This window comes from Cupressus sempervirens, chromosome 4 (genome assembly GCF_028749045.1).
Source record: "Cupressus sempervirens isolate cs-2001-9-10 chromosome 4, ASM2874904v1, whole genome shotgun sequence".
NCBI classification, from domain to species: Eukaryota; Viridiplantae; Streptophyta; class Pinopsida; order Cupressales; family Cupressaceae; genus Cupressus; species Cupressus sempervirens.
The window spans coordinates 483,196,645-483,340,823 of record NC_143121.1 but is presented as its reverse complement, the minus strand read 5'-3'; the positions used below and the strand labels follow the sequence as shown (position 1 = coordinate 483,340,823).

The 144,179-nt window shown below is 36.0% G+C and overlaps 1 protein-coding gene across 3 annotated transcripts; it reads left to right on the top strand.

The window, feature by feature from the left end:
• Positions 1-29,716: 29,716 nt before the first annotated feature.
• On the top strand, positions 29,717-94,103 carry ATR (Ataxia telangiectasia-mutated and RAD3-like protein). 3 transcript variants are annotated; one of them, XR_016363887.1, is made up of 16 exons: positions 29,717-30,265; positions 30,345-30,489; positions 43,614-43,726; positions 43,856-44,196; positions 44,432-44,553; positions 84,854-84,998; positions 85,085-85,699; positions 85,804-85,879; positions 86,059-86,392; positions 86,649-87,914; positions 88,113-91,527; positions 91,617-92,177; positions 92,308-92,928; positions 93,021-93,212; positions 93,306-93,541; positions 93,801-94,103. XR_016363887.1 is itself a non-coding variant. In XM_089825601.1 (15 exons), exons 1-15 carry the CDS (start codon positions 30,076-30,078, stop codon positions 93,471-93,473), a joined length of 8,304 nt encoding a protein of 2,767 aa, XP_089681727.1. In that variant the 5' UTR covers positions 29,717-30,075; the 3' UTR covers positions 93,474-93,654. The 3 variants fall into 3 exon arrangements, 1 of the variants encoding a protein (XP_089681727.1); XR_016363888.1 differs by lacking the exon at positions 93,801-94,103 and having other exon boundaries at positions 93,031-93,212; positions 93,306-93,654; XM_089825601.1 differs by lacking the exon at positions 93,801-94,103 and having other exon boundaries at positions 93,306-93,654.
• The last annotated feature ends 50,076 nt before the right edge of the window (positions 94,104-144,179 follow it).

The window sequence follows — 144,179 nt, the reverse complement described above, 5'->3', positions numbered from 1 at the left end:
ATTCTAAGTTATCAAAGACCAAAGCATTGGTGGCTAGCAATGACAACCAATCAAATCAAGGAGGAAAAAGTTCTACCAACAACAAAAAGAAGCAATGGAAGAAAAAATCACAATTAGAGACACAACAATCTACCTCCTCACAACAAGGAAATTCTTCTTCCAACAAGAAGGGAAACAATGACAAGAAGGACAAGCTATTTTGTGCATATTGCAAGAAACCAAATCATGATGAGTATAATTGCAAGACTAAGAGAATCGATGAGTTGGAAAACTTACTTAGAAAGAACAGAATCAATGTGCCAAATGCTTCCAAGGATTCAAATCCACCCACTTCAAAGGGAAAAGGGCAAGCACTTATGGCTAGTTCAAGTTCTTTAGGGGAATGGATTCTTGACTTAGGTGCCTCATATCATATGGGTTCTTCAAAAGGAGACTTTTCTTCATTGGAGCAGTCTATGGTACCTCGCATCTTTATAGGCAATGATATGAAAATGGAAGTTGAAGGGAAAGGACAAGTGGAGATGGAAAATGAAGAGTTCAAAGAAGTTCTCTATGTTCCCAACCTTAGCTCTAATATCCTTTCAATCTACCAAATCAATCACTATGGAGATGGCAATAAAGTTGAGTTCCTTCCAAATTCAGTAATGGTGCACAATCTTAAAGATGATTCATGGGTTGCAGTGGGTAAAGCCAATCATGACAAAAGGCTTTATTCCTTCTCCCACTTTGTGCCCAAGTCTCCTTCGCAAGCCTTGTTGACACAATCTCATTCACAAAGAAAATTATGGCATGAGCAGTATGGACATCTTGCCTTTCGCTATCTTCATCAACTTTACTCAAAAAATATGGTCAAAGGTCTACCTACAATAAACTTTTCTAAGGGTGAATGTTCAACTTGTTCAATGGATATGCATCTAGAAGAGAAGATTGACAAAGGGAAGTCTTGGAGAGCATCAGTTGCTCTTGAGTTGGTTCACATGGATCTAGCAAGTCCTTTTGTAGTGACATCAGTTAGCAAGGGTCACTACATCCTCACTTTCATTGATGACATTTCACGCTACACATGGGTCTACTTTCTTGATCACAAGAATGAAGTGTTTGATAAGTTTCTAGCCTTCAAGAGTCATATTGAAAAGCAATCAAGGAAATCCATCAAGGTTCTTTGAATGGAAAATGAAAGTAGATATGTGAACTCAAGACTTAGAGACTTTTGTGAACTTGAGGGTATTGATCTTCATAATCCACTAGCATTTAGTCTGCAAAAGACAAGTGCTGCAGCAATGAGAATTAGAACTCTTAAGTCTATGGCAAGTTGCATGATTCAAGCCAAGTATCTTGATCCATCACTTGAAGTTGAAGCTATAAGTAGTGCCAATCACATACTTAATAGGTCTCCTCATTATGTCTTAGATGGAAAGACTTCTTTTAAGGAATGGTGTAGTAGAAAACCAGTTGTGAAACACTTCAGAGTTTTTGGTTGTCCAACATGGGCACACATATTTTCAAGGGAATGCAAGGTACTACCACCAAGGTTGCAATCAGAGCGATCACTTTGTACTTTCATTGGATATGAAGACAGTGTTAAGGCATATAGACTTATGGATCTTGAGACTCGTGAGATTTTTATAGAGAGGAATGCTCACTTTGAGGAAAGTTCACCTAGCTTATCCTCTAATCCTCTCTATACTTCATACATTGTGCAAACTAATAGTGACATCAGTGATAGTGATTCAATAGATTCAGATATGTGGGATCCTATTAACAGATGCAGAACAAGGTCACAACATCAGCACATTCCAAATGCATACATTGCTACAGTGATAGGTCCATGCAATTTAGACCAGTTGGGTATGCCTTGTCTTCTAGTTCCAACATTAGGGGATGACTTCTTGACAGACATTTCAGGTTTGTTTATGGATTCATACATAGTAGATTTGGGAGACATTATAGACGATATGCATCTTCTCTTTGATGAAGAAGATCCTTCTTCAATTGTTGCAAGGGCTCACTCTGACCCTTCTATCCATTCTTTACATGATTAATCTTACCAAGTTGATATGATTGTGGATCCTTATGTACAACAATTACAGGAGGTCTCGTTATCATTCGAGGAGACAGTTGGTTCTTTGGGGTATGTTCTACATCTATCCTTGATAGATTTGCACTTGTTCTTTTCAGCAGTGTTGGAAGGTGCGTCAGTCAGTATCGACACAAGGACAGTTGAGCAAGTTTTAGAGACACCATTCATCTTTGAGATTCTTTCTACACATTGGGGAAGCATCTTATATGTACCTATGATATTGTTTCTTCCAAAAGGGAGGAACATTATTCAACAGTCATGGATCAACTTCTACATTGGAGCAGCTATCATTGATTGACATTCTACATTGGTGGGGGTGGGGGGGCAACTACCTTGTCTCCTGTCTTCTTCTTCTCCTCTCTTATGTGGGGGGGGGGGGGTAACCTTTTCCTCTTTTGGGATTGTGTTCTTCTCATACTCCTCTATTGTATATACTCAATGTATGTCATAATGGAGGGGTCTTGATTACTCCATCCATCCGTGCATCTTGACTTTTCATCTCTCTTTTAGGGGGAGAGTTTTTCCCATAAGGTTTTCCCTCTTTCTCTGCTTTATGAGATATTTCATTGCATTTTGTACATTGGTATCGGACATGGCCTAGTAGTCGGGACCCATCATGCATTTTCATCCTAGCTTTCATAAGCTTAAGTGCATTCCCCTAAGTTGCACTTAAGGGGGGGTGTTGGTGTGAATAAGTATTTACTTATTACACTTTACTTAAGTTTACTTAGGTCAATGCATTCTTTTATTATTTATTAGTTTGACACTTAGGAGTTCATGTACTCATATGAGTTGTCATGTTGACAACACTAGAGTAAGCAACTCTAATTTAGCACATGGTGTCTACAACATAATTTTAGGTGCCACACCTTTGTAGGCTTATCCTCTCATCATTGCACTAACTCCTGTGCTTAATGGAGGATAATCCACTCCTGTTGGACATTTGTCTTGTTGTAAGACTTATCAGTGTGTTGACTCCTAGTCAGTCTAGAGGCCTTTATATTCAGGCACTCCTGGTGTACTTGAACATCAATTGAATATCATATTGTTATTTTGATCATACTTTGGTCCATTTTGTGCTTGTGCTTGAGTTCCTTGATCTTGGGTGATTTTGCCTTAAGGCAAATTCTTACACAAATCAATCTTAGCTACAATCCCCAATTATTATTTTGATGCTTTGGAAGCTCCTATTAAGTGATAGATCAAATTGAAAAACTAATTAGAGATTTCTTATGGAAAGGTAACCTATTAGAGGAAAAAAAGATTCATTTTATTTCCTTAAAAGACATGTCTAATCCTAAGGCTTCAGAGGGTGTGGGCCTCCATGATTTGAGTAAAAGGAACAAGGCATTTGGAGGGAAATAAGTTTGGAAATTATATTCAAAACCAAACAATAAATGGTTTCAGATCATGCAAAAAAAATACTTAGATATGATCATGTCAAGCACAAGTGGAGGGAGGGGAGGGAGTGATGGTTTTCAAAATTTGAATTCTCAAATGGGCGGGAAACCTCTGGACTATCAAGATCGGGCCCTTGGAGTGGAACACAAGTCGCAGACGAGGGACGGTCAGGCAATTTTTGGTACTGGGGACCAGTCAAAGATCGTGGATGGGGACTCGAATGTCCCCCCCAAGGAAGTGGTCAAGATTCCTTCGGATCCCAAAGTGGATTAGCAAGGCTCTACAAAATGGTCCTCCCTTTTCAAGATCAAACCCTCAAGTAAGTCTTCTTTCTTGCCTATCAAAACTCTTTCTATTTCAAAGAAAGGCTTTTGTGCCATTGCCATCCCCAACGAAATCGTGCATCATAGTATTCGATTCATGACTTCAACACTGATCAGAAAGTTTCTGGGGCCTAGACCAAACATAGATGATGTCAAATCTTTTATCAAGAAGAAACGGGCTCTCAAAGGCCAAGTTTTGGTCATAACAATGGTGAAGGGATTTATGTCTTTCAATTTTTCATGCTTGGAAGATCTTTCTAGCATTCTATGTGAAGGACAGTGGGCTATTGGACGTTCCACTCTAGTGCTTCAAAAGTGGTCTTCCAATCTGAACTTAAATGACTCCTTTTTTTTTCAAGCCCATGTCTGGGTTAGATTACCCGAGATGCCTTTAGAATTTTGGAACGAGGATGTTTTTGTGGGGCTTGCGAGGACATTTGGTGGACTCCTCTCTACAGACCCTATCACTGCCTCCAAGCGCCGCCTCAACTTCGCTCACATTTGCATCGGTGTTAGAGAAGGAACATATATGCCTAAGATTGTGGCCTTTCATTCCAAGTTCAGAGTGCACATCCAAAAAATGATCTACAAAACTGTTCCTTTTGCCTGATTTCTTTGCCTGAAGGCTGGTCACAAGGCTCATTAGTGTTCGAGAGCAGAAAAGTAGAAGACCAAGGCTCCTGATACCTCAAACAAAGCTAAGAAGATATCTTTCCCCTCTCACCCTTCATCCAAAGGGAAGAAGAAACTAATCTAGAGGCGCAAACTAGCCAAGTCTTCAGATTTGAGGGAGAGCAAGGAAGAAAAGCAGAGTGCCCCTAGGCAGAATGAAACCAAGAAGGGTGATCCTACTTTAGAGTCAGCGGCTGTTGCATCCCCAGTGGAAACCTAGATGTAGAGGAAGTAGTTATGCTAGAAGGGCCTGAGCAGATCACCTCAAGGTAGGTTTCTCCCCCTAATTTAGAGAGAGTAGCTCAGAGGAAGGAGTCCTCCCCCCAGAGGCCTTTCCCTAGGCCCAAGGATTCCTTGCTTCACCCTTCGAGCTTGGTCCCGAGCCAGGGGAAGGCTCAATCTGCTCCCATGGGTTTGGAGGCCAAACTCTTGCAACTCATCAACAATTCCTCTCCTGACCAAGTCTCTCATTGGGAAGAATGGATTGACAGTTGCTCTCTTGACAGCCTAAACAACTGTTGCATGACAAAAAAGAAAAAGAAGAACCAACCTCGAGATCACCCCCCTTGTCCCCAATGACTACTCGAAGTAAGGTTAAGGTTGATGTTGATATTACTCCCAAGAAACCAGGTAGGAAGAAAACCAACCAACTCTTGCAAGAAGAAACCAAAAGGAACCTGGCAGACGGGAGCCAGAGAACCATCAAGGAATTCTTAGGAAGTAAGAAATGAAGGTCATTTCTTGGAATATAAGGGACCTTAATGGGACCCATAAACATGAATTAGTTAGAAATATGATCAAAGATTAAAGACCCAATTTTTTGTTGATCCAAGAGACCAAGATGAAAAGGGAATTGGTTAATAAGTTATATTTCAGTAAACTCATGAATAGTGTAGCCACTGATTCGGATGGAGCCTCTGGAGGGGTGTTGATTCTTTACAACAACAAGAAGTACCAGTTATCCAGCATTTTCTATGTGAATAATGCTCTCCTCTGCAAAGTCTCCCTTCACCATAGTGATGATTCTTGGTTCATCCTAAACTTGTATGCAACTAACTCTAAAGGGAAAGGAAAGCCTTCTGGGATCGTTCCATTGCAATCATCAACAAAATCAACACCAAAAAAGGAATCATCATGGGGGATTTCAACTCCCCTCTTACTAGTGATGACAAATGTGGAGGGCTAGCCCCAGACTAGAAAAGTAAGCTTGACCTCGCCAACTTCATCCACAACCTTACTTTTATGGATGTAGATATCCAAGGGGGTAGTTTTACTTGGTCTAACAAAAGAGTTGGAGGGGAATGCATCCAAGTTCATCTCGACAGAGCCCTCATCTCTCCCGGGTGGCTTCAGACTCACTCCTGTAGACTATCCCTCCTCCCTAGAGTTGGCTCAAATCACTCCCCCATTTCTCTTTCTATTAGCCCCCTTGTTGTCAAAAGGACTTTTCCTTTTTTGTTTTGAGAAAATGTGGTTAACCTACCCAGCTTTGGAACCTCAGATTTCTTCATGGTGGAAAATAGAGATCAAAGGAACTGCCATGTATAGGGTTGCCCAAAAATTGAAAAATGTTAAAAGAAACATTAATTTTTTTTTATAAAACCGACTTCGGCCATATTTTCCAGGATAAAGATGAGAAGACTACTCAGCTTAGCACTATCCAGGAAGAAATTCAGCATATCAGTTATAATGATCAGAGCAGGCTAGAAGAGAGGGCCATCCTCTCAGATCTCCATAACATCATTTCAAAGGAAGAACATTATTAGAAACAAAGATCTAGAGCTAATTGGTTAAAATAAGGTGAGTAGAACTCAAGTTTCTTTCATCTAACCACCTTAAAACATCAAGGAAACAACAGGATCTCTTCCATTAAGAAAGGCTAGGCTCATTTAACCAAGGACCATGAGATTGTAGACGAAGCTGTTCAGTTCTTCTCCTCCCTCCTTTCCAAGGATCCTTCTCTCTCGGATTTCGACCAAGTTGACATTTTGTTTGCTATTCCATCCTTGTTGCAAGCACACCAAAATTTGATGCTAAAAGCTATCCCCTCCCTAGAGGAAATCTTCCTGGCTCTCAATTCTCTCTTAGGAGACAAAGCCCCTGGCCTGAATGGCTTCCCGATTTTCTTTTTCCAAGTCTTTTGGGAAGTGGTCAAAAATGATATAATTAAGGCAGTGCAAGAATTCTTTGGCGCCATAAATATTCTGAAAGAACTAAATGCCACCTTCCTGGTTCTCATCCCTAAGACTCTGGGAGCTTACTCGATGGATAAGTTCAATTCCATAAGCCTTTGCAACTCTTTGTACAAAATCATTTCAAAGGTTCTTACCTCAAGACTCCTTAGCATCCTCCCTTTGATTATTTCCCCTCAACAGATGGGCTTTGTTCCTGGGAGATAGATTCTTGACTCCATTATCACGGTCCATGAGGTCATCCACTCTCTTGATGTTGGTAAGAAGGAAGGTTTCTTGCTCAAATTGGATATGTCTAAAGCCTATGATAGGGTGGACTGGAATTTCCTTCTGGTGGTCCTACAGGCTTTTTGTTTTGATGCCCAAGTTTGCAAGCTCATCTCTCAACTTGTTACTTCTCCTTCTTTATCTGCTTTGGTTAATGGTTCCCCTTCTCTTTTCTTCCTTCCTTCGAGAGGACTGAGACAGGGTGACCCCATTTCCCCTATTCTTTTCATCATTATGGTTGAATGCTTGGGAAGACTCTTCTAGAGGAAATGTCAGGACATGAGTTTGCTTGGTCTAAATCCCTCTTCGGGTCCCTCTACCTTCACTCACCAACAATTTGTGGATGACACCATTTTGGGAGGTGAAGCCACTATCAGTAAGGCCAGAGTTTTAAAGGGCCTCCTGAATACCTACACCAGGGGCTCAGGCTAGGTGATCAATTGGGAAAAGAGCTCGGTCTTCTTCATCAACACCCCCTTGAAGAGATAAAGGAAGATTTCCTGCATCTCAGGAAGTAGTATTGGGTCTCTTCCTACCAACTATCTCGCCCTGCCCTTGGGTACCAAACCCCCAGATTCTTTCTGGAACAACATCCTAGATAGATTCAACAGTAAACTCAATGGCTAGAAAGGTGTCACCCTAAGCCAGGCTGGCAAGTGCACTTTGGTTAAATCCATCTTTCAGAACCTCCCTACTTATGCCTTAAGCCTTTTTGGTATCCCAGTCAAGCATGTTGACAGGATGGAGAAGATTCAAAGGGACTTTCTTTGGTAAGGGCCTGATGACCATAAGAGATACCACCTCATTGCCTGGGATCTTGTTTGTCTCCCCAAATGTTATGGTGGTCTTGGCATCAAAAAAATCAGACATATCAACAACGCTCTCCTAGGTAAACAAATATGGCACATTTTTCAAAGTTTAGGTGTCTAGTGTACACTAGATTTGTGTCACACTCTAAACCCTTCTATCCAAACGATTCCATGAGTTCGAAATGCTTGGATGCTGGCTTAGAGCTCCCTATCCACGGAGTGCAAGAGAGTGTATTTCAAGTTCAAGGGCTCTCAGATGAGCCTTAGAGATACTCTTCTTGCTAGTAAACCATGCAATGGGAGGTTCCAAAGACAAGATGCAAGAATGCAAATGTCCCAAGGAGTTCCTCAAGAATGCAATGCAAATGAAGATTAAGCTAGAATGAATATGAAAAGTGCAGCTATTCTAAGCATGGATGAGAGTGTTACAATCCAAATATTAAGCTATGCGAGATAGATTATTGCAAAATAGAAGCTAAACTAACATGCAACATGAATCTAAGCTAAAATGCTATGGCATGAGAGAATGTAGACAAGAATTAGAAGTTCTCCACAAAGCTCCAAAGAAACCTGTTAGAAAACCTGCAGCATAACAATATTCAAAATGATGATGGATTTGAGGGGGAAAGCTCTCTCCCTTTTAAAGATGTATGGACGGTAGAGATCAAGATGAAGATGGTGGATGATCAATGGTGGAATTTGAAAAGAGGAGTGATCCATGTGCACACACAAGTCAACCAATAGAATATAAGTTGACTTGTCATATAAGACAAAAGTCACAAAGCCTTTTCTTTTAATTGTAAAATAGAAAAAGGACTTTATGTGTGCACTTTAAGTGGGTTAGAAGAATGGGGTGTTTTATTTAATTAAAAGGGGACATGTTCTTTTAATCAAATAATGAACTTAGGATAGCATAGTCAAACTATAGGTTATAATCAAATAAATTGATTATTAGCAATTTGGCCTAGGTAAGTGATTAAATTAAATTAGCCAAAATGCTGAGAAGGGGGCTAATAGTCTAGATGACCATTTTTAGGTGATTACATCTAGAGGGATATCCTAACTAAGAAATACCTGAGAAGGCAGTCCCTCAACTCCCTGATAGATGGGTCTAAGATTCCCCAGGGGTCCTACATTTGGGATGGGATTTTGAAGGCAAAGCCTCTGGCCAAATCTAAGGCTAGGTGGAAAGTTGGTAACAGGGACAATATCCTTTTCTGGCATGACAACTAGATGTGTCAGGGACCTCTAATCAATCACCCATGCTTTGGTAGATGGGCTGAACAAAGCATAGAAAGATATGGTCTATATGTTAGAGATTACAAATCTGGAAATGATTGGCATGACCTGTCCGAGCTATCCCTAGACCTTAACTCTCTGATGATTTATCTGAAAGCCACCTTTCTCAACAATAACAAGGATACCCTCATTTGGGGGGATTCTTTGAGTGGGGAGTACTCTGTTGCCTCAGGATAATTCTCCATATGAGATAGGATGGAGGAGTCAATTTGGGCTAAAGCCTAGATTTTTGGTCTCACTCCTAAAATCAACATTTTCTTCTGGCTTCTCCTACAAGACAAAATCCTTACCCTAGATAATTTAGCCAAGAGAGGCCAAATTATACCTAATAGATGCAGCCTCTACAAACATGACCTGAAAATGGTTAATCATTTGTTCATTCACTGCCCTTTCTCATCCAAGGTGTGGAACCTCCTAACCAGGGACCTCGATTTCAGTTGGTGCTCCCCATTTAGTTTCTAGGACTTCTTCAGCCAATGGAGAAGCCACCACTCTGGCATGAATTCACATTTATTTAGCTTATGGATTCTCCCACACTTTTGTTGGGGAATCTGGAAAGAGTGCAACAATAGAATATTCAGAGAAAGGGAATCTCCAAAATTCATAATTGCTGAGAAAATTGAAGGTCTCACGTTAGAGAACTATGCTATAACCAAGGGTTGAAACATCAAGGAAGGAGGGAACTAGAAAGCCAGAAAGGAAGATAAGGATAAGAGGAGACAGGAAGCCAGATGGTCCTTTCCCCCTGAGGACTGGCATAAAGCCAACTTTGATGGGGCAGCAAAGGGGAATCTCGGTCCCACCGGAAGTGGAGGCATTATTAGAAACAGTTCGAGTGGAGGAATTGCTGCTATATCCTTCCCTCTTGGTCACTAGACCAACCACTTTGTTGAAGCCAGTGTGACCAACCATATTGTTAAACTAGCTTTGGCTTTCAAAATTGAGCATCTCTGGCTTGAGGGCGATTCCTTAAACATCATCAACTCTATCAAAGATCTCACCACGCCATCCTAGACTATTGCCAATGTCATTGAGGATATCAAATCTAACTTGGACAAGTTCAAAAAGACTTATGTCAGCCATATTTTTAGGGAGGCCAACCTAGTTGCTGACTGGTTTTCCAACAATGCAATCATAAGAAATTTGATGATGATGTAGAGGAACAGTGACAAATTTTTGGCCTCGATGACTAAGTTACTCCAGCTAGACCGATTCCAAGGCACAAATATTATTCTTTTTTAATTATGACAAGATTTTCCAAATCGCACGTCGGAAGTAGAGTAATAAGAAGTAATGTGAAACCCTTTTCAAGATCTAATTACGCGTACAGGAAGCACGCTTTGAATGCAGGCTCGAATAAACCACTAAAAATCATAAAAATGTTTTCATTTTTTACGTCCCAACCAATTCTGTGCTCTGTAATACTGCTAGTGGTTTCGAGTTTGCTGAGCCAAAGACTACCATGGTGGGTGAAAGGATTAGAAGAGAGCCTTCGGAGGAGTTGGAGAGTTGGAAGGAAAAGAAGAAGGTTTGGCGTAAGCTCAGAAAAGGTGGAATAACCAGGTTCATGGAGAAGCTACATGGTTTTGACGCTGGTGTTACGAAGGTCATGGTGGATTCTTGGAGCAATGGGAGAGTCAAAATTGATGGTATAACCCACCAAATCTTTGAAGGCTTAATTGCAGAGGTGATAGAGATCCTACTGGACGACATAAAATTTTACAGGGACAAAAAGATGTCAGCCAATGCTGTAAATGAATTTGTCAAGGATGACAAGGAGAGAGACAAGCTCATCAAGATTAACACCTACTATGATATTGAATCCATCAAGAAATTATGGAGGTATGTTCTCAAAATCCTCATTGAGTACATCACTCTTGATCTTAGGTTCGACAGGATAAGAACACACCATTTTGTTTTGCTAAACTACTTTAGGCATGGTGTTAAAATTTCTTTTCCCTTCTATCTTTAAACATCCATGTCTAAGGGTATTGAGGGTTTCAAGAAAAAAATTGTTACTAATCTTGCCCTCCACGAAGGCTTTCTTCTCTTTGGTTTATGAGTTTTTGAAAACCCAAACTAGAGGAAAATCCCTTGGTGACCCGAGTAGTGAATTAGAGGATACTGCCAGTTCAATTCGGAGGATGTTCAAGTCGTTAAAATAGAGGATGCCAAAGCCACCTCTGATGCTCACAACCCCAGTATTCCCAGTAGAAAGAGCCCTAGAAGCCGCCTCCGCCTTCCCCCCAAGCTTAAGCCTTAGGAGGAGAAAATTGATAGTGGGGAAGAGGAGGAGACAAAGACTGACTCAGAGGAAGAGGACAAGGAGCTGAGGAAGGACAATGTGAGTGAGGTGGAGAAGGGGAGGGATAGCGACAAGGAGGAGGCTGCCCCTATTTCCCCTCTGTGTAACCCCAGGAAAAGAAAGGCCGACCAGGCCCTGATTCAGGAAGAAACCCAGACTCTCGATACCCATGGCCCTGACTCACCCATATCCCCGCTTGAGGAGATGAATGAAATTATGGTGGAAAGAAGTGGGGAGGTGGTAAGGAAGAATAGGAGGAGGGCTTGGAAAATTTTTAACATGGACACAACTAGGTTGGGTATTGTTAGAGAACCGGTGAACATCCAGGTGTTAGAGGACCTTGACGGCAGAACCCACTATGATGAGTTAATTGACCCTACTATGCTGGTCATCTCCGACAACACGTGAGAAACTGGCTTCAATTTCCTAAATAATGCAAAGAATTGCTCGGTAGACAATTCTCATTCTATCAAATGGTTGTTTTGGGAAATTAAGGCCCTTAAGGAAAAGAACAACCAGGTCACCAGTCAGAATACCTGCAGGGTTTGGGAGACCACAAGAAAAAATACTGCCCAAGTTGGTAACTAGAACATCCACGGCAGCTAGGACACCAGGGAAGGACAAGAGGATAGACTCTCCTTGGTTGAACAGAAAGTCCAGAAGTTTGAATCCATCCATCAGGTGCTGACCAATTAGATTGTGGACACCCTGCACACTTTGAATGAGAATATTGTCAACTTGGGTGACTCTCTAATGAGAGTCGTCTTAGTTAGGGACACTGTACAGAAGATTGGGATGGATTTCGAGTAGGTGGATTTTGCTCAGACTGAAGCTAGGGACTAGGTGAACAAGGTGGACTAGGTGGAGACCCAGAACAGGAACTAGGAAGGAGCAGATAGTCAGAAAGACAACGAAGTTGCAAAAACTCTGCAAGACTTGGAGAAGGACAACCAATAGTTTGCTTCATTTTTGGTTTGGTTCTTTGTTTTGGTTTTTGGCCTTTGCCTCCTAGCCTCAGGCCTTTTGTCAATTTTTAGCTTTTAGTAGCAGTTTCTTGTTATCTAGACTTTTTAATTTTCTATCCGTTATGCTGTAAACTTTTAGGTTTCAGGGTCTTTGTAAAACTTGTTTTACTTAATCAAAAACAAAAATACTTAGATAATGGAGACCTTGAGTGTGTTTTCACAGTCATTGATCCTCCCAAGGGGTCCACAATTTAGAACTTCATGATGCCTTCTCATGATGTAGTTTCAAAGTATATTACATGGGAAATGCATAACAAATTCAAGATTCTATTTTGGAAGGATTCTTGGAAGAAAAACCTCCTTTAGCACAAATGCCTTCATTTCAGGATATTATGAAAATTGTTGAGATAGCTTGGGGGGATAAATTGACTCATTATGTCAGTGTTGTTGATCTTTTCTTGGGGAAAGTCATTTGGAAGGATCCTTCTGACCTTCCTCTGGATGAGCAACAAAGGGTTCACTTTCAACAGCTTCTTGTTGATTGTGAGGTATTCTTCTCAAAGAAGGCGAATGTCATTAGGTGGGCCCCAACTAAGAATGATTAGCTTAGTATCAAAGATGGTTATGTTGCTATGCAACATATTGAGAATTAGAGGCCGACATCTAGAGCGTTCACCATGTGTTGGAACAATGTTGTGCTACCCAAAATTGGGTGTTTTGCTTGGTTAGCATTAAGGAAGCACATTCTAATGAGTGATAGACTTTCTATGCACCATATTACACAACCTTTAAGTTGTTTTCCTTGTGGTGAAGGAATTGAATCTGTTGATCACCTCTTGTTGAATTGCTCCTTTGCCACACAATGTTGGCAATATGTTCTTTCAAAATTGAGCTTCCCAATGCCTCTTCCTAATACCTTATGGGCTCTTTTTCAATCCTAGCTAGTTTTGTTTTCAAAATCCTTGTCTCATAGTATGTGGAAATGTGCTCTTGCGACTATTGCATAGGCTTTATGGTGGGAGCATAATAGACACATTTTCAGACACAAATCCTCTTCTTTGAGCCATGTTCTTGGTCGTCTCAAGGCACATATTGTTGAGACAATGAATGCTAAATTGATCAACAACAAATGCAACCATTATTTTTCTTCTTGGGATGAGAAAATATTGAAATCTTGGAAAGGGTTGAACATCCCAATAAACACAATTCCTAATCCTAATGGTCATCAGGTTGTTGATAGAACTAATATTAAATGGATCCCTCCTGAACATGGTTTTTGTAAAATTAACTTTGATAGCTCTTCGCGTGGTAATCCTGAATAATCTAGGATTGAGGGAACATGATGGGCAACTATTGGCTATCAAGACTTACTCAGTTCCACTTGGTACAAATAATGTTACTGAGGTGCAAGCCTGGTTGAGGGAGCGACTTTGGCAAAACTTGGTGGTTTCACAAAACTGCATATTGAGGGTGATTCTCTTATTATTATTAATGCTTGCATTACCAAAAAATCACAATAATGGAGGATTTCTTACATTATGGATCGTATTTGACAGCTTATTGACTCCTTTAGTGATTGTAGAATACAACATGTCTAGCGTGAAGGTAACAAACTTGTTGATTAACTTGCAAATTTAAGGTGTGATGGTGTTAGTATTTTCTCTTTCAACCTGACAGTAGACTGTAATTTATATCCTATCATTTGTGATTTGGCAAGTATGGAAAAACATGGGTGATTTTGTATATGATTTATATGCCCAATCTGTTGTTTTGTTGGTTGGCTAAATGTTTGTAGCCTAAAGATTTGATGGTTGTTTTCCCTGCTGGGAGCTTATGGCTATTCTAGGAAATTCTTGTATGGCTAATCTTACATTTGGATGTGGCTTGTCCAAGTTTTCTTTTATTGTATCAGAATGATGATATAGGGTTTTCTTGCTAGCTCTTTCCCTATGGAGTTCTGAAACTAGCTTTTATAATAACAAATAATTATCTAGTGGCCCCGCCCACTTTTGAAAAAAAAAAATCATCCTTATTGTACTCATAATTCTTGACAATTTGGCATCATTGATCTGGGTTATTAATGTTGGCATTGAGTTATATCCATGTCCATTTTTTGAATTGGATCATGGTCTTGCCATAAGTTGTCTACAATCATTTGTTATTAACAAAAGGGCAATATTAGAAAGGATAAACAAGAAACATGTGATAGATATTAGGTATTACTCCTACAAAATGGAAGTGTTTGTAAATATGAGATCTACAAAAACAATTTTCAAACTATACATAAGTATTCGACAATAACTTCATGGTGTGTTAATGAATTAAATGATTCCCAAGTTGTATGAACAAGTCAATATTATAATGATTAGTAGTCTTACCAAGTTTTAGAGGTTGAATAGTTTGCATCTTTTAAGTTTGAAATTCAGCTTGGGATTTCATGGTTACCTCAATAGTCAAAGAATAAATTCATGAGGGCTTGTTATGTTCCTTTTGAATCATTGGTTAATAAAATTTACAAAGTAGCATGTATTTTAATGATTCAAAATAACTAAATTGTAAACCATTATGAAATCTGTGGTTCACAGATAATTTAATTTGTCAAATACATGGTTTAAATCTATAATTTAATATGTCAAATTGATAGTTTAGAGATAATTCAACATGTTTGAATATCTAAAAGCACGAATAAGAACAAACATGCTATAATTTTAGAGTAAGTTGTGACTCTAATGGACAAAGAGTAGATACACAATGAAAAATGTAAACAATTTATCTGTATGTTCTTTTGTGCCTACTAAAATGTTTCTATATATTTGTGTTCAACTCAAACAAATAAGAGGGAATTATTGACATTGATGGCATGCAAGTAAATGCCACAAGCATAAAAAAACTTGGGTTCAGTGCATAGATATCATATATTATGAACAACAATAAAAATGTAGGCCAAATAGGAAATCAAGAGTGAAATAAATGTCAAAGAATCCAAACAATGGTCTAGATTAGGTTGTCAAGATGTCAAATATAAATGAACTAGAATGAAACAACATCCTGGAATTGTATAGATGGAAGGATGTGAAATAAAAATGAACAAGAAGAAACAACAAGAGATAAATTATAGAAAACTGAAACTATGGCAAATTGAAAATCAAAGGGATAAGGAATGTGAAGGAAATGTTTTCACCATACAATATAGAAAGCGTAACAAACAATAAGGGTGCAGATAAATTAGAATCAATTGAAAATAATTCATGAAGTATGTAAAATTGGAAACATACCTTAAGAAAACTTGAATTCTTCCTACCTTATGTGTTATACTTGCCTCCTACTCTTCAACGACTCTTAAATAATGTGAATGTAGATAAAATGCATGTTTGAAGTCTATTTGTATAAAATAGGTTGCCTCTGTTAGTGCTATGTGTAATCACTTAAAAATGGTCATCTAGACTATTGGCCCCGTTCTCAACATTTTGGCTAAATTAATTTAATCATTTATCTAGACCAAATTGCTAATAATCAATTTATTTGATTATAACCTATAGTTTGACTATGCTATCCTAAGTTCATTATTTGATTAAAAGAACATTTCCCCTTTTAATTAAATAAAACACCCCATTATTCTAACCCACTTAAAGTGCAGACATAAAGTCCTTTTTCTATTTTACAATTAAAAGAAAAGGCTTGTGAGACTTTTGTCTTATGTGACAAGTCAACTTATATTCTATTGGTTGACTTGTGTGTGCACATGGATCACTCCTCTTTTCAAATTCCACCATTGATCATTCACCATCTTCATCTTGATCTCTACCATTCGTACGACTTTAAAAGGGAAAGAGCTTTCCCCCTCAAGGGTCCATCCTCATTTTGAATATTGTTATGTTACAAGTTTTCTAATAGGTTTCTTTGAAGATTTGTGGAGAACTTCTCATTTCTTGTCTCATTCTTTCATCCACTTCATATTAGTCTTAAGATCATATTGAATGTTAGTGTAGTTTCTTTGCAAATAGTTAAATCACATAGCTTAACAGTTGGATTTGTAACATTCCCATCTCATTTTAGCATAGCTTGCATTGTGCATCTCATCCTAATATAGTTTCATTTTTGCATTGCATGATCCAAGAGTTCTTTGACACTAGCACTCTTGCTCTTGTCTAAAGAATCTCCCATTTTGTGGTTTACTAGCAAGGGCTGCATTTCTAAGGTTCAACTGAGAGCTCTTATAGTCTCATTTGTATGCCTCTTGCACTCCATGACTAGGGAGCTCTAAGTCGGCATTCGAGTTTTCCAATCTATGGAGAACCTCGAATAGAATGGTTTAGAGAAGTGCACCTTTTCTAGTGTACATTTTTTGCGCCCACCGTGGGGCAAGACTGTATGTTTCGCCTTGCGTTTCCCTATTTTCACTTGCATTTCCCTTACTGTTTTGCATTCTTTTTTTTTTTATAGTCGCAGTGTTGGGCGATATTTTTCCAGTTTTGCATGACAGTTCATAGTATTGTAGTGCGACACTTTTTTAGAAATAAGTGTTGTACTTGAAGCCTACATTATGTCGTCCTCTGTGCAAAACTCTATTGTACGGCTGAAGAAACTGTATCGCCTAAACGTAAACTATCGCCTTGCTATACTATAAAGTATCGCACGACATTTGTTCAGCAAAAAGTATCACCTGACAAATTTTTCCTCATTCCTTGAGGGATTTGATCAAATTTCTTCTTAGCTGGCTGACTGTTGTTTTTAAGCAGATTTCTAGGTTGTTTTACAGAGGTCTAATTCGTAGTTTTTGCGATTATTTCATGCTAACTTGTGGGCTAACAAGTTGTGATTGCATGTTGCCCTCTTTGTGAAGAAACATTGAAACCTTGCATACAAAAGAACGCATGTCAAAGCTTCAAATGCGCAAGGGCTACTAACATTGTTTACAGGGCTGCCCAAAGCATAAAAACCCAAACTTGCTTGATTTTTTGTTTTCATGTGCGGCATTGACTAATTGTTCATTTTTCATAGGCACATAAAACTTGTGATTGGAGTCTTTTGGTAATAGGAGAGTATGCTCTTCACCCTTGTGGTGAATCAGAAATCTTGACTTGCCATTTCGTTTCAAAAGCAAGGGGTAACTGAATCTTTCTGGCGTGTTTGAGAGAAAACGATTGGAATAGGAGATTATGCTCTTCACCCTTGTGGTGAACCAAAAATCTTGACTTCCGAAAGTTGATCCACTCTTTGTGTAGTTAGAATCCTTTAGAGGGCCTGCTCTCGAAAAACCTGAGAGGAACGACCCAAGTGGGGACAAGCTGATTACCCAGCTCTTCCAACCCACTATAAACTCAAGGCTACCAAGGACACAAAACTTTGATAGATGTAGTGTTTGTCTTCGCCTAGTGTGATCGCTTATGGGATTTCAACCATAGGGAGATCACTAGGCAAGAATGCTTAAGGTACTCTTGTGGTCGTGAGATCATTTACTCATCGCAAGATGAGGTGTCCCATGATTGGGAGCAAGAGGAACACTACGAATAGAAGCCTGATCTAAAACCCCTAAGTTAGTAACTACCCTTTTTAGCCGCTCCACTTCTTGGTGCAAGGATCGATCTTAGTGGACTACCTGGATCACCCTAAGATTTTACACTCACCATATGTGTTCCCTTGGTTGTGCTTATGGAACTTCCATGAAAAAGCCAATATCTCTTGTGGGAAACCACTTGGTGTGAGGCAAAGGAGCATCGAGCATGGGCCAAGTTGTTGAGTAATGAACCGTGACTCTAAGGTAGATTGCTTGGCTATTATTTTCGATGTTTTGACCAGTGTTAACGTTCTTGTAACATAAACATTCCAATAAAAGTTGTTAGGAAGGCTGTTATGATATCCCAAATGCATATTGACAAGGTTGTTTTAAGCCTTGATCAATTGTTTTGAGACATGTTAAAACACTTACTGTTTGCAAACCTTGATGTTTATTGATACGAACTGAAACGAAACACTTTCTGATTGAAACAATTGTCTGATTGACAAATTGAAACAAACTTCGAACCAAAAATTGACCTTTTTTTTGCACAAAACTGGCACTCTGTCACACGCTCTCACGAGAAATATCGCGCGACATATTTTTACCCAAAAATCTATGTCAGTAGTAAATTATGTCACACTGCCTATAAACTTCTGTCGCACTCAGTTACAATATCTGTCGCTTAAACAAAAAGTGTCGCACCCGTGTTAAAATTATGTCACGCAACACTATTTGCTGAACTTATGTCACCCTCCTTTTGGGAAAATATCGTCTAGAGTCACTTTGGGTCAAAAACAGAGTTTACAGTTAGATTTTTTTTGGTCTAAGGAGCGTCACGTTGGTCACCCTTGATCCTAGCTACATATTAGTGTGTGAAGAATTCGTCCTAGGTTGAAAAGATGGGTTTAGTCCATCGAATGTAAGTCTTGAAATATCTTGATGAATCACTTGTCAAAATTCAGCTATTATTTTATTCTAGCTATCTGCTATTGAGCTTCTCACTCATCCACTTGGCTCGAGTCACCGTGTTGTAAGATCTTGAGCACTGTTTAACAAGCCATCTATCACATTTTGACAAGTGACTAGTCTTGATCATAAAAGCTTCAAATTCGGCTCGCTTTTCTTGTCCTACTAAACAAAGACAACTCTTTACATGCTGGTCACAACTAGATATCAAGTTGGTAACGGTAGCCACATGCCTTTCGTTTTCAAGCAATTGGAAACACCACCCAAACATCCTCGCAAGCAACCTTGTGATAAGAATCTCAAATTTTCTCAAACACAAATGGCCAACGTTCGACACAACCCACTTTATAGTTTTGAAAATCCATTTGCTACACCCTCTGAGACACCCAAGGGTACGAGTGGTATAGTCACTATGGTACACCCCGATGAAATTAAACGTTGCTTAGAAGCATAAGCACGTGAAACCTAAAAGACTTTGGAGGCTATATACGCTATGGAAAGAGAAAACCAACAAGTTGAAACTGACAATCAGGCATGCTATGAAGGACATAAAGGAACTTTCCCTCAAAATCCTTTTGAGAATAATGATGGCAATCACACACCACCAAGGACTCCTAGAGCTGCCACTGGCGCATGTCCTTCACCACCTCAACCATCCCATCATGATAGTGATGAAGAAGTAACTAGCGAAGACGTAATCAAATTTCAACAAGATGGCTTTGCCCAAAAACTAATGCTTAGAGCTTTAGAGGAAAATGGAGACCAATACTTTCGATACATGGCAGCTAGGGGGTGGAAACTCCCTCAAGGTTTTGATGTTGAGCATATAATTCCAAAACGAGAGCCCACTGAGGTTGAAATCTTAAGGGAAGAAATACAAGAACTAAGGAAACAATTTGTACAACTGCAAACTTCAAAAGAGCCACCTAAAACATCATTTGTTGAATCAATTTGTGCTCTTCCATTTGATAGGAGTCTATACATGCTACCATTTCCTAAGGATATAGAGGTTCCTAAGTATGAAAAATATGATAGAAATGGTAACCCTCATGACCATGTGAGAATTACTATGCTATTAGCATGGACTTTATGCATGAAGACACCTTTCTTATGCGTCTGTTCCCTAGAAGTTTGAGAGGACAAGCCATGGAATGGTTTACCAAATTAAGTCCCCCTCTCGAGATGTTTGATGAACTCGCACAACACTTTCTACAACAATATTCATACAACATCCAACGTCCTGTGATTGTGTTGGACTTATGCCAAATCAAACAAAGATCAGGGGAACCTTTTGCCATATACCTCCAACGGTGGAGGTCTCTATACTCACGGTACCCTCGGCGAGTTCCTGAAGCTAAGAAAATCGACATTTTTGTCAACACACTCGTACATGAGCTATACTTTGATCTTAGAAAACAACTATTCACATCCTTCAACGCCATGGTTGAGAGCGCATATTGCATTGAGGATGTTGCTATCAAGAAAGGGGACATTGTCATAAACAAGGATAAAGTTAACAATGGAAACGGTAAAGACAAAGGCAAACCTTGGAACAAAAACAAGTATGTTGTCAATGATGGAGTAGTGGACACTCCTAAGACTAAGGAACCTACACTTAACCTTTCCAATGACATCTATGCAACAAAACAAAAAGAAGGTTCAAAGCCACAACCCTTTGACAAGGGCTCTAAATTTGCGAAGAAGCGACGTGTTTACACACCTATGGTCGAACCTTATGAAGTGGTTTTAAAAACCTTAATTGCAAATAAGTTGGTTACCTTACCAGACAACTCACATCCTTATGATCCACCCGTTAGACCTCCATGATGGAGAGAAGATAATACTTGCAGCTATCACCGAAGTAAAGGACATAACACAGGAAATTGCTTCAAACTCAAAGATGTAATTCAAGACCTCATCGAAGCTGGCAAAGTTGTCACAGATGGCCTTGTTAAAAATACTGATCATAAGGCTTTCCAAAAACCATTACCCGAATATGAAAAAGGTGAGACCTCAAGGGCAACTACCAAAAATAATCATGACGCCAAAATTAGTTATGCTTACGTTGACACTGATAATGTTATAGGCATGCTTGAGCCCATTGAATACATATGTATGGCAAGCTCCAACAATGACAACTAGCCAAATTATGACGCTGAAGATGAACAACCAAAAGTGGTCTTAAGGACACGATCCACTCCTCAAGACCATACTAATACTAGACCCAAGGTGGTACTTCGAGTGGCTGAGTCTTCATCTTCTCAGGGTGAACCAATTAACACTGTCACTAGGGGGCAATCTAAGGTTGTCCTAAAAGTTGCTAATGATCCTAAAAATGCTTCATCATCTAAGCAACCAAATACTTCCAAGATCTCCAACTATGATCTTGTTAGCCAACTGCAATGCACACAAGCACAAATCTCCATTTTTGAATTGCTAGAGTTATCTCCTTTGCACAGGGATATCCTTGAGAAAGCTTTACGTTCTGCCAACGTTCCCACAGATATTGATGTGAAACAATTCCAAGCTATGGTGAAGCACATCTCCTCACCTCACTATCTCACCTTTTCTGAAGAAGATGACCGAGCTCTCAGTCATCCCCATAACCTTACTCTTCACGTCGAAGTTCAAATCTTTCATACCCGCATCCGCCGAGTCTTGATAGACAATGGTGTAGGGTTAAATATCATTTCATTCAATGTAATCCAATAGTTGGGCATGTCTGAATTTGCCATCGATCCTAAGCGCAAGATCACTATAAAGGCCTATGATGAGGTCGAAAGGCCTTCTAAAGGTCTAATTGTACTTCTAATCAGAGTTGGTCCAGTTGAGAAGAATGTCGTTTTCCAAGTCTTAGACATACCACTTGCATACAAGTTGTTGGGAGGCCATGGATTCATGATATGCAAGCAGTACCCTCTACGTACCATTAGTGCATTAAGTTCCCTTTTAATGGTACTGAAGTAGTTGTCCCTGACAACTACTCCATGTCTATCAACACATTATCTACTGTTGAAATGCTAGTCTCGCATAATCACTCTTCTCATGAGCTAGCACCATCTTTCACAGAATGTGAACAAAAACTAAAAATGATGAGCCTTGGTATGGGCCAGTACACTTTGGACTCTATTGCTACCTTACCAATTTCCCCTCGGTCCTATGGGAAACCAACTATTGCAAATAAGTCTTTTGCTTCTGCTATGACACTTTTTGGCACAATTGTGCAATCTTCAATACCTCTAGAAGTAGAAAAGAAAGAACATGCCATTAGGGACTGGATCTACAGAGAAGAGGAAGACGAGGAGGTTACAGTGACTACTCCTATTTCTCCCAAAAGATATGGAAAAGACTATAAATTTCTGACAAAAATGGGCTACCAGGGCCATGGGTCCTTAACTGGTTGTGAGAATGCTCTAGTTGAACCTTTAAGTCACACTCAAGGTCGTGATACTCGAGACACCGCTAGTCTAGGCTTTGGGCTAAACAATGATATACCAACTTGTGATCGAAGATTGCTCATGTCTAGTGAATCAGAGGATGATGACTCTGCCGTAATTGCTACCACTTCACAAGATGAAGACTTTGTCCCTCTCACTTCCCTCCTTTTGGGAGAAGACATATTGACTGCCAATAATAATGAAGAAGCTTCTACCTCCCAACAACAGGCACAAGAAGGGTCTACTTCTGAGGACATAAATAAAGGACAAATTAGGCAGAATATTGCTCGTCTCATAGTTAGGGATCAAAGTACAAATTCTCATGAGTATGAGTGGGAAAGCCTCTTTGATGCATCTTGCGAGCTAGGGATGGATGTCATTCATGCCTATACAACCCAACCCAATGTAGTCTAACGGTCTAGTATAGGGTTGGATGAGTTTGACTCACAACATGTCTCAATGGATCATGCTAGTTCCTCCAAGACTATTCCTGAGCTGGACTCCTTTGCAACATTTTCTATAGGCTCAACTTCACAAGTCGCTAGAGATGACTCCTTCCATGTCAATCACATTGAAACTTCCCCCTCACTCTCACTAATTCACCCAGATCTCATAGATTGGTCTATCCAAAATCAAAGACTTGAAATATGGTCTTTATAAAATGACTATGAGATCGCTTGTTATCTGAACGCAATTGAACCTGTCACTTCTTCCACTAGTGAACCCGCGGTTAACATGACAAAATCAGATATCAAGTACCTTAGTCAAAAAATTAAAAGGAAAAATAAGTGATCAGATGGCAAAGACGACATTGTGGCGGTGTCTGATCCTCAAAAAAGTAAAAATAAAGGCGTATCTAATGGTGAAAACCTCTTTGAGGCACCTGCGGATGAGGTACTTGGTAGTCTGCCAAGCTATTTCCAGGATAGATCTTTGGTTCTCATTGAACCTACATAGCCTATCAACTTGGGTACAAAAGAATGTCCTCAGATTATCCATGTAGCTCAATCTTTGTTAGACGAAGAAAAGACACAGTTTGCTCAATTCTTTCAAGACAAGAAGGTCAAATTCGCATGGACATACTCTGATATGCTAGGGCTTGATATAGATCTCATCATGCATCACTTATCAATCTCACCAGATGTCAAGCTTGTCAAACAGAAGTTGAGAAAAATGCATCCACATGTGGCCCTACTGGTCAAGACGGAGTTAGAAAAACTATTGAATGCAAACTTCATTAGGGCAATTGATTATGCAGAGTGGATTTCCAACATTGTACCTGTCTCTAAGCATGACAAATCCATACGAGTTTGTACTGATTTTAGAGATCTCAATAAAGCATGCCCCAAGGATGACTTTCCACTACCAAACATCGATATGATAGTGGACATGACTGCAGGTTATGAGATGTACTCGCTCATGGATGGATTTTCTGGGTATAACCAAATCAAGATAGCTCCAACAGACCAAGAAAAGATAGCTTTTACATGTGCATGGGGTACCTTTTGTTGGAATGTCATGCCTTTTGGGCTTAAAAATGTTGGCGCTACATATCAAAGAGCAATGACAACCATCTTTCATGATATGATGCATAAAAACATGGAAGACTATGTTGATGACACATTGGCAAAATCAAAGAAACCAGACACACATCTCAAAGACCTTAGTTTGATATTGGACCGTATGGAACAATTCCAACTTAGGCTGAATCCAAAAAAATGTGCCTTTGGTGTCACTTCTGGCAAATTGCTAGGTTATATCATTTCAGCAAAAGGCATTGAGGTTGACCTTGAAAAGGTCCACGCTATCATGGATATGCCTCCACCAAAGACTATCAGTCAGCTTAGAGGTCTGCAAGAACGTCTACAATCCATAAGAAGATTTATCTCTCAATTAGCTGATAAGGCTCAACCTTTCAATAAAAATTTGCATAAAGGATCTACCCATATTTGGAACAGTGCCTCTCCCCCTCCCTCTCCCTCTACCTTCTCCTCCCCTGTTGCCTCCACCTCCCACTCCTGCAGGTGCCACATCTGGATCTGTGAACCGAGGGAATGAGTGTCTCTACATCTCATAAAGATACCTTAGATCTACCCCTGCATCTACCACATCTGAGCGATAATCCTAAGGAGTCGCCACTAGCGCCGTTGTATCCCGAACTGCTGTCTGATAATCCAACAATGGTAGCCATCTCAATCCCTCATCTATGTGCATCCGAGCATAGGTGGTGGTCTCCACCAATATCACTTGTCGCTCTGCAAACTGCCACCATACGCGATTGATCACAAACTGCTCCATAATGTCTGTGCTCTGACCCACCAGTGGTCTACTGTATCGAATGTAGTCTAACTCCCATGAATTTGACCACTGTTGACACTCTCGATACGGTCACCATGTGAACGTTGTCAGCTCATCAAGTACCTGTCAATAATAGGTCACATCCCCACTATGTCTCTGTGGGATAAAACCTCTATAACAAAAAATATAAGGATGGCTGTGCTCTCGTGGCTGCACCCGTGGTCAGATCACAACAATGTGCTCCCAAGCCCGAATCTATGCTAACACTTCTCTGCATGCCCATGACCCACCCTCATGGTATACTATCTCATGGAGCTCGTGGTACATCTCTACCAATATGGCATGCTCCCATGCCATCCTACGTAGTCGGGTGATCAACTCATACACCAGTCGATCCCATCCTAGCGGGAAGCCCTTCTGGCCTTAGTCTGTATCTAGGGCCTGGACTACCAAAGAGCATAACAAGCTGGGCAAAGGATAATCATATTCATACTCGGTCATCAATCTCTCCCAACTTAGGTGACGGTCCAGAATGGTCACATCCTGGAATAGCTTCTGCACTCGCGCTTGTCCCTCTGTCGGGGTCGTATCATAGTACACCTGTGCCATCATCAAACTTGACATCAGTACACCTAGCATCCAACATCGAAATTGCTAAATTAACAAACTACTAATCAAGCAACTTACCGGCTCGCCATGGCATGACACTCGCAAAATGCGATATACGTCCTCCAAGGTAATAGATGCCTTACCAGTCGGTAAATGAAAGGTGTTATGCTCGCTATGCCACCTCTCTGCCAGCGTAGATAGTAAACCATGGTTTGCCTGAATATGGGGCATCCGTACAACCCACCGCAAGCCCATAGCCACTAGCGCAGTCTGCTCCTCATCGCTCAAATGCTGCAAAATGTGCAAACCCACCGACCTGGGAGCTCTGATCTGTAATGCTGGGAATACCTCCTATCCAGGTAAAACATGCAACCATCAGTAACAGTCACATGATGAAAAAGCATTAAGAAAAGCAACAAAACCATATGTATGACACTTTTTATATAAGTGTGTGACACAATTTTCTGCAATAGTGTCGCACAACACTTTTTACTAAGAGGTGCGATACTTTTTCAATGCTCGTGCGACACTTTAAAAGTATCATGCGACCTTTTTTCAAAAAACACTTAAAACGTGTGAAAAAGCTCAAAAAAGTGATAAAAAGGTTATTACTTACCGATGCCCCATATCGCTCTGGTCGGTTGTGCAACCGGCTACATTCGAAATGATGTCAATGAAGAGGAATGTTTGCCTGAGCCATGATGCTATGTGGACCACTCAAAATCTCTCAAATCACAAAAAGACAAATGAATAGTGAAAATGACACTTGGACCCCCTTTTAGCCTCCAACCCCATATTGACCTAATTTTCAAACTCCTCAGAATTGCACAAAAATTGCACCCCTAGCTAATTTCGATGTCTTGGATCCATTTTTGGGTTCGAAATCGAAATCCAAGTTCATCTTGATGGTCAAAATCGCATTTTTAAATTCTACTTTCTTTTGAGCAGTTAGCTGACCTGTTGAGGTCTAATCTTAGAATCATCACTAGGGCATCTTCATTTTTTCATGTCTTCATCATTTCCATACTTCATATCTACTTCAATTCACTGTTTCATGTCTAAAATCACCTTTTTACTCATTTTGACCTAATTTTTATGCTATATCCTTCAAGGTCAACTCTAGTCAAACTGGGGCATTTTATCCATTTCTTATAGTCATTCTTGGGTTCTAATCATCTATCTGTCATCTTGGACATTGCTATATTCTCAATTTTCTCATATATAGCTTGTTTCTATGTCCCCTTACCTCGTTTCAATTTCGATCCCGAGGGGGTAGAAATACTCTATTGTTGATTGTTACAACTATCTATTTCTTAGGAGCATTTGTTTGACCTTATCACTTGCTCTCGATCTATTCGCTTTGCTAGGTGTTAGAATTCTTTTTGGATCCTAACATCATCTTCCTAGTGTTCAGTACTACCGCTATCAGGCTGTGCATTCAAGACTTGCTATCTATTTCTGCATTTCATTCTTCGGAATCAGACATCTATATCTACCACTGCCTACTTGGCTTCGATTTTCTTTGACATGATGTGGTCCTAGATCGATCGCACATTAGTCAAAGAGGGGCAAATGTAATCACCTAAAAATGGTCATCTAGACTATTAGCCCCCTTCTCAGCATTTTGGCTAAATTAATTTAATCATTTATCTAGACCAAATTGCTAATAATCAATTTATTTGATTATAACCTATAGTTTGACTATGCTACCCTAAGTTCGTTATTTGATTAAAAGAACATGTCCCCTTTTAATTAAATAAAACAATCCATTCTTCTAACCCACTTAAAGTGCACACATAAAGTTCTTTTTCTATTTTACAATTAAAAGAAAAGGCTTCTGAGACTTTTGTCTTATGTGACAAGTCAACTTATATTCTATTGGTTGACTTGTGTGTGCACATGGATCACTCCTCTTTTCAAATTCCACCGTTGATCATCCACCATCTTCATCTTGATCTCTACCGTTCGTATGACTTTAAAAGGGAGAGAGCTTTCCCCCTCAAAGGATCCATCCTCATTTTGAATATTGTTATGCTACAGGTTTTCTAACAGGTTTCTTTGGAGCTTTGTGGAGAACTTCTCATTTCTTGTCTCATTCTTTCATCCACTTCATATTAGTCTTAAGATCATATTGCATGTTAGTGTAGTTTCGTTGCAAATAGTTAGATCACATAGCTTAATAGTTGGATTTGTAACATTCCCATCTCATTTTAGCATAGCTTGCATTGTGCATCTCATCCTAATATAGTTTCATTTTTGCATTGCACGATCCAAGAGTTCTTTGACACTAGCACTCTTGCTCTTGTCTAAAGAATCTCCCATTTTGTGGTTTACTAGCAAGGGCTGCATTTCTAAGGCTCAGCTGAGAGCTCTTATATGCTCATTTGTATGCCTCTTGCACTCCATGACTAGGGAGCTCTAAGTCGGCATTCAAGTTTTCCAATCTATGGAGAACCTCAGATAGAATGGTTTAGAGAAGTGCACCTTTTCTAGTGTACACTATGTGTTTAATTTTCTGTCCTCTTTTAAGCTTGAATTCTAAATCCTCAATTTGCAAGAAATCTTCTAATTGCTTCAAAATATAATTTGATGGTATTTGAATGCAAATTGTTGACCTTACAAATTTAATTATTTGTCAATGCAAGGGGTTTAATGTAGAAATGAACATAAGGCGTGTACTTGAGGTGGAGTGAAGCAACAACGTGGTTGGGTTGATGGGACATGGTTTTCTAAATAGTTTTGGGGTGGTCATTTGTTAGTAGGCAATAGTTTATGGTGGTTGTTTGCTAGTGGGCAAAATGGGTGTTATTTATTTCATTCCATTGCCACTATGCAACTTGTTTTGGGTTTGTGCTCGTCCACTTAACAATGCTTTCTTATTAATGTGAGTTATGCTTTAGCTAGAGAGCCTCATGTACATTACCTAAGTTGACATGTTAAAATTTGAATTAGACTTTATTATGAACAACCTCTTAACTATACATTAGAATGCCACAATACATAGAAGAAGTTGAATTTGGGACAAGATACCATCCTTTTGTTAATTTTGTAGGCCATTATTTACGAACACAAGTTTTTTTACTTTTTCACTTGTTATGTGCCATGTAATCATACCGAGATGTGAAACACTATCATATCAACTAATAAATTACATTCGATGGAATGAAAGACTTTAATAACATCCACGAGACCACAATATTTTATGGGACCTGCAATTATTACACATCCCCCAAAAAGAGGAAAAGACATAAGTACACTATAGCCTCTTGACTAACTTCTCTCTATGCGGATGGATTTTAATAATCATGTTTGCTATTTTGCCCAACTATTTTTCTTCAAATAAGTAGTTTAGGTTGTCACTTTCAAAAATCTTTGCATACCCAGCTCTGATGTCCTTGTACACTAGGCACTCCATAACAAAGTGATGCTCCATCCTCACAGTCTCTCTGTCACAAAATACAAATGTCTTGCTTTCCCATTCCTCTTTAGGCACTTGCCATCTACGCATTTTACATTTAAGACCCCACACATAGAATGACTCCTCTCCCCTAACTAGAACAAGCACGAAGTTGAATGAAAAACAACATAAAAAAAAAAAAAAATTGCACCCTTTTAAAGTAGAAGTTAAAATGATTGCAAGAAATATTGCATCCATTTGAAGTAGAGGTTAAAATGATTGCAAGAATTAGGCTTGGATTCCATGGGCGAGGGCTTCCTTAAAAGTAAAGCTGTGATGCTGAGATTTTTAGGAATATTTAAATGTTAGTGTCCCATGAAATTTGAATTGTATTTCATTCTCAAGTTTCAACTCCTCAATTTAAGGACTTTGTAAATGATAAAATATTTGTCAAAATAAAAATATTATCTTGTTTCTATTTTTGATTTTAATGGGAATAAATTCTATAAATTGTTAACATGTGGCTAAAATTTCTCCTAAGTATTTAGTGTGGGGTCTCATGGAAGGGGGTTTTCTATAAAATAGAGCGGAAACCGCTTGTTATATTTTAGGGAATATTTTAAAACTAGTGGTTTGATGATTTATGGTGTATATTCAAGCTCAAAATTTTGGCTCCGAAATTTAAGGAAGGCATGCATTTAAAATAAGTTAAATTTTAATTTTCCTCTATAACTATATTTTAACTAAAAAATGTAAAATTTAAATGTTTGACAAGTGGCGAAACACATTCCTAAGTTGGTGGGCTATTTCCAGCCCCACCCCTTTTTCACTTGCTTCCTAAAAATTAGGGGTTACAACTTTTTAGAAGAAGAGTGAATAATTTGACAACAAAATATAAATTTGCTCATAAGACCACCTGTTTCTTTTAAAGATAGAGCTTAAGTCCCCCTCATGGGACCACACTCTTACACCCACTCAAATATAGTGGCCTAAAAAGAAGGGGTTCCTATTTTAGAAAAAAATTCCAAATGATTCTCCAAACCTTCAAAATAATATTTTTCATGGGACTTACAACTTAAAAAATGCCATGTGACCCCTTAGGCAGGGGTCCTATGGGAGGGGCTTGGGTTGTATTCTCGTGGAGTGGGTGGCCCCATAATGATTTTTTAAAGAGGCTAGAGGTTTATTTAGAATCTACTCTTATAAGATAGGAGCTCCAACTTGTTAGCCCCCTCAATTTGAAATGGGTGAAAATGACATCCAAAAAAAATTGAAATTAAAATTTTATTTTAAAAATTTATGACATCACAAGCTTCCTTGAATTTAAGAATTGTTTTTTAGAACTGATTCACATTTAAAATTCATGGGGACCATTAAATTGTAAAATGCACCTGCTCTATTTTTAAGGAACGGGTGCCGATGGAACCAGTTTATTGGCGCAAATAATTTTAGTCGATGGAATGAGGAGAGGTGCAAATGAAACGTCTTGGCGCTATTGTAAATTGAAGGGGCATTCCTGAATTTACGTAGTCCTTGCCTGTGGGCGGGAAGAGCAATGGAGAAATCGATGGACATGTTGAAGCTTCTGCAATCACTGGGGGAGAGGGTTGCGAGTAAGAATAGCCATAACAATAACAACGGGGAAACACAATCTTCTTCGCAAGCGGACGGGGATTGCCAGGTCGAGGCTCGCTTCCGCACCTTCCTTCCTAATCTGCTGCGCGCTTACTTCCATCCTCCTTCTGGTATTTCTCGTTTTCAACTTCATTTCATTTCCTTTTTCTCAACCATAAATATTGCCACAATGCTCTCTTTTATTTGCAGCCAAAGATCGTGAACTTACAGCTATTCTCAAGTTATTTTGTCACACTGTAAAAAATTTTCCTGGAACGTTTTACGATGGGAAAGCTCATGCCATACTTCCTGTTGTCGGCTGGATTATTCCATTCTTTGCCGAACCTTCTTTTGCGTAAGCTCTTCTTTTCTTACCGTCGTAATTTACCGTAGAGCAAGCTCAAAATAGTAGAATACGATTGTTGTTTGTTTTACATCATGTTTATTCTTTTAACTAAATCAGGTGTCAGAAGAATGAGTCACGCATGAATTGTAATATGAAGCCTAAAAAGGCTTAATCACAAAGAGGGCTGTTAGTTTAACACTAAAATATTCCAGCATTTCTTACTGTTTCAACAACACTTGGATTACACGTTTGAAAAATTTGAAGTTTCTAATTCTTGCTTTCCAAAGTATATGGTATCATCATATAAGTGTCGATTCACAATTTATCTCATTATGCGATGCTAAGACAAATATAGATTATATTATAAAAATTGTAGGATATATTTTTAAATATTTTTGTCTGGTTTACTTCTTTTGAGAGTATCTTGTAATCTCTAGTCGGGTCATGGCTACATGCTAGCTAAAGATAATGGGGTTATACGGAATATTTTGGCCTGTAACAGGTTGTGTATGGCTCATGATTTTTACATATTGTATTCTAATATTGTTTAGCTGTTTACTAAGGTAATGTGTTATAAATAGCCACACATGGATTAAGTTGCAAGGACACAGTAAACTTCTTGTTATACCGTAAATATACGATAATTTTTTAGTGTATTGCTTCTCCTGTTCATAGATTTATGCTAAAACACCCTTCACTATTCTATCTGACTTGACCTCCCTAAATCTTAAAATATCTTTGAAATTTATTCCCTGCCCGGTAATGTATTTCGGTGTTTAGTTTATAATCGTCATTCTTTGTGGCCTCTCAATTTCTCACAATCATGCCAAGGACAGCTGAAAAATCCTTAGGAAAGATTTGACATTGGAAAGTGCTGGGTAATGTCCCCTTTCCAGGACACTAGAAATATTGAAATCTTATTTTATATAATGTTAAAATTGACTTTGAAACGGAGGCTTAAATTATTAAAAGGTCAATTTACTGTTATAAAAAGAGCAAAGGGAAGCTGAAGAGTCACAAGGGAATAGGACGAAAGCCAGAGGGGAGTTGAAGAGTCTTAGTCTGTGTATTAAAAGGGGAAAGAGGCTCATGGTTGGGCATGCTTGATTTATTATTTTCAGATTTCAGTTTCTCTTTTGCAAGAGTGTTTGGAAAGCTTCAGCTTTCAACTAGTATGAGGACATAGCCCCTCGTGCCGACAGACAGTGGATGCAAACCTATTGTCTGTGGAGACATCAATTCAGGTGTTTCGCATGTGCTTACCAGTATCTTGGAAAGACAATTATTTTCTTGTGGAGAACTTGCTGATTTATTGTTACATCGTATTATATTTGCCTATGTTGAGTTTGGATATTATATTTAAGAAGAAGTTGATTAAATATCTATTGGAATTTCTACTGGTTTCAATTGTGTTTGAAAAGATCTGCAATGTCTTATTTCTAAATATATTGCTGAACGGAAAGTTTAGTAAATATCCGGTTTGGGATATTACAGTGGTATCAGAGCTAGTTTTCCTGCCAGCCTGTGAAGTTATATTAGAATTGTGTTCTCTACTAGCCTGTGTGGTTATGGGAAATCGATAGTAAATCCTTATCAGAATTTATTAGCAGACACATTTTGTAAGAAGCGGGATTAAGTATCTACTAAACAGGTAGTCTTTTGTCAGAGAAATTATAGTTGAAAATTGTTCTCAGGACATTAAAGGTGGTACCTAGTTGCAGATATACATATACAATATCAATGTACTTTGACAATCTGAGCTTAGGAGCTTATATTTGATAAAGAAGATAAAGGAAATCTTAATACTATTGGTATCATCATCTAAAGGAGTTCCTCTGTCTAAAGCTTAGAGTATGCAGCCACAACGGCTTTATCAAATGAAGAATCAGAATTGCTACCATTTTCGAAGGAGGGTCCAGAAGTTTTGTATGCACTAAATTGGGCCCTTTCATCTTAAAAAAGATTTTCCCAGAGGTTGAAGTCATTCACAACTTGAAAGATGTTGATTTAAAGCAAAGTGCAACTTCAATAGAAATATCTACTGGAAGTCCTATTTTTGCTCGAGGAAGCTTCTCTTTGGGGGCGTATGATATTTCAAAGCCCCAAGTTATCAAACTCCTGAAACAAGTCACCTGTCATCTTTCATCCATCCCCAAAATCTTTGTGGAAGATGGAGCTGTTGGTTCATCTTCGAAGATCGATGCAAAAGTGCGAGCTATATGAGACAATTCCTCTGTTGCTTCAACTCTCGGTAGTATATTGTGTCAAACTCCATCTCGAGAAGTTTGTCATGTTGCCTTTCCTTTGACTGTTTATGTTGCAGCAGGTGTGAGTCCAACTACATGGGAGTTTATTGGAATTGGAATCGACTGACAAATTCTCAATGGAAGGTATAGAAGCTACAGGTTGTGGAGTCAAGTGGATTTTCAGACATGATTAAACGTATCCCTTTGGGCATCAAATAGCTTAGTGAATGGCGGTTGAAGCTAGTAGTTTAGAGAACCATCATTATAAGTGCTATTGTGACAACAGTGGTAGGAGCATGAGAAATCATCTACGGCCGTTTGGCAGTATCTGAACCTAACATTCACCAGATATCAGCCAACGTAGGAGAGATACGTTTGAGTGAAGAAGAATAGATGTTTTCTTTACAAACCCGTCATCGAATTGGTCCTTGATGAGGACGGAAACTGTGGTGTTGGTCGAAAGAAGCTATGGTGACGGTGGAATAGTCGAGCTTGGACGGTAAGATTCTAAGAGTTCGAAACTATGGTATGTCTAAACTGTAGGAACAAAATTCAGTTGCCAAGTGCCATATTAGAAATACACCAGTTGTAACGCTTGTGTAGAACAGAGAGACTGCTACCGTGGGAATCAAAAAAAATATTACCACTCTGTTTGAACGTCACCTAGCACTCCACGCAAATTAGGGAATAACCTTGAATAGAAGGAAACGTAACAACTGATGGTGGGAATATTTGGTATACAGAAAAAAGAAAAGATTAAAAAAAGTTATACACATGTCGTTACATATTTAGGATTTAAATTTGTGAGTTGCCGAGTGTATTTCAGCAACAGGAAATAGGGATGAGACGGGTCTGGATGTATTAGTAATTCGTTGCCGTTATGTGGATGCTGGGCAGACAGGTAACGTCTGGTTGACGAGATGGTGGAAACGACTGCAAAGCTTTCCCTTGGTTTGTCGTGAATGAGTGAAGGAGGATGTCACGTGTTTGAAATCCATTGGCAATATCAAGCTAGATAAAACAAAATAAAAATTTCACGATATAGTGGGGAGTGCATATTATGTTGCACCAGAAGTTCTGAAGCGCAGATCTGGACCAAAATTTGATATTTGGAGTATAGGTGTTATAACATATATTTTGTTATGCAAGAAGCGTCCATTTTGGGATAAGACGGAGGATGGAATTTTTGAAGAGATTCTAAAGAAAGAACTTGACTTTCGTGAAAAGCCATGGTTAAGCATCAATGCGAGTGCAAAGGATTTTTTCAGGAAGTTGTTAATGAAGGATCTTGGTGTTAGGCTTACTGTAGGACAGACATTATCACATAAATGGGTTAGAGAAGATGGAGATGCTTTAAATATTCTTTTGGACATATGAGTTCTAGCAAACATGCGTGAATTTGTGAAATAAATGACGTGAGCAACTGTTACATGGTTATCACTGTAACAGATCATGTCAAATTTGGAGGTAATAGTAGGAACAATTGGAGTGAAAGGTGATTGTCGAGACATCTAAAGAGCAGGATAGTAGTTCATGGTGCAGAAATACGAGTCTCCATTCACGACTACCTGAAATTGGTGGATGTCGGAGTAGTGAGACCCTGGGTTAATACCATCACTCCGGGTAGTCAGTACATAGCACGGGAAGGAGTGTGATGGAACATTGACAGTTCCAGGGTAGAGTACATTAAGGAGTCATAGGTTGGAAGTGGTGATTTGACTATGGTTGTGCATTATTGGATCAATACACATAGGGTTCTTGATTTCACACCATACAGGAGTTGGTTGGATTATATACATCAATTGTTGGATAGTCTTTGTGCTGTTTTGAGGATGTGTTGATCATAGGAAATATTCTTTTAGCTTCATTCTTATTCATAGTACCTATGTACTTGGAGATTCTTTAGATTGAAGATGACAGTTTGGTATTTGTTGTGCCTAGGGTGTTACACTCGATTTTTGAGTGGCTTGTTTATTATATCATCTATTTAGAACGGGTTGTCATCTTCTACTGGGTTATGCATAGTTCATTGATACATTTCTATTTTATCATATTAGCTGGTTATGACAACAGGGTTTGGGATCCAGGTGTTGATCATATGTATTTTTGGCTTGTTGAGGACCTTGATGTGATTCTATTCAGTTTGAGGTGGGATTCAGTGGTATGAGTGATGATTAGAGTTATTCAGTTTATAGGCACAAAGTTTTTTCAGAGAGTTATATGGGATCCAGGGATCTAGTTGAGAGATAGATTGCAGAGTGACATCTTGCTTCGCAATGTGACCGGAATTGTTTTCAGTTTGGGCTATAGGGCTACTTGTAGACTCGTATGGGATCTCGATACTAATTGCTTGAGGACAAGCAATTTTAAGGAGGGGAGATTTGTAATGGCCCCTTTCTGGGACATTAGAAATATTGAAATCTTATTTTATATAATGTTAAAATTGACTCTGAAATGTAGGCTCAAATTATCAAAAGGTCAATTTAATGTTATAAAGAGGGCAAAGGGTCAAGGAGGAATAAGATGAAATGCCAGAGGGAAGTTGAAGAGTCACAAGGGAATAGGATGAAAGCTAGAGGGGAGTCCAAGAGTCTTAGTTTGTGTATTAAAAGGGGAAAGCGGCTCATTCCTGGGCATGCTTGATTTATTATTTTCAGATTTTAGTTTCTCTCTTGCGAGAGTGTTTGGAAAGCTCCAGCTTTCAGTTAGTATGAGGATGTAGCCCCTCGTGTCAGTAGACAGTGGATGCAAACCCATTGTCTGTGGAGACATGAATTCAGGTGTTTTGCATGTGCTTACCAATATCTTGGAAAGATGATTATTTTCTTGTGGAGAATCTGCTGGTTTATTGTTACATCATATTATATCTGCCTATGTTGAGTCTGGATATTATATTTAAGAAGAAGTTGATTAAATATCTATTAGAATTTCTACTGGTTTCGGTTGTGGCGGAAAAGATCTGCAATGTTTTATTTCTGAATATATTGCTGAATGGAAAGTTTAGTAAATATTCTGGTTCGGGATATTACATGCTGTTAAAAATAAGAAAGGAAAGTTACTGCTTGATGCTAGATATTCCATGGTGCTTTCTCTTCTGACTGGAATTTGGTATCTAGCCTTGTCCAAACAATCACGTTCGTGCCTCATTCTAACTGATTTGGAGAGTCAGATTCCGATACCAGTGTTTTTAATCTACTCTAAAACTTTTGCCTAGAAGTTTCTTCATTAATTTATGTCCATTAGTTTATATCCTTAGTCCACCCTCTGCCACATTCCATTTCCCCTTTATGTATGTCTCGCAGTCAAGATTTAGACTCGACTTGGTAACATTTTAGTCCGCTCCCTCTGTTAATTGTTACTAGCTTGTTGGTCTACAATCTATCTGCTATCCAGCCACTAACGTTTACCTATGCTTTGCATTGCCCATCTCTTACCACTGGATTCTTATGCCACAATTTTGTCACTTTTCAGGGCTGGTACCAGCAGACATCATAATGAGCTCTGAGGAAAAGCTATTAATGAAAGAGAATGTACCTTGAAGAGCAACCTGAAGGAACACCCTTTGGAAATATACACTGAGACAAAGAACCCTCAGATGCACTTGAATTTGGTTACTCAGGTTAGAACTGGCACACGCTGTATATCAGATAAGTGGACAAATTAAAAGGCAATATAAAAAAGTATAGAAATGGGACGATCACAATTGCTGAGCATATGAATACATCACTAAACCCGATGCAATGAATGCCTTGACATGCTATATCCATTCCATCAAATCTCACAAGGTGCATTAACACACAATCAGAGCTTCCTTTGGAATTTTAAGTATCAATTACCCTTCATCATGATCATTTCTGATAATGATGATCAACAGCATTGGATGGATTGATATTTTTTTTCTCTTTAATGTCTTCTGTAGCTTTAATTTTGAGACCAATCAAAATAATATGCCAGTTTACTGATCCTTAAACAATAGGGAGCTTCCTTTATAGTTTGTCAATAAGGGACGTTTTTTAGTCTTATAATGTGAGAACAACAACTGACAAATTTAAGCAGATTGATTAAGAATAAGAAGCAGTATGATGAATTTAAATACAAATGGAACAAGTATACCATGGAAAATTTTGTTGTAGTGAAAACCCCCTAAATTTTTTGAGTCAAATGCATCTGTGCTTAAAATGGCTTGAACAAATGATCTTTGGCCCTTAAGGTTGCTGGTTTTTTATAATCAGAAATAAGATAAACAGCACACAAAAGAAATGAACAAAAGGCACAACAAATTATCCTGAGAAATCCTCCAACTTGAGGGGAAAAAACCCAGCCACACAAGAATCATTTATTAATGAAAGAGCAGTAGACAGATTTACAGTATGTCCAAAACTAGGCCAAGACTGAAACAATGATCATCATCCCTATGATCTATAGATAATAAATGAAAAGTGTACCCTTTTTATATAATCACTCAGCAAATTCCTTCCTAAAGAATCTAAAACATTGCCTTGACCCTTCTCTGTCTTGCTGTTACAAAGTGTAGACCCCTTGTTGGCTTGACCCTTCTTTGTCTTGACTCTTGACTCTTCAATGACTTGTCCCTTCAAATTGAGGACCCTTTGATGTCTTTAATAAAAGAGTAGATTATTTATATATTTCAAATTGGGAGAAATATATCCCTTGAAGCTATATCTCCATTACTTCCTCTTAGGGAGGGAGGTATCTTTCTAGATATCCATGTCATGGAATCTCTCAACATGACACACACAATGTGTACACTCATTTGTGGAAGTTTTTTTATCACAAAATCTCTCAACATGATAACATCATGATGTCCACCATGGCTACTCCCATGTGTGGAAATAAACATATACACAAGCTCTCATCATAGATTCACTCAACGTGATGTCATCATCTCTCAACATTACATCCACCATGGCTACTCCCATGTGTGGAAAGAAGTATACATAAGTTGTCATCACAAAATCACTCAATGTGATGTTGTCATTGAATTTCTCTTCATGATGTCCACCATTGCTTCTCCTACATGTGGAAAAACAACATCTCTCAAGGGCTCTCACCTCATATTTCTTGTCTTGGAGCAATGTACATTAAAGAGCAACATCTCTTCAAGGTCTTTTATCTCATATTTCTCCATCTCAAAGAAATGCATTGAAGAGCAACATATCTTCAGGGGCTTTCACCTCTTATTTCTCAGCCTCAGAGAAATATGCATTTTAGCACACAATAAGAGCAACTGATGTTCAGACTCCCTCTCAGCAAGGGCAACATTCTCACAGCTTTGATTATCACTGTCAATTATAGTTGGCTCCAACGTTTGATCAAATAAGGAGTTTTCGAAGCCACATTGCTTCACGAGCTTATTGATCCTCTACAAAGGACTTGACACCCTCCCTATGTTGCTCAAACTCCCTTTGAATCTTCTTGAGCCTAAAAAAACCCTCCCTTTTTAGCTCATCAAGCTCTCCCTTTAAGTAATTATTAGTATTCTCCAGTCTTGTCTTCATCACATTCTCCAGTGCATGACCTCTTTGATTGGTTTCCCTGATGGCCTCTGGTTCACATCACTTCCTCTAATTCTAAGCCAAGCAATATAATGGACATGCTTTGCCCAATACAAGGTAAGAACCCATAGATTGCAATCACATCCAGATACAAGCCTACTATTTGTAAATTCTTGACCAGAACTTACTCAAATGAGCATTCAGTGCATCTATTGATGGGACCTTGGCTTCCATCTCCAACAATTGATACAGTAGTAAACACAACGCAAATGGCCAAAGTGGCAACTCTCTTGATTCTGCCAAGGTTTCCTTAATAATGTCGGTTCTTTAAATCTTGAACTATTCCATTGTAGTGTCTTTATCTTCAATTTAATTTCCAATTGCCAATATTAGAAAGTTTGTGTCATAAATATCAAAACCTAACAATAGAAGGTAGTTTCCATTAGAATATTTGGGCAAAACATCAAATTATATAAATGATAACAATTTCAGATAATATCATTGCAGATCTATAATACTCAAATATAACATCCCAATTTAAACTATAAACTCTATAGTCACAATGTTAGATTTGATAATAGGACTTAATCTACAGATTTGTCCAGCAAGATACCCAATATATGCTTCAAACCTTGCCCATTTCCATGTTGTAGTTGCTTCAATAATATATAATAAATACACACACATGTTGTCGCAAGTGTGTAATAATGAATTGCTTAGAAATGGAGCATGCTCCAATCTATTCCTTCCACAAAGAAACACCAATTTCTACATCACCTCAAATATCATATGATCTTCTCCAATAAGAGGCTTGCGCACAATCTGTATGCACTTAACGACGGTGACAAAGGTTGAATAATAACAGATATAGAACTGCTAACCTCAATAGTGGCTTCCTAGTCGTGCTTAACAATGGCTTTGTAATTTGTTTCTTGCTTGATTTGTCGAACAATGTCTCCAGAATGGAATCTATGTGGACAGAAAGTTGTTGTTGATCAAAGGCACAATGAGAAGATATGAAGAAGTAACAAGAAGATAAGATAAGATAAATTTATTAATCTCCAACAGGAGACCACAGACAAATCTAAGGGACTGCAGAAACACAAGGAGGTCGTAGCTAGCAGTGGGAACACCAAATGGTGTTCGTGGAAAGAACAATACAAGAAATCAAAAAAGAAGGAGACAAAACAAGAGGCAAGAAGAGCCTAAGTACTTTTCACAGGTGAGGAGTAACCAAGAATCGAAGGATAAGGCCTGAGGCAAAGACGAGCACATGTCCTGGATTGCCTCGAAGAATTGTTAGAGGTAGGGCAGAGCTGTCGAGTGTAACCATTGCAAGGTCTTACAGATTTAGTGTGGCTCTGAGAAGCAGAGGGACGACCAAGCATTCTCTGGCCCTAGGCAGGAGGCAAAAGAGTGAAGGAGGTGATGAACTAGTTCAGGTCCTGTCCCGAAGGGCACTGAGACTCAAGAGTGTGGATTTGGAGCCACATGGCTTCTTGTAAATAAAGTGAAAGGCACCGTTGGTCAGTGTATTTGAATTTTGAAAAAGGAGAATAGGCTTCGACATCCTCTAAACAAGCAGTAAAATCTCCTCTCGATCTCGTAATAAATGGGGCACTGAAAGACAATATGTGTCTTGGACTCCACCTCCCCAAGAGAGCAAAGGTGGGAAATCCTATCCTTTCTGGTAATCTGATGGTCTATCTGAATGCGATACTGATTTGAGCCCACCCTAAAAGAGTCCAAGGAGATGCGATGGGCATGGGTCTAATGGTGAGTGAGGTACCAGGGGTGAACAATGATCCTGTCCTGAATGTCCATGTAGTGCTCAGCGTAGAAGGCCATCATCGGCTGGAGACTCCCCGTAGGGGTAACTAAGTTGTGTAAATGTACTGCTTGTAGATATCTACCCTGACAATCCCATTCAACTCATGACGGGAAGGAAGGAGGTGAGTCGGGGCATCTAGGGAGAACTGGAAAAGGGTAGATAATCAATTGAAATCCCAATCGAACTAGAAGAATATGGTGAAAGTATAACTCTGTGCTTGCTAGTCTATAGAAGGAAAGCAAATAAACAACTGTAGCAACTGCAAAGATATTCTGGACAGAAAAGTTGCTAACTCCCTCCCTTCCTTCAGTTTACTCAATTGCACTAGACACGAACTGCTTCATAAACAAAATATTCTCTAGTGACACTTCTTGGAATGGAATGCATCAGTATTTGATATCATCCATGACAAATATATTGCCTCTTCAAATTAACATCTTCAACAGAGACCAGACACAACAGAGAGATTTCTTTTGGTGGTGAGAACCCAATCAATCAGGAGGCATGAATTAATTAAATATCTGCCTTAGCTTTTAGAATAATTGCCCCTTCACATTATAACTCTGGATGATTTAAGCTTGATGAAATATTCTTTCACGACAAATACAAATATTAAAACATTGGATGGCAAACATATTAAAATGGCTTTAGTCCGTATAGTATGGTCATTAACAGGGGATTCACATCAAATATTAAACCATCAGACTTTCTACAGCAGATATAAATCCTCCACAAAATATGTTCAAACATAAGAATATTTTCTGGCTTCAATTACAATTTGCAAGTAAAACTATGCCATAGAGGGATTAGTTCTATAAAGAAAACAGGCTAGCAAGAACCTGGGACCTGTGCTCTTGAAAGTCATAAGCATTGAAGATGCCCCCATTGTGCTGAAAAGCAGCTGTTCTTGCTGAAACAAACAACAGCAGGAGTCTCTCGCAATGATTTTATCATTCAACACAGCATCAATACCGTGATGCCTGGCCACGGCCAAAATGCAGCTCTTGTTGCCAATATCGAATCTTACAAAGCTTATTTTTGCCCCTTGGAGTAACACTTATCGCCATAGCTCTCCAGCAGGCATGCCACTGTGCTAGGGTATCGCTCTCACTGCGACACCAACAGGCTACAACAAATAAGAGCATAAAAGCATTCCTATTTGCTGAGTCACCAAGCATAGGAAGATGAAGGTGGATCATCCTAGGAGACCAGAACACCCAAAAAAACATCCGAGGAGAATAATGGTAGAGGATAGCCAAATTGGAGAACAGAAAGAGGGCCGTGCAAGAGACACACTACCTCTGAGTCACATGTTGCATTCCAAAAGAATGGTGCCCAACATTCAAAGAAAAAATAAGCAAACTTGAATGCCCTTATTTGCTGTTATCCAACCTGCTCTGATATCATAATGGTTTTTTATAATTAGAAATAAGATAAACAACACACAAAATAAATAAATGAACAAAAGACACAACAAATAATCCTGCGAAAACCCTCTAACTTGAATGGAAAAAAACCCAGCCATACAAGAATCATTTTATTAATGAAAAGGCAGCAGACAGATTTACAATATGCCTAAACTAGGTCAAGACTGAAGCAATGATCATCAACCCTGTGAACTACAGACAATAAATGAAATTACCCTATTTATACAATCACTCAGCAAAGAATATCATTATATATATCAGTGAATTCCTTCTTAAAGAATATAAACATTGCCTTGACTCTTCATTGTCATGCCATTACAAAGTGAAGGCCCTTTGTTGTCTTGACCCTTCATTGTCTTCACTCTTGACTCCTCAATGTTTTTCCCTTCAAATTGAGGACCCTTCGATGTTTTTAATAAAAAAATAGAATATTTGTATCTTTCAAATTGGGAAAAAAAATCTCCTGAAGCTGTATCTCCGAGAAGTCTTTCATAAGACAATAACGCTGAAATGCTCTTGCCTTGACCAATTCCATTTTCTCAACAAGATTTTCTACTCTTTTTCCATAAAACTCATAAACTACAAGAAATTCCATTGAAATCTCACTCTACAGCTTCCAACCAAGAGAACCAAAACCGAAGTCTTAACACACTAAATTGGAACTTATGTTAAAGCAGTCTCACGTGCCCTTTGGAAGCTGAATCGGCCTTCAAAGAAGAGGAAGTGAAAAGTCAGAAATCTTGAACATCTGGATTTGCATGATTGCACAGAAAAAAGTAGCTTCTATTTAGAGTGACAAATGCATTTTCCCACCAAAGATGTGTTGTCACCATTTTGTGAAGAATTTGTATTGTGATGGAAACAAATCCACTGCTCTGTCAGTCTTCCCATATTTAAATTTTCCAGAAGTCATAACTTCTGCATATAGACCCAAAACATGGTCCTTATTTTTCAAAACTGCATTGTTTTTCAGAGGAATTCAAGTATACAATCAAATTCCACTTTTGATGCCAATTTTTTTTTTCCCTTTTGCAATAAACTGAATTTATGACGTCAAATGATAACTAGCGGCAATTTTGGAATGACATTCTCTCTCTCTGCCAAAAATGTTTTAAAGATATTCCAAACCATTTGAAACCTTTTTTCAACATTGATGAAGTTGTCCTTTATCCTAAAACATGCCTATGGGCACAATTCCAAATCTATTGTTTAATTCCATCTCATATAATAAGACTGAAGTTAATCTTACTCAAGGAAACAATGTTGTGAGTAGTAACCCCAACTCTGCATGATTGGCATCCCTCTCGATCGGTGGCAATATGCTTAGAATTTCCTTCAACTGTGGCATCTAATCAATTTCTAGTGGCTTATTACATGGCAAATAGAGGAGCCTTAGCTCCTGCTATATCATTTCCTAGATATCTCCAGGTTACCCTCGCTCAGATAATTTAATATGATTTTGTGGCCCCTTCTCGTCAGGCCTTGGGTTTCACTTTGATGCTCCATCAGAATAAAGCTTACGCCTGTTCATTTGTGGGCATTCCAGAAAATATAAAGTTTTTTTTCTTATTTCCACTAGCCTGTTTAGCAAGGGATGCATTATGGCATTCTGAAAGGAAATTACATTTAAAATATACTCCGTAAAATATGTTAATTAATAAATTAAGTACTAAAAATTCTGTGCCTGTTGTTATTATAGTTGCAAAAGCCTGGATTTTTTCCGGTAGTTTTGTGGCCTGTCTAGTCTTTGACGGTTTATATCTCTCACAAATATAATTGTTTTGCAAAAACATTTGAGGGTATGAATATATTAAACAACCCTTAAACCCCACAGTAAAACAGTTTTTAACTTTTTGCAAAGAACTTTGTCAGTATGAATATATAAAAACCGCTGGTTTAGTAGAAAAATATTATTTCCAATGTTTAGCATCTTTCAAGGTTCGAGAAGACCCCTATTTGTTTGCAACCTGGCAGAGTGTATATGATTTCTACTTTGAAAAAAATTGATGGACACTTTCATTTTTGCATATGCATGAAGAGTTTTTATATCTACTTCTCTTGCTGGGGAAACAATTTAGGATAGCTTCTGAATATAAATTTGCACATTCTGCAGAGGTCGCCACAGTTTGCTTTTTGAGACCACGGCTACGCTTTTGTCTTTGCTTAGCACAGGTGACCGTGGAGCTTATTGTCAATTCTTTTTGGATGCTATGCTGGTTATTGAAGGTAGGTTCATAATGTTAACAAATAATCTTGTTTTTTTCTTGTGCCTGTTGTTTAGATGAATAAATACCTAGTTTTGAAGATATTTTTGATCCAAAAATCTGAACTTGATTTCTAATTACACCGTGGCAGACATTTTGTCCGTTGCATCATTCTTTGCCACAGAATCAGACTTCACAGCTTCTACTGCTTTGTCAATTACATGCTTTGGCAAGTCTTTTTCAGAAGTTTATAGCAGCAGTGCTGCAGCACCTTTCTGCGGTCTTCCTGATCACTCAAAGGCACCAAACAGTCCAGTTATTCTCATTGATATTACAGGAGACACACGGTGGCAGCCATTTGCTAATTGGATTTTGATGTTGCTGAATAGATGCCTGATTGAAAATAGGTTTCAAGTGGAAGGCCTTATTACATCATCATTCATTTCCAAATGTTGTGGTTTACTCTGTTATGGCGATGGTTTACTACAAAGGGTAAGCTTAATTTTCTTCTAATGCCCACAAACTCTTCATGATGTTGGTATTAAAATGATGTGCTGTTTGACATCAGATAGATTTATTTACAATGTTGGTATGTTAGTATCCTATGGTGTGCAATGAATCAAATAAGTCACTTTTGTGACAGAGAGACATTTTCTGTATAGCTTCATCGATTGTATATGTATTGGCATGTTTCTGATGCAAATTTATTGTTGTTTTTCCAATGAAGGCATGTTTTGACTTTGCCCGCATCACATCATTATCGCTGGATGCAGAAGCAATTCCTATCGAGAGGCTTATCCTTTCAATAGTATCCATCTTATCTGATCATGGACCAAGCATTCCATTTAGGTAATTGATGGAATCATAATCAGTTCTTTGTGTGACCACATCTTTACTGTTGCTGTAAATTTTTGTAAGCATCAACCTGTCTACTAGTTCTATTTGCTCGATTCGTGTTTACAGTAAAATTACAGAATACCACAGTATACTCTTAAGATAGTTGATTTTTTGTTGAAACTCATGGTATAATTCTTTCTTAAAACACCTTCGCGAGAAACTTCTATATTTGTTACTTCAAGTTTTATCACCTCAGTTTAATCATATTAGTTTCATTCACTAATTTTGTGAAGGTATATGCTTTCTTGCTTTCTTTTCAATGGAGTGGTGTTGTTGATGGTCTATACTCAGTAATTGATTGAACTGGAGGGACATGCATAATTTGGTTACTGAGTTTTGTTTAACTCCATCATAAAGGAAACTAATTAAAATTTAGAAGCCATGGCTTTTGATAACTCAAGCTTAATCAGGGTCTAAAACGTTGGTCATAAGGCTGTTCCTAGGAAGATCTCAGTAATCTATGAATTTGGGATACTTGATTTTAATAGTAATAGGGTACGGAATCTAGTTCGAGAACTTTAGATGTCTTCTCAGGAGATGTCAGGCATGCTATTTTTTCACATCATTGTTCCATTGCAAATGGAGATCTCGTCTTTTGCTTGGTAGATTAGCAGTTCCTCAGATTAGTCTTAGCTTGGCAGTGATTTTTGAGATTCTTAGATGTTGATGAGGTGTGAGAGATTGAGCACTTGAGAAGAATGGGAAATGGGGAATGTGAGAGATTGAGCACTTGAGAAGAATGGGAAGTGGGGAAGTCAGCTCCTTGTTGAAATTTCCCCCTATAGATATCTATTTGCACCAGATTTTCCAAGTATTCCACATGAACTTATAACCAAAATTTTACATACAAACTGATATCTTTTTATCCAACAAATTGTATTGGAAATCATATGATTTCAGACTGAATCAGAGATATGAAGACAGCCATTGAAATTGGTAAATCATTACAACCTCATTTTCCAAACAGATATGAAACACCTCTATTACTGCAAGTTTGTCTTTAGATGCAAATTTCACAAATTTGCCCATCTGTGAACTCTGTTGCAAATCTTCCTCCAAAGATGAATTGGGTTTCCGTCCAATCCATTGAGAAATCCTGAAGGTTTCCATCCTAAGATTTTCAAAACTAAAAGCCAAAGCTTCCCAAAATTCTTTAAGATAAAACAATAATCAAGTGTAAACCAAGCATGTTGAGAATGAGCCTTTCAATGTTCTTTAATAGCACATCCCAGTAACTCTTTGTTTTCCCTCTGACTCTCTCTTTAAATTCCTTTTCTATTTCTCTTTATTATCCCCTTTAAATTAAAATGACTTTAGTAATTTTCCTTTAAGCTGCATTAAAGTCATTAGATCACTTTATTAAATAATTAAATTGACTTCTAATGTCCCAAAAACTGAAAAAAGAGGACATTACACTAGTGTCAATGAAAATTCCAAACAAGTGGTGGAATTCTGACCTCCTATGACATGCCTTAGCAACATGGAAAATTTGCTCAATCTTAGTCAAGTTGCCCTCGAGGGCATGAGTTTTCTGATCAGTGTCTTGGACTTGTCCTTGTACAGTTTCCGAAAGCATTTTGAAGGAATTTTGGAGTGCAAATCAATCGGCAATGAAGGATTTTAAAATGATGAATTTCCAACCTTTTTTTAAATAGTAATTCAAACACTTCATGGATTTTGACCCAATTCCCATGTATTTTTCCCAACAAGTGTTGAATTTCAGGCAAACTTGAGAAAAGGAAATTCCCAACGCTCATCACCATCCCACCCAACATCAAATGAAATTCCTAAGCAAAGTCTAATTTCCAACTTGATCTTGTGCATGTTCCTAACAAGGATGAGAATCTCAATTTGCCATTGAAGTAAAAATCCAAAAACAAGATGAAATTTTGATTGTTCCACGAAAGTTTTAAAACACAACGATTTTTTTGAGTTGATCACATTGAAATTAACTTAGGAAGGTTGAAAATCGAACATCCTTTAGGACAAACTCCCAATTGCATGTTGAAATCCGCTTGGCATTAAGATGGAAATTGAAATGAAGCAAGAATATTGAATCTACTTTCGAATTGGCCATGTACAATGAAGATTGATCCAAGTCCAAATCTTAATCAAGGTTAGAAATCCGCCCTCTCTTTGGATTGAATTCAAATGCCTTTTGAAGAAACTCATCCTCCATTGAAGAGGAACTTGAAGTACAATGGAAGTAAAATTACTATATAAGTGAAATCCAATGAGCAAGTTGGCCCTCTCTAACCCCAATGGACATGGTTATTGGAAGAGAGGCATATAGAGGTAGATCAAATGCCCCCATTAAAACCACAATTCAACATTTTGCAAGGCAAAAGTAATCAAGTGCAGAGAAGATCAAGGCAGAGCATGCAAGTTAGACAAACAAGATGTAGAAATCAAGTATTTAAGTGTGATCCCACTATGCTTGTTGCCTGGATATTAAAAATTGCTTTGAATTTTTAAAAAAAAATCCTTGTCATGTCAAACTCTGGTTACTCCTTGGATGCACCTCTTTTTAAAGGTTAAAATGATTGCTTCTCCTCAACTTTTTAAGCATTTTTGCCTTTAAAATATCTTTGGCTTGTTCTATCGTTGTCTAGTACTTCAAATTTTTGAAATCTGGCTCTTGAGTCTCAAGTTATCAAAGGTTAACGAAGTCTCCCAAAATACGTGTTTCATCTTAAAATCTTAACCTCTCCATCAAAAAGGTTAAGTTCCCAAAACATGTATTTCCTTCCTAGTCATCAACCATTAACCTCATCTAAAAAAGGTTAAGGTTCGGGTTCCAAAAGACGTATTTCATCGTAAAATCTTAAAAAGGTTAAAATAAATTTCCAAAACACGTATTTTCCACCCAATCATTAACCTTAACCTCTCATCCAAAAAGGTTAAGGTTAGAGGCTTAAAATACGTGTTTCAAAGACAATTATTAACCTGGTGAAGGATTGTGTATGTGAATGGCTCATGATTAGTGATAATGAAAACTCATGTGTATGCGAGAAAGGAGATATTTCTACAGAATTGAGCATCTCATTTCTCATGCATACCAAAGTATGGAAGCAATGAAACAATGAAATTTGCAGGTCTCTACCTCTGATGAGGAGAAAGCACACTATGACAAGTTGATAGAATATTTTATTGACCAATCCGACCATAGACAAGGCATGTAATTTGTTTAACCAAGCTTTTATTCTCTTCCAGCCCAGAGTATTTAGAACGGTGGTGGACACAACAATAAAGAGGCATGTTAATTGTTTGACTAAATGTCTCAAAGCTGTAGAGCAAGGGAATGTGGTCTCTTGTCCAGTAAGCTTCTTCAAGAGAAACAAGCAGGATGACCAAAGCACATGCTTGAACAAACAAATTGAATATGTTCGACAACATTGGCTTAGCATTGCCTGCGAATTGCTCAGAAACTCTAGAACACAACCCAACTTTATGAATCACCATGATTGCAAGATATGTGCAATACTGGCAGGTGTTTTTAATCCAATAACCTTTACTATCATCCTCCAAGATCCTCCAATGTAGAAGTTTAGGTAAACATAGTATTTACACTAATTTGGGTGTAGTGTTTCTTTTATATGATTCTCAGTCCAATTGAAACGTTGAAAGGCAGAATAAAGGGAGAACATGGCATGTATTTGACCGAACATATCATGGACAAGCTATCTCATTAAACACACTTTATAGTTGATAAGAGAGTGATGCTAAGATGTGAACTTTTTAAGAATGGAGACTCTGTGTTCTAGCCATGAGGAAGGGAGTTCGTCTAGATTGCATGCTAACTATATGACAAAATGTCATCATCGCAAGTCCTTTATTATATTGTGCACCAATTGTGACAAATGAAGGATGCATTGTTAATGCTTGACATAATATTGTAAGAACAAAACATCCCTTGGAGCAGTGATGGTGTGAAATGACAATGTTGCAAAGTCAGTGATGCGGAAAATCCAATGAAGCACCTAATGAATATGTCCATAGATACGAGAATCATTTTCTTTCCCCGATGACATATGGGTTTGGTGGATGTGATGTGAATAGAAGGGAGTTTTGTGTGTTACCGGTTTTGGTGAAGGCACGACTAATCTGAGTGCATCTCTCTGACCATGAGCAAAATGATTACATCCACTAGTCGATCTTGAAGGAGGACCTGGAAGAGACTTTAAAAGCCGCCCAATCTGTCTAGCCCGTAAGGAAATTAAGTACATTGCCGACGTGCTGGCTTGATAACCTACACTAGATAAAACAAGGGAAGAGATCACAATTGCAGCGTTTCCCTTCTTTTAAGAACATAATATTGTAAGAACAAAACATCCCTTGAAGCAGTGATGGTGTGAAATGACAATGTTGCAGAGTCAGTGATGTGGAAAATCCAATGAAGCACCTGATGAATATGTGCATAGCTACGAGAATCATTTTCTTTTTCCGATGACATATGGGTTTGGTGGATGTGATGTGAATAGAAGGGAGTTTTGTGTGTTACCAGTTTTCGTGAAGGCACGACTAATCTGAGTGCATCTCTTTGACCGTGAGCAAAACGATTACATCCACCGATCGATCTTGAAGAAGGACTTGGAAGAGACTTTAAAAGCCGTCCGATTTGTCTAGCCCGTAAGGAAATTAAGTACATTGTTGACGTGTTGGCCAGATAACCTATACTAGATAAAACAAGGGAAGAGATCACAATTGCAACGTTTCCCTTTTGTGATAACCTACATGTAATCTTTAGAGTTTGACAAGCAATGACGTAAGGAGAGATCTATTGCTTTTTCTCCCACGCTTTCATTGTTGGCTCTGATTTGATCGATTACATCCACTGAGCACCATATATTCTGGTTACTTCGATTGATTTGGCTGATCAACAGATAATCAGTTTAATATTTTGGTATTTACCTAGAAGAAAAAAATGCCAAGCGGTGGATTTAGAGTTTTACATCTTGTGAGGCCATTTCTCTCAATTTCGCTTGAAGTTCAGACAACAAAAAGAAAAATTACCTTTAGAGAGAAAGTTCTTTACACTGTAATCTCCCTATTTATATTTTTGGTATGCAGCCAGTTGCCTTTATATGGTATACATTCAGCTACAGGGGCAGATCCATTCTATTGGATGCGTGTGATTCTGGCGTCCGATCATGGAACTGTTATGGAGCTTGGCATTACTCCTATCGTGACTTCAGGCTAAGTGATGCAGCTTTTGGTAGGATAAAAGATAATTGAAGTGGACAATATTGTTCAAGAAGATTGTGCACTTTTGAATAGGGCCCAAAAGTTACTTGGTGTCCTGATCACAATTGGTGAAGCAGTTGCATACGTGCTTTCAGGAATGTATGGTAACATTTGGGACCTTGGAGCTGGCAATGCCATCCTTATTACTGTCCAATTTTTTTTTGTTGGTATTATTGTGATATGTTTGGATGAGCTACTTCAGAAAGGCTATGGGTTGGGTTCATGCATTTCATTATTTATTGCAACTAGTGGCATTATAGATTTTGGGTTAATGTTTGTGAGGTTAATGTTTGTGAGTTTAATTAACCTCTCCTAAAGCACATAATTGGGAGGTAGTTATTAACCACGAAAGACTAGTTCTTAACCTCCATCTCTATATAAGGAGTCATTTTTGGCTTTGTAAAGGGACTTTCTGGACTTTTGAATAGGAGAACACTTAGATTAGAATTTTGTTGATAAGATAATATTTGGAAAGTGCATACAAATTTTATCTTTGTAATCAAGAATTCCTCTTAGGTTCTTGGTGCAAGAAAATAAAGGAAAACGCTATTCGAGTTCTCTTCTTTCAAAATCTAAATTGTTAAAAATGTTGATTCTCTTTGCAGTGAGCATTTTCATGGTATTGTGCAGATGTTTATGGATCTTTGGATCAATATTGTGCTAGTGGTAATTCTCAAGCGTAGATCTTAATTGTTGTTATTAACAATTTAAGTTAGTCTAGGAAAGCTTTCAAGTCGTGTGGTGCATTTGTCATCAATGACTTTCTATTGATCTTTTAAAGTTTGATTTCATCTTTATTTGAAAAACTTCAAAATTATGTCATATGAGGGAGCTGCCCCTCTGAACGCAGAGGAAGGCCACATATCAAGAGCCTATCCAACTGTTGTGAACAAGTTGCCACATACACTCCATTGGGCCATTTTCAAGTGACAAATCTGTTTGCCAACAATGCTCAAATGAGATGCAATGAAATAAAGGTTTGTAAAAACCTAGAATTGTTGGAAGGTGCAACTTCAAGGGTCAAGCATTTCAAAGTTGGAAAATTAGAACTTAAATTAAAAAAATCAGAAATTGATTTTGTGAGAACAATAGGTTGCAATTAAGATATCAATGATTTTAGGATGAGAGCTTGTAAATCATTTATAAGAGTTCTCATAGGCTGACTCCTTTCAAGTTCCAATTCAAAGTTTTACTGACTCTTTTCTTGTGAAACAGTTTACTTTTAATACACATTATTTCTCTTGTTTTGCAAAGATTTATACATGGAGCTGAATTGGAGATGGTCGTGAAAGATGATGATCAGGCGAACAACTATATGCAGGGAAATTCAAAGGGCAAGGAGAGATCGTACAACATCAAAAGCAACATGAAGGAAGGAGGACATCATAACTTCAACAATGTAGAGGGAAAGGATTACGAGATGACTTTCTTGCACCTTGCCATGTGAAATGATTTGGTTTTCCATATAGAAAACATCATTAAGATGATCAATGTTGTATATCCAAATGCGTTGAAAACCTCAACCGAGGGCAATGAGAAAATAGCAAATATACACTTCTTATGGAATAAGTGAAGTCAAATAAGGTTGAAACTAATACCCCTAACTGGATATTTTCTGAAAACCCTTAAATGAGACTCAGAATTTTAAACAAATAATTTCCTACAATGCATTTCAGATTTCGTGAAAAAAAACCTACAACATATAAAATTGAGTCTCAAATTGTTATTACATTCAATCTCTAGAAGAAATACATTTTTGCACCTGTCTATTGCAAGAAGATCCTGGGCCAATTCGTACTACTTCTTTTTTGCCATATCAGTCTTGTTTTGTTGCTTTGGATGAAAGTCCAAATAATCAATGAAAGACAAGTCTTTCTGAACATGTGGAGGAAGATTGTTATACTCATCATATATGCTGAGTATTTCAGTTTTTTAATCGAGTTGGAAATGGTGGGTTAACTCTTGTTGTATCTCGATTCTCAACAAGACTTTTTATAACTTTCTCTTGACTGTCAAGCTTTCCCATAGCTTGATACAAGTAGTCTCTCCAAGTAAATGTTCTAATTACTGCACTAATGCTGTGTTGTCCTGCATTCTAATTCACTGAGATTTTGTCAAACAATTGCATCGGTCTGGTAACTTGCTGCACGAGACCACTGATAAGAACAACTAATAATAACCTTTGTCTCAGCACATGTGATTTCCCCCAAACTGTTGTTGTACCTTAAATTTAATATGTTCAAATTAATGTCCCTAATCTATATTAATCTTGTATGAAAGATATCAGTCTAAAACTGCAACCACAATTTTATTCATTAATCCAAAACTGATCTCAATGGAAACGCAGACTGACCGTCAATTATTGCAGTCTTCATTCACCCTCCCTGGAATTCAGTCCTAACTTCTGCAATCCCAATCACCTTTTAAGTCATAAAGTAGAGGTATTCTTCAACAAGAACTACAAGTATACACACCGAGCATGCAATCCATATAAGATTTATTCCTGTTATCTTTAGAGATTTCTTGTGACTTCAACTTCCCTGAGAGCTCAACAGTGATAGTAGACTCTTCAATCCCAAATCTGGACACTCGTTGCCAGAGATTCTTTAGTACAGGCTGACAAAGAAATATCACAGGTAACTATATCTAGTGCCAAACAAAGCCTCAACTCCTTGTTTGATTGAGTTGTAAGATGGTCTCCAACTTTTGGTATTATCTAGAAGCAATAAATCAATGTCTGGGTAATGTCTTAGTATTTGTCACTATGCAAAGAGTTTTGGTAACTAGAGGCCACTGTTCACAGAGTCAAAAATTCTTTGCTAGAGTCACGGTACACCTCTAGCTGTGGTATGACTACCACAGAGCCAAAGTGGCATTCATAACCACAGTGACACAATAGTTTGAACCCCCTGTAAAGGGTTAGCTGACTATATATAAAATGAGATGCAAAATCCATGAAGGAATCAACTCCTGACAAAAATTAATCCAACAGTAATTTCGTGCAACATACTCCAGCAGTCCTGTTGCATATATCGCTCAAATCTGTAGATAAATAATGCTTAGGAATATTCAATCATCAAACACAGGGAATGGCTGAGTCATAGAAACTTCGTGTTCTTCAGCTCATAGCCCTTCGATTGGTGCGAACAGAAGTTAGCGACCTTTAATCTCTGTCTCTAAATCAAGACATTGTGCCTTCAATGACATTTACTTTGCCAAGACCAAAGAATTGACGCTCATAACCTGCAAAAATTCATCGACATGAATGTTCTGCTTCACCTGATAGATAGACTTATTCTCCAGAATTTAGATATATTTTTGGCCAAAGTTTAGAATCAATAAGCATCTGATAGTTATTGTCTCCTTCCAATTGTTTTGTTCAACTTTGCACCTGACGTTTAATGCTTTAAAAATGGCAAGGCTTCACTTTATAAAGCCCGTAAATTAAATTTTTGGCAACTTTAAATATTTTGGGCTCAAACTATAGTCATTCCTGACAAATATAGGAGACATTTGATTAATAAATTTGCTCTTAGGTCTCTGTAGTCAATTAAAATGGCTTCCTGAAATATCATCCCCAATCTTATACATTCCAAGGTTTTGGCAAATAATGTGCACAGGTCGTTTTATATCAGTTTGAAAGTTCTGGAGAAATTGGGCCCCATGATTATTTATAAATTGAATGATATGCCCGTATATTATAAACTCTGTTGTAGACCATGGCCAAATGCACACATATTTTGAGTGGTCCCACTTTAATCAACACCAAACTTGAAGATACATGGCCAATAGGAGGGTTTACTTTAAAAAATATTATGTTTTGGCATCAAACTAGTCACAGCAAAAAAATTGTCCAACAACCTTATTTTTTGTTGGTCATGTGTGGCTCACAATTAAATAGATTATAGTTCCACAACTTTAACTTTGAGCTCAATATGTCACCAGACCTGATAAAAATATAAGAAATTAAACAGTGCAGTAACTCTCAAATATTTGATATGGAAATGCACGCCCCTCATTGGCTGAATACACCGGCACTAATAAAACCTTTCTGAAAATATACTCCACTGGCTGGCAGGTTTGATGCTCTGATACCACTGTAATATCTCTAACCGGATATTTTCTTTAAACCCTTGAATGAGAGACTCAAATTTTTAATAAATAATTTCATACAATGCATTTCAGATTGCATCAACAAAAACCCATAACTTAAGAGATAAAAATGAGTCTTAGATAGTTTTTACATTCAATCTCCAATAGAAATAATATTTCATTGAGGCTCTTCGGTAAAATAACTAATAAATCCAATCGTAGATATAGAAGCTACAACAAGGTTGGACAATAGAAAGCTGAACCTGGAATACAACGTGAAACACTTGCGCAATGTCTCCAATTGGCAATGTGGTTGCATCCATTGTCTTCTGGCACGAGGGTTTCCGTCTTAAGGATAGATGAGAGTTGAAGCTTTCCAAATAACTCTCCGAGAGAGAAACTAAAATCTGAGTCATAAAAATGCTGGAAATGAGCTCCATCTTCCCTTTTAAGAACAAACAAGTGACTCTTCGCATTCCCATTTTTGTTACTTTATTTCCTATTTAAATAAAAACCTTTTCCCCTACTTAAGGAAACAAAGTGCACATAGATAATAAAATAACATTAACAATATGAGCTTAAGTTATAGTCATAAAATAATAAATCTGTTAAATCTTCAGACATTAAAATCTCCCATTAGACGAACTCGGATATGCATGTCTGATTGCTCGCCAAAAATCTCTCTACAAGACCCGTCTAGTCCCACCTTGAAATGCCAAGGATGATGAGTCTGCTAACTTACTAAATATAGTAAGTGCTTGGAAACCCCACTAAAACAATCTCGATTAGCCTACAACTGAAATTGCCTAGACCAAAAATTGCTTTGATCGTGACCAAGGCAAAACAGGTAATGGTGCAACAAAACTCATTGGCTAGAAATGGGGACATGACATTGAAGGACAAAACGGTTGCATGGAAGATGATGGTGAACAAACGATGCAAGTGATAGCATCATGGTCAAGCCCAAACAAGTGACAATGAAGGTTGACAAGTTCAAGTCATGGAGTAGGATCAAGGTAAAGATATAAGGCCAAGAATAATTTCAAGAACATTTTTGAGAAGATTTGCAAAACAAGGAGGATGATTGAGTAGAGTTGAAATAGGGATTACAAGGTAAGCATGCTAGGGTGGCATGCTCTCATCTTCAACCAATCAAGTTATTCCAAGTTGGTATGCAAAATACATTTGATGTACTCCCACTAATTAAATTTTCTCATTGGTTAACATTTAATTCTTGTAGGGATAGTTAAGGCAAACCCTAATTAGGATTATTTTAAATAATCTTAGTTGTTCATCTTGAGTTAATTTGAGTTGTCCATTGCACTTGAGGCCTCTATATAAGGCTTGCTCATTTCATTTGAAAGGGATATTCTGTTGATTCATGGTAAATAATTTTGGTATTTTAGAGTGTTGCATGGTTTCCTACTCCTCACTTAGATAGGATTTGCTTTTGTTGAGTAGATGATGAAAGATTTTATTATTGATTCATGGTGAAACTTTATGTGAACATACCTTTTGCTTCTTGTTATTTCCAAGTTGTAGTGCAAGGTTAGGCTGAATTCATTGCAAAACACTTTTAACTTCAATTGCTTTATTGTCATTGACTTGTATAAGCTATTTGAAAATTATTTACACATCCTTAACAGATAGCACTCTCCTTGCATAGTTGTTTAATTTGACAAAGCAAGGACAGATTAGTTTCACATCATCATCAATAGTCTCTTGCATTGGTTGAGCTAGCTTAGATTTCTAAACCCATCCATTTTGTACTTTGTTTCAAGATCCTCATTAGAAGTAGTTAAAGCACTTGCATTGCCAAACTCAATTGTCTCTGAAAAGTTGATAGATTTCGATGAATGAACAATGTAAGTCCCCATGTGATTACTAACAAATCACATTGTTCAACTGAATAGTGTCCAAAATTAAGTTGCATGTATGCATTGTAAACCTTGGGGTCACTTCACATGATCAAAATTGTTACATTGTTTAGCATTTGGAGCTTCCTTGTTCAAGAGAGGATAAAATGCTTTGTATTGTATTTTGCACATTGGGTGGGTAAAACTCACATTATTGAGATACTATTGCTAGAGTTATAGCTTGAAGTGGTTTGAGATCAAGCACAAACCAGTAGTTTGTGGTAAAGTCTACTTAATCTTTAGGCAGTTCAAACTTTTCCAATGTCGTCACTAGTATTCAATTCTAGTTCCACTTTTTTCCCTCTTGTTGAATTGCTCTTTCGATTGGTTATTAATCAAAGGCCCTCCATTATCTAGGGCAGGAAGTTAGATGCCCTAAATATACATGTGGAATAGGTATACACGTAGCTTGCTGTGTCAAAGAATATAAAAGATATCTAATGCATGCTTTGAAAATATATAATCTAGGGCAGGTTGTGTTAAAACACGTAGGAGGCCTTGTTGCCAATTTTGAGAAAACTTGTTTAGATATTCTCTGGAGATGAAGATGTGAAATAACATTTGCATGTTTTTTAAATGTTAAGGAACTCCTTTGATTTAATGGCCCACATGGAAATGAAATAAAATGCAAATTTGCAGAACGTGTAGTTATGTACCATTAATTAACTATGGAATCATAAAGAATACAACTAAGATGAGCCATTTTTTATTGTCCGCATCTTTTCAATGAATGCAATACAAATTTTCCTTGGCTACACAATTTTTTCAAGATATTTGTCGAGGCTAAGGCTTTGTTGCACTTGACATTGATCTTACAAAGTGTGAATTAATTTGAGTGGGTGGATATAGTATTGCACACATTACAGTACACTAAGTAGGCGATAAACCCAATCTAACATACAAAAAACCAATATCTTACAGAGTTTTAGGTTATGAGGTACCAGGTGCATTGCAATCAAAGACGGGAAGTTTTTTCTTCCAAAGCTTTGAGGAGGGTAGGGGGATGATTAAAAATCATATAAATATTTATATTTGAAAAACACTTACAAAACATATAATGAAAATTTCAATTTATAGTATTTGTAAAAAATAGTAGAAAAATATGTTGAAATATTTTACAAAGTTAAACAATTTGATAACCAATTTTTTAAATCATCAATGATAAGTAGTGAGTTTAAGATATAAAATTCAAGTATAATGCTACAAGGTAAAATTGAATACAAAATATAGCTCTTTATTTGATGTAAATATTGTGACTACCAATTGATCCAATATTCAATGATAAGCATTTAATACTATATAGTAAAATTGAAGACAAAATCTATCACATTATTTGATGAATATGTTGTGGCATACTTCTCATTGCTTGAACTGCTAGATTTGTCTAGCTTTGTAATTAGACCATGAACAATTCTATATCCTTGTCAATCTATGATGAATCCTCAAGCTCCACACCCCATTGTGTTACCAAACTCTTCTTGTAGACAATTTGCCTTGCGATCCATGAGACACAAGGCACTACTTACAATCTCAAGCTTCTCTACTTTCCTTGAGATAAGCCTATTCCTCCAGAGAGAGATGTTGGTTCTGATCAATTCCTCTTAGCAATAGAGGAACTATGAACTTTTGACAAGAGCCAAATCCCCATTTTGTGTATTAATGGAGGACCATACATTTTCTACCTACTCATTGGCTCTGCTACAAGAAGATTCCCTATCCATCTTTCATGAACTCATGTAGTCCCTAAGTTCAACAAATTTGGTTTACTTGTGTCATGTCAAATCAATGCAACTTCTTTTGTATAAAAAGCCTTTATGAAGCTTTCCTTCACCTCCATGCCATTTATACAAAAAAATCTACTAGGCACCTACAAATTCCTCTTCTAATTTAGTGAATAGGTGGCTATGTGCCAAGTGTTGATCTTGTTTCACATCTATTGAATCTATGTGCTCATTGGAGAACTACAAGGTTGGATCTTTGGGATGAACAACAATCCACATTTGGTTGAGGATGCTATTGATGCACGTATATCTCCCCATCATTTTGTGTATTAATGGAGGACCATACATTTTCTACCTACTCTTTGGTTCTGCTACATCAAGATTCCCTATCCATCTTTCATGAATTCATGTAGTCCCTAAGTTCAACAAATGTTGTATACTTGTATCATGTCACATCAATACAACTTCTTTTGTATTAATAGCCTTTATGAAGCTTTCCTTCACCTCCATGCCATTTATACAAAAAAATCTACTAGGCATCTACAAATTCCTCTTCTGATTTAGTGAATAGGTGGCTATGTGCCAAGTGTTGATCTTGTCTCACATCCATTATGTGCTCATTGGAGAACTACAAGGTTGGATCTTTGTGATGAACAACAATCCACATTTGGTTGAGGATGCTATTGATGCACACATATCTCCCCAAGGATGGGAGTTTAAAGCTCCATATTTGATCATTGCGAAAACTAGGGATATGAAAAATGTTCTATATTTGGCATCCAAACAAAAAATATCATTCTTCATCTCTTCCCCTACCCTCAACCCTTTCTCTATCGTTATGTTGTCCTACTAATTCCACTTGTGTCATAAACATTAGCTACAATAGTTCTTTCTTGCAATCCTTACATCTCTAGCAAAATAAAGGAGGCATATTTCTTTTTGAAGTGTTCGGGAATTTGTTTTAGATTTTTTAAACAATGCATGTGAGGTGTGGTGGTTGCAGATAAACATCTAACATCCCTTGCATTGTCCACAACATGTTGATTCACTCAATCTGCTAATGTCCTTGAGTACATTGTTCATGGCATTCACATAAGGGTTGATTAGATATGCTTCTAGTATAATTCCCTATAATAGGCCTAATCGAATATTTTCTCGTTTTCCCTTTTTTCAGTATATTCAAAACTGAATATTGCAGATGTATTACGAACACAATCGAAAACAGTAGAAATACCAACCGGCATTTGCCCAACCTCTTCTTGAATATAATATTCAGACTCAATTATAAGCAAATGTAATACGAGACAACAATAAAACTAGAAGCTTCTCCACAAGATAATAATCCATTATTTCACAATAACATTCAAGATGTCGAGCATTTGACCATGTGTTACAAACCAGTAAGATAAAACTAGCAAACTCTTTTAACTCCTTAAAATGCGTTATTGCATTATACAACACTATAACCAATACAAAAACCCAATCTTAAATATAGATTAACAGTCAGATTGGAATACTAGAATAAGAACCTGTAAGCGTGAATGAAACACCTGAACTGATGTTTCTCGAGACAATGGGTTTGCGTTCACTGTCTGCCAGCACGAGGGGCTACGTCCTCAAATTAGCTGAAGGCTAAAGCTTTCTAAAAAACTCTCACAAGAGAGAAAACTAAACTGAATCATAAATCAAGCGTGCCTAGGAATGAGCCTCTTTCCCCTTTAATACACAAACAAAGATTCTTTGATTCCCATCTGGGTTTCGTCTTATTCCCCCGTGGCTCTTCAACTTCCCTCTGGCTTTTCGTCTTATCTTTCCTCGTCCTTTTTAGCCCACTTTGAATATTAAATACCTTTTATAAATAAAGTCCATGCTTTCATAGTCAATTTTAATATTATATAGATGTCCTTTAATCTAATGTCCCAAAAGGGGGATATTACAAATCTCCCCTCTTTAAAATTGCTTGTCCTCAAGCAATCAGTACCAGGATCGTATATGAGTCTACATGTAGCCTTGTAGTCCAATCTGAAAACAAACCCGACCACACTGCGAAGCAAGGTGTCACTTTGCAATCTATCTCTCAATCGGATTCGTGGATCCCATATGGCTCTCCAAAAAAATTTTGCACTTGTAAACTGAACCGCTCTGATCGTCACTGGTACCATTGAGTCTAACCTCAAATTGAGTAGAATTACAACAAGGTCCTCAATAAGCCAAAAATACATATGATCAACACCTGGATCCCAAACCTTGTTGTCGTAACCAGTCGATATGATTAGATAGAAATGTATCAGTGAACTATGCATAAACCAGTAGATGATTACAACCCGATCGAAATAGATGATGTAATAAACAAGTCGCTCAAAAATTGAAGGTAACACCCTGGGCACAACAAATACCAAATTGTCATCTTCAAATCTTCGAGTACATAGGTACTATGAAAAAGAGTGGAGTTGAAAGAACATTCCCTACGATCAACATATAACTCTCCTCAAAATTGCACCAAAATTTATCCAAAGGCTGATGTAAATAATCCAACCAACTCCTGTATGGTGTGAAATCAAGAACCCAATGTGGACTAATCCTATGATGCCCAATCGTAGTCAGATCACCACTTCCATCTTGTGACCCATATTCCTTGTTAGGACTCGAACCAGTATTCCCTCTCCTGAGATCAGAATCATCTCCTTCATAATAATCAAAAGGAGAGTCCCCATTTACCTCAAATAGTGTATTATCGGAAATCCGATCAGCATCAACTTCAAACACGGGGTTATCAATAAGCTGAAAGTGATCTAAAACTCTGGCACTTGATCGCTTGGGGCAATTATTCAAAGCATGCGTTTGCTGAATGCTATACATTTCATCAATTACCTCTAGGAAGAATTCTTGCCTCTCTTTATCCTCCTGCTTCTGAGAGTGATTCGTGATCCTAATGTGATTTGTTGCTTCCTGAAGGGAAATCCGAGCATCATTCAATGCCTCCTGTGTTTCCTTAAGCTCTTTATTGACTCCTTAATCTGATTCCTTTCTTTATTCCGCTGATCAACATTTGTTTCAGCAACCTTAAGAATGTTATCCCTTTCGAAAAGCAAATATAAATAATCTGATTTCATATTTTCAAGAGCTGTTTTGATCACTTGCAAATCAGAAACAAATCAATCTGCTTCCATTCCCTTTTGAACCTTCCTGTAGAGATCTTCCACCATTTTGTGAATGCTGTCATAACGAACGAACGATGCCACAACCATGTCTTCACTAACCTTTAGCTGGTTCTTTAAGGCATGCATCTTATTATTGTTATGTTGATAAAACTTATCTTCTTGTAGTGTCATCTTGGACTTTTCATGGAAGTTAATATCACGAGTATAAGAAACATCTGGTTCATCATATAAGGACATCAACGTGTTGTTACTTTGAATACAACTCGCCTCATCAACATGTTTGTCAAATCTAACCTCCAAATCACCAACGTAGAAACTTGTATGTTCCTTATCCACGTTTGAAATCATTCTATTTACATTTTTCCTTGCGCTTGTTTGAATTTCTTTTACCTTGTCTTCATTATCATAATTCCCAAAACAGGATCAGGGTTACTATTGTCCTCACAGGTCAAGCAATTTTGTGCTTGCCTTATAGGAATTGCTTCAACTCTTAGGCGAGTTCTTCGCTATCAATGACACAACTTTCTTCATCACGACATCATTGTAAGTTGTTGTAGGAGACGTTATTCACATGATCTCTTTGAGACAAGAAGCATCCACACAGTTAACCCATTTATCTGGGTGCTCTATGAACTTGGGCTGGACCAAGGTCACCATTGAAGGTTGTAAAGCTCAAATTAAGAGTCTACAATCTGCCTTCTCTACATTGGTCAAATGAGTTTCTATCTCGTCCAATTTGGATAGAACATCATTTGAAGATTCCATTTGTTCTAATTGCCACCTAAGTATGTATAGCCTACCCAATTGTTTTTCCCTTTGTAAGTTTCTTAGTTGTTCACCATTATAGGTGTCATTAAAATCTTTTGAAAACACCTTGTGTTTCGGATTTTCCGTTGGCTTAATTTGCTTCCTTCAAATTGAATTTGGATGCACTGAAGATTACACCTGCTTCCACCAACAAGTTTTGCATTGTTCTATTATGCTTGCTTAAACTCAAAAAATTTGTAAAATAGTTTACATATAATTTGATATGATCTTTGCACCAAATTGCATTGCTTTGCTCACTTTTCACCTTTGTAGAACTTCTTGAAGAGTTTATATTCAGTCAACCCCAAACTCTTACCATCCAACAATTTGTATTGGAATTTTGCTAATCCCGACATGTACAGGCTTAGCCGGTATCATCATGGAATTTCGCATAGATTAGTACTCTAATACTAATATATAACTTCCCCTTTCCATCTTGTTAGAATGCAACCTCAGAAGCTGAACTGTGCTTCATTGAGTATGTGAGACCCTACAGTTATAACTCCCTCTTGTAGCTGTGTCGAGATTGCCAGACTCTTTACTGTCTCTACCCCACGTTGTTGGAACTAATATTTTGTGAGATGTCTCTTCAAAACTCTATTCCCAAACTCCTAAAAATCGCCTGCTCAGTCTGCAACTGTTGTTATCTAGCATCGATAGTCCCAAGACCATCTACAGATGATGTAGGTACTACTAACTAGAAGGGGTTGCGTTCCACTGGTCCGTACAACACCACGATAACTATAAAGCTCGACGAATCCCTTCTCAGAATTCTGATTACAACCTTCATTCTCTTCTTTTTGGCTTACACTTCATAGATTCTTTTCCATCGATAATCCTCTCTATGTTTCCTTATTTTAAATAACCCCATGCCATCTTACTACAAGAAACAAATACTCTAAGAAATTCAAATAATGTAACTTGTTTTGCAGATAACACGGGATGATGCCAACTCAGCTACCACTACACATCAAGAAACTTCTGTAGCACGGGTTTGCCGAAATGATACAAGTTGCTGGTAACCTTCAAAAGCGCTAAGAGACAATGATATAGCAGAGATTCCTGAAATCAAAGTAACTGATGCCTCAGAAGGCAGACACGAACAAGTTCCATGAAGCAATGTAGATACCAAAAGCATCTGTAACTAATGCTTCAGCCATTGCTAGTCTCACCAGCTAGGTGTCATAAATGTTCCGGCTCCTAAATTCAATTGTGTTCAAAGGTGCCTGTCTTCAATCCCACCAGAGACTTATAGCCTTGACAACAAATACGATACTGCCTAAATGAAGATGCTCGAGTCGAAATGATCTCTACGCAATATTAGTCAACTTAATGTGTGCATAAGCTCAAATGGCTACTCCTGCAGGCAAAACGACACAGTCTGAGATGACCCCCTCAAATGTGAATTTGTTATTTGTTATAAATTTTGAGATGTGTGATGGCTTATTAATTTTTCCATTGCCACAATAGCCAATGAAAAATTTTATTCTATTTTTTTAACTGCATTGCGAACGTTATAATTATTGAGGCTACCGAACAGTTTTGTTTTATGTGATTATGTAACATTTGTCTCATAACCATGACATCTTACGGTTACGTTCAAGCTAGACCCGCCACATCTGTCTGTTGAGACTCTAGAATGAATTTCCTCAAGTCAAAGTAATACGTGAAGGAAGGAGTTTGGAATTTCAATCTTTGAATGGGTCTTAACTCGCCACAAATCGACAAGGAGGCGTTATTCTCACCCAGAATGGTAGCAATGTTCTTTGGCAAAGCTCGCGAAGGAATGTCTGCTCAAAATGCTTAAACACTCTTGAATGTTTGTCGTTGGAGCTGAAAATAGAGATATCACCACTTTGATAAGGTCTATATAGTTCACGATAACTCCTCCGTAGCTTCCACAACGTCTCCTTTATCCTCGTAATCTCTCTTTATCATTATTGCCAATGAGCTGTCATACATTAGGAAAATAATAACTTGAACGACTAGTACAAAAATTTCTTCTTGTGTGGTTAATAATATTCCATTTAATCTCTGTGAGTACACCAAATTAATGGAAGGACACTATCAAAATATTTTCATTTGATAATTGCTATGCCGCCAATAATACCCTTAAGATTTGGAACAAATCACTGCTTACGCTATTGCCTCCAGCCAGTTTATTACTATTCAATCCCAAATAATTTGAATTAGGTTTGTATAATCCTTCCCATACAGTTTGTGGCTCAAGTCCTTTCTTGTCTAAAGATTTACAGTTCCAACAATTTCTCCAAATTAAATATTGTTTTCTATAGTCCCCACTCATATTTTTGAACCCACGTTCACTCGAGATACTCATCGCAGGCATTAATGTATTCCTTTCGTAAACAATAAATATCACCAAAATAGTTGTCGTTGCATCTTTTCAGATTTCAACCAACCTCTTGTAAGAAAAGATTGTTCACTCTACCTTCTTGTGCCCTGATACTGAATAAAATAACCTCTATTTCTTACCAATATTCCAAGTGCAAACACATTGATAATTTTGATAACGAACTTTATACATTCGTCTTTGGTAACACTCTCACAGGCTGGCAATAAAACCAGCTCTGATACCACTATAATATCCCTAATCGGATATTTTCTCGTTTTCCCTTTTTTCAGTATATTCAGAACTGAATATTGCAGATGTATTATGAACACACTAAAAAACAGTAAAAATACCAACCGGCATTTACCCAACCTCTTCTTGAATATAATATTTAGACTCAATTATGAGCAAATGTAATACGAGACAACAATAAAACCAGAAGCTTCTGCACAAGATAATAATCCTTTGTTTCACAATAACATTCAAGATGTCGAGCATATAACCATGTGTTACAAACCAATAAGATAAAACTAGCAGACTCTTAACTCCCTAAAATGCATTATTGCATTATACAACAACAACACATTAACCAATACAAAAACCCAATCTTAAATACAGATTAACAGTCAGATTGGAATACTAAAATAAGAACTTGCAAGGGTGAATGAAACTCCTGAACTGATGTTTCTCGGGACAATGGGTTTGCGTCCACTATCTGCCAGCACGAGGGGCTACGTCCTCAAACTAGCTGAAAGTTGAAGCTTTCTGAAAAACTCTCACAAGAGAGAAAATTGAACTGAATCATAAATCAAGCATGCTTAGGAATGAGCCTCGTTTCCCTTTTAATATACAAATGAAGACTCTTTGACTCCCATTTGGCTTTCGTCTTATTCCCCCGTGGCTCTTAAACTTCCCTCTGGCTTTTCGTCTTATCTTTCCTCGTCCTCTTTAGCCCACTTTGAATATTAAATTGACTTTTTATAAATAAAGTCCATGCTTTCATAGTCAATTTTAGTTTCACATAGATATGTCGTTTAATATTTCTAATGTCCCAAAAAGGGGACATTACATTCCCATAAAAATATCACGAACAATAATCCAACAAAACCATGACCAACAACTTTACTTTTGGTTAAAAAAGCATTTTTTAAGGTGGAAATGCAACACACAATAGGTGTCGTCTCTATGTGTAACACCACTTGGTAGGAACATGTGCAAAGGGTATGTGTTCATGAATAATCGTAATGGAAGAATAGTTGAAGGCACATAGACAAAAGATGGGTGGCATACGTCCCCATGTGATACACATTATTAATGAAAGGGAAGGGTAAGAAAAGGTACTAGTGAGTGTAGAGTCTCAAATAATGTTACGCTAATGGTAACCAAGTTCAACTAAAGGTACCTCGTGGATGATCGAAGGCATAACAATTAATTATTCATGCATATTAAGTTCATTGTGTTCACTTTGCTAATCAACTTAGTTAGACATGGCCATTTCTAAAAAATTGTCCTTTGTAGAGAGTTTAAAGTAAGTGAAGGAAGGTACAATGTGTAACAATTCAAAGCCTTCACTACAAACTACTTTTCATTTAATACTTCAACATGTGGAACTTGTTGTCCTAAATCGATACTGAAAGTGGGGGTGAATCAATATGAACTTTCAAATTGGTCTTCTAAGCTATCAAAACAATTATCTTAAATACCAGTTGCTTTACCAATAGCACAATGAGAAAAGCGACAAGATAAAAGCATACAATCTCATGCAAAAGTGCATACAACAATGACATATAAGTTTTGTATGTGGAAACCTTCGATGAGAGGATGAAAATCAAGGTGGGAGTAATATGCCACTAGCCTTTTACTGCAGATAAAAGGGTGCCCTGTTAAAGACTACACCTGTTCTTTCTAAACACACATTCTATTATAAATGGTGGTAATCTATGAGGATTACAAAAGCTTTTCAAAGCTACCTTGTTAAAGGATTTGCAACACTCTTAGGAGGTACCTTGTTAGAGGATTTACAAAATGCTTGCTAATGAAGCATTCTTGGTCAAGAGGTTACAAGATGGTTTCAATAGTAAGAAAGTAATTGAAATGGTTGATCTATATAAGTGGCACACCTTGCCTTGTATATTTGCTGAGTATACCTTGAAGATCTCTTGATCTCTCCTTTGTCTTGTCCTACCCTACGATCACTACTGTATCACCTTTTCTCTTGCCTGTTCTACTCTGTCTCTAGTTACTAGTCCACTGTTCCTCGGCGCTATGCTTTGCAATTGTTCTCCTTCACTCTCTCGCATTCTAATCATGAACAACTCCTTCCAAAAATGAAGTTTTCAAGTTATATACATTCTCCAAGGTCTGGGTGCCAAAACCTTAAAATACCCTACTCAAAGTCGATGTATTCAAATTTTGAATTGCGTACAATGAGCTAGTCACATTCTCAACCAAGATACCATTGGGATGGGTACTTGGATTTCTATTTGATTCTTGATTTTTGAATGCTACTGTTGCATATAACTATGTTACTATGTTGAATGTTCAATGGTTCTAGTTTGTGTTGCAATTTTGCTATGTTCAAAGTATCTCAATGTGGCATGTTATATTGAAATATTGTTTCATAACTAGAATTTCATGTTATCAATGTATAATAAACACCCCTCCCTATCCCAACGTCCCCTGACCATCCCTCACGTCCCAAAATTGGGGTCCATTATACCCCATCTTGGAAACTCGTCTCGGCATCCTAACATACCCCAACATTGGTGTTACACTAGATTTTAATGCCTAAGGTATAACTGACTTGTTATAGTGACTCTATAACTTAAGCTCGTATTTTTAATGTCACTTTATTATCTATGGGCACTTTATTTCCTTAAGTGGAGAAAAGTATTATTTTAAAGAGGAAATAAAGAAACAAAAAGGGGAATTTGAAGAGTCACGTGTTTATTGTTGAAAGGGAAGAAGGAGCTCATTTCCAAGATACTTGGTTTTGTGATCTGGATTTCAATTTCTCTCTTGGAGAGTTATTTTCAAAAGCTTCAACTTTCAACAGGGGAGAAGATGAAAACCCTTAAGCTTAAGCAGTGTGCAAAAATGCCTTGTCGGTTGGAGACATCGCGCAGGTGCTTCCATTGTATTCTAGGTTCATCTTTTCTATTATCCTATCTTGTTGTATTTTCTATCATAGATTAAAATCTCTCTGAGAAGTGGTAGATATCTCCATTTCTTGCGAGAACTTTTCCAAAACGAGAAAATTTAAGGTTTTCTAGCAAGAAATTCAAGCGGAGAAGACCTCAAGTTCTCGTTGATAAGTTGACCACTTCTCGTGATAACTTTACTACTTCTCTTGGGTGACACCAATACTATTGGGACACCCAGTGACTTGCCCATTCATTGTTTGTTTTGCAATTTTCAGTGTTTGGAGGAGAGAAGGGTCTTGACAGAGAGATAGTTTTTGGAAGCCTTGTAGATAGATCACTAGAAAGTTTTCTAAATTGAAGGGGAAGAGGAAGATGTGGATTAGTTTCGCATTTCACTTGACATTTGTATTTGCTAATCTTTTTACAAAGACAATTTTCTTTTTCTAGTTTGCTTTAGAGTTCAGAGTCCCTAAATATGGCTGCCAGCCATCAGCAGTCCACATGAGGATGCAACTTTGTTACATATATATATATATATATATATATATATTAGCTCGCTTGGTTTGTTTACTCAATTATTGACATATTAGATGCATATCCTTATTGAATTTTGCAAAAAAATGCATTTCTAATTAAATTTACGTCATTTTTAAAATTCTCGATATTTTTCGAGAAGCTGCCAATGTATCTCCAATGTCTGCCAAGAACTTTATTTTTTGCCTCACCGATAAGTGGCAGAGAACGAGATTTTGAACTATGGTTTCTATATCTATCTGGCTTATTTTATTGAAGATCTACAATGAAATATTAACTCTGAAAGTGTATTTCTGTTAGAGATTTAGTGCAATAATATTTTGGGACTTCTTTTATCGGTTTGTTTTTTTGGAGTTTTCTGCTGGTGAAATCTAAAATACATTGCAATAAATATTTGTTTAAAACTTTCCGAGTTTCCATTAAATGTTTTGAGATAATATCTGGTTAGGGATATTACAATGGTATCAGAGCAGCATATCATGCCAGCGTGAAGGGTTAACATTGAAAGAATCAGTTTTGAGTTTTAGGCAGAGACAAATTTGCAGCAAATTGATATTCATAAGTTTTTGATATTTGTTGAAAATAAGAAGAGATTTTATTAAATTGAGACAAATATTGCAAAGCGAAGAAATCGTTTTGAAGTTCGTCATTGTGTGAAGGTGATTTTAGTGTTCAGATTTATTATTTGATACTATCAACACTAGGACATTTTTTTGGAGTGGTATTTTAATATGGTAAGATTGTTGAATATTTAAAAAATGCTAAATACTTCAGCGAGCTATCAATGTTCTTTTTAAAAGTTCAGAATTTGTGATTTAATATTTGGACCGATGAACTTCAAGCTGTTTAAAAGGGGCAGATATTATATTGTTTATAGGGCCATCTTGAAATGAGCCTGAACTTTAGTTAGATGAAATGTTTTAAATTGTAGTGTCGGACTTTATGTTTCAGAATAATACTGTACTTTTGTGGAAGCAAATGTTTTGACCGAGAACTAAACTATCGGAGATAATAAACATCTGGGCGGTTATATTTTAATGTGTGTGCATGGGAGGTAATTGAAGTATAGTTGGAGCTCGATTTAGTTTGTGGCCTTAATGGGAATAGTTGCACAACTATTAAATTTTAATATGCCGAAAGCCAAAGGCTAGTGTTTTGATTGAATCTTTGAAGGGCTGTATTTGGCATATAGTTTATTTGAAGAACATTGCGCAAAGGAGGAATAAATTAATGGAACAAGTTTGATACATAGCTGAAATTTATTTTGGTTATAAAAGGCGAATAAGTTTGTGACGAAAAACTTTTGAAATTATTTATTATTGCTGAAAATGTCTGATTGAGATATTGCAAAGGGACTATTAGCATGAATGCTAATGATACTACATTGGGGGAGTATCCTATGCATTGGAGAGTATTGACACGATGCATTCATGACTATGTTTGTCATTGATGTCAACATAGTATTGTTTCTGTAAAGACTGACAGAGTAGCAGTCAAAGATCTTACTGGTACGGACAATGGTTTGATTCTCTGGTGATGCGCGGATAAGGACATGTTCCAGATTATGTTCTGATGATGTGGTTAAGTGCGCAGAGTCTAAGTCGAAGACGTACGGATGTTGTACTTGATTTACTGAGAGTAGTACAAAAACAGAGTATTGGGGAACAATGTTCTGATGTTTGTTTGCTATCTTACATCTGAGATGCAATGAAGAAATGCGCAATCACATAGTGACAGAGGATAGTCGTATGGTGATGTCAGCAAATGCACAAGCCCTAGTATCACAGCTGTGAAGTTTTGTATAGACTGTGAGTTGACAACGCTATTGTAATTGTAATTAATTAATTATCTTATTATAATTAATTGGGAAAGCCTCAAAGCCGACTCAAGGAATTATTATGAAGATTTGGTATAAAAGAAAGATGTTTTCCTTGATCGTAAGAAGTATCAAGTGTAATCTTTGTGAATTAATTACGAAGTGCGAAAGGAGCAAAGTGCTTACTAAATGCGAGTAAGCGATCCAATGGATTATTGGATGCAAGTTTTGATCTGGTTACAAGATCTGAAGGAGCAAAAGTCTAGTAGAGAGGACAAAGGAAGAGGAAGGAAGTACATTTCATTTCTATTATTTTGCAAGGAGTAATACATAGATCATTTGGATGGTGGGTTCATTGGTCTCAACCTTGAAGTTGTTTGGGCAGTGGGTCTTGCTGTCTTCCACAACTCCTAATAGGGTCGAAATCTCCTAACATGGATTCAGAGTCTCCTAACATGGACTCATATGTACTAAATGTATTCATAGACTCCTAATAGGGTCCATCCGCTAACAAAGAATATATATATATATATATATATATATATATATTAGTACATCATCTTGTGGGTACCATCCACACCTACGTTTTCCCTTTGATCAAGGGTTTCCCTAGTTAACATATTTGGTGTTAATTGTGTATGGGTATCTTGTTGTGGTTTCTGATTATGTTGCTCATATGCGTAAAGTTTAATAAGGTTCATAATTGTGATATTATTTGGATAACTGATTCACCCCCACCTCTCAGTTATGTTGGTGGACTATATATTCTAACAGGGACTTTTCCTATCCATATACAAAATCGAAAGTTGTTATTCTGTAGCACTACAACAGATTCAATGGCATGAGAGAGAAGCAATGAACGATGTTTGAGCTATGAGGAGAATGCAATGTTGTTGAAAATAGTGTGCCAACATTTATTGGGCTTTGGAAAGAAGGATATTTGAATGCTGTTTATTCATAGGAGGCATTCTTATTGCTGTGGATGAAGATTGATTCTGGCATGATTTGTTGGCAAGAGTAGAGGTTGGAAATCGCTTCTAGTATTTTTGTAACATGTAATAAAGGCCATTGAGTTGTCCATCGAGTTGTTTTCTGAGTGAGTATATCACAAATTTGAGATCTCATGCTGTTTGTTCTCACAAGTGAAATTTACAGTAAATTTTAATATTACCTAAGAAGTTGGTTTTATTCTTGGTTGGAAAGCTATCTTCCCATTTACATGGACTTGCGTGATGGGACTGATGTCATTAATAACAGCTTTTGCGCCACAGGTTATTCTCAGCAAATAAACTGAGCATGATAACAACTAGCATCCTCGGAGCCCCTTCCGAATTATCTCTTTGCTGGGTCATAAGAGGGCAGTCCATTTGGGTGATATTGACTATCTAATCAGAACTACAATAAATATTGATGAATGTCTGTAGGAATCGTAACAGTTGTAAGGTATCATTTCATAAAGTTTTGGATGAACAGGAATATTTTGTTAACCATTGTTTTCACAATAGAGACGACTATGATTTGATACTGACAAGGAATCCACAAAGGTAGTTTGTGTCTACAGGTCAAGGGTGAATTTTTTGATGACAATGCCTTGAGCAAGCTGCTACAAGTCTATAGGCTCACTTTTACAGACATCAGTCATACATCCCTCACCATTGAAGGCAAATTATCCTTTAAACAATGTACCGCAACACCTATCGAAGTAGTACTGAAGTGATCAGTTCAGATTCACACTGAAGATTTGCCAGCTAGTAGTTACTCCAGAATTTAAGTCTCAGCCAGTGTTACATATGATTGAAGGAATTTGTCTAGACAGGGGAATGATAATCATAAATGCAATGTGAGCAGTCTATTCATCGTTGCCGCTAAATAGCTTGAAGTGACGTATATGGATAGCCAGGTCTAGGATGAATTGATACAATTTGTTAGTAACTGTAACAGCCTGTAAGCATACTGTTTGATGAAATGCCATTGTAAATCTGTTATGCTTCCTTGTAATTGTATGTGATTATATCTCATATGTAAGTCTGAGTATTTTGTGGTAGAAGAAAGAGAGCACAGATTTGTAGCAAATCAGAAATTTTGGAAATCTAAGACTGCAAAGAACAAGCAAGAAGTTGTAGGTCCTGTTGGTTCTCAAAATGGCAAGTTTATTACCAGCACACTTCACACTAAATTCTAAAGAGAAAGCTAACTCCAATGCTCGAATTCCTTGAAGGGCTGGTTTATTACCATCAACTTCTAGCACATCAAACTTCTAAATTTTGAAACAGCAATAATTTTGATAAGTTTGGGGAAAAGACTAGTGGTACCTAGTTATGGGAAAGATACATTTTCTGAGAGAAATTAGGAAAAATCTTGTTAAGCTACAGTAGCAACTAGCCTAGAATTTCCAACCAGATGCAAGAACTGAAATACTCGGCATATACGAAGAATATAACAAACTCCCACCAATGGTTCAAGTACCTTTTATTGATTATGTTGACTTCCATCCAAAGCTTCAAAACAAGAATGATATGGCAAAAAAGAAATATTATGAACTGGCCCAAGATCTTCTTGCAAAAGACAGGTGCATAAATTTGTATGAGGAAGACAATAATCAACTTATTGGTGGTCTTGAAAAAGAAGAGCATCCAACTACCACTAATTCACAACCTTCTCATGATCATGTAGCATATGTTAAACATTGTACATGTCTATTGATTGGTAGTATGGAGGTAGAGATTTCTTGCACGACAGCCTACACTAGTATTCTTGATGAACATGATGATAACGCATTGGAGAAGACCATTCGATAAGCCAATGATGAGGACTCAATATCTTTTGTGAGTGCTAATGCTGATTCTGATTCAGACTTAAATGGTCTCTATAGATGGTATGGATTCCTTTTGTAATGAGTTTGCTATTGCACATAATGATGTCCCTAATTCCTATACACGACTGGATATGAAAGATGACATTTATGACTTGGATATGTGTGATGAAACCGGAGTAACGAGACTCGGACCCGGCTTGGACTTGGCAAGGGTAACTCGACTCGTGACCCAACTTGGACTCGCCAGTGACTCGACAATGACTTGGCAAAGGGACAAAACCTTTGAAATTTTGAGATTTTTAGGATTTAAAGAACATTCCATGCACCCATTATTGAATAAAACTTAAAGACACAATAACATCATGAAATAGAAGATAATTTGATCACATACTTAAACATTTAACATACATCGATTACATAAGTACAAAGGTAAATTGCTAATTACTAAAACTAAATAGTAGCTGAAGGAAATAGAAAACATAGATATATAAAATCTATGAAACCCATCAAAATGTATATCAAATCCATGAAATCCATCACATCAATAGTCATCATCAAATGTCCCAATCAAATGTTAAGTTAAAAAAAGCAAAAACAAGACTATAGCTATGGCTCCTAGTCCTCATCCCCATCCTCAACATTAGCCTCAGCCTTAGCCTCAGTATAATCTATAATGTGCCTCTTAGTAAGGCGTCTAAGGTAGGTCTTTAATGACTGATTAGCCACAGCCTCAGCTTGTGAGGTGTCTCTAGGATCAACTGTAGTCTCTGCCAGTGCCTGTGAGGTGCCACTAGAAACAATTGCAACTCTCTGCTCCTCTGCTGCCATAGCCATGTCCTCAGGCTCTCTGTCTGCCTCGTCAACCCACTATAGGTCCTCATCATCAAAGACAGGATTAGTAGCTTTAATGATCCACTCAGACTCTAGATCAACCTCCTCTAAAGTAATCGGAGAGGTGTCACTATCCAAAATCTCCCTGGTCCCAATGCGCAGGTTGTAATGCACAAAGACTAGTTTATTCATTTTCTCCACAGACAACCTGTTACACCTGTTCGAGTGGATGTACTCGAACATGCTCCAATTGTGCTCACATCCAGAAGCACTACTTGGCTGGCTCAATATGCGAATGGTGATTTTTGGTTAAAAACCCAAACATTTGCTACCATCTATTTGAATTTTCAAAAAAGGAAAAGAAAAAAATATTAGTCTCATTTCAAACTTTAAAGATAGAAAGTTAGAAACTAGAAGTATATATGTGTATCATTGCATATTGTATAGGCTTAAGCTGCAATTTTTACCTAACTGCAATTTTGTACGACCTTCTTTGCAAATTTGTCTTTTGAAAAAATGGGCCCTATTGCATTATTATAGGCATCCATCTGAAGCAATCTATCTGTGGCATTAGTGGCCATCTTTGATATCACAGTGTATAGGCCACTAAGAACCTCCTCATTTGCCTTGAAATCATCACGAAAATGGTATGCCGGATTGAGGTAATAGGCTTCTACATTGATGGGTCTATGAAGCTGATTTTTCCATCTCCTATCAATTATGTCCCAAATAGGGCTATACTTGTCCTCAACTCCTACATATTTGGCTCTAATAGTCTTCTTGGCCCTATCCATGCCCTCATATATATAGCCCATAGCGAGCTTTTCCCCATCAATAACTTGTAGGAGGGCTACAAGGGGCTCAGTGATCCAGAAAACAATTAAACAAAAAAACAATTTAGTGAATAATGAAACTTTGCAAAATTGCACAATGAAAATATGTATGAGAAATTAATCTATAAATTTTAAGACTTAAGCTTTTAAAATTTAAATTACCTCCACAATCTTTTTACATGGCTCCCAAAAACCTTCTCCATCATAAATGCATTTTGTTGCATCTATCCTTGCAGGGGTGGTGGCAAAGGACAAAGAAGTCTATTGTGGACCAACAAACATGCACCTCAAAGGTAACCTTGACCTCAACAAGGATTTTAGTGTGATAAAATTAGAGACAATCTTGTGGTACCGGGACGAGCAAACTCTTTTCCCTCCGTGTATATTCCCTCATAATGCTGAGGACCAAAGCATGCTTATAGATGAACTTGTAAAAATTTTTGGCCTTATCAACGCATGATTTCACCCATTCAATCTTGCCAATACCCTCTAATGTGAGGTCAAGGCAGTGGGCCGCACATGGAGTCCAAAAGATTCTTGGGTGTCTCTCCATCAAAAGTTTTGCTGCAGCAATGTTAAATTAGTTAGTAAACAATTAAAAATTTAGATGTGTTACAAAACTTTTAATTTTCCAAATTTAATGAAAAAGTTAAAAACTAAAATAAAAAATTTAGAAACTTAGAAGTTAAAATTTTATCTGCAGCAACATAATTAGCTGCATTATTAGTCACCACCTGGATAACATTCTCTTCCCCCACCTCCCTTATGATCTCCTCAATAGCCTCATATAAGTATTTTACTATTTTGCATTTTTGACATGTGAGGAAGCATCTATAGACTTCAAAAATATGGTGGATCCTAAAAGTGAAAATAAAACAAAATAATTATCATTGAATAATCAATAAAACAAAATTTTAATTATTCAATAATACATTAAATTTTAGACTTTGAGAAGTAGAGGATGATGAATTACCTCCGCTAGAAACAAGAAAATTTAGGAGAGTCCTATTCCTCCTATCTGTCCATCCATCCGTCATAATAGTACACTCCCTTTGGCTCCAAATTTCTCTATAGTCCTAAAACTAAGTTTCTTCTCCTCAACAATTTCTAGTAAGAGGGGGCCACTCAACAAATCTTTAGTGGGGGCTTTAAACCCTGCACCACAGATGGAAATCACATCAGTCATCCCCTGCCAATAAGGAGTCCTGTTACATTTATAAAAACATTTAAATTAGCATATTTCAACATCAAGTTAAAATAATAAAATTTTATTTTAAAAATTGAATTTAAAATTTAAAACAATCAAATATAAATGAAGTTGAAGTACTTGGCTGCTATAAATGAAATGTTGCAGAAATACCAAAACTTGCAAATTGCTCTTCTTCCAGCTTCATAAATCTCCCTATTCCAGCCCAAGCTCTCAAGTGAGGGTTGTGCGCCAGGAGTGGAACGTGGTACAAAAAAATTGTCCTAGATTTTTTTGACTTTAGGACGAAAGGTAATGCCAGTATTACTATCAGGGGCAGCCCCACTAGCAGTGCAAGGAATAGATGTAGAAACAATACCACTAGTAGAAGCACTAGGACAATAGGGGGAAGGGAAGAACCTTCTCCAACACAACCTATTGAACCTAGTGGTGTAAAACTAGATACAAAAGTAGTTCCAGATGAGCATGGATAGGAAATGGAACCAATCTGAGCTAACTCTGCTAATTGTTTTTGTCTTAATTCATTTTCTTGTTCATATTTTTCTAAGGCAAGATAACAAAAGCCTTGAGCTTGAGGAGTTGCACCTTTACAAGGTTTAGTATCATGACCACTAGGCTAGTGATATGGTATTTCAATCTATTTATCCCCTCATTATTAATGAGCTTACAAAATGGGCATTTTGTTTGAGTTCTACCTCTACTCGGAAATTCTATGGTTTACTTCCAGCACTCATCTTTTTTATTGCCTTTAGAGAGCTTGGGTTTTTTAGGTGGAGGAGCCATTATGAGTAAGGAAAAATGTCAAGGTTGCTGCAATAAGACATTTTAGACAAAAAACTACCATTTAAGCATTGTATTTTATGAAGTAAAACAAAATCCATAAACATACAAAAAATATCATCCAAAAAATCCATAAGCATAGAGAAAAAAAAATCTAAATCCAAAAAATCAACTCTTACCTCTTTGAATTGAGTTGACATGTGTTGAGAAGAGCTCCTATAAACTCCTTGATGATCTAAATGCAAGTAAATAGCTGCTCCAATGTCACAAATGCAAGCTTTTCTCCTCTTCCTTTCAGCTGGTTGCAAACAATGGCACTCTATTTCCCTTCTTCCTCTCTCTCTTTCTCTCTCATTCTTTTTCTCACAATAAAGTGTTATGAACCCCCTTTTAGGGTTATAAGGATAAGAAAGAACAATTTTTTAAAAAAAAACAACCATTTATTATTATTTTTCTTAGCTAGAACTTGCATGCCGCGGTCGGGTCATGACAGTCATGACTTGCGAATCACGCCTTGACTCGTGAGTCATGTGAGGTAAGTGAGTCACTTGACTTGACCCGATGAGCCCGAGTCACGGGTCATTTTGACCCGACAAACCTTGCTTGACTTGCTGACTTGGGAGACTTGCCCAACTCGCGGCGAGTCTCGTTACTTTGGAAGAAACACATTCTCACACTACTTGTGCATTTGACTTCTCTCATACACCTACTAGCTCACCTTGTTTGGAGAGTCAAATGAAATTAATTGAAGATAAAATTGTTGCAACTTTGTCACATTTTGATAGTAATTATGAGATGGTTGAAAAACACTTTTGGAGGGAACAATTAGGGAGAAGACAAAAAGGACTCTGTAGACGCTAAAAAATGGTTCGTGCCTAGTCTTTCATCACCTTTATGCACTAACACGCCCCATTTTCTCAATTGACTAACTTCGATCTTTTGGCTAACTTCATCATCATTCAAACTTGTTTCACAATAATCTATGAACATCTCTTGATATGTTTTTCATCAGCTTCAACCCTTTTCAATTCTAACATAGATCATTTTTAAAATTGATTCAGAACCATTTCAATGTTATTGAAATCACTTGAAATCAACCCTAATAAATCATTGTCATCGATCCTCTAGGCATTGTTATGCCCTTCAGTGGCTTATCAACATTCATCAATTCATGTCATGTGTCCTAGCATGCCATCACTTAATCAATTCAATCATTGATATTGTCATGCCCCTCAGTGCCTTGTCGTCATTTGTCATCAATTTGATTCTTGGCATTGTTGTCCTTCAGTGTTTGATCATTTCCTTATTCAATCGATTTAATAGCTTTGATCATGGCCTTTGATGTTATAATGATCAATCCTATCAATCAATTTCAATCAACCTATGGCATTTACAATGTTTGTTAAATGTTGCATGTCGTCAATCCTTGTCATGTACAAGCCATCAATTTCTGTCATTCATCTAGCATCATTTATTTCATCAATTTGATCTTGGGTTGGTCCAATTCAACATCATCACATTTGATCTGCATTTTCATCACGATCCTTTAATAGGATTATCTTGCATTTATATCATCATTTTGGCCAATCAGTTTATTAATTTTCCTTATAGGAGTGAATAATCCATAGTTTACTCCAATGTCTTAATCATTTAATTTCATCTCCTCTTATTAATTATTCCTCTTTACTAACTTATTCAATTAATTAATGTTTATTAATTAACTGTCCCCTTTTCTTGAATTATGGAAATTTTATATTTTCTAATTCCTCATTTTCTTATTTCTCTAATTTCTAATTTCTATTTCCCATTTCATATTTTTCTAATTTCCTAATTTCTATTTTCCGTTTTAGAGGGAGTTATGAGTTCTGAAATTTAAATTCCTAACTCTTACATCTTCCTACTTTTAGCTTCCACACTCTTACACTTTCTATGCATTCTCCTTACACCTTCTTCCATTTTTCTTACATCTTTCTATGTCACTTTCTTACACATTGTTATAATGTGTCATATTTTCCAAATATCACCTCTTATTCATGGCAAATTCCCATTTTTCACGCCTATCTATGACATCTTTCCAATTGCTCACTTTTCCTTCCATTTATTATCATTTGGCTCTCAAATCCTATAAATTGAGCTCTTATGCACTTGTTTTTGGTTAACTACATTCTCCTAGTATTGTTTCCATCTTGCTATCTCTTCATCATCATCATCATCATTTTGCTTTCAAATTGTAGGTACACCTCGATTTGGAGCTATATCATCACTCGTTATGGAGAAGAAAGGAGAGCATAGGAGCTTAACTTGAAGGGGGTTTCTAGTGTTTAATCTCTTTGTTTCCAAGTTCCTTTTATGTTTAGATTAGATAGCTTGAATTTCTTTGAGGTTTTTTGGTTGCCTTAGTATGCCAATATACTATTTTTCTAGTCCTACAAACTCGAAGATGAGTTCTCACATTTGCAGGTGATCAAGGAAGTGATGAGAACAATGAAATCAGAATACCTACACCTTCTTTCAAATTGTGATCATCTCTTTTGACTTTGCACAGATTTACTTAGAAGCACTGAGGAAGAAGGAAGTCAAAGTAGGTGTATGCACATATGAGCTCATGAATGCCAAGGACACCCTTGAGGCTACCTTAGTGACATTTCATGAAGTAGAAAATCAGATTGCTGAGTTAAATTAGAAATTAGATTTGGCATGCTCTAGTTCAGCCCAACATTCAGATATAACTGTTAAGGATATTGTCAGTGATGATACTGCAAGGGTAGATCAGGTTGAGCAAGATTCATCCACTTTCAGCAGATTGTATTGTATGATGAGCCATTGACCGAGGTTTTGGTTATGCAGTGTTATTATACAATTAGGAGTGCTCATCACTTTTTGTTTGATCCATACGTGGAGGATTTGATGAGGCGCAAATGTGGATTGGCTTAGAGTTGGTGTCATTTGTTGTGGGATGGTGGTTCGCCATCTCCATAAGATGGGATTAGAGGCTATAAGTATCTAGATCTGGTAATGACGGGAGATCATTTACAGAGGCACTAATCACTTTTCCACTATAGCGATATGTATTCGAAAGGGTTGGTTACTTTGATGTCACAGAGGTCTCAGGGAAATCAAACGGTTTGCTTTTGGGATCAAGATGGAGCACTTAAAAGGATGGTTACGGATTAGGGAGTCAAGAGGAGTGATTTGTTGCATTCCATTCTTGATGAAGATTGGTATATTGTTGAGATGCCTCCATGTTGTGGTATTATAAGTGTGTGTAGTTACAACTAGAGTGAGGTACGTAATTGGGTAGCGAACATTTCCTTTTATGATAGCAACTTATGGCAGGTTGTCCAAATTGAGTATACTCAAAAGATGTTTTGGATGTCAGAGATCCAATTGATTGGCACTTGGGTTCATGTTGAGTTGTTTTACAACTCAGGGGTTAGAGATGTTTACACTAGTGTAGCACAACAATTGGACAAAGTATTATCTTTGAGGCAGATTTGGATCTAGGCATTTGGTTCTAGCTTATAGATGCAGATTGATAGGGGCAAGCAATTTCTGGGAAGGAAGGACGGTCATGTCCCCTTCTCTAGCCAGTGAGATTTGTTTCGCTATTAGCCCATTTTGCCTTGGTCCCAAGGGCAAACTAGGTTTTCAACATGATCAAAGCAGTTTTTGGATTGGGTGATTTCAGTTGTGGGCTAATCAAGGTTGTTTTAGTGGGGTTTCTAGATACTTACTATTTATAGTAAGTCAGCAGGCTCAACATTGTTGGCATTTCAGGGTTGGAATAGGAGTGTCTTGTTGAGATCTTTCTGACAAGCTATCATACATGCATTTAGTCCATCTATTTAGAGATTTCAATGCCTGAATATTTAATTGATTTATTATAAAGTGACTTTATAACTTAAGCTCGTATTGTTAGTGTCACTTTATTATCTATGGGTACTTTATTTCCTTAAGCGGGGAAAAGTATTATTTTAGAAAAGAAATAAAGAAGCAGAAAGGGGAATGTGAAGAGTAATCTGTTTGTTGTTAAAATGAAAGGAGGAGCTCATTTCCAAGATACTTGGTTTTGTGATTTGGATATCACTCTCTCTTAGAGAGTTATTTTCAAAAGTTTAGCTTTTAGTAGGTGAGAGGACGGAAACTCTCAAGCTTGGGCAATGGAGGGAAACCCATTGTCAGTTGTAGACATTGCACAAGTGTTTCAAATTGTATTCCTGGTTCATCTTTTCTATTATTCAATCTTGCTGTAGTTTCTGCATCCATTATTGGATTTTTGGCTTTTTTTTGATAGGTATTGGGTTGAAGCCTAGATTATTTGTTACTTATTATTATTTGTTGAGATTAATTAATATGTGTTAAACTAATGTAGATTTGAACCCAAGACATTAATTAATATGTGTTAAACTAATGTAGATTTGAACCCAAGACCTCCCATATGAGAGGCTCACAATTTGCTGTTGTGTTGTAGTCTCTTGCCTGATTTTTGGCTTATTTACAGAAGAACTTCAAAGAAATAATAATTCTGAGAGTGTATTTCTGCTGGAGATTTAATGCAATAATATTTTGGGACTTATTTTATCTGGTTGTTTATTAGAGTTTTTGCTGGTGAAATCTGAAATACATTGCATTATATATTTGTCTAAAAATTTCTGAGTTTCCATTAAGGGTTTTGAGATAATATCTGTTAGGGATATTACACATTATGACATTATTCTGCTGTTATGTTGGTCTACCAGAGGCGAAATAGCGGACAATGATTAGGCACAGTGTACAGGAGTGGTTTTAACGACAGGAAGTTTGCAAAGAAATTGAGGTGTATTGCAATTCCAGAGCGGGGCCAAAGCAGTGTTGGGTGTATCTGAACAGGAGTCTAAAAAGTCATTATTGTTACTTACAAGTTAAGTTAACAAAATTTTGAGCATCTATTAGTTATCGCATAAGCAACACAAAGATAAAAGGGGAGTTCTATTTGCGGTGACAAGTTCTTGGCTAAGACATTCAAACTACCCTGCTGGATTTTTCATGAGGTCTTCCAGGGATTATGAATTAACAATTACCGAATAGTCTATGCCATGGTCATTTGTTACTATGCACAGGAGTAACAAATCTCTATCCGTTGCATGATTGAAGATGAGCAGAAGACACTCTTAAATAATGATTAAATTCTGCAAGTACCTTGTCTTATACAAAGCTCTCTAGTGATCTCATATCACCAAGGTTGCACGGGTACATGGGTACGGGAACGGGAATGGGAACGGGTATGGGAACGGGTACGGGTACGCATATTTTTCAAAATAGGGGACGGGGGTACATGTGTATGCCTAATTTTTTTCTATATAATTAATATTTTATAGAAAATATAAAAATCAAAATATATGTCACGAGTCATGACATTGAGCATTCAAAACAAGAAATTTGAAAATATGAGCCATAAGTCAAATTATATATATATATATATACATACACATATATATACATATGCTATTGCTGAATGTTTAATGTTTAAAGTATTTTTCATAATAGGGGACGAAGGTACTTGGGTATGTCAAACTTATTTAAAAATTATACTTTTATATTTATAAAAAATCTGAAATTATGAGTCATGACAATGGTTTTTCAAAACAAGAACAGTGATAAAGTTTGCAAATGTAATGTGTTGTTTTCAGTTTCAGATTTGCTATATGTTTGAAATAATAATACATGATAAATGCTTAGATGCATAACAAAGAAGGCAGACTTTAAACATGAACAAGAAGATCCTAGATCATGTGACAATGACATATTGCAAATGATAAATTTATGACTTGAACAGTGATAAAGTTTATTGTTAACGAGTATCAAAGTTTCAAACTGATTTGGTATTGAATTAAGTTTGATAAACAACAAGCTAATACAAAAATTAAAAAAGCAAAAAAAAAATCAGAGTCTTAATCAAGGTCCTTAGCTATGATGCTCTCCACCGAGTACCCGGTACGTGGGATACGTGTACCCGGTACTTGGGTACGTGGGTACGAGTACCAGGGGTGTGGGTACGAGTACCCATGCAACCTTGCATATCACACTTGAGGTTGTTGGTGACTATTCTACATCCTTGAGGTATGAATGTGGCACTAAAGAGACGGGTTCACTTATATGTAAGTAATTATTTGACATAAGGTAGGAGCCACTTCTTATTTTCCCAATTCTGTCAAAAGTTTAATATGGACCCAATATATTAAGGACTACATCAAAATTTAATATCTCAAAGATTTATTGTCTGACCTAGCAACCTTTATTATCCAAAATTGTGGGTTTAGCAACTTGTACTTGAGTCATCAGTGATTGAGGGGCTTAATGCATGTTTGTGTGAAGCAACAATACAATTGTTGAATCTCTTAGAGCATACATATAGGGTTAAAAATACAAAGAATCAGGACTAACCTTGGTTTCCTCAGTAAAGGCACAATTGTCGTCATAACTACAAATTTTTGTGGGGCTTCTGAACTTTAGTGCAAAACAGAGGTACCTACAGACTGCGGTAGCAGTTTTAAAATGACATCAATTGACATGGTGGAGTTGGCCAATTCTCTCTTTGAGATAGGAAAGAAACTTAGCTTGGAACCACAACAGGAGAAAATGATTTCCTCACCTTGATTCAATTAGAAGAAGGTTTGGCTGTTGTAGATCAATCCCCTTCTGATTTATTGCAGGTCACTCTTGTCCGTATAGTGACTGCTTTGAATCCCCACAAGTGGCTGAAACACTTGAATAGACAGGTGAAGTTGTTGGATTCTTCTTGTTTGATGGAGGTTACAAGGATTTTAGCATCTCAGGAACCTTACAAAGAAGAGATAATGAAGAAGATACTTCAGCCCATCGTTGATAGCTTTCACATATTGGGGATATTGGAAGTCATCATTTCTCAAGAAGGGCTGCGCAGAAATCAAATTGTACAATCTCCTGCTTGATGAGATTGTATAATTTAATAAATATCATGTTTCAAAACGCAGATGTTATTGCAGCCATGGAAAACATTATGGTTAAGACATAATGAGAGTGATGGTCATTTGCAGCCACTAATACAAATGTTGTTAGCAATTTCAAATAGAGAACAAACGGCTTCAAAAGATGCTTAAACAATGTGAGTCTAAATTTGATAAGTGCCAACAATGATAGGCTAGAGAAGAGTAAAATGCAAGGGGATTACAGGTTTTAGGATCTCCAACAAAGAGCCAAAACAAAATGAGAAAATAGCAGCTCTGTTTCACATGCCAACATACATGGTCTTCTGACCACATTTGTGAGAAGAATGAGGAAGAAGAGTCAACTCAAGAAGTGCAGATTAATGTTGAGGGAGTTGAGGACACATTGATTCAACTTCAACATAATGATGCTCAAACTTGTGAGGTGATGGAATCAGCTACGATCAATGATAAGGGATATGGAAGTCTATTATTTGGAGACTTGGAGGTTATTATTGACCAACATTATGGTGATCATAAGGTTGAAAGTGAATCTCTTCCTGAGGATTAGCTATGTGAAAACAATGACGTAATAGTTGATGAGACAATACATTTGGGGATGGAGGAAAATCATGAAAAAGACACATCTGAAAATGAAAATGAATCTAGTAATCAAGAACAAGAGCACGATGATATTACTTCAAGGGCTAATTTGAAGGACCAATCAGCCTTTCCATTTCTAGTTGATGCTCTTGGAGCATATAATTTGGAGGATTATGTTGTGATACTACACCATTTGAGATGTGATGCAGTTTTGATCAGAGTCATGCAACCTACTGATGCAGCTGTGTTTCATACACAGACATGGGATCCAGGGATCTTAATGGTGGATGGGATGCAGCTGTGTTTCATACACTGACATGGGATCCAGGGATCTTAATGGTGGATGGATTGCATCCTTATTTTGGGTTCTGTGGTATAGCAATCCAGATTACAACGTTACTAGTATGAGCTATGGAGTAGCTTGCAGATGGATATGGGACCCTGTTATTGGTTTGTGGACTCATGATTGTTTGAGAGCAAGCAATCTCGAGGAGGGAGGGCTGTAATGCCCCCACTTCAGGACAGTAGAGAAAATTAATCAAGTGCACAACATATTTTAAAGTGAATTAAATTGAGCTTAAGGCAGATTATTTCAAGTCATATAAATGTAAATAAGGAGGTCATTGAGTGACAAAAGGGGAAGAGACGAAATGGCAAGTAAGGGAAGTTGAAGAGTCATTGTTTGAGCACTAAATGAGGAAGTCTCATTCATTTCAGCTATGCTTGGATTTTGGAGTTTTGTTTCAGAGTTTCCTTTGAGAAAAGAGGAAGCTTTGGCTTTCAGTTTTCCAGCACCTGAGGATGGAAACCTTCAGGCTCTTCTTAGTTGATTGAACGCTAACCTAGTTTAACTTGGAGTGGGTTTGAGATGAAATTCATTATTGTGCTTCCAGGTTCTTTTTGAGTTTTCCAATCTGACTGTGTAACTGTTTTTAAGATGATTACACTATGCCTAATCATTTAACACATTTTCTAAGGCAACCTAGAGTTTGATGGATCATAAGGCAACCTAGAACTTGTGATTCTAAATACATGTCTTCCAAATATCACGGGAGTCTCATCAACCATTAGACCCGAAGATTACATGATCACAGACTTTTCTTCTGTTCACTCGTAATTTGCTTTCCATATTTTAAAACATTAAAAAGCTTCTTCACTTGCAACCTACTGGTTTTGACAGTAGTGCACTAGAACACCTTTTGTATTATTGATTTTCTGCATTTATTTTAATTTCTTTGTTTTCTATCCATTCTTGCCATATGAATACCTTCTCTGCTCAGTGGCATTGTTCATTGTATTTGCTAAATTGTTTCAGCAAAGTTGCATGTAGTTTGTTGCTAATATTAATTTCTTAGTGCATTTCTGCATTTTTTGTTTTTACTTTTGTGATGAGATTCATATTGACAATCAATAGATGTGGATATAAGCCTTCTGGATAAAATTGTGCTCTCACAGGACAGCAATTTATGATTCAGCATTGGGTGCTTGCCTTATTTCTTTGTATGATATATGTCCCAAGTACATTGTAGAATGTACAGCTCAAGATCTACTAGAAGTGTTTACTCAAACACTTCTGAATACAGCAAGCGAAGAGCTGAAGGTGAGCTTGTGCCCTAGTACATATTCAGCACCCTAAATAAAAGTTTGAAACTTGTATTTAAATTTGTACTCTTCATGCTGTTTCAGGTAGCAATGTGCAATGCGTATGTTCGGATAGCTACTATATGTCCACCTTATATTTGGAAATTGGATGCTCTTGTCGAACTCTTGCACTCCTCTGATCCTTGCTTTCAGCTTGTTGACTGCATTAAAGTTGTTGTTGAGGTGTTGGGCCCCAAGTCTGTGGGAGGTGAAGTTGCCAGAGAGGCCAATTCATCTTTGACTGACCTGGAGCAAGTTGCTGGGAAGAAAAGAGTCAGTGAAGATGGTGACAGTACATTGATCAAACGCCTAAAAACCAGTGAAGGACTACAGTCTAACCTGAGAGTAGCTGGTGCTAAGTCTTCTATGGGAACATCTTTATGTAGGTCAAATTTGAGTATCAATGAATACACAGCAGAACATAGCTCCAAATATGTCTTGAAGCAACAAAGAGAACTATATGCAGCTTATTTGCACAATCAGATTCTTGATGTCATTGATTCTTTAAACCCTAATGATGTGTGTTTAGATTCTATAAAAGAAAGCCACTTTACTGCTCTGAGCATTGTTTACCAAGTATTTTGTAAATATCCAAATACCTTGTGCTATATACGCATTGTCCAGAAAATTTTGACATGGATGCCATGGATTCTGAAGAAGGTGCTTACTTTAAATTGCAAAAATTAGTTGTAAGGTTGTGTTTGTGTAATCAGCAGTTTGATTCTCATCTCTTTTCAACTCATGTTTTGCAACTTCAATTACAGGGTGAGGAGGGTACTCTTAAAATGCTTCAACTATCATTATATCTTGATGCGGTGAATAGAATATTGCTCTTAAAAGGTGTACTTTTAATTTTTTGATTCATTTGGCAAATTCCAATTCCCAAATACGAATTTTGTGAAGGTCATGATTTGCTGCCAAATGCTTTGCACTTTCTCATGATTTAGTTGTTTTAATAATTATGAAGTTTCTTTATTTTTTTCTTTAATATTTATTGAATGAAGGTTTTCTTCTTTCAGGAGAAAAATGGCGTGGCAGCAATGAATATATTGACATAGATGAAAAAAAATTCTCTTGCAATCAGTTCATGACTGCAGAAACATTGTATACAATTTTAAAGCTTCCGTGGACACTTTCTTCTACTGATGGCCAATCCCATGCTAAGATAAAGTGCAAAGCTATCACTGTTCTATCCAAAACAGGAATCAAAGAAAATAATGAATACAATCTTGAGATTTTGGACTTGGCTTTGAATGATCAGAATGATGATATCCGAGCTGAAGCTGTTGCATCTATGCCGATCCTTGTTTTCAGTTGCTATGAAATAATTAAAGCTGTGTGTAAAAGGCTGGAGTAGGTGGTTTTTTAAAGACATTCATTTTCTTAATTTGTTTTTTTTGCATGACCACATGCTGTGTTTATCTCATTGAAGCTGCAATTTTGTGAATTAATAATATTAATTAAGAGGTTTTATATTAAAGAGCAGTTTGTTGAATCTTAATTAAGAGCTTAACTAATAATTTCAGGAGGTTGTGGATATATTACTGTGAATCTTAAACATACTTAGCCACTCTCATCAGCTATAAAATTTCTTGTTATCTAATTGCAGGGATGTCGGACAAGACAAATCTGATAAAGTTCGTGAAATGGTAGGTCATGGTATTGGATATTTGGCATGCATCTGTGCTGCTGCTAAAGCAACTGAGAATCTCAAAGATAACTGTCAGTTCCACCAAAACCTCAGGTCTGAAATAAAATCTGGAAACTTAGACATTCTTATGTCAGGATTTTGCTGCCCTCAATGTGATAATAATCATTCAGCTTCCACAGATGAGGATGGAGATTATGTAATTTATCTTCACATGGAGAAGGAAGACACCCATAATACAACATCAATATTAGAGTTTGCTATCAGTACTTGTCATTCTCTATTTGCTCGACTTCTTTTCCATGAATTGTCACAACAAGTTCAAGTTGCATGTATCAAAAGCATTTTCCGTCTACTGAGGCATGCAAGCAAAAGTAGTCTTGCTGAAACAAAGAATCTGTGGATAAAGTGCCTAGAAGTTCTTCCACTTCATGAGAACAAAGCTGTAAGAGAGGCATTTTGCTCACAAATCCATTGCTTCACTGAGAAGAGTGTCATGGATAGTTTGTTTGAAAATAACAACACATGCAATAAAACAAAAGAAGAAAATATGCTCAGAATTTTAAAACACTCTTTGGCAGCTACTAAGGATCCAGATGTATTTGAGACTTTATTAGAGACAGTTTCACAAATCATGAAAGCAGCTGATGTTGATGGGCATTTGTTTTTTTTCTCCTTAGCATTGTTGATTGATCAGCTTGACAATTCAAATATTGGCACCAGAGTAACAGCTGCTAGTCTAATCCATAAATCTGCCACTTTTCATCAGAAAGATGGCATGCGAGCAATTCTTTCAAAATTTGGAAGAATCAGGGATGAGTTGTTTGAATACTTGAATGCAAGGCTTGTTGCACGTCCGCTTTTGATAAGTGAATTTGCAGAGGCCATTTTGGGTATACCAAGTGTAGATCTTGTACGACAGATGGTTCCTATAGTCCTTCCAAAGCTCATAGCACAACAACAGAATGATCATACATTAGCTACTTTACATGAACTGGCAAATCAATTAAATACAGACTTGCCCTATTTACTACTGGAATGGTGTCACAAGGTGCTATCATTTGTGCTTCTCCATTCAGATGCAAAGGAACTGGTTGCTGTAATGCAATTCTATGAAATTCAGACAGGATCTAATGCTGGAGAGATTTTTGCTGCAGTTGTTCCGGTTCTGCTTGAAGAGCTTGTTCACTTCCTAGGGGATTCAGGCAGTGATGATACCAATAGAAGGTAGAGCTATTAAAATTTTTCTATGCATCTGCTGATGTATTGATAGGAGCAAATTGTCTGTTGACATTTTAACTTGTTGCTGTTTTCTTGCTATTCCAGAATCTTTAATAGGTAAATTAACGTTGTATTTGATCCTTTTGTGATCAATGCCATTTAGAAATATGGAATATTGATTTTGATATCTTTCTCCTTTTGCAGGCTGGCAAGGGTTCCCCAGATGATTCAAGAGGTAGCACTTCTTGTCACTGGGTCAGGAGATCTTCCAGGATTTTTAAGGAATTATTTTGTTGGTCTGCTTAATAGTATTGATACAAAAATGTTACGTGTTGATGATCAACTATTACAAAAGCAAGCACTGGGGTGCCTGGAAAAGTTGATTGAAATGATTGGTTCTCACCTTAGTGCTTTTGTGCCAAAAATTATGGTTTTACTTGTGCATGCTGTTGAGAAAGAAAGTCTTCAGTACAAGGGCTTGTGTGTGTGGCATTTATTTATTCAAAGGCTTGCTCAAGTATCTCCCATAAGCCTCAAACATGTGGCTCCTCAGGTAGTGGCTGCTCTTATGCCATGTCTTGAGAGAGGGCAACATCAACTTACTTCGCATGTAGATAAAATGGTTGAAATATTAGAAGAACTTATCATAAAGAATAGACAGTTGCTTGAGGAACAATTCCTTGAATTGCCTCTATTACCCAGCCTTTCCAAGCTAGCTAATGTAAATCAGATGCTTCAAGAGGCACGTGGATCTTTATGTTTCCGGGAGCAATTGCGACATGCTGTGGGTGGACTAAACCATTTAAGTCTGAGTGTACGGTATACAACAGCCATGGAATTAACAAACCTACTGAGAGCCAGGAGGGAGGATGTTAATGCAATGATACTGGGTGAGGTCAGCTCAGATTCTGAGGTCTTGAGCCTATTAATTACATCTTTACTAAGAGGGTGCGCAGAGGAGTCGAGGACACCAGTTGGCCAGAAACTTAAATTGGTATGTGCAGAGTGCCTGGGCGATCTTGGAGCAATTGATCCTGTCAAATTTCAGAGAACTGTTTGCCAACGCTTTAAGATAGAGTGTTCTGATGATGATATTATTTTTGAGTTGATACACGAGCATCTTGCTAGAGTGTTTAGAGCAGCATCTGATACTACTGTGCAAGATTCTGCAGCTCTTGCCATTCAGGAACTTTTAAAACTTGCTGGCTGTCAAGCATCTTTAGATGATAATCTGTCTGCTACCTCTGATGCCCAAGAAAATAACTTGAAGTCTTCTGATCATAAAACTCAGGGAAAAGGTTCCAACAATACTGTGGACCTCTATAAGAGAGGGGAGAAGCTTTGGAACAGATTCTCAGATTATATTAGAGACATCATTGCACCATGTTTAACTTCAAAGTTTCATCTTCAATACACAGGTGATTCAACAGCTGCGGGGCCAATATATCGGCCATCCCTCTCATTCAGAAGATGGATATATCTATGGATGATGAGATTGACTTCACAGGCAACAGGAATCAGGGCAAACATTTTTAATGCCTGTAGAGGCATTGTAAGACATGATATGGGGACAGCCCTTTATTTGCTTCCATACTTGGTTCTCAACGTTGTTTGCTATGGTACTCCAGAGGCACGAAAAAGTGTGACACAAGAAATTTTATCCGTTCTTGCAGAAGCAACATCAAAATATAATGATGCTGAAGCTTGTAGAACTGGGCAGGATATACTGCTGAGTAGCAATAAATGTGGCCTAACTGGACAAAGCGAAGTTTGTATTCAAGCCATATTCACCTTACTGGACAACCTTGGTCAGTGGGTTGATGATCTAAAACAGGAAATGGCACTTTCTAAGTCTCTACTAGCTATTGCAAATGCCAAAACCGTGCAGATGAAAGCTCAAACTGAGTCACAGTTGGACGTTGAACAGATTATAACCCAATGTAATCATGTTTCTGAATTGTTGGAAGCTGTTCCAAAGGTAACCCTTGCTGAGGCCTCATATCGCTGCCATGCTTCTGCCCGCTCATTGTTGTACTTTGAGACACATGTGCGTAACAAGTCAGGTTCATTTAATCCCGCAGCAGGGGCCATTGGTGCATTTGATAATGAAGATATGTCATTTCTGATGAAGATCTATAGCGATTTGGATGAACCTGATGGTCTATTTGGCTTGGCACGGTTGTGTAAGTCACCAAAATTACAGGATCAAATAATACTAAATGAAAAATCTGGTAACTGGGCAGAAGCTTTAACATGCTGTGAGAAGGCTTTGCAAATGGAGCCTACTTCAGTAACAAGACATTTGGGAGTACTGAACTGTTTACTAAATATGTGCCACTTGCAGGCAGTGGTGACTCATGTGGACGGACTGATCTCAAGGATTCCAGAATACAGAAAGGAATGGTGCATGCGTGGTGTACAAGCAACTTGGAGGCTTGGACGATGGGACTTGATGGGTGAATATCTTTCTGTGGCTGACAAAGAAGGCTTAGTTTCTAGTACCCCTGAATTAACTGCTTCTTTTGACATCAGCCTTGCTAAGATTCTTCAGGCTTTGCGACAAAATGATCATTACATGTTTGCTGAAAATGTTGGACATTCTAGGCAAGCATTGTTAGCACCATTGGCAGCAGCTGGCATGGAATCTTATACACGTGCATACCCTTTTGTTGTGAAGCTTCATATGCTAAGGGAATTGGAAGATTTTCATGCACTTATAACCAAGAATCCTATATTGAACAAGCAAGACTCTGTTTATTCAGATCCAAATGTTTTGGAAATGATTAAAGATTGGGATGATCGTTTAAAATTTACACAACCTTCCTTGCGGGCACGGGAACCCATACTTGCTCTAAGGAGAATAGTTTTCAGTGCTAGCAATCTCCATACAAAAGTTGGACATTGTTGGCTTCATTATGCAAAGCTTTGTCGAACTGCTGGACATTACGAGACAGCTAGCCGGGCCATCTTAGAGGCACAATCATCAGGAACTCCAAATGTGCACATGGAATTGGCAAAGCTTCATTGGGATGCTGGAAAAAGTGACCGTGCAATAGCTGAACTTCAACAAGCACTGGCAAATGTTCCCGTGAAAGATTTAGGGGAAGCTGCAAAAGCAGCACTAAGTGATGTTTTACTTGTTCCTTCAGTGAATCCAGTGTCTATATCAGCTACTCAAGCAAGAAGAAATGAAAACTTAGATACAGCAAAAACTCTACTTCTTCTTGCACGATGGGTTCATTACACTGGTCAGAAGCAAAAAGAAGACGTGATTAGTCTTTATGGGCAAGTTAGGACTCTCATGCCTAAATGGGAGAAATCATTTTTTTTTATGGGAAGGTATCATGATGAGCTTGTGGCTGATATTAGAAAAAGACAAGAAGAGAACCTTGAAGATACAACTGGACATGTTTCTGTAAGAAAGCAAAATACTGATGAGAAACCTTGGTGGTCTCATCTTCCAGATGTACTATTGTTTTATGCCAAAGGTTTGCACAGAGGTCATAGTCGTCTTTATCAGGCTATGCCACGCTTATTGACATTGTGGTTTGAATTTGGCAGCATGTATCGTATTGAGAGTTTGTCTTCAGAGAGTATCTTGAAGTCTACACATGATAAAGTGAGGCCTGTGTCTAAATTTTTACTTATTTTATTAGACAAATTCTGTTTCCTCCAAATCAATTTCATTGGTGATTTCTGTATCTGTAGGTCATGACTGTTATGCGGGGATGTGTCAAAGATCTACCATCATATCAGTGGCTGACTGCTCTTTCCCAGATAGTTTCAAGAATTTGTCACCAGAATGAAGAAGTTGGTCGTTTAGTAAAGCATATTATAACAATTGTTCTACAGACATATCCACAACAAGCGTTATGGACAATGGCAGCTGTATCTAAGTCAACAGTTCCTGCAAGACGTCAAGCTGCAGCAGAAATTATACAAACAGCGAAAAAGGCCTCGAGGCAGGATAAATTAAAAACCAACTTATTCATACAGTTTGCTAGTCTGATTGATCATTTGATCAAGCTGTGCTTTCATGGAGGGCAGCCAAAGGCACAGACAATTAGTATTTCAAATGACTTTGGTCCCTTGAAAAGGATGATGCCAGTGGGAGTTCTAATGCCAGTTCAGTCAGCTCTCACAGTGACTATGCCACCAGATGGAATTTCAGACAAGAATTATGATCCATTTGCGGCTGGAAACTATGCAACTATATCTGGAATTGGAGAGGAAGTCGAAATACTGGCATCACTCCAGCGTCCAAAGAAAGTATGTGAAAATCTTCATTGTCAGGGAGTTATTGATTCTGAATTCTGACGGACTGTCTTCTTGTTTGTACTTTTTACTTAGGAATGTATTTGAATCCTTAATATGAACCTTGTTCTCTGTTACTTGACAGATTATCCTACACGGGAGTGATGGAGCTGATCATCCATTTCTTTGCAAGCCAAAAGATGATCTGCGGAAAGATGCTCGTATGATGGAGTTCACGACAATGATCAATCGTTTGTTGTCTAAGGAGCCAAAAAGTCGTAGACGGAAGCTTTACATTCGCACATTTTCTGTGATTCCACTTACAGAAGATTGTGGCATTGTTGAATGGGTTCCTCATACGCGAGGTCTAAGACATATCTTACAAGATCTATACATAGCTTGTGGCAAGTTTGATAGACAAAAGACAAATACTACTATTAAACGCCACTATGATCAATGTGAAAGCAATAAGGAAGCAGAAATGTTCAAGAGTAAGATCCTTCCAATGTTCCCACCAGTTTTTCATAAATGGTTTGTGAGCACATTTTCTGAGCCAGCATCTTGGTTTCGAGCAAGGGTTGCTTATGCTCACACAACTGCTGTCTGGTCCATGGTTGGTCATATTGTTGGTCTGGGGGATAGGCATGGTGAGAACATTTTATTTGATTCAACCACTGGAGACTGTGTACATGTCGATTTTAGTTGTCTTTTTGACAAAGGGTTGCAGTTAGAGAAGCCTGAACTTGTACCATTTCGACTTACCCAGGTAATGACTTTTTCAGTAATATTTCGAAGTGTTTCTTTTCTGTATGCAGTTTGACCCATTTTCTAAATTGCATTTTTATTTGACCGCTGAAGAATATGATAGATGGCCTTGGCATTACTGGATATGAAGGCATGTTTTTGAGAGTATGTGAAATAACACTCTCAGTTCTTAGGACACATCGTGAAACTCTCATTAGCGTCCTGGAGACTTTTATTCATGACCCTCTTGTGGAATGGACAAAATCTTACAAATCTAGCGGGGAAGTTCAAAATCCCCATGCACAGGTAACTATGATAATGCAGCATGATTTTATTTATTTTTAAGCAGCCCATCTCATGTAAATTTTCTTCACATGCAAAATGGGCCTTCTCATGCAGCGAGCTATAGCAAATATTGAGGCAAGGCTTCAAGGGGTGGTTGTTGGTGTTGGAGCTGCTCCATCTTTGCCCCTTTCCGTGGAAGGACAAGCTAATCGTCTAATTGCCGAAGCTGTTTCTCACAACAACTTGGGCAAGATGTATATATGGTGGATGCCTTGGTTTTGATTTTTCGCTGTGCCATATTTACTTGAGAAAAGCTTTTTTCAACTCTATCTTGCTTCTACATTGAAAAGGTGGAGCATCTTATCTTGGATGGATTTATTGTGGGATCTTGAGAAATACTATTGTCACTTCCATCCCCGTATATAATAAATTTTAAAAACTTGTATTGGAGAGAGATCACAAATGTATTTTAGCAAAGCTGGTTTGAATTTTTTTTCTAGGTTCAAATTATTAGTTAAGTTATTAACATGTGTAGTGTTTTCTCGACCTGTTATGTATATATAGGATGACTACTGGCCCTGATTTTTGTTAAATTCAAATTGTAATCAGTTAAACAATGAGCGGTGAAGATGGCTTGAAAGTGTTCTTTGCAGCTAGATGGACCAAGTTGTCCACAATTGAGATACATATTAGTGAAAACACAATTCCATGCGCTTCTATGGATTGTGCCTTACGAGTGGGAAGTGGGCTGCAGCTGAAAATTAGTTCCCCCAGAGAATTGAGCGTAAATAGCCTAAGGGTCCGTTTGGTTTCTGGAAGATGACAGGAATTGGCCTTTTCAAAATCCATATTTGAATTTTTTTGCGTTTGTTTTAAAATTGGCAAAATGGAATTAGCATACTGGGCTTCCAATTTTGCCTCAAAATTAGGTTTTCCAACTTCCTACTAGCAAGTAGGAATTGAAAATTAAAAACTGGTTATGTTTTTTAAGGAGTGTAAAAACAATAGATTGGACTACTTTTTGAAATTTGCCTTCAACTACAAGCTTACGCATAAAAATGTGTCTTTGCACGCATCTTCCAAGTGAAACAAACGGTTCAAGTAAAATCTCAAATATCGGAATGAACATTTGCAAAACCTTGATTTGGCTAAACCAAGGTTTGTAGAAATCTTGATTTTTCAAATTCCATGAACCAAACGGGCCCTAATGAACGTATTGGTTATGAGTCTTCTGACAGGTGCTAAGGGTGGTTTAATGATCATTTGAAGGTGGATATGTAGGATTTAGAAATTGTGATAGAAACTTTTTGGCAGAACATGATTTCTAGTGAGAAGATTGGCCAACTATAATGTGCTACCTCGAGTTTCCAGGATGAGGACGACATGGAATAGTAGGATCATAATTTTTTTTGCCAATTTGGAAGGGGACGGGGGGCTCAGTCTTACTAAATAAATATAGGGAAATTTTAAAATATACACTGAAATTTGCAAATATACATGTCATTCATATAAAATAAAATTAAGCACAAAGCATGTCATTTAAACATTATAGAACCTTAACAAAAACCATTTGAATGCCATTTAGGAAATAATAAGACTCAGTACCCAATATGTATAAAAAATTAAAATTTAACTCTAGTCTATTATACATTTATAAAATAGTTTCAATTTTCAATATGCATATCAATGTGAAAAAAAGAAGTGTAGTAGTGAACAATATCATAGAGATTTGAAAATCTAAATATGCCCAAAGGCTAGGCTGCCATAAAGTTTCATTATGTTCAAGTTCAACATAAAGAATAAAGAATAGAAAAATGAAGTAGATTGTTGCTCCTACTTCTGTCACCATGGCATCAAAAAAAGTCTTCATCCTCACTATCATGCTCTATAGTAAGCGTACTTTCATCCAATGGAACCCTAGCCAATTTTGGTGTTGTCTCATCCAAATCTATATGGACCACTTCCATAGGATCAACATCCCATAGCAAAGTTGGAGTCTGCCTATACTTCGGAGTCTAAGGATCCACATGTCGAAGAACACAATGCATTGCCACTAGATTCTTTGTTCGTCTATAGGTAAGTATATTCCTCTTAATGAAGTGGATAAATGACTTTGTCAACCAATTCCTCCCTGTAGTCGAGGAACTAACAACTTGTGCAAGAAGGTGGTTTGCAGGCATTTTCAACTCTAGTGTATCTCTCTCATGCCAAGTCCACCATCCAATAATATGTCTCTGGGCCAAAATCACTCTATCAAATCTTGCTTGTGGCTTACTCAATCTTGGGCCATGAAGTTTGGTGAAGTCAAGGAATTGTGCAAAAAGAGTAGAGGCCTCTTGAGTTGGATACATCTTACAACTGGCTTGTGTAAAGTCATCCAATAGCTCAGGATCATCACATGGCCTCCCCCTTCCATCTAACTCTGCATACTATTTGGGATTTAAAGAAAATGTTGCCATAAGAAGCGAGGTATTCCTTATGTTCCACCTTTCCATCACAATAAACCTAACATGCTCTTCAAAAAACCCCAATGTAGGATCCATTGTTGGAACTATTTTCTTTATCTTCCCCAACATGCTGTCAAAAGTCTCATATATCTTCCCCTAAATATAGTTTGGTAAAGGATGTGCACAAAATATGGATATGGGGGTGTATTGCTTATTGTTCTTATGTTCTTGATTAATTAAAACAAGTTTTGAAGGGTGCCTGAAACCTTGTACAAGATAAAGATTTTTAATGAGCACATAAATTAAAGGTTCAACAAACAAATGCAGAACTGGTCACCCCCCAAACTAAGGGTAACAAAGGTGACAAAAAAGCCTATCACCAGCCATAAAAATAGATCCAGCAAGGAGGCAGGGCCAGATACATCATGATTTGCCCTTTGATTTAGAGCCTTCCTTGCATGATTGAAGATTCATATCTAAAGGAGGAGCAGATGGCCTAGATTTCTTTCCTTTTACCGTAGTCCAGCCATCTTCCACCTTGGCTGCCTCAGCAGTCCAATCCCTTGAGGAAACATAATGCCCACGGGAATTCGAAAAAACAACCTCCTTAAAAGAGCCTGAAGCCAATTGGCCACCCACAAAACCAGGAGGAAGTTTGGTACAGAGGCGGGGGCAGGAGCAGGGTCTAGGCCCCCAACAGGACCAGGAGGAACATCCAGAACCGGGTGGGAGAGGGAGCAGGGAGAACAAACTCCACCTCCACCGAAGAAACATCGATTGAGGAAACAGCCGCAGGCAAGGGAGGAACAGAGGAGGACTCCAAAGTCCAGGAGAGCCAATCGGGATAATAGGCGTGGCAGCCACCTGAGAGTCTAGAAAAGAGTCACCATCCCCAACAAGAGAGGCTTTGAGCACAGTGTAATGATCATCCAAAGCATTCTTCCACCAAGGAGACTTTTTTGGTCGATTTTTATCAGAAGAGCAATGAGTAGCAAGGTGACCAGTCTTGTGGCACTCACTACAATGGAAGGGGATCCCTTCATAATCAAGACATTGGACCCAAGATCCAATCAGAGAAGCCAAAAAAATCATCGTTGGGAGACCCTTGGAGATGTCAACCTCAACTAGGATCCGAGCATAAGTGGTGCGAAACACATTGGAAGAAGCATAATCCACAAGCAAGAAATCCCCAATGGCCTCCCCCACAGCCTCCAGAATAGAATCCACCCAAAGGTGAAGGGGAAGATTTGACAATTTGACCCACAAAGCGCCCTTGTTAAAGGATTCCGTCGACGGGTCAAAGTCCTTGAACCAAGGTTTAGCCATCAAAGGAAATTTCTCATCCCAAGAGAAACCCTGACGAAGAATAGCATTTCTATCTTCAGTTGAATCAAACTTCACAATGAAAAAACCCCTAGCAATAGGGTATATCTAAGCTGTACCTAAAATAAGGGGTTTCCAAACACGACCTATCCATGCATGCAAGTCCAATAGGGAGGGCCAGAAACCCTCGAAGCGAAAAATAGCAGCCGAAGAGGAGAAATACTCCAGTTGTTCAGAAATGTCCTCAACAATGGTCGGTTCTAACACCAGAATCAACGACTTGCCAACAGCAACCGGCACAAAATCCCTGGACCCCAACCTCGCATTCAGACCCCCAAAGTCGCCCTAGAAGCCCAACCTCGCATGTAAACCACCTAGGTTAGCCTTATAGGTAGCAACATCTACATAGGATTAGGCAGATCTACGAGCCTCAACCGCTGACCGAACAACCGGAGGAGAGGTTAGGGCATCGCCATGCAGCCTAGAAATTAGGGCCGAAGGTGAGAACGAAGTAGTAGGGACAAGGCCAGGATTAGGCAAAGGCCCATTCAGAACAGACACCCCACTAACAGTGCAGGCACTTTCAGTGACGTAGGCATGAGCTTAAACGCCACAGGCGGGAGTTTCAGCGTCGCAGGTGGGAGTTAATCCTTATTGTTCTTATGTTGCAACTAGACATTTCTTGGGTAAAGTCAACTGAAGTGAATTTTAAACAATTAGATAAATATTAATGCTTTGTTAAATCTAGTGAACCACTATGAGAAGGATTCATTGAAAACGACACCATTCAAAATAAAATTGAAAAAGATGCCTTGAACGCAAATTTAAGAACATAGGTAAATATGTTTTCAAATGGTGAGAGAGAGGATGTAATAAAGAATTAGAATATTTATAGAGTAACAAAATGGTAGAAATTGAAGAGATTTTCCTCTATGCAATAGATGCAGAAAAAATCAACAAATCAAGTATTTTTTGATGAGGGACAAGTCACAAAGTACTATTTAAACGAGTGTAGTTAAGATTCTTTTAGTTAAAGGGGAAATGTGCCAAGCATGACGGAAGTGGGAGTAGACCTATTCAAAGCCACTGTGAAGAGAAAGATGACAATGCATATTGGATTTGAAGGATAGTGTAGCAATAGCATCAATATCATCATTGTCTCCATTCTTGTACAATTTCAATTTTAATCACATAATTCCCATATACTCATGGCGTTTGGATTTTCCATTGCAATTTTTAAATATGATTGTGTTCTTTGGTCATTGGCCTTTTAATCACGATTTCAAATGTATGAAATGGATTTGTAAGAATGACTTAGATAACTTGAGAGGGGTTGTTAATGTTAGCCGTTAACATGTTTTAACCCCACTAGTTAAAAGTCTAGTTTGCAATGGAATCTCTTTTGCAATTTAAGGCTCAATTATGTTGCCCATGACAATTCTATGTGGGTCTTGAAGTATTTTTAGAAATAAATCAATTCATAAATCATTTTATTTTGATTTCAACGGGAGTAGGTTTAGTATAGTTTCATTTTCAACATGTTTGAAGCTAAATGGGATTATTGCTTTGAAATTGATAAAATATGAATACTCATTGCTTATCAAAGGGAGTAGGTTTAGTATAGTTTCATTTTCAACATGTTTGAAGCTAAATGGGATTATTGCTTTGAAATTGATGAAATATGAATACTCATTGCTTATGAATATGAGAATAAACTAAGGTTCAAGTTTTATAGTGAGTTCATGATTTTTATCAAATCTAAAATAAGAACACCCTCTCAAGTTAGGGTAATTTGAAGTGAAAGAGGCTTGCATAGCCTTGTTAATGTTTCTGATTAAAAGGTAAAAACATGTTTTGGAGACACTTGAAACCCTTTCCGAGTAGATTTTGAGGAGGATTTAGAACCTTACAAAAGCAAATAGATGCAAAAGAGGAAGTCTTACAAAGCAACTGTCAACATCCAAATAATGTTCAACAACATAGAGTTATAGATTATACAACAATTGATTCCCCAAGTAAACATAACACATAAAGCCTAAGCTTCATAAACAAGGTTTTTAAGGCTCCCTAAAAAGTAAAACAAGACTTTTTCCAGGCTCCCATAATCTAATAGTGAAAATAAATGATTTTTCTAGTTAAGAAGGGGTCTTGACAGGTTTCCCTAACATACCTTGACAACTAACTTCAGTAGATTACACAACAAATAATTAGTTGAAGAACTAATGGGTTTTAACATGACTCCCAAAATCATAACAGGGTTTTGATAGGGTCCCCAAACCTTCACAAACTACCTTAATTGCTTAGTGAAAAGTTGATTGAAAGACCATTGGAAATAATCATGGAACCCAAAAATGTCTAGGGGTTTCACAAGGCTCCCTAAACCTATAATGTGGGTGTTGACTTGGCTCCCACAATCAAAACAACCTCCAAAACTAGAAGAGAGAGACGATCAAGAGGTTTTACCAAGGCTTCCTAAACCTACAGAAAGGGTTCAATAAGAGATCCCAAGGCTAGCCGACTTCCGTAAACAAAGATCTCCCAAGAGCAAAACACCTTCTCACCGGTGAAACTCGTTTCCACCTCTAAAGAAAAGAATGCCACCTCGATAAGATGATAAGAGAAAAATTCATTAGGAAGAGAAATCTCAAAGGGCGACCACCTTGAAACCAAGTAGTCCCATCCATAGGAAAACCGCACTGAGCTCTAAATAAACTCAATCCACCAACCATCATCTGCATGCATAGAAGGTGTTACATCTATTAGGAAAATGATGGCAAAAGAATATCCCAACATGAACCAATCCCACAATAAAGCTACAACTAGAGACCCCCCTCAATAGGTATTGAACTCTCCTTCATAAAGGCCTTATAAAGGAAGGATCCAACAATTAATAGTCACAACTTTAACAAGAGAAGAAAAAAATAAGCACCGAGCAACATAAGACACAAACTCAACCCCACCAAAACTATACCTTAACCAAAAAACACCCAAAAGATAGACTATCCCCTTGAAAGCTTCCAACACTAGCTTGAGAAACTAGAAAAATAGAACAAGAAGACTCACAGACTCCAACAAGAAGGAAAAGACAAGAAACACAAGATTCACAACAATATAAAAAGGAAAGACATAGATCTCAAAAAGGCTACCTAGAAACAAAGAGTTTGGGGAGATTCGAGACCAAATCCCAAAAAACACTAAAACCAAAATACCAAATAACAAAGCTCTTCACCTTCGAAAGCTCCAAACACCATACCTTAACCACTAGAAAAGACAAAACACAAGGGCCAAAGGAAACAAACATCAACCCCACAACCAAGGAACCTAATTGAATGAATGAATAGAGTTCGATAAATTATCAAAGTTTTCAAGACTATAGTCTAAATCTTTTGAATTTCACTTAGGATTGAGGGTAGTAAGAAAAATTGCTAACACTTAGGTAGCAAGAAGCCCACCTTAATGACCAAATACGATCAAAATCTCCAAATTCATCAACATTCTTGGTTATGATGGTTCGACTGTGAATTTTATTAATTAGATTTAATACTAATGGGGGCTTCTATGAATGTGCCCTGAAATCCTAGTTTCCTATGCAGACAATCCATTGGAAATAACAAAATATTAACTACAAAAAATGGAGTTGATAATGATGTGAAAAAGAAGAGCTAAAGCTTTTAGGAATCCATTTAATTTCTCTTTGGCCAGGCAATAGTCATTTAATGATTGTAAATATTTGAAAAGACATTTCATTAATTTTAACTCATAGTGAAAGGTTTTATTTCCGCCAGGGATTCTTATTAGTAAAAACTTCAAAAAATGCAAGGGACTAATTTTAATGAAAATTCCCCAAAATTCTACCAGTGCGTAGGATGGGGAAAAGCGGCTTCGCTTTGATGAATGGCTATGAAATAATTTAATTTTTTAATCATTAAATGATTTTTAGTTATCTACAATTTAATTTTCTTTGTTACCAGTTATAGATTTTTGCGCTAGGTTGCTTCTTTATATTGTCATAAACTAGCTAACTACAAAGTATACTTGTTTGTTGATTTGACAAGGAGATTGCTTTCATTTTTCAAATAAGATGTAAATTTTAAGAAGGTCAGGTCCAATAATTTGGCATAAAACCAATAAGCTTAGGAAATGAACTATAATTAACATTTTTTTTTTCTTATTAAAATCATTATATAGGCTAGACAAGGTGAAATACATTGGGAACTAAGTCACGAAGTCCAAATCTAATGAACAATCAAGAAACCTCTAATATTATGGTTTACCTATTAATCTATATGGGGGTATACTTTGTAGAAAATGTATTATGCACCATTGGTGTAAATCCATAGTGATTTTCTTGCTCTACAAGGTGGATATCAACTGAGTGTGTATATGGCAGTATGAATTTCTATATTAATTGAGTGACCTAGTAGAGGTACCATTGACACTTCACTTTTAGGAAGGTTGAGCCTTTGAACTTGCAAACTAGTTAGTTATGCTTCAATGCAGTAAATACATTCACAAATCTCCATTCTTTCTATTTGTATCTCCAAGTGATGCGGAGTCCGATTATACTGTAGATCAATCTATAGGTAAAGTTATGAATACAGATGATGGCCATTTTCAACTTGAATTTTTAGATTAAATCACATAATTCAAACAAATCTTAGTGTTTGACTACACTTGTTGAGCAATGAAACTTTACATGGGCATCGAGCATACATAAAAAGTCATTAATAGTGCAATTCATTTTTTTGGAGAAAGAGAAGTGGCGTGTCTATAATAGACATGAAGAAAAGGGTTATTCAAAAACACCAGGGAGTAGACTATGGCAAATGAACTAGATGGGGATGACCTTTCAATGGAAGGAACTAGTCATGATTCTAAACATCTCAGACTCAATTTTTTTTACTGGAGCCATATCTTAAGTCACATGTTTGAAGGGCTTTTCATTGACATATGGGAATGGTAGGGGTTGAGAGAACTCAATTTTGTATTTCCAACCTCATGGTGGGCTATTTTTGATCTAGAAAGGTTTCAAATTTCAACAAATAGAACAAATGTTTTGGCATCCCAAATATCAGGCAAAGGATGTTAATGTTCCTCAACTAGTAAGTAAAATTGTTAGGGATGTCATGACCTCTTATCTATTAGTTAACAATAAACAATGGTTGGAATACATTGCTTTTTTTTTTGAGAAAAGGGCCTTTATGATGAAATGGATGGGTCTATAGCCCAAATAAGGTAAGAAAATAGTGTTGGAATTAATTGAGTACATTTTTTCTCATTAAAAACCATGACAAATGGCTTGTATTTAGTGATCTACACTTCAAAATAGGATAAGGAGTAAATCCTCTACAATGGTCCTTACATGCCAATTGGAAAAGGGTTATATTTGAGGGACTAGGCCCTTAATTTTGATTTGATAAAGGAACAAGTAAAATATATTCCTATTTGGTTCAAGATTCACAATCTTTCACAATAATATTAGGGGCATGAAACACTCAAAATAATAGGTGACTCCTTGGAAACATTTGCGAGATCGGAAGAAGTTGTGAACCAAAAAGATATATTAGTGTGCTTGCATGTCTTGATCTAGAAATAGGAATGCTATAAGCCCCTAGACTATACTGTTTTAGGTTCTAAGAAAGGGGAATGGAAAAACCCTCTTATTTTAGGCAAGTATGAGGGCATGATCAACAATGAGGGCGTTAGGGGGTCTACATCATGGATACGGGAAAAGGGTTGGAATCTAATAGGCTAATTGATGAGAACACAAGTGTGACTGAAGGCATCAATAATAATTATGGAGGAGATCCTTTATGGGGAGAGACAATGGTATTGAAGCTTACATATAGAGCTCAACAAGAGATGCATGAATAAGAGAGTGGTTAGAAAGATATTATCATTTAGATCTTTTCTTTATGATTGGATAGTGGAAGTAAAGATAGTACAAAGAGTAGTTCTATTCAAGTTGTGCAAGAGACACCATTCTTAGTAAACCAAGGAAATCTTGAAGAGGATGAAGAAATGACAACTAGCGAGGATGTTTTCAGTACAAAATTCTCATTTGAGGAAGGGATGACTCAAGATTTGACTTTAGTAGAATTTGTGCTAAAAGTCTTTCAGAGTGAGGGTTTTTTTGCCAAAGAAAATGGTAATCAACATTTGAGTGAAAAAATCTATAAGCCAGTGGAGGAATATGATCTTAATAATTAGGTAGTCAAAGGAGTAAATCCTTTTTAAAAAATGGAGTGGCTAGAGAAGAGGAGGACCCCCATTTTAAGGGCATCAAAATTTTACCTATCAGCAACCTAGATAACTCTTTTGAGGAAGTAAGAGATAATGGACATAATAATATGGCAATGTATTCAAACTACAAATGTCATGAGGATGAAGAATAAGAGGATGAACTAGATCTTTATGACACTCAAGGAATTGGGAGACAATTGGTCCATCCATTTCAAAACCAAAGATAGGGGAGAAAAAAAGGCAAGGAGAGAGAACAACAAGAATGAAGTAAAAAATCATTGGGAATGCAATGAACTAAACAAATATTTTGAGATCAAGAAAATAATATGCCTTTTCATGATAGAAATGAAGGTCCTTTCATGGAATGTTAGAGGTAGAAAGGCCCATAAAAAAAAATGCTTGGTCAAGAGCTGGCTTGATCAGGCTAGGATGTGGTGTTCCTTCATGTAACTAAAAATAAAAGTGAAGGATTTGGAGTTTTTGAAAGGACCTTTTCTCGTTGGAAAGGTATTTTTGTTGGTGTACATGGTGCGTCAAGGGGATTGGGGGTTCTCTGGAATAATAATACAATGGATGTGAGATCGATATGGATTAGGGCAATAATTGACAAGGGTAGGAGCTATGTACTAAGAAATTATTCTCAAACCTTTTTTTGGAATGCATGTTTATGAACCAAATAATCCTACTTAAAAAAGTACCCTATATATGGAAGGCCATTTTTGCTATCCTTAGCAACGTGGAAGATGACATTTTTCTCTTGGGTGGGGCTTTTAATGCTATCCTAAGTCTTGCGAAGAAGAAAGGGGGTTGTGAATGGGGTGGGAAGAGCCAAAGAGATTTTGTGGATTTTATTGTAACAGGTGGAGCTAAGGAACTGAGGCTTTGCTTGGACTAATCAAATCTAGACAGTTTTCTTAATATTGCTAAGAAACTAGATAGATTCTTATTGCTTGAGCAATGGGAAATGATGAATTTGGTTTGTAGTGCTAAGATCCTACCATTTTTAGGGTAAGATCATTTTCCTTTTTGCTTTAGGTTTCATGAGGCTTCCACCCTAGAAAGGTTTCCTTTCAAATTTTAAGTGATGTGGCTATAGGCTGATTTTCTTTGGAAAATATTTGTCAGTGGTGCTAGGTTTCTCCACATAGATAAGGTAATAAGGCCTTTTTCTTCTCTGTAAAACTGTTGTTTTTAAAAGAACCCACGATTTGAAATAGGGATATGTTTATAAGTATTTTTGTAGAAATATCCAAGTTAGAAAGTGAGCTAGAAAAGCTTAATTCTAAAGTAATTGATAAAGAGATGGGTGAGGAGGAATATAATGAGGAGAAAGAATTGTCAAAACAATATGCCAAGTTGACCTAGTGAGGTAGTGCTTTGTCATAAAAAAATGAAGGATACTTGGTTGAAATAAGGGGATAGGAACTGTAATTTTTTTCATAATTTGGTCAAGGTTAGGAGGTTACCAAAAAAGATTTTTCTATCCAAGATAAGTTTGGAAACACCCTTTGGATGAGAAATTTATGAATAGAGAAGCTATTAATTACTTTATAGATATTTTTTTCAGTGGATTTGACCAACTCTACAATAGTTTTAGGAATTCTAGAGATTATCCCCACATACATTTCTAAGGCATAAAATAATACCTTAATGACTTTGATCACTGTGGAGGAATTCAAATATGCCCCTTTTGGTCTTGGGGTAGATAAGGCCCCTGAGCCTAATAGGTTTCCAACCATATCTTTTAAAAATGCATGGGACGTTGTGGGTATGAACAATGGAAGTTGTAGAAGAGTTAAGATTTGTGGCTTTATGCTAAAGGACCTTAACAATACCTTCATTTATTATCTTAAAAAAGGCTAAATGAGAAACCTTTGATGACTACATGATGATTTTTCTGTGTAATACAAGTTACAAAGTTATTGCAAAGGTGATAGCAAATAAACTAAAGCACATGCTTAATTCTATCACATTTTTAGAGCAAAGTGGATTTGGACCTAAAAGGAAAATTTTGGAAGGTGTAATTGTTCCCATAAGGACATTCACTAAGGACAATAAGATTAAAAATATGATGATTAAACTAGACATTAGAAAGTATTATGATAATGGTAATAACAAATGTTTTGAAGGTTTGTGAGAAGTTTGGTTTTTGTACGGATTGGATCAAGTGGATTGAGAGATCCATCAAAACACTTGAGATATTAGTGTTGGTGAATGCGAGTCCTCAAGGATTTTTTTAGACCACCAAAGGTATCAGAAAAAGGAACCTAATCTCTCCCTTCTTATTTATTATTATGAAATAGGTGCTCAGAAGGTTGATAACAAGAAATAGGTTAGATGGTCCATAGAAAGGCATTAGAGTTGCTAAGGGAATTGATCCATTATTCCACATCTAGTTTGTTAACAAAATGCATTTGATGAGCAAGGCATCAACTTGAGAAGCTAGAGTTATTAGATTCACAATCGATAGATACAATAATTCTTCATGCTAGAGATTCAGTTGGCATAAATTAGAGGTATTTTTTCAACAAGATTGTTGAGAAGAAAAGATAGATTTGTACTAATTTAGGAATGAACGTGGGAAGGTTGTTTGATAAATATCTCAACATTCCTTTTTCTGGAGGCAAGGGGGGGGGGGGAATACATAGACCTAATTGTGGAAGGACATTATGAATAACGATATTAAAATTTTAGGGTAGAAAAGAAAATGGTTACTTTCAATGGGTAGGATTATAATGCTGTAATTTGTAATATCTTCCATCCTTATTTATTCTACGAGTTGTCTCAAAATCCCTTAGAAAATAATTGGATTTATAGAATAGTGGATGATACTTTTCTTTTTGGAATGGTGCTCATAATGATGAGAAACTACCCTTACCATCTTGGGATAACATGTGCAAGTCAAAGATGTATGGTGGTGTTGGTATCGAAAGTTGACACTTAAAGAATCTGACATTGGGTTCTAAATAAGTTTTAAATATATACTCTAATTTATACATGTTATGGGTGAAAATATTGGAAGCTAAGTATTTGGACATGGATGACTGTGAGAGGATTCTAACAATTCAAGATCCTCCAAAGTAATTTGAAGTCTAGAACCATATAATAGAATGTGGAAAGGTGGTGACAAATGACTTGACTTGGCAGGTAGGAAATGGAAGGAATGATTCCTTTTAGAAGGACTCATGGAATGTCTACCCAACTATAACAAAAAATGATGGATATCTTGAATTACTGATTTTTTACACAAAGAGATTGGGGGACCAAACTTTAGATTATGTAAAGATCAAACAAACTTAGTTGGGTGACTAATTGGGATAGAAGAATTTTGATCACTTGGGGCTTTTATATCAATAGGTAATGTTAATGGAAAAACTATTTTAGAATAGAGAAATTATGGAAAAAATAAGGATGACAATAATTTTTTGGCTTGGTGGAAAGAGTGGGCAATATCTAGTAAAGTTAGGTTATCAATTGTTGGATAACTCTAATGCGCTTTAGAGACAAACAACCAAAATATGGTAGGAAATTGAATACATACCTAATACATGCTCCTTTTTCTTGGTTGGATATTCAAGGAAAAAATATTATAGGGGAAATATGAAAGAAGTATGGCTTCATAGGACACATTAAGTGTGTTTTATGCAATAGCACTTCAGAAGATGTTAATAATCTTCTTTTGCAGTGTTGCTCAACTTATGAAAGTTGGATATGTCGTGGTCTAAGATCAATTGATCAAGGGATTTTCTGAATAATGTTAAGGAGGTTTTCATTGGATGACCTTTGGTGCAAAGAACATTTATTTCATCTAAAGTGTGGTAGATTCATCCGATTGTAATTTGGGAGATTTGAAAGTGTTAGAATTAGTAATCTTTCCTTGGTTGTATTTATTTATTAAATGAGATAAACTAAGGCATCCCCTATGTTATTTTTCCTCTAGTTGCATGTGAGGACATTGTCACTTGCTTTTTCTATTGTCCATGTATGAGGACGACTCTTTTTTGTAATTCATTTTATAAGAAAAATAGTTATTCCTTCTTAAGAGGATTACAACACTTGTTATGCACACACTTATGAATGTGGCAATTATTCACATGGGAGTTACTAAATAACTCATCTCCTCATCTCTTTATAAGAGATGTTTCTCTCTCATTCTCTATAACATAACCACTATGTAGTTCATGTAATGAGCCTTTGGCTCCACTTTATCTCATTCTCTCTCTCCCATGATTCTTTAGGCATTTGCCTCATTCATATAATTCACAAGGGGTTTTCTTTGTTTTCCCCTTTCAAAATCTTTGTCTCCTCTCTTGTGTTGATCTTGGAAATCTCATATAAAGTATGATAGCTATTTTCATTAAAAAGTCTCTTGGATTAATTTATTGTTCTTCATTTTAGTTTATTTCAATTTTATTATTTCTAACATGGTATTAGAGCTTGGTCACTAATCCTTGTTTTGAGGTTTAGTGTTGAAGGTTCCCATTCAATTTGCCATTCATTGGACCACACCCTATATGGAGACGTTAATGAGAGAAGTAATTTTTGTTGTGATTGTTTTAGCTCATTCTAAACATCTTGTATGTGCAGGCTTTATCATTTTTTTATCATTTCTTCCTAGCCCTCTTTGGAAGGCTTGCCACCAAAAGGTATTTCTATTAAAAAATAGTATTTTTTTTGCTCTTGTTTTTAACAAGTAGCATTTATCAACTCTTATTTTAATAGCATTTTTTATTATATAGTGCGCAACTTTTTTTTAAATATTTAAAATTAAAAAAATATTATTTCCCTAACATTTTTATCATAGGGAACACTTAATTAATGTTATTTATGATCATATTTGTAGTCAACTTACATTAGTAGGTTTAAACCTTTGATATTATTTTTTGAATATTTAAAATTTTCACTCATTTATATTTTTTTGGGGTTTTTAAATATTGAATCCTTATTTATATTTTTTTAGAGACTTTGAGCATTTCTATTTTGAACTTACCTTAACTTTTATCATTTTTAGAAATTTCCTTTTTTTTTCCTATTTTTTCTAAGGCCTCCCCTCATCTATTTTAACTTTATCACAACTCTTCTTTTCTTATTTTCTATTCCTTCGTTTTGTTTTAATCTCTTCATTTTTTTTGCTTCTTATCATTCTTTGCTGCGTGAACCTTCATCCATATATTTCTGCTTGTGCTCTTGCTACTTCTTGATGTCTCTCTTCCCTCCCCTGTTTCTTTGTACATACTGTGCTTTACATGCTTGCTACTCCTTACTGCTTTTTTCTTCCTTGCGGTTGCTAATCCTCCTGTTCTCTACCTACTCCTCTTCCGTTACCTCTCTTGCTATTGCATAACCCTCTATCTTGCTCTCCCCTTGCCATTAACATGTCGTGCTCTTCACTAGTTCCCTTCTCCCTTGTCCTTGCTAGTTTTTTGCAGGCCCTCTTTCTGCCGTGTCCTCCAAAGCGCGCACCAGCTCTTCTCTTTTCTTCAAAATCATATCTATTTATGTGGTTGTCTCCCTCTTTGTAGATCGCATCCTTCTACCTTTAAACCATATCTCTATTCATTCATATAACTTGCCACCATTTTTTCTCTCTGCAGCTCCCTCTAACATCTTTTAGCTGAGTTTTTTTTTTACCTTCATTAAAGGCGTTGTTTTTTTGCTTTAGTATGAGCTACTGCTTCTTTTTACATGCATAAGTAGCACACCATTTCATTATACGTTATAAGTTTGGTTATATTATAACTTATAAGATTGGCAATATTTTTTTGTTTTGTTTGAATTGATTAGGCATCGCTTCTTAGTCTATCTATTTAGTTGTAACATATGCCATTAAGTTTTTTTAATCATTCTATTTTAAGTTTTTTGCAAGTTTCTTTCTCAATTAATGATTTCATAACGTATTTGCATCATTACCATTTCTTAGTTTGCAGGAGATCTATTATTTTACTAATGCTTTCGTTTGCAGGGATCTTCATCTTTTTATTATTCTATTTCAAATAAAAGAAAATACATCAATTTTTTTCTTTCTCTCTCCTATCATAACTAAAACCTAAACTTATTGCAAGTCTAACCCTTAGATTCTTCACCTTTACTTCAAGAACCATCCCCCTACACTTGATTTGTAGAACCCACATATTCTACTATAACACCTATGTTGTCATCCCTTGAAGAGACTCTCATTTGAGGAGGAACCCTTTGGTTCTCACAATAACAAACTACCACTAGGATTGCATCAAATAGTGCATATGCCCTTGCCACCATATCTACTGGAAGTAGCCCAACTATATGAATCATTTCCCTTTCAAAATAAATGCAATTCCTTAATCTCAATCCTATCCTCATTGTATCCAAAAGGGACATCCATACCATATCCTCGTCAAATTTTTTGATGAGAATAATTCCTCCCACCCATGCCTTTGAACCATACAACCCATACTTATTGAGTGCTTCATCCAATATTGTTACATTCACAAATGATGGTTTTATGCATATCTCTTGAATCTTCATCAATCTCTTGTACTCTGGTAACATATCATATATGTTTGAGTACAATATTGATAACACTTGTGTTTGATAGATTGGACGCGGTGCCTTTGGCCTTAGCACCCCATTGCCTATAATACACCTTATTGCATGCAACATCTCTCAAGGCATTGTTTGAAATAGTATGTCAAAATCTCCCCTTAGGTATGTTGATTCTAGAGGAAATTCCCATGTTAAAATGGGAAGCATCACTCAAAAATTAAGTACTTTGTGATCCATCTCCTTTTTGCACCTTGCATTCAATAAAAAAAAACTTCTTTTTTATGACATATAGATACTATTGAGTACTCTACTGTCATGTGCATTATCATAGATCTCAAGCAATTTTTCTCTCTCTTAATACTCTTGCACATACATTTAACTTCGCCAATAATTAGATAGGTTGGCCTTAGCCACATATTTGTCTATTTATGAGTAAGGCTCCCAATGCTTCTTTCAATTTTATTCTAGATGTCTGCAACTTATAGTGGTTCCCCTTTCTTTTTTCTTCCTTCCTCATCGATTACACTTTTGACAACCCAATGCATGTTATTGAATTACTTTGGCTCACTTGCAAATTTCTATCCTGGTTATATTCTTTGGTAACTACTACCTTTGATATCATTGTTTTAACATCTCTGCACAAGTGTGTATAAAGACAATAGTCTAAGTAAATGTAACATTTTTTTAACCAAGCTTTCTCAGCTTTCACACTCATTCTCTTTCTGGTCAGCATTTTCCACCTTTTTTTCCCCTCAAGCCAGTCAAATCCATGGTTGGTACTCTTATATAAGTTTTTATCTTAAGTTTTTTTATTTAAGTTTGATATGTTTAAAAAGACATGTTTTTATGTTTATAAATAATAACAATAATTTAAATGTAGAATGTTGATTCTAATTATATTAAGTTCTGATAATAAAGTTTATGATAAATTTCTTTGACTTTGATTAGTTAAAATTTTGTTTTATCAAATTTCTATAGATAATTATTATTCAAAATTAAGATATTTTGTATTTGTACAAAAATAACATTCTACTTGAAATATAATTTTATAAAAGGATCCACACAATGTTATTATTATTATTTTTATTGAATAAATCTCTTATCTTTTGACCTTCCTTTGCTATTACCATTTTTTCCAATGTAGAAATCTATTTATTTCAAAGTTTTCATTTTATTTATTTATTTATTTTCATATGTTAAAAAAGGGGGTAACCTTTTCTAGCTCCTTCATTTAGAAAGTTGTTTTCTCTTTTTTGTAATTATATCCTCATTAGATATCAAGGTATGTGGCCCATAGAATCATTGCTAATGGTAAATCATAATTCTTTCAAGTATTGTAAGTTAAGTATATATCCTTTTAAGGGTATATTTATTCGAGCATATATGGGTGCACACATATATGCCTAGATAAATATATAATTTATTATGACTATATTGATTAGTAAATTGGTATATTCCTTCAGAAAATAAATTAAGTATCCATGTTTACCCTCAATGGAGTTTTCTACCTAATATCCATACATTGTTTATTACTCATTGATCTTCCATGGATCGCTACATTTACCTTATTTTTTTTTGGATTATGAGTTCTCTTACACATTTGCCTTCAACTTTATTATGATCTATTTATTTGCACATAGTTGCAATTTTCTACTTTTATACCATTGTTCTATGCCCATGTTGGCACTTTATGGTTTTATACCAGTGATTTATATGAAGTTACTCAGATCTTTTTTGTAAGTTGCATAGGGAGCCAATTTTTTCAAGGTTAACTATGAAGGTCCCCTTAGTTATATCTAATTCATATCATGAAGGCCCCCTCAGTATAACTGATACATAGTTTCCTTATCTGGCCCATGGAGTATCCCTCCATCCTATAATGGTGTGCACTTACTTTATATGGAGTTTCCCTCCACTTGGTTCTATCTGTTCCACTTTGAAAGATGACATTTATATGGAGTTTTCCTCCATTTGGTTCTATCTATTCCACTTTGAAAGGATGATATTTATATAGAGTTTCCCTCCATTTGGTTCTATTTGTTCCACTTTGAAAGGATGATATTTATATGGAGTTTCCCTCCACTTGGTTCTATTTGTTCCACTATGAAAGATGATGCTTATATGGAGTTTCCCTCCATTTTGATCTATTTGTTCCTAATGAAGAGGATGTTATTCTTGGAGTTTCCCTCCAATTTTAGTTGATTTGACCCATCTTGAAGGCAATATGTTCTTATTTAAGGGCAATATATTGTTAATCCTCATAATCCTTTCCTTTAGTATCCTACAAAAATAATAATGTGATAATATTGATTTGATCAACATGTCTCTCATTTCAATTTAATTCATATACTGATGTGATAATGCTCTGCATACTTCATTGGTTAGATCATGAGTCATGCAGGTTATGAAGTCATGACCCATTTACTTCTAGTAAGATGACTCATTAGTGGAATGTCTATATATCCACATGATTGATGCATTGTTGATGTAGGTTTCATTAGTTGGCCTTGTCTGTGGTCATTTGTGCATTAGTATATACTTTTCATGAGAACACTGATCAATCTTTTAAATCAATTTGTCCTTTTGATAATTTTTGAGCATATACTTTATCTTGATATCAAGTTAACTCCATTTCTTTGTGGTGACATGTCACATTTTCATCTCTATCCTATTTTTTTTTCTATGAGAATTTTCTTATCCTTATTCAGAAGGATTGCTAATTTGAATATTAGATGAGATCCTCCTTGTGGATAGTTGTCTTGTTTCTTGTTTTTTTTTTTTTTTTTTTCTTTAGGTAATCCATCTAGGCACATACATGACATTATTATTTGGTGTACATCTCCTATGCACAATGATTCGACTTGAAGATGGAACACATGCAAATGACCTATCCACTTCTCTTGGTTCTACAAAGATCTACCCACACTCACAAGAGACCTCCTGCATAATTGAAGACATTCTCAAAGATCAAGTTGTTGATATATTGAAAAAGCCTCTTTCTAGAAACAAATTAGAATTTCATTTTCAAAATTTTGGTTTAATACCCTTTGATGTAATTTTGCCAAGTAAATATTAAAGAGGGGTTATTAGAATTAGTAATCTTTCTTTGGTTGTATTTATTTATTAAATGGGATAAACCAAGGTATCCCTTATGCTATTTGTCCTCTAGTCCACATGTGAAGACATATCACTTGCTTGTCCTATTGTCCATGTGTGAGGACAAGTATTTTTTGTAATTCCTTTCATAAGGAAAATAAGTATTCCTCCTTAAGATAATTATGACACTTGTTATGCACACACTTATAGATGTGGCAATCATTCACATGGGAGTTACTAAATAACTCCTCTCCTCATCTCTTTATAAGAGATGCTTCTCTCTCATTCCCTACAACAAATAACCACTATGTAATTCATGTAATGAGCCTCTCTCTCTCTCTCTCTCTCTCTCTCTCTCTCTCTCTCATGATTCTTTAACCATTTGGCTCATTCATATAATTAACAAGGGGTTTTCTTTGCTTTCTCCTTTCAAAATCTTTGTCTCCTCTCTTGTGTTGATCTTGGAAAGCTCATGTAAAGTATGGTAACTACTTTCATTACAAGTTCTCTTGGACTAATTTATTGTTCTTCATTTTAGTTAATTTCAATTTCATTATTTCAAATAGAAAGGAGCATAATCAAAGGATTTTTCAAGATAAAATGAAGTCACTTGAGAAGATCAAAGAAAGGACTAACAAGTTAATTGAATAAATTTTAGAAGCTACCAATACACCACTTATTCAATGTACCCCTTACACTACAAAGGACAAGCTTGTCCAAGATGAATGACCAAGGATTGGGACTAGATTTGGAACTAGTAGGAACCTACATATAGTTCATTCAAGTGGGAAGGTAGATATTGACTGGGAGAATCCTAAATGTGGATGGATTCAAGTAAAATTTGATGGGAAATCTAGTGATAACACTAGGCCCTCTAGTGCTAGAGTTATTGTTTGTGATTGGTTGGGAAACACTTCAACCTTTTCTTATGGGAAGATTTTCCAGATTGCACGTTGGACTAGGAGTTAATGAAAATCATGCGAAGCTCTATTCAGACCATGATAGTGTGTGCATTTGGCACACTTTATGGGTTGTCTTGTATAAAACCATTAAAATTGATAATTCCAAAAATGTTTTTGAGTTTCGCATTTTGAAAAAGGCTGAAGTTTGTAAGAGAACTATGAGCAGTTGGGGGCTTATTGAACCTAGGAAAACCATGGTTGGGGAGAGAAGTAGGAGGGAGCCGTTGGGGGAGGCAGAGAACTGGCAGAATAAACTAAAGGTTTGGCATAAGTTGGAAAAGGGTTGTATCACAATATTCCTATAGAAGCTCCATGGATTTGATGTGGGGATCACCAAGATTATGGTGAATTCCTGAAAAAATGGGAGAGTCAAAATAGATGGGGTCACCCACCATGTCAATGTGGAGTTGATTGCCCAGGTTACAGAGATCCCTCTAGAAGGGAGTAACTTCTTCAGAGATAAGAAATTGTTGACTAATGCTGTCAAAGTTCTTTTGAAGGATGAAGTTGAGAGGAACAAAATTGTCAAGGTGGAGATGTATTAGGAGATGGAGTCAATTAAAAAGATTTGGAGGTATGTCTTAAGGATTATCATTGAATATATTTCTTTGGATCCCAGATTTGATAGAATCAGAATGCATCATTTTGTTTTGCTTAACCACTTTAGGCATGGAATCAAAATATCTTTTCCTTTTTATCTTTTCACCTCCATGAGCAAGTGTATCAAGAGTTTTAAGAGGAAACCTATTGCTAACCCAACCCTTCACCAGGGATTACTCCTCTTGGTCTATGAGTATCTGAAGACTCAAACTAGGGAAAAATCCCTTGGTGATACTGGGTGTGCTTCTAAGGAAACTAGGAGTGTGGATTCTAAGGATGTGCATAGCATAAAATTAGAAGAAGAGGAAAATGCTTCCTCTAAAGGTAAAACCCCTAAGGAATAAAGAAAAGTTACTCCTTTTGCCCACATTCCCTACATAAAGAGTCCTAGAGGCTTACCCCCCATTCCCCCTAAGTTTGAGCCTCAGGAGGAGGAGGAGGATAATGATAAAGAAGAGGATAAAAAATTAGAGGAAGAGAAGAAGGGGGAGGATGATGAGAAGGAGGAGGAGAAGGGGAGGGAAAGTGAAAAGGAGGAGGATGATTTAGCTGACATGTCGGGGAATCCCAAGAAAAGGAAAACAGATGAGGCTTTTTCGCAGGAAACCAATGACCAGATTCCTAAGACTCCATGCCCTGGACCCTCTATTTTTCTATCTAAGGAGAAGATAGAAATTATAAGGAAAGAGAGTGGGGAGGTGATAACAAAAAATAAGAGGAGGTCTTGGAGGAATTTTGACATGAATACTGTGAAATTGCGGATAGTTAGGGAACCAACGAGCCTCCAAGTGATGGAAGACAATGAGGGCAAAGCCCACTTTGATGAACACATTGACCCTGCATTGGTTGTTATATCTGATAATGTGAGGGAAACTGGGCTTAATATTTTGATTAATGCAAAGAACAACATGATAGACAATTTTCGGTCTATCAAATGGTTGTTCCATGAAATTGAAGACCTTAAGGGAAAAAGAAGCCAGGAAGGAAGCCAGAGTATCAACAGTGACTAGGGGCACAATGATAAGAAGAGAAGCCAGGATGGAAGCCAATGGCACTACAACATCCAGGGACTCAATACTGACCAAGAGGAAAAAACCATCAAGGTTGAACAAAGAGTCCAAAGGATGGAGTTCTCCCATCAGAACCTAGCTAATCAGGTGATTGCCACATTGAACGCCCTGAATGAGAATCTTAACAGTTTGGGTGAATCACTAATCAGTGCTGGATTTGGTGGAGAAAAGATGGAGAAGGCTAGCTTGGACATTGGGAGAGTTGAGGATGATTTGAAAGAAACCAGGGATTCGATGAATGCTCAAAACTAGGACCAAGAGGACACGAACAACCGAAAGACCAATGAAGTTGTAGAGACCTTGTAGGTTCTAGATAGGGAAAACTAATAGTTAGTGCTTCCTTTTTGTCTCGTCTTTTACTAGTTTAGTTGGTTTTTCTTTTTCTAGTGTAACTGGTTTTTTGTATCTTGGCCGCAAGCTTGTCATTTGGGTTTGGCTTTTGATAAGCAAATGCATTGCAGCTGGACTTTCCTTTATATTTCTATTTCAGTTATGTTGTAAAAACTTTTGGGTTTCAGGATCCCTATAAAACCTTTTTTACTTAATAAAAAATACTTCAACCTTTGCAACTCAAAAATTGAAATAAAGTACTAATAATATGGTAGATGATGTAGCTAATCTATTATCTTTCCAAGTAGGGAGACGATTAAAAGTCTAAAAAATCCACTTGAAAGAAGACTCACAATTCTTAGGGAAAACTATTCATAGGGGTGATTCACAAACTTGAAATCTTCAAAATTTAATTTTTGCAACAATAAATCTACTTTCTTCATTTGAGGATTTTAGAGTAAGCCATGTGAAGGGGAGTGGAAATATCAAAGCTAAAGTACTTTCTAAGTAGGCAATAAATTTCAATGATGTAAATATAATTACACTAGAGGACTTATGTTCTACTACATCGGATCTCTTAAATTAGTATGACAATTGTAAGCATGTACCTTGGTGACCTTGCGATGTGATTTTAATCCTTTTAAAAACTTTTGAAGTTGGCAGTGTTATTTAATTATGAGTGAAGGTTTATATTATTGAATCCACATGCAAGCAAGGTGGTTGTGCATGTGAAAGTGAGGGAGGTAGAAAATTACTTGCCTTTTAGAACTTGGCAAGACTGGTGTTTGTGAGCAATTTATTGTGGCCATTATTTTTTTTAGTGTGAAAGAAAGAGCATTCCATATTTAAAGGAAGAGCAAGTGATTTTCTCATGTATGCATAGGAAAGGTTTATGAGAAGTATGATTGTAAGCTTTTAGTTGTAGAAGGTGTTATGGATATGGAGGCTACATTCCTAGTGGACATAACCAAATAGAAAAAAGGGCATCAAGGGCTTGGTTAAGAAGGATAGATTAATAATACTATTAAAAATATTGATAATGCAATAGTTGATGTGGTTTTAGAGTTGTTAGGTAGCCAATTTATGAAGAGAAATAGAAAATGGAAGGTGAATCTTGATGTAATTACAATGATAATTACTTTGGTTCTTTACATTGGGGAGGAGATTGCAACAATGAAGTGAGTTTCAACTAATCTATTTGAAGATGAATTTCTATTAGGAGTGGACTCAATTTTGGAATGAGTAATTCCTAGAGTCATCTCAAAAATTTCAGAATTCTTTTAGGATGAAGAGGCTAAACAAGTCTCTGGTTTAGTTCCCTTTGTGCTTTGATGGGAAAGAGTAAAAAGGGCTTCTTATAGAAAAAAATTGCAAGGACTTGGGAAAGGCTTAAACATAAACTATGGAGCATGAAGTGACCATAATGCAAGTGCCAAGGATTTGTAATGCTTTGATCCATAGGAGGGTGAGAATGAGGAGGAGAAGGAAGTGTCACAACACTTTCTAGCATGAAAAAATGGTGCGTCCTAATTTTGAAAAATTGGATATTAATCATACTGATGCATGGGCTTTTTCATATGAATACCTTGTTGCAAGATATCAAAATCCTTACTGCTATGCATTTTCATGCCCATGTATGTTCAAGGAATTCTAGAATAGTGGAGTGGTGCAATAGTTGGGTGGTGTCTTTTGGATGTATGTGATGGTGGGTTGAGATGCAAGCTTGTCTAAACAAAGTTGAATGGTTGAGAAGAAACTTTGGGTTAGGTTTGGTGGAGGCTTGAGTCAAGTTCAAAATGATGGCTAACTAGGGTGGTAATTATGCTTGTTGTAGGTGGGGTAAGTAGAAACTAGGCTTTGATAACTGATATATATTCATATGATACACAATCTTTTTATAAAATATTTTTTTAAGTGTTAGATGCTAGGAGGTAGAAGTTAGTGCTTTATGATCCATTAGGAGGAATATGATAGAGATTGATGGGATGACCCATGGTTAATTCCTTCATGAGATGATTGTAAACATTATATAAGTCCTTGTTTTATAATTAATATAATCATAATATTACTGATCAATATAAAATGGTGCATTTTTTGGTGTCTCTTGTAAAGATAATGAATGTCAATTATGTAATCATCTGTCTCCAATATCTCCAATGTAGAAAATGTCTAGTGATTCTTGAAGATTGACACAATTGTGAGAATGTTGGTAAGAAATTTGGTCATATCAATATGATTATACCACTCCAACTTATATGCATATCAACATTTAAGCCTGCTCATTTATCATATGTGTCTAATTCTTCTTAGACTGATTCTAGTTGTATCCTAGACCAAGAAGAGGAAATGCAAGTGATTCTAGTGGGTGTAGATGGCATTCTACTAAATTATTCACACCTACTATGAAACATAAATCCATCCTCTATAAATAGGTGTCATAATGTTTATAAGTCAAGGATATTCATCACCTATGTTATCATATCATTTGCTTCATATTTGAGATTTTGTCTAATTTTAAAGTAATAGTACCAACTATAATTGGAATTTATTTTAGCCAATATTTTTACAAAAACAAGTACAACGGTTAGCTAAGCACTAAAGCTACACCTAGAATAAAATAATAAAAGGCATAGCTTAGGAGGGAGAATATTTAAATCCAAAACTCATATAGTCAAGAAAGAAATGAAGCTACTTTAGGCACAAATTAAATAATTAAAGATATTTTTGATATTTTTTGACCTAGCTAGAGCTCTTTGTAGGGATAATTGAAAGGAAATTGAAGAGTTTGCAACCTCCTATTATCTAGTGTTGGACAACTCTTAAGAGCTTATATGTCACATGAGATTATCAAGAAGTGAGTTGACTTGACTATTGAAGCTCTCTCTAATGATGGATGATGCCTAGGCATGAATCCTACAAATAAATAAGACTTGTATGGATAAATGATTAGTTGGCATGATAATAAAATCAATCAACACCCAAAATGAAAATTATATCATAGAAAAAAAGAAACTTAACCAAGAGTGCAAGTCACAACTTGAGGTAGTGGAAAAGTTTATCTAGGGAAGCTATGCCTAAATTAAAGTGCTAACACAATGGAACCTAACTTTTCTATTTCATTATGACATGATGTTATTCCAATAGTTGATCTTTAGGAGCAAATCAAGAATAAAATGAAAGATGAGTTTGAGTTAGGCAAACAAAGGCCTTAAAGGTGCTACACATTTATTAAAATTCATTTTTTTGTTTGAGGATATTAAAGCTCACTTTAATGTTCCATAGTATCATTGGTGCTACCAAAGATAACATTTTCCTTTTAATTAGGTAACTTATCGCTTCCATGGGAGCTTTCCCATTGACAAAATTCTTCAAAAGGTTGCCGTACAGTTATCAAAGTCTATATCTTACTTGAGGATATTATTGTTCAATGACCTGTTCATTAACTCATATTTGCGAAGGGTGGTAGTTTTCCTCATGCACTTGTGCATTGGTAATTTTCCTATTTATTTCACAAAATATTCATTTTCCAATTCATTCCAAAAAAATTCATTTTCCTATACATTCTACAAAATATTCCTTTTCCTTGCCATTAATGGTTCTTTACAATTCTTCTACCTATTATTGAACCTTGCCTAATATAGTCTTCTAATTGTTAGCATGTTGGCCTTGATGTGCCGCTAAATAATATATCTTTGGAATCTTGAAAGTTTGGTACTTTGCAAGTTCTCAAAGTTGCATTAGGGTATACTAAAATAAATGCCTAAAACTATTCTATATATTCTTTACAAATTACTCATTGTCAAATGGATATATAAGTTTTTATTTATTTTTTATTTTGATTTCAAAAGAATACATTTATTTGGCAAATTAGATAGTAAGTTTGAAGACACTATACCCTTATCATATAAAAATTTTAAGCTCTACAAATCATTTATTGGTCCCTTTATACATATTGTATAATCTCACTTGATATTCCAAGATAAAATTTACCTACCTCCAAATGTAAATGCTTAAAAGATAAATGTTTTTTTTTTGTTTATTTTATACTATAAATTACACAATTAGATTTAGAAAATTATAGAGTAAAAAAATTGTACAAATATAATATATACCAAATAATAAAGAGTTGGGAAATGAAAAACATAATTGAACAAGTGTTGTTTGCAACTATAGTCCCTTCCAATTGCAAATAGTTGGTTTGTGCAATAAACTTTTTTGTGGTAAACCTATCGTATATGTTGAAGAAAGGGGCATGCCAAGTAGAATAATAGATAAAATCTAGTCAAGCATCTAAAGTCTATGAAATAAATACACGAATGACTCATAGTTCTATTAGAACAACAATTCATCTAAAGCCAAATTCATGTAAAAGGCATGCTATTTTTGGGAAACAATTTTTTTTTCATGATTATAGATTTAACCACATGATGCATATCAATAGCTTCATGTAAAAGGGCTTATTTTTCTTGGGAAAAAAAAGTTATTGTCTTTTTCACACTGTAGTAATTCTTATTTTTTAATTACATAGTTAACCTTAGGTACAAGTCAACAACTTTTTAAATCTTGTCTTGGCACATAAATTCTTCTATGCCTTGGTGCTTGATTTATAAGCATAAGAAATTGCAAAAAGGTATGCCACACTTGCCATCAATTACACTAGTTGATCTATTTTGTAAGAAAACAATCAAAATTGTACATGTCTGAACTACCTACTTCTTGACTTAATCATATGAAAGTGAGATTGATACGAAAAACTATCTCCCATATTGTTATGTAAAGATTAATAATTGTCAACTCTAAAGAGTAACAACAATTACCAACTTTCCATTTGAATTGTACAAGAAACATAACTCGTTTTAACTTTTTCTTTCTTTATTGAAAGAGTGAACAACAACATGATCAAGACTCAACTAGGGATTTTATTAAAATTGTTGTACAAGTAATTCATGTTAAACAAAAAATGTATACATAAATAAAGTGGCATCAATTTTAGAATTTTTTATGAGAGACTTGCTTGCCAATTCTTTATTGAGACTACAATAAATGAGTCAATTTGCCAAAATTTCAAGTTGGGTAGCTAAATGAACCTATATGATTCTAATTACAAAGATCTAGTCTAGATGACTTGGTGCTTTCTTCAGAGAAAGGAAAGATAAGTTTTCTACCTAGAATCTTCTTCAACTACAAGAAATTGAGTTATACCATCTTTAATGAAAATAGATCACTAAGTATAGAGGATAAGAAATTCTATCCTATATTCAATTCTGATAAATTTCATTAAAAATACCCAAAATTAGTCAATTTTACAAACTGTTGTTTCAAAAATATAAAATTGGTAGAGAAGGGAAACAATTCATAAATCTAAAAGATATCACAAGAAATAACAAAATTGCCTAAATAAGAAAGATAAAATGAAACAGTGGGGCCAAATCAGATGAATTATTACTAAGACCACAAATAAGACATGAATTTCATATAAGATAATGTGTCATGTGTTTCTTTACCTTGTTTCCCTTTGCCAAAGTACTAACATTGGTAGAGTAAATTTGGTTTTAAGGGGGCTTCATTTGTACAACCCCATTAGAGTAAATTTGGTTTGAAATGGGAATCAATTATACAAAGCCACATGATGAAACACTCATCTTGGAAATTATTGTTCAAATTTTATTCTTAACTAGGCACTCCCAGTTCAATCCCAATGTCAAAAATTGATGAATTGTAAAAATAAAATTGGATTGAGTAAAGCATATTGTAGAAAACATTGTGTAACATTGGTATCTCTTTAGAGGGTGAGATGACCATAGAGAGGGCTGAGAAACCATCAAATATTGGTGACTAACTATAGTAAATCCTTAGATCTTGGACCTCAAACCTCGTTGAATAGATGATAACATAATAGAATTTAGAGCTACAAAGATATGGGCAACACATGAATTTGACTCAGCTAGAGTATGACTATCATTAGTCATATGATCTGGGACAATAACATTGATCCTTACAAGACATATGATATAATCTCCATTATGATTGAATCCCTTAAGAAAAAAATTCAAGAAAAAGGAGCCGTAGGATTTCTTGTAATAATGATGACCATTTACTCAGGAATGAAATTTGAAGTTCAACAATGATTGTTTCTTTGGGTGAGTAATAGTTTAGTAGGTATAAGCTTCATATGGAATATATAATTATATTAAGATCCCTAGAATAAAGTGTCTCTATCATGACTTACAACATTATCCGCATGACATTATTTTTCTTTTCCTCATAAAAATTAGTTAGAACAAAAAATGAAAAATTCCGTGCATCTATTTGGTTGAAGCCTTGAATTTATAGAGATTAAAAATAGAAAAATGAAGATGAATAAATTGTCATATTATTCATACTTAAATGTCTTATATTTATAATGCAATAGAAATAAAGTTTTCTCAGATAGGTCTTTTAAAATATTCAATAGAGTACTATCTTTTCTTTTGGAATTCGAAAGCCATCAAGGATCAAGATTCCTCTAAAATTTTGAATTCCCTTAACCAACCGAGAAAATTATTGAACCAAAATCTAGTATCCTAATGAAATTTAGTTGTAACTACGCGCTCACTATGCCTTGGACCCCAAATAGTGTCCATGAGTTAGAGTATGTGTAAATGATTTAGTTGTAACTATGTGCTCACTATACTTTGGACCCCAAATAGTGTCCATTAATTAGAGTATGTAAATGTAATGCCCACCCATAGTTTTCTTTTCCATTATATTCACCAAACTCTTTTATGCCCATTTCACACATGTGATAGTTTCAAGGATATTGGATTTATAATTATGATATTATTTCATGACTTGAATTACATGTATATCAATAAAGAATTACTTAGTTGATTATATTTCACATGTTGCTTGATGATTATGATTACTAGTGCATTAATGATGCTTTAATGGTTATTAGTTAGTAAATGTGGTTGCTTTCATGATGATATCAAATGATGAGTATTTTATATTCACAACGATAAATTTCCATGTTTGAATATCTGATGATTTATACTCAAGATTTATTATAGTACTCACCCCATACTTGCATGTGTATGCTGTGTGTGTGTGTGTGTTTGTTTTAATTTTCTTTCTAACATGTTTGATGTGGTTAAGGGAGGGAGTCATAGTCACCCGCTAGTCGAGATCTACATGATGTACCACTCCCCACCATTGCTTGTTTAGTTTACACACACACAAAAATAACTGAATGGTAAGAATGGGGAGGTAATATTTGGGTCCAATCCCAACCATAGCCTAAATACTTGTCCTACAAGGAGGACTCATAACTGACTTTCTACCCTTTTCAAAATCCATGAGTTTATCTTTGTCTGTGTTGTTTGATTTTGAGTTTTGGTCTATTTTGGCAATGTTGCTTTTATGCGGATTTGACTATGTGATTTATTTGGTAAATGATTTAACTACAATATTTGGGTTAATCATATAATATTGAGAATTATTAAATATTATTTGATTAAAAATAAAATATTAAAATATGAGAATATTTAATTAATTAAAAACTAATTAAATATGTGCTTTAATTAAAAAGTCTAAATTTATAAAATTGGTTAAAGAGAAATTAGAATACGATGATATTTAATTAATTAGAAATTAATTAAATATGTGCTTAAGTTTTAAAAGACCTGATTTAAAAGTCTAATTTAAGAAGTTGGATAAAAAGAGACATAGAATATTAAAAGATTAATAATTTAATATTGTTCTATTATAATTATTTAATTAATAATAACAAAAACTAGTTGTATATTTATTTTTATTTATATAAAAATATAATATAGTTTTTGGATTTTTTTAAAATAAAAAACAACAATTTTTTTAATAATTATTTATTAATTTTGAAAATTTAATTTTTGGATTTATTTAGTAATTTTTTTTGGAATTATTTATTATTCCAAAAATTTAATTTATTATTATTATTAATTATTAATTTCAAAAATTAAATTAATACTACTGATATAGTTATAAAGTGGATGTTGACCAATATTAAAGAATCTTTAAGTTTGAGTTATTTCAAATTCCATTATGAATTAATGGAAAAGTAAGTATTAGTATTAGACTTAAATAGAAGTCAAATTAATATTTTAGAAATTAAATTGACATTAAGATTTAATCTAATAACATACATTTATGTTATTAATTAAATCATTCATGATTTAAGATTTTTTAAATTAATAACATGATAATATTGCATGATTGATGACCTTTATCCAACTATGAAATTATTATGAAATGAAAACTCAAATTTGACGCAAACCAATTTTTATGGAATTATATTAAAAAAAGAAAAAAAAGAAAAAGACTAAATAACTACTCTTGTTTTAAATGCATGTCAAGATGTCATGTTTTATTTTGAGGTGGATTTTGGGGGAAACCTAGTAATTTGACCAAATAGGCATGTTTACCAGAAGCTTGAGAAGTGGTTGTTTTTGTGATGCTGTTTTGTCATGATTATTTTATTCCCAACCAATGTGCTATATCCACGTGTTTGTATGATGAGATTGAGTGCTTTTCTATAAGCTTGTGTATTGTGATTTTCTTGGTGTAACCTATAATGTTTTCAATCAATTATCTATTGGTGCTTTCTAGTTACTTCTATAGGATTGATGTGAATATTGTGATTTATCTATTGGACATGCTTTCTAGTTGCTTTTATAGGACTAAGGTGAATATTGTGATTTATCTATTGGACGTGCTTTCCAGTTTCTTGTATAGCACTAAGGTGTATACTGTGATTTATCTATTGGACATACTTTCCAGTTGCTTGTATATGATTGAGGTGAATATTGTGATTAATCTATTGGATGTTCTTTCCAACTGCTTGCATAGGACTGAGGTGAATATTGTGATTTATCTATTAGGTATTTTCTAGTTGCTTGTATATGACTGAGGTGAATATTGTGATTTATCTATTAGGTGTTTTCTAGTTGCTTGTATAGGACTGAGGTGAATATTGTGATTTTATGAGATATATTTTTATGAGCTTAAGGTAGGTTATCTATGTATATGTTGGGAAGTAGCTTGCAATGGAGGTCGGAGCCCTAAAGAGGCTTCTTGGGTAACCCATTGTAAGTTGTATTAATAAGTGAGAACTTTTAATTAAATGGGTTAAAATGAATTAACAAGAGTCAATGTTTTACCTCGCCCATGCCTCGAGTGCTAGTACAGGCTAGGATGGGAGTAAAGATGATGCTTGGTTGCAACCTTGCCTTGTTAGTATTCCTTGTCTACAAGAAAGGAAATTGATGTGGCATAGAGTCACTAGAGGGCTGAAGTCCAGAGAGGCTATCAGGGTAACTTTAGAGTTGACTCATGTGATGAGATTTACCACATGCATATTAGGTTTCCTACATGCCTTTGTTTCCTTTAGGATTAGATGTTACTTGTGTCTTGGTACCTTTGAGATAGATTGCTATCATGATTTCCTTGCCTAGGATTGTTTTATGATTATCTGTGTGTGGATTGTACATTATCTCTCCTACACAGTGGGAGTGAAAGCTTGTACATTATCTCTCCTGCATGGTGGGAGTGAAAGCTTGACTAGGTGACCACGTAGTCGAGAGGTAGTGTCTTCTTACCATTTGGGCCCCCCTTAGATTTGTGGATGTTGGATGCTTATCGGTGCAATTGTACTCTTTATCATTCATATTTATATCTTGGAGACTTCTATTCATTTGATGTATCTATGTATTATGTGTTTTGAGATCCTATGAGATATTGTATTGTATATTGGTGTACTTGTATCTATTTCCACATACCTTGTGACATGTGTAGTGGATGTTATTCATTAGAGGTGCTTTCATATTATTCATTGTACTTATGTTTTTTCTTATGTGATAATGTATCTATTATTTCTTTATGATCAGGATACTTTGTACTTGAGACTTAAACTAATTATTATAAACTTATTAAATGTGACTCAATGTGAAGGAACCCCCATGGAATGGAAAATTGTATTTGTGATTTTCTTATGTGTACTTGATGTGTATATATATATTGCTTCCACATTATTGTTACTTTGATGTTGTTCAAACTTATTATTAAACAAAAATAGTTCAATAAAATTTGTAACATATTAGATTTATTTCTTTTGGGTTCCTAAGTGAGGCATTACAGTAAAAATGATGCAGATCTATCTTCATAGGGAACTGTGAATTGCAAAATTTTGAAGATTCATAACCTAGTACTCATGCTCCAAAAATTGCTCTACTCTAAATGAAAATAAAAAATACAATGAAAACTAGATATGTAATATAGGATCATGTTGTCCTCAAGAATCTTGAATTCCCTTAACCAACCTAGAAAATTATTGAACCACAATGTAGTATCCTAATGTTGGATACAATTGATTAATTGTATGTTGTCCTTGATGTTACACAAATGTCATATCAGTTGACAGACAATGCATGTCGAGCTCACTTGTTCAATGAAGATAGTTTTCCTAGTCTATTGAGCATTCCTGAGTTTACTCTGTACTTGGGCATCGAAGGAAGTTAAGCAGAAAAGAGTGTTAACTAAGCTCACTCAATTAATGAAGGGAAAGTTGAATAGAGTCAGTACTAACCAAGTTCACTTGGTTACCAAAAGAATTTTGTAAGTTTGTAGTGTTAATTGAGCTTCTATTGGTTAACACAAGGAATCACTTCAGAATCATTTTCTATCGAGCTGGGTTGGCTACCAAAAGATTTTCTTGTTTTGGCATATAAAGCTTAATTATTTTACCTATTGATTCTAGCCAACTGAGGTGATGAATATTGGTTATTCTAATTTATATTTGGGCTGACTTGACAATCTAAAATGTATAAATAGAAGGTCAAGTTGTGATTTCAAGTGTGATGTGTGCAAGTTAAATAAGTTGTAAGATATAAGAAGATGAAGCGAACTTGAAGGATAAAGAGATATCCTTGCATGTAGAAAAGTATTATTTGATCAGGAGGGATCAAGTATGAATTAGAGTAGAGATCTGTAATCAACAATTCAGTTGCATCACAATCAGGTTATCTCATTGTTACTCTCTAACCATTAGAGCAGTGATCTAAAATCTCTTAATAGAGTTGGTTTAATAGCCATTTGTAAATCCTCTAACAAGGTGGGAATTTCTTTGAATTATTTCAAGACCTTTTGGAAGGCCACTCCTAATAGGGTGATTAAATCCTTTGATAGGGTCACACCTAATAGTGTGTTTTGTAACCTTTAATAGGGTTGGCTCCTAATAGGGCTCACTTTAGAAGAGCAAAAAATAGTAACTAGTTACATTGGTGGTTTTTCTTAATTTGGGTTTCCACGTTAGATCCTGGTGTCTCATGTGTTCATGTTGTTTCTTTCATGCTTGCAAGCAATTACTGATAACATCTTAAGATTTACTAAAGTAATTCACTCTACATTTACCAAGTTACAACATTTTCTATGTGTTTATCAAGTATCAATAGTAACCAGTTTTATTAGTTTGAATTTTATAGTTGACATCCAAGGGATCTGTGAAATATTTTAGTTGTAACTGATTCAGCCCCCCTCTCAGTTACTCCTCTTATATTTCCAACACCTAATAAAATTCATTTGTAACTATGTGCTCACTAGGCCTTGGATCCCATGCAATGTCCATAAATTTGCAGTATGTAAAAATGATGTAGAGCTTTTTTCATAGGGAAGTGGGAATAACAAAATTGCAAAGATTCAAAATTTGTTTAGACACATGGACATGCCTAGTACCTTTTCTCCAAATTTTTCTCTGCTCTAAATATAATTAAAAAATGCAATGAGAACTTGTCTAGAAATGTGGAAAGATATATAGAATTAGCATTGGTTTTTTCTACATGAAAAATGCACATGAATAAGCCAAGCATTGAACAATTGTAAAATAAAATATCATTAGAAACACAAATATTGCCTATAACAGGGGAGAAAAATCAATATGCTATTTAGTTGGTATTAAAATATCTAGATTGAACAATTTTGTTGTTGTTGAAAGTATTGAACTCTTCAATTAATAAAACACATAAACACTACTATAGTACTACACTTTTATAATGGTAAAATTGTAATTAGGACACTAGGTTGTTTATGGTTAGATTCTAAGAAAAATAAATACAAAGAATGCATACAACATAAACATTATTCTTGATTGTTGAAAAAGGGTCTCATAGGACACTGGCTAACCACATAATAAGAAATTAATACTCAAGAAGTCATCCTTTGAAATGGACATGCAATGTTTAATGAATAAAAGAGGAAAATTTCTTCTATGTAGGTTTCTCTAACTTTTAAACTTTGAACTCTCCTATCAATTAAAAACATACACAATACTATAGTTCTACTCTTTTCCATATTTTTCTATTGATATTGTTTGGGAAAATATCTGTCTAGTTAATCACCCTCTCAGTTTGGAAGGGAAATGCAAAAAAATAAAGGTAAAAAAATGTTGTTAGCTTTGCATGAGATTGTATGTTCACACAAGTGAAGTCCTCATCAATGTTGAAAAAAGTATCCTACCTACCTAAAGGGCCTTCAAGGATATAAGGTGTACAAAACATGCTATAGAATTGCATTTGACTACAAACATTCTCTTTGCATCCAGGATTACTCTTCAACCCTGATGTTGATGGGTCCTAAGAAACCTTATCGTTCTACAACTCCAATATGATCTTTGAAAATTACTTAGAATAGCCTCTTAAAAATAATACCTTAGGGTGTTTAGCTACTATGTACCATGTAGGAAAACATATTTATAGTTCACACCTTATATATGATATAAATGTCAAAATTGTTGATATACTAGACATCTGAAATTATGATGTGAATTGGACCATTATTTCTACAAAAATCACTTCAATTTTACTTGTATAAATTTAGGGAGGTTTTACATATTAGTGAGAAATTTTGATCAAGTATGTTATTAAAAAAATGATGTACAAGCTATTGAAATTTAGTGGCATCCTCATTGTATATCCTTGTACTTTAATTTTCACATGATTATCTTTTAAATATATTTTTTCCAATCAAGCATGCTTATCCTTGATCTTTTATATGATTGTCTTTTAAAATGAGTTATTATTTTCTCATGTATTTATCCCTTTTCGTGTATACTATTCTACAGATGAAGCCTTAATTTGGTCAATTATTTTATTGAACATAGTATTTAACTAAAATTTGAATATTGTATATTGTCATATTTAAACATAAGTATGTGTGTGTGTGTGTGTGTGTGTGTGTATTCTGAAATAGGTTTTCATATCTGTTTCTTTTATTTGGGGATGGACTCTACAATTTCATAAAATCCTATTTATAAATTTGAAACCTATGTACGGTGACTAGTATATGAAGAAAATAGATTAGACAAAGATTCCTATAATGTCAATAAATAAAAAATGAACAACGCTAAGTGGAAGAACTATCATATGTTGAGAAGAGGATGAACATAATATTTATGAAGGACATAATTCCTCTATGAGTTACAAGATTTGCATACATTGGTTTGGTTTCCATAGCCATGGGGGTCATTCCAAAGATATTTCCTTCTATAAAATGGTACTGTATATTAGTGGCTTCACATTTTTACAATGCTTAATTTCTATAATTCTTATGGATGTGGGGTCACATATTATAGCTTGGGTCCCACTTATGGTAAATTGGCACTATTTATCTTTGGAGTTTGGGCACAGAAGGATGATGGTGGAGTAATTATAGGATTATTTACATGTGGTGTAATGATGTCCATAGTTAGTATAACTTCATATTTGATCCAAGATTTTAATTCTTGATATCTAACACTCTCATCTATGAAATCTATATATGTTAGCCAAATCATTGGACAACAACTATCAAGGAATGCAATCATATTCCTGAAAGCTTTTGACCAGATACAAGAATAAGCCTATATGATATAAAATTAATAAAACCTAAGCACATTATATGCTTAATTCAATCTCAATGATGCAGAATGTTAGTTGAGCTCACCTACAACAACATATTGATGATTAGCTCCAAAACTAGGATGAAGTAGTTAATTTCCTAGATCTGTAGGAACCTTGAGCATCACACAATTAGACTACCAAAACTATTAACACAATCCCTAAAATTAAACACAATAAGATATAATTACATATAAATTATGGTAAATATTAAGATGACTCAATTGTCTTAGTAGATGACCAAAATTTTAAGGTTGTTGAACCTTTTAGGTTAACTTAGCCATATATCAAGAAATAAGGTCAGACCTAGGCAAGCTCTAATTTATACGATGGATTAATCCAGTCAAGTGATAATCTTTACCAATAGTCCCAATTATTTGGAGAAGATGTTCAATTTTGGGCACATTAAGATCATGATCAGAATCATCTATAAACTCATTCAAGAGTGCACAACATTTTGAGGTGCTCATCACAACTTTATCAAAATTACTATATTCATCACACTTGGGTATTATTTGCAAGCACAAGAACCAAATAAGATGACCAAATGTGATAAATCTCTCAAAAGTTGACCACCAAATATGATCGTCATAACTAGTTGATCTGCACTTCCCCCACAATCCAACATGCCATTAAACCAACATGAAGGAGAACACATGCGAAAGCTATATAATTTTTCTTCCAAGGATATATCTAATAAAGATAAATGTATAATACATTATCCCATATTTTCTAGTGTTAATTATTAATTGGCCTGTCTAACTGCAAGCCATTTAGGCTTGACATTGTAAGGGATCCAAACATTTGATTATTGACTAGAACAAGAAAGTAAAGTTTTGTCAGATTACCCATAGATGGTGGTTTGAAGCCACTTGAATATGTTTGAACTCAAGTCCGTGAAAAACATAACAAAATGCTCATTGATTAGAGATAAATATGTCCTAAGTTATATCATCATTTAGCCCCTTTCATACGCCTTCAATCCCATTCTACTATTCCATTTCTATCTCATTCCATACTATTTTACCATTTATGTTGCATATGATTTAATATAAATAAGTAATATTTAATTAGTTTTTGGATGAAATACATGATTAATAAATACTAGATTGCATTTACTAATAGCTACTTCCATTATATTGAGAAAATAATTTGAAGCATACACTAGTGGAGAGAACAAAATTCCTTTTGGTCACAAATTTACTTGATAACAAGTTATTTCAACCATTCATCTATTTTTATGTAACTATTTATTGTGTACTTAAAATTAGCTATTTTTTTGATTAATAACAAATAATATATTTTTGTACTCATATGGTATGAAATCATATATTTATTTGTCGTTGTAACTAATAAAATTGTAATGGACATATGCCAAAACAAGTGCCACATAGTGGCTTAGTACTTGCCTTTAGCTTTTATATAAATATAGTTTTAATTAAATAAATTTATTATAGTTTATAAAATATTTTAATTAATAAAATATTAGATAATTATAGTTTTCTACAATGGTGTTAATTATAATTATAATTATAATTTTATTTATAAATACAATTATTAATATATATGTTCTATTATATATGTCATCTGATAATATCATATTAGAAATATATTAAAATATGAAAATAATAATATTTTTATAATAATAATATATATTAGTATTTCTTAAACTATTATATAATTTACGAAAGATATATTTTTAGTATTTTAAATTGAATGACAAATATTATATTATAAAAAAATACAATATTAAAATATTAAAAAATCAAACAAATCATGTACATTAAAAAATATTAAACAGTAATGAATCATATTCACCAGAATAGAAACTAACTCATAAAAAATATTAGTTTTACAATCCACCCGCCAATATAAGAGGTAAATGAATTCAACCAATCAAATCTTAAAAAAATAATTTCATAAAATTTTAATGTTAACAAATCATGCATCTACGCTATGCAACATATTAGTTCCATAAATTTTTTAAAATTAATTAATTTTTAATCGTAGAAACCAAAAAATTTAATCACTAGTTAAATCATAAAATCTAAAAGTATCACAATAGTACTTAGCCTACCAACAAGTACTAAAAATAACTATTTGTAAGAAGCCATAAATGTGGCTATCTTTATTCCAACACAGCCACAAATAATTCTGAAAGAAGTGGCAAAGGAATATAATCAAATGCTACAAAAGAGGGCTGAAAAATAGGAGAAGATGCTATAAAATAGGACTGCAAAAATAAATTACTGGTGGAGAAAAGCTTTGGAAAAATAATGAACCAAAATAATATCAGTGAATATAATATTGGTTAGAATTTTTTATATGCCTTTTCATAATATAAAAGCAATGTCATAGAGGGGAAAATATATATGTACTAGTTCCGTGATAAATAAATTATTCATTTGCATGATCGCTCCTCTGTAAAGAAGGCTTTCATATACTTATCTTATGCATTTTTTTTTGGTTTGATTTTATTTATTAAGATAGATTTAATTTATAGTCATGTTATTTTAATTAGTTTTATTTTATTACTTCTAATTTATTATAATAGTTGTCTTTTAATTATTTTTATTGTATTTTGATTGTAATTTATTTTAATAAGTTGTGTGGTTTCAAGTAGTTTTATTTTATTTTGATAAGATAGTTCTAATTTATATTTTCATAGTTGTGTGATTATTTTTTGGTCGATAATATAAGTTTTTATTAGAAAACATAAAAAGATTACATCAGACCCTTTAAGAGTGAAGGCTAAAATATACTTCTTAAACATATAAAAGTCCATATCCTCCAATACATATAAACATATTAAAATCCATCCATCCTAATATATAAAAACCTTAAACACATAAATTATTCTAAAAATCCATGGTTGACTACTGTCCCTTGCAAAAACCACTAGTCGAAAACTACTCTACCAAAACTAGGAATCAACTCAACCCACTTCAATTTACATTTTACTCCATCACATCCCAATGTTGAAGTTCCTCCTCTGTCCATCTCCATCTTCCATCCTTGCTCCTCTCAAATGCCATCAAAAAGAAAACTTTTGCTTCTCATGTCCCTAGAAAAGAAGCCAAAACCTTCATTCTTTGACCCCAAAAATCTGTAGACCACCACCTACAGAGATGAATCCTTGGTAATTCATTTTCCCATCTAGCTTGCCTCTCCCAAAAGAGGCAAATTTTCTCCTTCCATTTCCAACACTCCATAGCCCCAGTTCTTGGGTCACTCAATCATCTATAGGTAAGTGTAAAAAAACCTTCCTTTCAACCTTTTACTTCTTTGCTTTGTCATAAACATTGTTTCAAAATGGAGGTCAATAGCTCCCCCTACAAGCCATTCTTTTATATTTCCCATTATCACATAACTATGCCCCCCACCACCAACCACAAAAAAAGAAGAGAGAAGATAAACCTGTACTTGCTCTTCTGGATAGAAGACCCTAACACTCATCCTTTGGCAACAAGGGATTGCAGAGCGTTAGTGTAGGGGGAAAGCCATTAGAAAGCCAAAACATTGCTGACCTTTGGCTTCTTGAAAGTGCTTTATCTCCCTCTTCAGCTTCCCCCAAGGCACAAAAATTATCTCCTTATAAGTTTTTTGATCAAATTGCACTGGCAACTAGAGGAAAGAGTAATGCCCAACCTCAATTCCCTCTTCCAAATTTGTAAAGCACTCACTATAATCAAAACCAAACCCAAGGGCAGCCCATTCTATAAGTGATTCAACCCCAACAATTAGTTCTCAAGAAAAATGTGAGTCCATCACCCATAACACTTTTTCCTTCTCATTTAATTCTAATCCCCATGCCAAACATCCCCACTATGTCGACATTTACTTTCTAGTGATGTTTTTATTCCTAGAAAAGTGGCCCCAACGTCTCCTTTACTACCTCCATTACTCCCTGCAAAGGACACTTTAGCAACAATTTAAGTCTATGATATGTCACCAGACCAAAAAGGGCTTTCTGTTACCTTTTCATTTGAAAGGTGAAGGTCGGCTCCATGTTGGCATTTTGACACATAGAAAGCCCAAAACTATTTTCCATCCTTCACATGACAAATCTTTTCCCCGGATCTAACCTCTTTCCAAATTTAAGCTTGTTCGCACACCTAACTATCTTGTTTGCATTAAATGCTTTGTTATTTCACAACAAAGCTTGTTGCCACCCCATGAAAAAATCATTACACTATCCTTATGAAATATGCTATGATTCCAAATAAACTCACTTTTCCTCATATAATTAAATGAGCTATATTTAGAGATTGACCACCTTCTTAAATTATCAAAATGTTCAAATTCCTAATTTCCTATGTTTTCAAATCTCTCTAAAATCATTAAAGCTTTCTAAAATCTCTCTCACCTTTTGTAAGTGATTTACTAGATGCCAAGCATGACTCCAATTTAGTCTAATTGGATCAATCACTATCGTTGAGTCCCCTTCTAAATGCACCTTTTGAAACCCCATCAGTTTTGCACATTGCACTACCAATAGAGCTTCTTTGAACTCTGCCATATTATTTGTTCCATGTTCAAGGTTCTTTGCTGCCAAGACCAAAGTGTCCCCTCTCTAATCTCTAATAATTACCCCTGCCCCCAAGGGCCCTAGCTTACCAATGGAAGAACCATTGAAATTCACTTTAAACCATCCTTTGTCTAGAAAATCCCAACAAACATCCTTCTTCAAATCCTTCATTTTATTCTTAAGAAAACATCCCTACCTTTTAATCTTTATCCCTGACCACCTTTTCTGAAACAAACTATCCTCTTTTGAAAAGAATACATGTTTCCTCTTGTTTCTATAGGTGGTTGCAGTCATAACTTCCTCTATTGAATTATCAATCCTCCACAAAATGTGTTCCAATTATTCCTCTTTATCCTAAAAAATGCATCTATTCCTCTCCTTCCATATTTACCACACTACAATTGAGGGAATCACCACCCAAATATTTGACAAAACAAAGATAGAAGTTTTCCTTGGCCAACTTACAAAGAAATCTTTAACTAAATTCAAACATGGTCCCTGCCAATTTAACTTCCCTTTCAGTCCATCCCAACAACCTTGAGTGATTGAGCATCTTAGCAGGAGGTGATCCACTGACTATCCTAAAGTTTATACATTACAAACCTACTCAAACCATTAAAGCCAAACTTCCTTCTTCGATCATTTATTAGTATACATCCTTGCATAGCTAACCATGAAAAGGTACCTACCTTTGGGAGACAATCTTTGTTCCAACATAAGTCACCCCCTTTAAATTCATTTACCTATCCCTGTGAGATTAAACCATAACCTAATTCAATAGAATAACCCCCTTTTGAAGAGGCACACCAAAAAAAACCTTATCCTCCCTTGCTATTTTACACACCTCTCTTTATTAGAAAATGCTTCTCAAAAGCTCTCCTTCTATGGGATTGAAAGTTCATATCCATCATAATTCTTCCACTAAAAGGTTTGTCCACTTCTTGCACATAGTCTGTCACTTTGACTCCCCAAATTTTAAGATAAAACCCCTCTTATCCCTTCATATAGTGAATTATCAACCAAGATAGGATATCCATTCCATGAATCCTCCCAGAACTTGGATTTCTCCCCATCACCTACCACCCAAGAGATGTGTTCTATAATGGCATATCTACACGAAAGCATAAAGTCCCTTATAGCCAAACCTAAAGGAGGGTTCCTAATGGCTAGAATCCTCTCTAGTTTAGGTGAGTCCAGATACTTTGCTCAAAGGATCCTAACCCATAGTTGATCCAAACATTTGTAAATATCCCAAACTAACTTTTATCCCAAAGCAGTATTCATCATTTTCCAATCTTGCAGCCTTGCCCCTCCATATCTCATTGCATGGAAAATTTTTTCCCAACCCAATAAAGGACACTTCTCTTCCTCCCCTACTCCACTCTAGAATAATTTCCTCATCTTTGTCCTAGAATTTTTATAACCTTCTTTGGGATATTCAAACACATCATAGAAAAAATTGGCACAAAAAAAACTATTGATTTTAGCATTAAAATGCATCCTACAAGGGAAAGCTGCCTACCTTTCCAACCTTCCATCTTCTTTATGCACTTATCAACTAAATTATTCCACAAATCAGCCTTATTACACCCTTGTAAGAGGGGGATGCCCAAATAATTTCTAGGAAGAGAGCCACACTTAATATTAAGGATTCTTCCAATGACCCGCTACTTGTGTATTGGGATATTTAAAAAGAAAATCTCTGACTCTTTCTAGCTGATCTTCTATCTTGAGCCTCTCCCATATAGATCAAGAGTTTTCTTCATTATTCTATCTTCTCTTTCTGAAGCATCTCCTACTAAAAAATTGTCATGTGAAACTGCTTCCACTCCTTCAACAACCTTAACTCCAATCCAGGACCCAGACAATCTTTGCTTTGTAATTAATCTTCCTAGAACTTCAACCATTATAATAAATAGAAAAGGGGACAACAGATCCCCTTATCGAGTACCTTTATCAATTTCAAAGAAATATTAAGGGATTCCATTAACCAAAATTGAGAAGCAAGGTATGTAAATACAACTTCTCACCCATTCCACCCATTTTTCATCAAAACCAAATCTCAGAAGTATGTTTAATAAGAAATCTCTATCCACCTTGTCATATCTAGCTTTACTGTCATCTTCTCTAGCTTTCCTAGCCTTATTGAGTGAATAATTTCATGGGCTATAATCAATCCTTCATAAATAGGTCTTCCTGGAGAAAAACCACTTTTTTCAAGGGAGATCATAGAGTTTAGAAACTTTTTCAACCTATTTTCCATAACCTTAGAGATAACCTTATAAATAGTGTTAAAGAAAGAAATTAGTCTAAAATCCTCAAAAGTGGTTACCACCTCCTTTTTGGGGATCAAAGGAATGAAAGTGCTATTTAAATCCCTTAAATCAAAGCCCCCTAGTGGGATTCCTCCACCACTTGCCACACGTCAAAGTCTATTACATCCCATAATTCTTGGAAAAAAGGTCTAAGAAACCATCAAGTCCTAGGGCTTTATCCTTTCTTAAACCTCAAAGAGCCTTTTTTACCTCCATCATTGACATCTTCTCTAGTAACCTTGCATATTGACTATCAAAAACTTGCCTCTAAATAACCCTTAGAATCTCCACCATATCAGCCTATTCAACCTCATTCCTTTGTCCATGACTTTGTAAAAAGGTTATAGCTTCCCTATTTGCATCCTCTTGTGTAGTTAACAACTATTCCTCCCTTGAATTAATAGAGTAGATCTTGTTTAGAGCCCTTCTCATCCTTACTAAGTTATGATTTTTTTTTTTTTTTGTATTCCTATCACCCTCATTAAGCCAAGTTTCTCGAGGTTTTTGTCTCCAGAAAATCTCTTCCCTTGCTAAAACCTCTACATATTCCTTACTCTAAATTTTTTCCTCTTGAAAATCCTCCATCTACATCCCTGAGTGAATGATCTTGTCATTAAATTCTTTTAGAGAAGCCTCTACTGATAGCGTTTTATAAAAACTATTATGGTAGTGTTCTCTGTTTGAGATTTTCAATTGCTCCTTCAAATATTACAATTTCTTGAAAAGTATGAAAGCTTTATTACCTTCAAAAAAAGGGGTCTCTAACCACCATCATTTCACTAAATCTTTAAAACTTTCTTCTTATAGCCACATCGCTTCAAATTTGAAAGGGCATATGTCTAGGGAATGCTCCTCTTGTAAATTCAAACCTATAGGGAAATGACCTTAACCAAAATTTGGTAAGATCTCAGCATCATAAGTCCATCTACTAGCCAAGTAATCCCAATATAATAGAAAGTGGCCGAGTTTCTCTATAATATTCACAAAGCCCTACCTTCTATTTTTCCAAGTGAACTCTCCCTTCTTAAAAGGGATATTGAAGAGCCCATTATGTGTTAGAAAATTGCTAAATTCTATTTGAGTGTTTGATAACCATCCCCTTCTGCCTCTCTTCTTTGTGGGACTTAAGATGACATTAAAGTCACCTCCAATGATAGCTATTTCATCCTCCAATAATTGAAGAATTCCTAATAGAGTTCTCCATTGATCCTTTTTTTTCTATATTTGGTAGGACCATATACATTAATAAGATTAAAACCTGCATTAAATTATTTTGAGAAAACTCTAAACCATTACCAATGTTGATAATTTTGAACAACCTCTATCTTCATAGATTCCTCTTTCCACAAGAGTCCCATACCCCCAGAAGCTCCTAGAGCTTTAGCCCAAAAAATATTCCATCTACCAAAGCATTGATTAATAAAAGCAACATCATCCATTTTTATCTTAGTTTCTTGCATGAGAATGACATCCAATTTCACTTGATCAAGTCCCCTCTTGATCAAATTTTTTTTTTTAGGGGCATTGTAGCCCCTGAAATTCCATGATAGGAGATTCATTTCTTCTAGAAAGAGGGATAGCCTCTTCCTAATCTTAAATTTCTCTATTTTTCTGCATTGCAAACTTCTATGAGTAGAGTCTTTTTACTTTTCCTACCTCATTTCTTGTTTTTCCTAAGTTTATCTTTGGGGTTCATCACATCTATCTGGGATAAAGATCTTTTTTCTATTAACACAAATCTCCTCCAAATCAGAATAAAAAATTTACCCACTAGAATCCCTTACTAAATCAAAGTAGCACTCCAAGTTCCTCATGGGTGAGATATGGATATCTTTATACCCTTCATCAACCTGACCTCCTATTGTCTCCTCATTAAAGCTAGATTCAACATCTTGATAGATGAGCTTTTGAACAAGTTCCCCTAGTTTATATAATCTATCAAAGAGATCATTCATATGTTCTCCCTCCTTTGGAAGGTGATCATCCTCTTTTAATTGTGAGGATGATCCATTGTCGGTGCAATCCTGCAATCTCCAATCATTTCCCCAACTTCTATTCCACTCTCCTCTCCCCTTGTCTCCCTTCTAATGTCTACAAGCTCCTTATTTACTTCAGTACCACTTGCATGCTCCATTAAAGTTTCCCCAAAGCTTGTACCCCCAATATCTTGCATATATATCCCACTTCTACCCCATCTATAGACATCACTAATATGTCCATTCCAAATCTTATATTTACTAAGAAAATAACATTTCCATTATGCTACTCTCCCAAAAATTTTGTTACATGATGTCTCCATAGTTTTTTGGGAGGTGGAGAGAGTGATCACATTTTGTAACAATTTCTCTTCTTCTAGACCTTTCCCAATTCTTGAAATAATGCATCCCTCAACTTCATGATCTTCACTCAAACACTCCATACACACCATTAAATTTTCTTCTATAGACAATGACTATCACCACACCCCTTCTCTAGTGTAAAGCTCTAATTTTTCTAGTAATGGATGACATGCATTCCATTGGATGCATACTTAGGGAAACATTTGTAGGGTCACATTATCCACCATCTCTATAGATTTAATGTAACTACCTAGCTTGTCATCAATCATCCCGTGTGGGAGATTTCTCAAATCTATCTAGATTAGGAAAGTTTGAATGACCTCCTTTGTGGGATCAAAGTTTTCTTCCCAAATTTTCATGTAAAAACATTTCCCTTCTAACATATAAGGGTCACTATCTAAAATCCATTCCCTGTCATGATCACAATTGACTCTCACCATATAGAAGCCATTTTATAGAGTTTTAAAACCCTTTATTCACCCCCAATAGTTATCACACTAGCTCTTGACCTTTTCAACCCTAGGCCACTCTCCACCCCATTTCATTAAAAAACATGACCTTTTAAGAAACTAAACAAATCTTCCCATACCTTATTGTTTAAATCTAGCCAACTACCATGCATTTTGTTAGTGCTAGGTTAGTTTTCATTACTTTCTCCTATTCCTTAGCTATTTTCTATGTCTAGAACTTCTGAGACACTGTACTAAAATCTACTTTCCCACCTAAAATTATTGAAATAAATCTCATCATTAGATGCCCTAGTTGGTACTATTTTCCATTTCCATTCTCTACTTGTCTCTTCTTGAGAAAACCATCCTTCATTTTCTCCCTTGGCTCTAGGTTGAAAGCTATCTTACCTTGATAAGCATGATGATCTCAATCTCTATATGACCAAAATCCCCTAGGTGTCTCTCTATAGTTGAGCCCAATATGCCACCTAAAGAGACCTGTGTTCACTATTGCCACTAATAGTCCATTTATGATGGCCACCATTGACTTCTATGATGAAACCCTAGCCTCCTTCACTATTGATTTGAAACATCCATACATTTCATAGTTGAGTAATTTTAATTAGTTTAATATTATTTCAATACGCTAGATCTATTTTACTTTAATAGTTGTGAGATCTAAATTTTACTAGTTTAGTTTGATAATATATTTTAGATTTGAGCATGGTTTGGAAAATTAGATTAGTTTTTTTATTTAGTATTGCAAATTTGGGGAGATGGTTTATTTTCTATTAATAAATTTTTTTCTGTATTCGATGTATGTGTAGCTCTAGTTGCTAGCAAGTGACAATTCCTATCTCTAGAACTATTTCTTTGTTATAGGTTTATTTTCATAGTTGCATCCATCCACACTTAGCTTTCTCTTTTCATTCCTTGAGCAGATAGCCACTGTACCTTTCACCAGTTTACAACCCCAAATTGACATTTTTAGGAACAAACTAAGGGAATCTACATGTGTCAAAATTTGATCTTTAAAGGAGTTAATTAAACCCATAATTTTACCATACATTTTTGGTGCCATTTTCGGGGAAAGGTACTAATGACATGAAATCATAGTAAGCCAAGTTAGGAACAATGTGGCTTTGGGAGTGTCTAATCAAGTGTCAACCTTGTCCATTTTGGTACCTTAGGTTTGAGTTATGGTAAATCATTTAGGTGTAGTTTTTCAGAGTTTTCAATTAGGTATTCAGAGTTAGATTCACTTTTTTGTTATCACTAGTTGTTGTGAGTAATTAGAAACGAAAAGGGACATTTGAAAATCCATGCTAAAAATGATGCATTTTGAAGGTAGTCCAAAAACATCAAAATTAAAAACAAAAATTGGTGGAGGAATTGTGTCAACCAAAGTTGATGTTTTTACAAATTTGTTAGAAACAATAGTCCACCAGATAATTGACAGGGGGGAGGGCCGAATCAGTTATCCAATAATTAAAACATTTATCAACCTTAAACAATTTTATCCATTCAACCAAAGTAAATAGTAACATAGACAATTACACTAGATATGTTAACTAAGGACACCCTTGATCAAAGGGAAAACCTTGGTGGGAATGATGTCCACAAGATGATGTACTAATATAAATATTCCTTGTTAGAGGATGGACCCTATTAGGAGTCTATTACAATATTTAGTACATATTGTACACCATGAAAGTATCACACTCTAAACCATTCTATCCAAGTGATTCCATGAGTTTGGAATGCTTGGATGCTAGCCTAGAGCTTCCTATCTATGGAGTGCAAGAGAGTATGATTCAAATATGAAGGCTATCGGCTGAGCCTTAGAAATACTCTTCTTGCTAGTAAACCATGCACTGGGAGGTTCCAAATATGAGATGCAAGAATGTAAATGTCCACAAGGAGTTCCTCAAAGATGAAATGCAAATGTGAAGTAAGCTAAGATGAAATGCATGTTAGTTTGTGGTGACTAATTAGGAAAGTACTGTACGTACTTTATAAATTCTTTGGGGCTCACCAAATTTTTTTGGGCCCTATTTTATCAAGATTTTGGGCTGACATGTAATTATTAATTATAACCCTAAAGAAGTAAAAATACTTGTATAAAGGAGCTTAGGATTAGGGATTGTTTCATAGTTGTGATGTGAAAATTGGTTCTTGTGGCAGTATTGAGTTGTAAGGGATTACAGATTGTAATAAGGTTGTAACCATTGGATCATAAAAAATATTAGACTTGCTATTTGGTGGATGTAGCCTAGGGTTTGGGTGAACCACATTAAATCTTGGTGTCTTGTGTTTTTCTTCTCTGTGTGATCTATCATTTTTTGATATTGGTTATATTTGCATGTAATTATTATTTCTGTCTGTAGTTTAATCCTAACAATGCAAAGTGTAGCTATGTTAACAAGATGAAAGTATTACAATATCCAACGTAATTATGCTATGTGAGCTAGAATATTGCAACAAAAGAGCTAAGATACCATGGAAGATGCTTCTAAAATAGTATGCAATGGTGATGATAGAATGAGACAAGGAATGAGAAGTTCTCCACAAAGCTCCAAAGAAACCTATTAGAAAACCTGTAGCATAACAATAATCAAAAGGTGGATGGATCCTTTGAGGGGGCAAGCTCTCTCTCTTTTAAGTCATACAAATGGTAGAGATCAAGGTCAAGATGATGGAAGATCAATAGATGCAAGATGAGCCCACTACCCAAATATGCATTTACAATTACAAGAAGAGCTCACTACCCAAATAAGTAATTAGACTTCTAGAATAGATTCTTTCTCTATTCAATCTTAGATCACAAAATAGCTTCACAAACTTTACATATATTGACACAAATTACTACTAGGTCAGCTAAGACCATAATAAACTTTTCTAACTTAGAGTAAACATCTAGGATGTTGGCCCTAATTGGTCAAGCAATTATTTTGTAAAAAAAACAATTCCTTTCCTTTAATTCTAATATCTTGTTTTATTGCTAAAACATAAATATCTCTTTTTCATACAATCTATACTGATTTCCAATGTTATACACATCATCATAAACATGTATACAATCTCCATCTAACTATGCTAGTCATAGTATGACATATACAACGAGTTACAAACAAAAAAATACACTGTTGTATACCAAATTTATACTTAGACAATTTTTTGAGTACCAAAAGTTAAGTATCTTTATTTCTGAGGTTTCTTGTAAGCATGTACATCATGTGTTTCCATAAATGACAATAATTACATATCCTCATTAGCCAATTATCAACATATCTATTACGCCAAACAATGTAGTTTATTTAGAAGATGTAGGAAGTTATCAAAACAACAAATTTGAATCTATTAGGAGTGATTATATGAACAAGGATATGGAAGTAGTCTTTAATCACAACATGACTATGAATCCAAGATTTGAACATTTAAGAGATCTAGACCTGTTCAAATACCATTTCTACTGAGAATTTGACATAGATCATACTAAGTAGAATACATGATGGAAAACTATGGATGGATGATAGTGTAATTGATATTTTAACTGACCTTATTTATGAGGTAACTGGACTTAGTAAACAAGGCAATGTGCCTATAGGTGAGAAATTGGTTAAGAAGAAAGTTGAGAGTTATACCAAATCAATGTATAATAGAAAGACTATGGTGATCAGTACCATTAAATAAGATGATGTAAGATTCCTGAGTAGAATCATTACCTACTCCTTATGTGCAAGTTCTAAGATTGATGAATTATCAACCTAATTCATCTATGTAGCCTACAAGATATGTGTTGAGAAGGAACAAGTTAACCTTAGTTAAATACTAAGAATGCAACTTCTTGAGAATCTAGAGAAAATCAAAAGGACTAAGAATGGCGTGTTTAGATTTCAGTCACCGATCAATTATTTATTCTTTCATGTACTTAAGGGATTTCCTTATTTGTTAGTCAAAGAGATTATGAGCAGTGAGAGATGTACAATGGAGAAGATCATAGAAGTATGTAGAAGACATCCAATAGATAAAATATTGGATAGTGGGAGCTTGATAATGAAAACATTTCATAATGAGATGAGACACAAATTCAAAATTGCACTTGTAATTGTAGATAGATTTAAAGAAGATATTTGTGTTGTGGTTGATACAAATTTTACTTATATTCAAGTAGTAGAACCTTGGGAAATATTTCTTGATCCCTTAGGCTATGAATTGAGTGATGAAACAACAGTTGGATACATTGATTTATTGTTGAAATCAGAGAAGGATCAAGCTGAGTATAGATTTTGAACCTATGATGAGATTACCCAATTAGCTCATTAGGAATCCTTGGAGAAAGAATCTCACAAGAAGATAGAGACAATAATGAAGAAAGCCTTATCAGAGGCCGGTATGATTGAGAGTGAGGCACAAGTAATCAAGAAGACTATGAAACAATGTATATTGAATGTGCAACCTTTGTCCGTATTTATTGTAGAGACATCTTTGGAACAGAGCATTCCTTATGAAGCAGTATCATATGTTCAACCAAGTGAACCAAAGAGGAAATTAGAGAGATTAGTGGAAGCTATGGCCACCAAGACTAAGAGGGTCAAGCAACAAGCCATTAGACAAAGAAAGAGACAAGAGACATTGTTGACAATTGTTAAGTCTAGTGAAGAAGAACAAGAATAAGAAGTTAAACAAATGAAGAAAGTAACTACTTATAAGAAGTCAGTAGGAAAATCTCAACAACCCTGAAAGTTGAAGATAAAGAAGATAAATTTAGCTATTGCTAATAAGGGCAACTTTATCTAGATGAACAAATGTTATGACTTGTAA

Bases quoted from the DNA above. Each gene is read 5' to 3' on its own strand.
- ATR (XM_089825601.1), top strand. From the start codon at position 30,076: ATGGAGAAATCGATGGACATGTTGAAGCTTCTGCAATCACTGGGGGAG. The intron at 44,554-84,853 runs GTAATTGATGGA...GTGCTCTCACAG, and splicing joins GGACCAAGCATTCCATTTAG to GACAGCAATTTATGATTCAG. The intron at 92,178-92,307 runs GTATGTGAAAAT...GTTACTTGACAG, and splicing joins CACTCCAGCGTCCAAAGAAA to ATTATCCTACACGGGAGTGA.